Source organism: Sander lucioperca, chromosome 21 (assembly GCF_008315115.2).
Source record: "Sander lucioperca isolate FBNREF2018 chromosome 21, SLUC_FBN_1.2, whole genome shotgun sequence".
Taxonomy (NCBI): Eukaryota; Metazoa; Chordata; class Actinopteri; order Perciformes; family Percidae; genus Sander; species Sander lucioperca.
The window spans coordinates 25,578,528-25,700,423 of record NC_050193.1 but is presented as its reverse complement, the minus strand read 5'-3'; the positions used below and the strand labels follow the sequence as shown (position 1 = coordinate 25,700,423).

The following is a 121,896-nucleotide window of genomic DNA, read 5'->3' as shown; positions in this document are numbered from 1 at the left end:
TGTGTGTGTGTGTGTGTGTGTGTGTGTGAGTGTGTGTGTGTGTGAGAGAGAGAGAGAGAGAGAGAGCTCGTGGATGGCTCTGGATCAGGGGAAATCACATTTTATGCTCTTCCTGACAGGCCCAGTTTCAGACCACCCAGCTTAGCTCTGCCCCTCTCTGCTCTCTGTTATAACTCCATTACAAAGACTTAATTAAGTTTCCAGCCACTGCTCTGGTACTAGGCACGTCTCCATCCACTCACAAAAATGACTCAAGTCTAGGTTTTCTTTTTTATACAGCACATTCACCCTTTAGATCTATGTCGATACATCTGGCTGTAGAATATGAATTTGACTTAAACAGAATTGATTGTTGTTGTTGATGAGAGCTCTGCAGTTTCCTATTACGACCAACAGGGGGCACTGCCCTCTAACTGATTACTATAAAGAATTTAATAGGGAATATTTCTATGCTTTGAGTGACTGTTACTGTTTACTCTGACACATCCTCCCCTGGAAACATGTTTTATGATATTCACATTTGTCTTTTCCCCTCCAATTACCCAGAACTTTGAAAGTTAAAAAAGTTACTTGACGAGAGATGAAAAGAAGGCAAACTATGACCTTCAGGCAATGGCAACCATCCATACACAGGTAAGTACACATCATATATCACATTTGAACACGTTTTAATTATTTTCTTTCCCCGTAAAAAAGTGTAGTTAAAGCTTAAATTGTGTAGATATTTAGGTTTGAATAATTAGGTAAACACGGTAAAGGTTAATACAGAAAATTCATGTGTTTTTTATCTTTGCAATGGGAAGAATAAACGAAGCATTATTTTGCTGTGCTAACCTCTTGAACTTCTGCATTGGTGAAGAAGTAACCTACTCAGATTTTAAGTGAAAGTAGTAACCTCAGTGTAGAAAAGCCCTGTATTCAAAATATTAGCCTACTTAAGTAAAACTACATTAACATATAGGTTACTATAAGTACAAAATTATTTATTTTTTTATTATTATTTTAATTACTTAATATGCGGCTGGGAAGCTTGTGAATTTACCCACCAAGGATCAATACAGTCTTAACTTATTGTAATACATCCAAATGTATTTGTTGATTAAGCTATATTTTGTGTTATAAATCTGAATCGGCTAGGTAACTAAAGTTATCAAATAAATCTATTGTAAGTAGCCTATGTATAAGTACAATATTTCCCTCTGAAATGTAGTGGAGTATAATACTCGAATAAAGTACAGTATCTCAAAATTGTTGCCTGCTTAAGTAGGCTAATAGGCTCCTTGAGTAAATGTAGTCCTGTGCAGGGACTTGAACCTCCTCTGGTTCATGCAATTCAGTTCATCGGTGTTTGTTGGGACAGGAGGAGGAGGTAGTGCGTTAGGTGTGCGCCACGTTTTGAGTAATATTACGCACAGGCATGGGGAGCAGCGCCGGGGAGGGACTTTACACAAGTGTCTCTCTCTGCTCGGAGGCCTCTCAGAGACAGCACAAATCTGCGCTTGCGGGAATACACCTGTCTCCTTAAACGTTACTATTTCGTAGAGCGAGCCGCAAGTAAAGCTGTAGCCTACAGTTATTTTCGCTTCGAGTTGTGATAATGTTAGGCAGCGGTAAGTCACCGGCCACCAGTCCCAGAGAGCGCAGGAGGAAAGGGGCCGAGAAGACGATGGACCCCATCAGAAGGCTCGGTAAGTAAACATCCAAACTGTTGACACTAAGTTAACTATGATCTGCTCCAGCCTGAGATAAAAACACCACAATGTTACTGTAAGGACTTAAATATGTGTATATTCAGAGGTTTTTAGTTTTTTAGTAGATAAAGAGGCTTTTATCATGGTATTTTGTTTGTTTTGTGTTATCAATAGCCTAGTTATTTAAGTTGCATTAAGTTGCATCATTTTAAAATATATGAAAGGATATTTTCCTTGCTATAGCTACTGACTACTTGTGAGACTATTTGCTTATTGTGCACTGTATTTACTGTCGGGTTATGTGCTTGTGACCTAGGTGCTTGGTTGTATCCCCAGGGTAAAAAATCAAGCAATAAAGTGGATTTTATAAGAGAAAACAGTATAAGACATATGTCTAATAGTTTGCTAGTAATCAGCAGATAATGATTCATCAACCAGAACTAAGAATGGACAGTGTGTGTGGGTGTAGTTGAAGTGATCATATGTTTATGAAGAGCTCTCACGCACTATGCTGTGATTCAGACTCCTCACCATTCTGCAGCCAACTCTGGTTCTCAGTTCAACACTGATAGGCTGCTGTCCCTTCACACATGTCCTCTCAGCTCACGGTCCAACCCACAGTCACACCTTTCACCAAAATAGGCACCTGCCGAGCAAAGACAGAGCACCTGTTGTCAGAATCTCGAAAGAGACACTGGATGTCTGGAAATCTGGACCACTGTTTTCACCTATTTATACCATACAACTGTAAACTGTGCCTGCAGCCAACAATAGTGTAAAATCATTTTAAATGTCTTTGGCAGGTTTACAATATCAAGTCAACAGCATGACATCAATAATTGAAAAGTTTCATTAAAGTTCATAAAATATACTGAGAATACATGCAGTACAGTGAATGTATCCATGATTTCACAATAAAATACAGCACACAGTACTCCCCCCCCCCACACACACACACAAAAAATCCAACAAGTAATCACTTTTTAAAATCAAAATAACTTTACGATAGCTGATAACCTATTTCTGTTTTTGTAACATATCACCACTGTTTAATTTGGCATTCGGAAAACTAAAATCCTGCTCCAAAATTGTATTACTTGAACATTTAATTCCATGATTTTTCATCTTTTCACAGCAGTGTGTGTGCAGGGAACCAGACCGTGGCATTGACACAGTAGACTATGTTGAAACTCTGACACTATGCACACACTTGTTTAAGCATTACTGACGTTTGAGTTATGAAATCTCTGTGCCTGAAAATGTAATACGCAACTCAACTCTATATTTGTGTGCCCTGCATATACTGAATAATGAAGCCAGTGAGGTCATCCACCACCCGACCCCTTACCGCCATCTGTCGTCATAAATCAGTCAGGTGGCCTTCAACCCACCAAGTCTTGGCATCTTTTTAATCCTTACTTATTCTACCTCAGATGGAAAACACCACATACTTCTGTCAATTACCAAAAGTGGGATGAAGTGAGTTCAAAGGTTTTGTGTCACTGGACTAGTTTTTCTTGTTTGTTTAAAGATCTCCCACTCATAGCCTTTTTCTACAGATAAAGGTTCCTGTGAACCTTAGGTTTGTTAATTCTGATATAATTTCTGTTTGAATCAGACAAGTGTACACATGTATAAATATATCCGCTGCCACAGATGTCCTCTGTGGGGGTTTGAGGATTTGGTTTCAGAGAGAGTCCGAGGTTGATGGCAGTGCTGTTAACTTTGAAGCTCTGTGGCACTGTGTAACACAGCAAAGTGAGAACAAACAGGATTTGCACAAACAAATCCATGACTCAATGCGTTTGGGCTTGCAAAACATCAGAAATCCTTATAAAACTAGAAGGGCACTCAGATACTCAAAGAGACCTCGGCCCAGGCATTCACTATCGCGCAATGTTAATGTTCTGATTTGAGGGTGCGTTCATGTGAATTTTCCCAGTTAGTAACTCCTTTACCCAATTACTCCGACACCACGTTAATGCAGCACAAATGCCCTATTTCACAATGTTATTGAAAGTGAAAAAAAGAGTTTGTGTAGCTGCCCCGTGATTTGGATCCGCTCCAAAATGTAATGGGTTCTTCATTGGCCCATGCTACACCCCCAAGTAAGGAAGTAGACTACTCATCCAAAATCGCAAATAGGTCCATCTGAATGTCTGTTATTGGAGTTTGTTCATAAGTGGTTTGACAGGGATTTAAACCTTTCTGGGGTCTAATTGACCCCAAATATACATATATATGTAGAATCATAAAGACCTTCATGACTTCAGCTAAATTCACAAATCATTGACAAATCATGTACTCTGTAAAAAAAAACAACAACATTGGCAATAACTTTGCATTTCAAAATAATACTATACTATTATACTATAATAATATAATACTAAAAGTTTGTTTTTACTTCTTTTTCTGAAGAATATGTTCTTAAATCAGGTGATGCCGCTGAGAGTCACAACTCCAAAGTACAGTCATTTTTTTTTATCAAACCTTCCTCAGATCATCTTTTAACTCTGGATATCATAATTTTCATTGAAGGCTAGACCTTCTATTAAGAGATGACGTACTTGCTGACCAACCTGTCTGGTGGGGACAGCTATGGGACAAATTAAGAAAATTTAATTGGCCCGTCGCCAGCATCATATTAACAACACCCTAATCTTTATGCAAGTTTAGAATCCTTGCTAGCTGGCTCTCGTGACAGTTGTTATGCTGAGAGAAACGGGAACCGTGTCCCTGGAGGAGCTGGAATGTTGGCCTGAGGGAAGAGGACTCATACAGACACAATCTATTACTGACCAGCCGATATGGTTATTTTCTTTCTGATACTCCTCTCAGTTTGAATGCGCTCCCACTGCTCACAATGTCTACACACCCTCAGAAAAACATTCCTTATGGGATTGATTTGAATGTTTGTTGTTTTCTCACAGCTGATCCAGCAGTGCTATTTTATTCTATTAGCTCATGTTCTCACATGGAGCTGTTAGTAATTCCACTGTTTTACAAGTTTTAGCTTGGTTTGTCAGTTGGCTGGTCCACCACTTTGGTCCAGACTGAAATAACTTAACAACTATTGGATGGATTGCCATGACATTTTTGTTTAGACTTTCATGGTCCCTAGAAGATGAATCCTCGTGACTTCGATAATTGCTTGACTTTTCCTCTAGCTCTGCCAGCAACATCTACCAGAATGCATTGGCACCAACTTTTGTACAGACATTCATGGCTCCCAGACGATGAATCCCTCTGACTTTTCCTCTAGCACCATAATGAGGTTTATATTTGTGCTTTTAGGTAAAATGCTGTTTGATAGATGTTCCATGAAATTTGGTGCACACATTCATGTCCACCACAGGATGAATCTTAATCAGTTTGGGTATCCCTTTCTCTTCCCATATAGCATCATGATTAGATTTAAAATTTGAATCTGTCCAATACTTTGGTTTATGACCAAATACCTATACAACTAATGACATTCCCATCAGCCTCAGCTGTAGGCTACACAGTGTTTATGGCAAATTAGCAAATGTTAGCATGATAACACACGCTAAACTAAGATTGTAATGGTAAACATTAAACTGGGAAACATCGGAAAGTTAACATTGGCACTGTGAGCATGTTGATGTTAGCATTTTGCTCAAAACACCAATTTGCAAAGTCACAGAACTGCTAGTGTGGCTAACATTTCATCCACAACCATTTATTTGTTTATGAACAAATAATAATAATAATAACTTGGACTTATATTGCGCCTTTCATGGTACCCAAGGTCGCTTAACAAATGGTTACTATGCTATTGCGCTAAATTAAGATGGTAAATATGAAACATTACATGTCAGGATGTTAGCATTGCTATTTGGAGCATGTTGACACTAGCATTTAGCTAAAGCACTGCTGTGCTTGGATGGCAGCTAGCATAGTTGTAGACTCTTTTAACTTAATTTCCTCTCCTATGTTGCTAATTATGCTGCTTTTCTGAATATTGTGCTGCGTTGAAATGCTTGCATGAAAATACGGCAGCATAGTAAGGATGTCAACCAGATTTTCTGCAGGAGACGATGTAAAGAAAACACTATTCAGCTCTCTAGCCTGAAGAATCATGCCCATCCCTCCATTCACACCCTTATAAAGAGGCCTTCAGGAGCATTTAGTGTATGCTATTGAAAACTGGCCAACACTTTCAGGCATGTGCTCACTTGTTCTGTTGCGGTTAGATATTAAAATGATGCAGGTTGGAAAGCAGGAATGTGGTCGAGGCTGGAGAGCAATAATACAAGGTTAGGCAGTGGGTTGAGAAAGAAGCAGTTAAGGCTGTTTGGACAGCTTAGTGTGGTCAATGACCTGCAGATAATCAGGTCCAAATGCTCTGCTTGTGGGAATACCTTGCATGTGGTAACAGCTTGGAAAAACCGGTTTGTTATGGATGGAGGGCTGGTAGGGGGATTTCTTTGTGTTCGACCCTGATGGGGAGAGATCCTCTGCTGCACACTGTTTGTTTCTAGTCGGGGGGGGGGGAGCTTTGGGGAGCCTTTGAGAAACTTTGGCAGCCATTTGGAGCTGACAATATGAGGACTGTTATTTAAAAAGAAAGTTAAGGAAAGTATGCCCACTGTGTCTGGAAAAATCTTTAGGGGTGAGCAGAAAAGACGATATGCTGAAGAATAATTTGACAAGAGTGAGAGTTTGCTTAGACTTTTCCTTTGAAAAGTCTGGAAAGAGAAAACTGCTCTGTGAGAGGCCCCATTCATCCCTGCAAAAGAATCAATGAGGCATAGCTGAATGTGCTTCAGTAACACTTGAACTGGTACTGTAAAGATGTAGTTACATGGGTTTGTCATAATAAGTTACAAAGCAGTTTGATATAACCAGATAATTAAATACACCTTAAAAAAACTAATTTGTGTGCTTGTTTTAGTTTTTCAAAATGTAAATTTGCATTATGCAGAACCATCGGACCGTTTTTTAGCCTGAATGTCTGAAAATGTTCATACCAGTTATTTGAAATTATCCATCCCTGTTCCTGGGTAAAATTGGGCTTGGGGCCTTTAACACATGCCACCTCCTTCCTATAGATAACTCTAAAATACTGTAGCTAATATCAAATAATGGCAAAAATGCCCCCATCCCTCCAAAACTAACCAAGATGAATCAGTACATTTATCCTGAAAAATCCTAAAATAATGAACTAAATAAGAAACAGCTACTTCATTTCATACATAATTTGGAGAGAGAGAACACTCTATACCATTACAAAATAAATAGTTGTCTAAATTCATATGTCAATATTCACAAAAAAGTTGAGTAAATCTTATATAATTTTACATTTCACTCAAGCAAAAATGTCCACTCCACCTCGTCTGTGGGTCTGTCATGTTTAAATGATGTAAACAATACTGAAATGTCCTTTCAAATTCAACCCTGCAGTCCAAAACCATCCTTAGCTTTAGACTAGAGCTGCAGCTAACAATTTTATTCGTTCTTGATTATTTTCCAGTAATTTTATTTGATTAACCATCTAAATGTTTGGTCTATAAAATGTTTCTCTCAGAGGCCAATGGGACATCTTTAAATTGCTTGTTTAGATCAACCAAGAGTTGATCCAACCAACAGTGTACAATGAGAAGCATGATTAATCAATTATCAATTGTTACTGATTAATTTTTTCTCGATTGACTAATAGATTAATTGACAAATCTTGTCAGCTCTATGTTTGTCCTTTAATTATGATGTAATCAAGCTCATGTAAAAATGGCCCTGTACTTTTAAATTGTATTTTGTGCAAGCATTTGGCTTTGTGATTGATCATAAAACTAAGACGTATCACTTGCACCAAACAGCAGTACATAGTTACTTGTTTTCCTCTCTGTGTTTCAGATAACTCTCTACTCAAACCTGAATTGTGTGTCAACCATGTCTGTAGATCCCTTAGGCTTCCTGCTTACAGCTTTTATTTTCCCCTGTAACATGCCCCAATCCTTTCAGTGCTGGCAATATAACATAATACATGCCTCTGTTCTGAGTTTCTGCATTTCTTTTAGCTTCTTGATTTCATTTCCATATGATGGCAATAGCTAGGGAGAACTATGAACGGTACAGCCAGGCCTGCTGCTGCCCCAAGAGAGACATAAATCTACAAATTATCATGGCTGATTCACATCTCAGCATTCAATTTCTCTCAACTTTATTCTTAAAGTGCATTGTTCAGACTGGAAGAAATTGAACAGAGAAACATTACTTTGTTAAAACATTAGTCACTTTTCAAGACAATCCATGACACCTCCTTTCAGCACACTGAAACCTTCAGCACAGGTCGTTTCCTCCTAGGTTTGTATATGAAACACAGCCTTTGGTGTAGGGTATAAGCAAAAAAGTGTTGACTGTATATGTTGTTAAAGGTCCCATGACATGGTGCTCTTTGGATGATTTTATATAGACCTGAGTAGTCCCCTAATACAGTATCTGAAGTCTCTTTCCTGAAATTCAGCCTTGGTGCAGAATTACAGCCACTAGAGCCAGTCCCACAATGAGCTTTCCTTAGGATTTCTGTGTCTGTAGCTATTGAGGAGGAGAGGGGGGGGCAAGGTGGAGGGTGGGGGTGTAGCCTTGACACTGCCACTTTGCTCAGTTGAAAGCCATGATGTCTCTCTCTCATAGGTGAGCCAAATTCTCTGGGTGGGAAATTTTCATGCCATGGGCCCTTTAACCTGACAGATGGATTGGATAGATTGGTAGGACATTTTGTACAGACATTCTGGTGGCCAGAGGATGAATCCTACTGTCTCAGCAAGTATGAATTGCCATGAATTCTTTTTTACACACATGCATGTTCCCATCAGGATAAATTGTGATAACTATGTTGATTCCTTAAATTTTATCTGACGCCATCATGAAGTCATTTGTCCCATACTTTGGTTTATGACCAAATACCTGCAACACTAATGACCATCCCATCGGCTGAACTTTGTTTTTAATGCAAGCCAACTTTAGAATGCTAATTTGCTAAGCTAAGATGGTGAACATGGCAAACATTAATACACACATGTGTGCTTCCGTTGTCATTTTGAGCGTATTAGCATGCTGATGTTAGCATTTAGCTCAAAGCATGTGGGTAGTGAAGTGCAGACATCGTTGCAGATGAAAAGATCCAGAGAGTGTTGCGTTGAAGATGATCTCATGGCAGTTTCACTCAACGTCGATATGGCGGTCAGCTAAGAATCCCAACTACACTGACGGGGTACTAATCGCAGTGGAAAACGAAATAGAGAAAAGCCCATGGTACCAAGAATGAGTCGAGCTGAACCATGCAGTGTAAATGAGGCATTAGTCTTGTTAACCTTCCAGACAGCACCAAAGAAATTATGATATAACTACCAAATCCCTAAGAGACATTATTATGTTACATTTAGGTAGGGCCTACATTTTTAGAAACCTTATTGTACATTAAGCCTGTATGTCGTCACAATAAAACGGCACAAAACCAAGACAAACTCTACCTGCTGATGAAACAATGTCAAACTGTATCACAGTTTATTGTTGCATTAAAACTTCCTGTTTGGTTTTGTGTGTTTGTGTTTGTTTGTGTGTGCTCCAGGTCTACTGGACAATGAGGACGTACGTGTGATGATGCAGGGCTGCAGCATGGTGAAAATTCGCTCTTCAAGGTGGCAGAAGAGCCGAAACCTGCGGCTGCTGGATGATGGACTAACCGTGTGGTGTGAATCCACCAAGAGCTCCCGCAAAGCCAAAGCCCAGCAGACATGTGAGTATTGCTGAAACTTGGCTTTATGATCACGGAGAGCGGGAAGGAGAGCACACAGTGTGTGTGTATGTGTGTGTGTGTGTGTGTGTGTGTGTGTGTGTATGTGCAGGGAGGATTTAAGGTGGAAAAGAGGCAAAGGACCAAGAGTTGGTTATAAGAAGTAAGAAAGGGTTAAAGGAGGAGGAGTCCTGAAATTCGGAGTGCTCGTGAATAGAAATCAGTCTTAAGAGAGGAAACTCAAGCGATATCAGATTAGAGGAAAAGGGCTTTGCCTGGAAGGAAACTTATCTACAGAGGAGTATTGTAGAGACAGACCAGCAGGCCTTCCACCAGCCCAGTACAAATTTTTCAGAGCTGGTGAGCTGTTTTATCTTGGCTCCATCTCATGCCTTCTTTTCTACTTTGCCTTATTAAAGAGGCTGTTTGTTTCCGTGGCAAGTGAGGAGATTAATCATGGGCCCTGCAATCTGGCTAAACAATAATCATGTGTATGTATTTATGTACCAATTCATAAACGTAACCTCGCGAATAGTCAGCTACAGTAAGCTGGCTCACTTCTGCTTTGCTAAGCTATCGTGTAAAGTTACGGACTGGTTATCCTGTATGATTGAGCTACATTACAGAGAAATGTTACGTTGCAGATTCAGATTTTACTGACAAAATATTACAAGTAAAATATCAATGCATTATTATTCATTAAACTATACAGCATTAAATTAGAGTTAAAAGCTCCACCTTTAAAAGTAAATGTAAGTACACTGTGCTTGTAATGCCTCTCTTTTCACTTAAAGTAAATATTTGAAAGCAGGACTTTTACTGTGGTATTAAAAGTTTTACTATTAATAGTTAACAGAAGAGAGAAAGGGTGAAAAGTAAAGCAAGATGCTGTTTGCCTGGGCCCCCAAATCATTATATTATTATATTGAACATTTCCAGTAACCATATCTTGCCAAAACCAATAATTGTGTAATTTTAGTCAAACTGATTCACATAAGGTTTTATCTGATATATCTTGTCATTATCTAATGAAAAAACAGGTACCTACAGACAGCAGTGGCGGTTCTACATTGAATTACACCCTGGGCGAGACCCCCTTTGAGAAAACAAACAAACAAACAAAAAACACAAAATTTCTGCACAGTTATATTTTATTATAACATTTGTTGTCATTTGTTGACAACAAATGACATGAAAAGACCAAAGCTGTCTCTTAATACTTTCCAACATTCCTAAGCCCATTTATTTCTACTGAATGCGTCAATCTTTAACATGCATATAGGATGTGTGTTGGCGGCCTGGGGGTTAAAGAATCAATTTTAAATTTTTCAAGTCAGTCTTAAAACAATTTGTAGTAAATGAATGCACCTTGACTTACGTATTTACATGCACTGTAGCTGCCTGTAGTATGTACAGTATGACCTGTGTACTACTAGCTAATCACTTCCTAACAACATGCTGCTCATTGATGTGTTTTTAACAAGATGTTGTTCTTTGATGTGTTTTTAACAAGCTGTTGCTCATTGATGTGTTTTTGGAGGAAGAAGATTTATCAGGCTGTGGTTTGGGTCTTTAATGAGATTTATTGATAAAAAAATACAGCCTATCACCAGCCTTAACTTTTACTCGATTAGTAGTTTTTTAAAGACAGAAAATACAGATTACTTTGTTGCTGCATTATGACATCACAATCACTATATTTGACTACAATATCCCTAAAAGCATGTTTTGGGTATATTTATATCAATATGGGGATAATACTCAGGTGTCCACTTGTATATAAATTGAAAATGTACCCCAGCACATACAGTAATGCTATGCAACATCCCAAACTGGACACATCTGAGAGTAACTTTTTTCATGTAAAATGTGAATATTTCAATGGATATTCCAAATATATTTAAGACTTAGCCTATAATGAACTATGTGTGGAGCTAATTATCTGCTTTGGTAGGACACACACACACACACACACACACACACACACACACACACACACACACACACACACACACACACATCCCGTGCATGCACATGGGATCCCGTGCGTGCATCGCTCCTCCTTGTAATTCCTAAATAGCGCGCTGAGCCGCAGAGCTGGATGGCATCGCAGGGTGTCTGGTGCCAGACTGGAGCAAAGACCACTATAGGAGCCGTTAGCGCGGATACAACTGGCCATCGGCCTGGGAGTGCACCATCCCTTTATCACTATTAAATCACTGTTCTTTATTATCAACGTTTCATTCCTTTGAAGACATTTGGTTTCGCGGCACAGAGGATTTTTTTTTTTTAAGTGCTCGTGCCGCCCCCCATGTGTCATGAAAAAATGCCGCACCAGGCGGCTGCCCGCTTCACCCGTGCCAAAAACAGACAGCGTTATCTTTACTTCACAACGGACTTTAGCAGTTTGGATAACATAAACTCAACTGTCCTGCTGTTATTATAGACATGTGAACTAAGCACATAGAGTACACTTACCCATACCAGTCATGCATTAGCTGTAATGGCACACTGTGGCCTAACTTGAAGGAACACAAATGCCTGGAAGAGTCAATAAACAGGAAGAGAGAGATACTTTACATCTGATTGGGGTGTTAATCATAAAAAACAGTATGAATGCTGAGAATATGGTGTTTTTAGGGAGCAGCATTAGCTCTTTTAAGCTCAGCAGAGGCATCTCATCTGCCTCATATTGACACAGAAAAGGTATCCAAACAAAAGAGATTAGACTCTGTAGGAAATGTCAACGTACACGGCATTTATTTATCCCATTTTCTTTACATTTTACTTTTTTTGAGCTAAATCTTTTGGAATGAAAGTTTACTGCAAGAGGGGTGGAGGATGAATCTTTCTCACCCTTCCTTCATGTTGTATGACCTTTAGCTCTCCCACCTCTCTTCTGTTTGTGCTCTCTGTCCTGATGTTGGAATGCAGCTAATGCTAACCCCCGGGCTAGCCCTACAGATTTGTGGGTCAGTGGGTGGTGAAGGCCGTCTTGATTGTGCTGCAGCAGCTCCAGAAATAGACAGGGTGGTTGAGTTGCAGCGGGTAACACTCCTTACAATGATGGCAAACAAGCAGCAGGAGTGTGTGTTTGTGTGAATCCAGGATGAACGATTGGCTTGGTTCCTCTTTTCCGAGCTCCAGGCAGTTCTCCAGGTCTAGTGTGATCTGGCGCCTGTAGTTCAGGGCTGCGTCTGATGCTCAAAAACACTTGGCATAGAATACAACACTTAACACTTCTGCTGTTTCTTTCTAAACCACACGCACGCACACACACACACACACACACACACACACACACACACACACACACACACACACACACACACACACACATTCGTGTCACTATTACCATGTCTCTGGGATAACCACAAAGGAGGAATGTGGAGTAATTTTGAAGAGGTGGGAAGCAAAGGCTTTATGACCTCCAGCAAGAGAATGAGGCTATTGTCAGTGCAGACACTGCTATTACCCAACTGAGTGATCACCACACAGCAGGCATCCCAGTGCAGAAATAGACGAGCTCCTTTGCTGAATAAAGTTGTTGTGTTAGAATCAGCTAGTGTGTGTGTGTGTGTGTGTGTGTGTGTGTGTGTGTGTGTGTGTGTGTGTTTGTGTTTGTGTTTGGCTGTCTTTTCTGGGCAGAAAGTGTTGCCCAGACTTACCAGAGGTCTGCAAATACAAGATAAACAGATCACCTAACATTGTAAATCTCAGCCCTTGTGGCCCGTGACTCCTCTGACAAAATCATACCTAAATAAAAAAAAACTGGAAAATGTGTTTAGCCATGCTAGCAGCATGTCTGTAGGGGTGTTCTGTCTGTCTGTTAGTCCACCACTTTGTTCCACACTAAAATATCTCAATAACAATTTTCTGGATTGCCGTGAAATTTGATACACACATTAATGGTGCCCAGAGAATGAATCCTACTGATTTTGGTAATCCCCTGACTTTTCAGATAGCACCACAAGCAGGTCAAAGTTTTCACTTGTCCTGTGAAATATCTCTATATCTACTACATGTATTTTATGCACAGAAGTTTGCACAGACATTCATGGTTCCCAGACAATTAATCCTAAATACTTTGATGATTCCTTGACTTTTAATTTAACATCATTATTCAATACTAAGTATTATTATTATGCATTAATCTACGGATCGTTTTCTTGATTAATTGATTATCTATGAGACGTCAAAAAGTAATGAAAAATACCCATCACAACCTCCCAGAGCCCAACATGATGTCCTTAAATAGCTTGTTTTATCAGTCCAAAACCATTTTTAACCATAATTTATGATTAAAAAAAACAAGCATATGTGAGAAGCTGGGACCAGCAAATGTTTGGCTTTTTTGCTTGAAAAATAAAGGAAAAAGATTAATTAATTAAAACAGTTGATCACAATAGTTGTTTTTTACTAAATATACCTGAAAAAATACAGACATTCCCATCGGCCTTAGCTGTACTTTGTATTTAGTGCTAAGTAGCAAATGTTAGCATGCTAACATGCTTAGATGGTGAACATAGTAAACATTACACCTGTCCCTAATTTTCGGCCGGATGTCCATCACCTTCCGTTTTCTTTGTGTTGGCATTCTAAACTCCGGTGGATTTATGAGGACTATGGTTAACTGCTCCTCAGATCTCTGCAGGGTAAATCCAGACAGCTAGCTAGACTAACTGTCCAATCTGAGTTTTCTGTTGCACGACTAAAACAACTTTTGAAAGTACACGTTCCACCAAAACAAGTTCCTTCCCGAGGCTATTTTGCAGACGCACCATTGCTCCGTCCGGCGCTTAGCGCCGCCCAAGACGATTGTGATTGGTTTAAAGAAATGCCAATAAACCAGAGCCCGTTTTTCTCCTATCCGGAATGTTGTGTGGACTAGCCAGACCCTCCTCCACAGCGCTGTGTTTAACATTTATTTAACCAGGAAGTCCCTTGAGTTTAAAATGTCTTTTTCAAGGGAGACCTGGCCAAGATGAAACACTGTTACAGGATTACAAAAATTATAAAATAGAGCATGTCAAAAACAATAACTACTATAAAACCCATTAGAAGAACCTGCTCTTTGAGCAGTGAGAGCACAAACTGAAGGTGCAACTTTAACTCATGTATCAGTCTGTGTGCTGTAAGAGTCATAAAGTTGCAGGTTAAAATTATCCTGTTGAGAATTACATAAAGTGCATGTTATATTTTACAATCCTGTTGCTATGACACTCTGCTTGGTGGGATTTATTAATCCATGTAGACACATGACGTTTGACCTTTAGCTGCTCCTTAGCTGAACTTTTTCTTTCCCTCTCCTCTCCCAGTTGCAGTGACAGAAGTGGAGTGTGTGCGTGAAGGCTGCCAGTCCGAGGCGCTGCGGCAGCTGTCCGGGTCGGTGCCGGAGGGCCAGTGCTTCACAGTGGTCTTCAGAGGTGCCAGGAAAAGCCTGGACCTGCTGTGCCCCTGTGAGGATGAAGCTCGGCACTGGGTGCGAGGGCTACGCACTTTAAAGGAGCATGTGGCCAACATGAGTCAGAAACAAAAACTTGACCAATATCCTGCCCCATTTTCAATATGCTAGAATAGGTACAGTGTAGCTGAGGCAGCATTGCTATGGTTACTGACTCTGCTGTCACATGTGCCATCCCACGTCCACAGCATAGCTAAGGTGAGCAGTAATGACTAGATAAAAAAGCCTTGTCTAAATATAGTCCGACCACCACTGTTAGTTACAATCCCTCATAGGCAGAGGATAATATGACTGGAGGTATCAGGTATTGTATAGCATTAAGGTCACCTCGCTTCTTTTTTGATATATTTTTAGTTTTATGAACTAATAAATCATCAGGGCAATTATCTTGTTTATGCTATCTTGTTATCTCATTTATTATTTTTCATAGTGTAGACTTTCAGAAGCCTAGGTGATGTGTATGTGTGGGCTCTCTGTGTTACAGTTTGCACAACCGCACGGGCAGGTGACAACAAACTATAATTAGTCTCTTGTTGCTATCGTCTCTTTTATGCAGTTACATTAGATTACATTCATTCAGCAGACCAACAAACAACCAAGAGCCTGGTCACTGGTGTTTATAATTTTATTTATTTATAAGAGATTTTGAGGCAACAGCTGAATTGAATTTGGTTCAACAATGTTTAATACAGTTCTACGATAAAAATTACCTTCATGAAAGTTATATTTATGTTGATTTGAATTCATGATCATTTTGGAGGCTTTAGTTTGTGGTGCTGTCGGAATTGTATTGCATTAGACTGCTTATCATTTTTTCCCACCCCATTCATATATATATATATATATATATATATATATATATATATATATATATATATGAGGAGGATTGGCTAAATGACTGAATGCAAAAAAACTGTGTATTTCTGCACATTATGAATCCAAATACTGCCTTAATTGATGAACTATACACTTTAGGTTTTATTCTGGTTTATTCCTTAACCCTCTACACTTGGATCCGACGCTACCTGAAGCGAGCGGATCAGAACCAGGACGGCAAGATGAGCTACGATGAGGTCAAACGCCTGCTCCAGATGATCAACATTGACCTGAGTGAGCAGTATGCCCGCTCTTTATTCAAGGTCAGGGTCATGTATATTATTTGAGTTTTTAGCACCTGTTAAATATCCTCAGTAGATATAACTTATATGAACTGAATACTGAAAGCATTCAATGGAAAAAGAGAGGGAATAACTGCGCAGATAGGTTGAGAGTTGGTGATATTTTTGCTCGTTTCTGTTTACTGTGACACCCTGGAGTGTCACGTCTGTGTTCAATTACCAAGCCAGCGCCAAGCCAACCACCTGCAGCCCTCCACATTTTTTATCCCCTCTGTCTCGTCTTTCCCACAACAAATCAAGAGCCAGTTATTTCTTTATTGTGGGGCATTACTGCCTGTCGTGTCTTAGCTTGCAATTTTCAATACTGACCCTCCTCAGAGAGCTGCATTTGTAATGTAAGTATACACAGCTGGTTGAATTATTATTATGGAGATGGGAAAACTCCACAGGGAATTTGAAGCACTCCCAAAATAAAAGCACACTGTGTTTAATATGTGTCTCTGTGTGTGTCTGATTGTTTATCTTTTTTAAACTCATCCCTATCCCCTGTAACCCAGAGGTGTGATCGATCCGGTGATGGTCGTCTGGATCATGTAGAGATTGAGGAGTTTTGCAGGGAGCTGCTGCGACGGCCCGAGCTGGACGCTGTGTTCAGACACTATTCAAGTAATGGGTGTGTGCTCGCCACTGCTGAGCTGCGCGACTTCCTGGGAGACCAAGGAGAAGACGCCTCATTGAATCATGCTCAGAGCCTCATACTCACCTATGAGCTCAATGACTGGGGTAGGAAAAGCAGTCATTAAAGGCTTTAGAGAAATAACCCACATTTACATATAGACACTGTGAGTGTTCTGTTTCATACATTGACAAAATAGTGCAGTGGGGGTGTTTTGTTTTAAAGAAGAGCTAAGTAATTAGCACAAGCAATACTTTATTATGGCTGACATGAAAACTGACAAGATGCCACCTACAAAAACTTAAACTTTATTTATGGAATATCCAAGGAAGTATTGAGTTTAAGTTTTATTTATTAGCACGAGTTCAGTTATGTTCACTGAGAGACAAAAGGGCTGAAAGGGGCTTATAAAAAAAACAATATCCACAATGTCAAATATGTTTTGTTGACTTGGGCAACGAGCAATGGTTCATTTCTTACAAATGTAACTTTTTATTTGTAAGTGAAAGAATGTTATTTGTTTTCTCAAAAGTTACATAGTCTTGCTTTAAGGAAAACATCATTTCAACTAAGTGAGTGAGATGTTTGGGAGGTGAAGATTAGATGACTGTCTGGTTCAGTAAGAGAGAATCTGTGAATTAAAAATAATTACATAGGGTGCAGTGATTTCCTCACTGTTTGACTGCCAAGTCAAGTGCAGAGCAGACACATCACAAGTCAAAATAAATAACAAAAAATTCTAGATTTTTCCCCCTTGGCTGTTAAGCTTAATCTGTGTGAGAGAAGGAGTCCTGATGCATGTTGTTTAACCTCTTTATACATCTTTTTATTTGCAAAAAAGAACAGCAATTGTTTACAGACATTTGGCAACAAACATTTTGTTTTTTGCTCCCCCCACCCCCCACATACCTATGCAAATAATAGTTATACAGGAAAAACAAAAACAAAAAACAGTACTTATTTCCAACATATATACAGGGTATTGTACCAAGTAGGCGATCGAGTAAATAAATACACATAAACTAAAAATTTAAAATAATAAAGTAACAATATAAAAATAAATTTAAAAAAAAAATACATATTTAGAGGTACGAATAAAGGATGTCTGTGGATGCACAAGTACATAGGCTACTTTGCCATCAGCTTTTATCATTATACTCCAGTATGCTGAGAGCTCAAACAGTGGAGCAGGGTTAGTTATGGAGGATGCAGTTCCTACTTAATTTTCAGGAAGAGTCTTGAGCCTTTCAAAATAAAACGCCAAAGCATCCCATCTCTTATGGAATTTGTGGATCGACCCTCTAATGGAATATTTAATCTTCTCTAACTTTAGAAATAGCATCAGGTATTTCATCCAAGCTGAGGCTTTGGGTGAATGTTCCGATTTCCACTCTAACAAAATACTTCTCCGCGCAAGAAAGAGTTGCAAAGGCAAACACATCTTTTAGTCTACTTGTCATTTGTATACCTTCCCCTGGAACACCAAAAATAGCCATTTCAGCACTTCACACTTTGACGATATCTCTGTCAAATGCCTCAGACAAGGTCTGGAATACCGTAGTCCAAAAAGTGTTCAGCTTATTACAGGACCAAAACATGTGGGACAGGTCTGCCTTTTCTGTGTGACAACAATCACATAAGTCATTTACGTTAGGGTAGATCATGGACAGCCTGGCTTTAGAATAATGTGCACGATGAAGAATCTTAAATTGAATTAAACCAAGGCGAGCACATGATGTTGACCTATTTACCCTACCCAAGGCATTATTCCATATTTCATCAGATATAACTATTCCAAGCTCTTCAACCCAGTCTGCTCGGCTCTTATTAAGTGATAAGTCACTTAGAGACATGTATCTGTGAGGTAAGACGCTTAACGAGCACAGGAATTTGCTAAATTATATCCAGTCCTGTTCTTGACGGTTTGCCGCCCAGTAATAATACATGAGGTTAGGCAGGGCCAGTCCCCCCTTCGCCCTATGCCTTTGAAGGAGCACCTTACGAACCCTGGGGTGCTTGTTGCCCCATATAAATGAGAATATCAGACTGTCGACAGATCTGAAAAAAGATTTTGATAGGAAGACGGTGATGCTCTGAAACAGATATAAAAATCTGGGCAGTACGTTCATTTTAATACACACAATTTTGCCTGCCAGAGACAGATTTAATAGACTCCACTGTTTAACCTCTTTAGTTAAACTCTCACCAGTTTTTTCCAATTAATTTGCTAAAAAATACTTTTAACACTTTGCCATTTATTGTAGCTCAAAAGAACCAGTTCATGACTCAGAATGGTTTCACTATGTACATGCTGTCTCGGGAGAATGATGTGGTTAACCCTGACCATGCCAGAGTCTACCAGGACATGAGCTACCCTTTGGCCCACTACTTCATCTCCTCATCACACAACACTTACCTAACCAAGGACCAAGTCACCAGCGCCAGCAGCACTGAGCCATACATCAGGTATTCAGACAGAGACTTGTAAAACATCTTCAAACAGCACATATTTTAGCATGATTAAAACCTATTTAGATGTTCTTAATTTGTATGATCCTCCTGTGGAGTGAAATTAAAAGTATGCGTCTTTCACTGACAGGGCTCTGAATCAGGGCTGTCGCTGTGTGGAGCTTGACTGCTGGGATGGAGATAAAGGTGAACCTGTCATCTACCATGGCCACACTCTCACCTCCAAAGTGCCATTTAAAGAGGTCATTGAAACCATCGCCCAGTACGCCTTCAAGGTAAAAGGAACTTGATTTAATGGTGTAAATCCTCAGCTATGACAGTATGCTCGCTGCTCCTTGTTAATGTATTGTGTGAGCAGTCGGTCAGACTTCTTGCTTTCACAGCCTACTGCGCTTCTTGTGGTTACATTCTTGGCTTTGAGGCAACCCTGCAGTATTTTGGTTTTGACATACTATATCATTACAGTGTTGAGTCCTGCATTGCTGTAATGTGATCTAATTGCATTTTAATGACATGATTCTCCTGTGTTTCTCCCTGCAGGTGTCCCCATATCCTCTAATCCTGTCCTTGGAGAACCACTGTTCTGTGGAGCAGCAAGCTGTCATGGCCAAACACCTCCGCACCATCCTGGGCAACAAACTACTTACCAAGCCCCTCAGTGCCCAGCCGCCGAAGGACTTGCCTTCTCCTGAAGTAAAACACACACAATTACAACACACAAACACACGCATGCATGCAGGCACTCATGCATACACACACACACACACACACACACACAAACACACACACACACACACACACACACACACGCACACACACAGCTGGATCCTTTTTCAAATACTTCTGGCTGTCTGGTTTTTCTAATGAAGTAATTTGTTCCAATGACATTCGTTGCAGGAGCTGAAGGGGCGTATCCTGGTAAAAGGGAAGAAGCAGATTCCTCACTTGGGCCAACTGGGAAAGGCTGGCAGCTGTGCCAGCTTCTCCTCAAGCTCTGAAGATGAACCAGCAAGCAGCTATAAGAACACCCCCAAGAAGGATCCTGCAAAGGTCAGTTCAGGAAGACTTGCGATAAAGCCTAAGAAGCACTTTTTAGATCATCACTCAATTTTCTTTTATGTTTGCATTTGCCCTTCCCAGGTCTGTTCTAAACTGAGCCCAGAGCTATCAGAGCTGGTGGTGTACTGCAGAAGTGTCCCATTCCGTGGGTTTGAAAATGCATCTGAAAAACCTCCTAATGAAATGTCCTCCTTCTCTGAAAATGAGGCCCACAGGCTAATCAAAGACTCGGGTACAAGAGTGGAAATAATTGCATCTTGACATTACAGACAGAAAGTTGAAAATATGTTCTGACATTACTTTACTGCAGCTGATTCTACACCAATGTATCATGGCATGTGGTTTTCTTATTTTTATTTGCAGGAAAGCTTTTTGTGAGACACAACAGCAGGCAGCTGAGCCGGATTTACCCGTCTGGCCAGCGCCTCCAATCATCCAACTATGATCCTCAGGAAATGTGGAACGCTGGCTGCCAGATGGGTTAGTACAAATTAAGGCAATTCATTTGGAAAACATTATGTGTTCAGTAAGTGCCAAAGAAATGTTATACTGACTCTCATTTCTGCAAATTGCTGCTCCATCACAGAACACATTGATGGCTTTTACTAACTGCATTCACTGATGCTGAAATGTTTTCCGTACATGTGTGATCGGGCTGGCCGAGTTACTGATTCCACTCTCTGTGCTCTGCAGTGGCTTTGAACTTCCAGACACCCGGGGAGCAAATGGACCTGAACCAGGGTCGCTTCCTCCACAATGGTCGCTGTGGATACATTCTCAAACCGGGCTTCCTGTGCAGCCCCACTTCCGACTTTAACCCAGAGAATACGGGAGGAGGCCCCGGTCACATCCCCACCCAGCTGACAATACGAGTGAGTGGTGGTAACCTATTGTGTAACAGTGTTACAGCAAATTTGGATTGGTTGACTACTCTGTATTGATACCAGTATCGAAAAACCCTCCCAAACTGCCTCAAATGCTGGTATTAGTATTGGCAAGTAAGTATCGGCCGATACGCAAGTTCAGGTATCGGAATTAGTATTGGGAAGGAAAAAATGGTATTAGAACATCTCTACTCTGTACATCTATCTATTGCATGTTTGTTCATCCTACAAGAGGTTTTTCTTCCATTTTTCCCATTAAAGTTTTTTTTGTGGAAGTTTTCTCTGTAATGAGTATCTGAAGATAGAGGGTGTCGCATGCTGTACAGATTGTGAATTGGCTTTACTTAAAGGTCCCATGACATGGTGCTCTTTGGATGCTTTTATATAGGCCTTAGTGGTCCCCTAATACTGTATCTGAAGTCTCTTTCCTGAAATTCAGTCTTGGTGCAGAATTACAGCCACTAGAGCCAGTCCCACAATGAGCTTTCCTTTGTATGTGCCATTTCTGTGTCTGTAGCTATTGAGGAGGAGAGGGGGGGGGGGGGCAAGGTGGAGGGTGGGGGTGTGGCCTTGACCAACTGCCACTTTACTCGTTTGAAAGCCATGATGTCACTCTCTCATGGGTGGGCTAAATTCTCTAGGTGGGCAAAGCAGAGAAAGGGGAGGTAACCTTGCTCCTTATGACCTCATACAACAGTCTTCCAGATCGGCCCACCTGAGCTTTCATTTTCTCAAAGGCAGAGCAGGATACCCAGGGCTTGGTTTACACCTATCGCCATTTCAAGCCACTGGGGGACCATAGGCAGGCTGGGGGAATGCATATTATTGTTAAAAAAACTCATAAAGTGACATTTTCATGCCATGGGACCTTTAAATATAATTGTCACATCAGAATTTAATGTTAAAACTGACAAATTGCACTTTGCTTTTCAGATAATATCTGCACAGCAGCTGCCAAAAATCAACACAGAGAAGGCTAGCTCCATAGTGGACCCACAAGTGTGGGTGGAAATTCATGGGGTGGCTATTGATAATGCAAGAAACAAAACCCAGCGCATTGACAACAATGGTAATTCTGAGACATCATAATTCACTAAAAAGCATTTAACAATGAAGTGCCAACCTTATATTATTACCTGTATAAATGTTTTAAGCAGAAAGCTAATTCTGTATTTTTATGCAAACCCATTGTTTGTAATGTTATGCTATAATGCAGTTTTTTTAAATTATTGTCTTATTTTGTAATGATGTAAATGCAGGAGACAATAGATGACATCATTAAGCAGCACAGATCTTTACAGCCTTTCCTGTCCAACACTATGATAAGTTTGTTTGAAAGGTACAGTACTGGAGGATGTATTTACAGCTCTTGTGCACCCTCTACAGGTTTCAACCCACGATGGGACTGCACTCTGAGCTTCCAGCTGCAGGTCCCTGAACTGGCCCTGGTGCGGTTTGTAGTGGAGGACCATGATCACACTGCCAAAAATGACTTTGTGGGGCAGTTCACTTTACCTTTCATGAGCCTACGAACAGGTGCTCATAAAAATCCCCTGTGCATTTCATAAAGCAGTCACCACTTTGGCATGTTGTTTAATGTGTGTAATATACTCTTTCTACCCAGGTTATCGACATGTTCATTTATTGAAGGCAGATGGTTCCAGTCTGTCCCCCAGCACACTCTTCATCCATGTCAAAGTGACCCTCAAAGGAGTTCCCATCAAAACTGTGTCCGAGCGTATAGCCCTTGCCAAACGCAAGGCATGACGTGCATCTGAACTAGATGGAAAGCTGCATTTTCTGACAACAAAGGGCTTTGGAAAAGGAGCTCTGAATGTGAGCAGAGAGAGACTGCCGCTGTTGCTGCCAGCCGGTCTCACAGTCTAGACCTCAAGTGGTCCAATTTACACTGAGCCACTTCCCAATGCAGGAGGGAAGATGTTGTTTATCAGAGATGAAGAAGCATGCTGGCTCTTAACAAATGAATTGCCTCAGGCTGGATAATGAATCCATGATACACTGTGAGAGTATCTGGTCTTGTCAGTGCTGAGTGCTCTAGGAACAAGGCACTGAGGATTGTGGTTCATGAAATACACCGATATGGGACTCGTTACAAAATTAATTTAAATGTTAACTCTCATGTGTAGGTGGATATCCCATAATATTTTAGACTGAGTGAAGATGTGTTAACTATCCTTTTGTATTTTTGATTTTAGAAATATTTTAATTTTTTTACACTTATTTGGCTTAACCTTAAAGAATGAGGATAGTTTAACAAGAAACAGCACTTACTTAACTGAGGCTGTCTTATAAGTGCTGTAAGTGGGAGTCCAAGCATGTCATTAAAAAGATAAATATCTTGTTTTATGAATTGTTTCAACACTAACTGTGATGTAATGCAGATGTAATAATGTTTCAATGATTGTCACTGGTTGTTTAAACAAATGATAAAATTGTTTATTCAGTTAGTCTTACTTGATACTTCAGATACTTGGCACTTTTAATTGTATGACAATATATTTCCACAACTTACGAATGACATTGAAACATAAACAGTATTCACTTTAACTTAACAAGATGCTGCACTTGGATTACTGTAATTACAGTGTACGATTAGGATGGTGAAGTATACGACCTTGCAGTGTTAAAGCTTAAAGCATATTTTGTGTGAATGGCAGGTGGTATTAAGTATGCAAGAGAAAATACTGTTTCCATAAAAGCTCTGATAACACATCACTGTGTTTTGTTGTTTTATGCTATCAAGAGAGAGACAGACAGAGGATGTCTATGTATTGAAAGGTGGGGGTTACGCAGGAATACATATATGGATGAATATGTCCTTGCAAGCTGATAATCTGAGGAGATCAGAGGGTCAGTGAACTGTATGTGCTCAAGGATAAAATTATATTTGTAATAGTGCTGGTAGCACATTATAATAAAATGTATATAAATAAGGAATATAATAATGTTGGTACAGATTGCCAGCAGCCTGTTTCCAGAAGATATATTTAGGTGATCAAACCAGTCAAAGGGCTTTAATCTGGCAACCCAACAAAAGCACAATTTACTCCTGTTTGAGAAACATTTGCTAAAAACCACAGTACCTGAGCCTTTTTTTTTCTTTTTTAAATGAAACTATATATGTGTGAGCAGTTGCGTCTTTAGCAGGAACCACATGGGGCTGAGTGCCACAGACAGGGTAAAGATGTCAGAAAGTACTTCAAGAAGTACTAACTTAATACTTCTTCCACCACTGCACATTTCGATGTTCATGTCAGAAATCAGTCAGTTGTACACAATGCGCATCTGCCTGTGTCAGTGTTTTGATTTCCGTTTAGGCCAAATGCAGATCACATTGCTCTAAAGGTTGTGTGCATGAGAGAAGTTTACAAACTTTTGATTGGGGTTGGATCCTTTACTTAAATAAGTACTAAATACCACAATGTTAAAATACTCCACTACAAGTAAGTCATGCATTCAAAATGTTACTTAAAAGTACAAAAGTATTAGCATCGAAATATACTTAAAGTGTCAAAAGTAAAAGTAGGCTCATTATGCAAAATTATTCATTTCAGAATAATGTATATGAAATCATTATTACTGATGCATTAATGTGTTTGTCACTGTAATGTTTCAGCTGGTAAAGGTGAAGCTAATTTGTAATATAAAGCTATCAGATAAATGTAGTGTAATAAAAAGTACAATATTTGCATCTAAGATGTAGCAGGGTTGAAGTAAAAAGCAGCATGAAATTGATATACTCGTACTGAGAAAAGAGTAGACCTCAAAATAATAAAAAAAATGTATTGGGGTCGTGAGAAATAAAAGACTAGACTGAAGGCTTTAAAAAAAGAGCGTGGTTTTTATTTTAACCTCATATAATAAACGACAACAGCGAAGACATTTTCATCACCGCCCTGAGCCAATAGCATCAGGGGACGTTTAAAGCCGTCGAGGGCACGCGGTGGCTCCTCACTTCCTGGTTGAAGATGGCGGATGAGAATGAGACAGCACCGATGCCGGAGAAAGAAGATGTAGAGGATCACGGACACTGCAGCGACTGTGAAAACGAAGAGCACCACTCTGACGATGGGTAAGAAGACAGGCTTTGCAGCAAAGCGCTGTAAAATATGCCACGTCTCTGCACACTTAGCTAGCTAACCAAAGCAAGAGCAAACTAAAGCCTCGGTGAGCTGTCGGGATAGACAGCCATCGATTGAGGTTGTCCCGTCCACTTGCCTTTACCCTATTGGTTAGAAACACTATTTGCTTGCCAGTTTTTTGATGTGATTGGCTGAGAGTGTGTTCCGTCCCTCATGTGGGCGGGCTTTAGCGGCGCTTTCCTTTAGCAATGATAGCAAGGCGTTGTATGGGGGTAGCAAACCCAAAGTACGCTTAAAAGCTAGTCATATAATAAAACACTGCATTTACTATCACTCTGACCACTTACAGAAATAGTCCAATCTTTTTTAATTAAGTTGACAGTGTGATATAGTATTCGCATATGGCTGCCTGGACTGATGAAATTCATGGCAACCCCCGTTGACATTAGCGAATTAGCTTGCATGCTAACATAGCTGTCAAACCCCTATTGTCTGTAAGTGGATCTAGGTGCAGACAGTTAGCCGAATCAAAAGTGAAACAAGCAAAACCTGCATGGTTTTACACATGAAAGTTGATAATTCCATCTGTCCAGGTTGTCTTTGTTAACTGGGGAGTCAACAGGGCTTTTAATTCTCTCTTTAATCACAGAAATATAAAAAGATCCTAAATCAGTCTAGCTCTCTTAACTGAAAATAGGCTTTGATGGAAATCCTACTTCTGCTCGGCATTGGCTTCTGTTAATGTTTACCAAGCGGTGACCGGCATGGTGGTAGCATCAGCTTGCACATATTAAGGCGTGTCCTGCTCACTGTAAATGCTTTTTTTCTGCTTTTGGGAGCAAACTGAGAGAGAAAATGTTGTGGTTCACAACCTTTTTGTGGCTTGTGACCTTTACAGAAAAATCTGTTTCATTGTGACGCCCTCATCACAAGTTATAGTTCTGGGGGCCTGAAGGAGGTAATAGCGTCCAGCATTTCACAAGAAAAACAAAACACTTGAGAAAAGAGAACGCAATGCTGTAAGTGGGAAGTGATGATCCTATTTATTAATTGTAGTGAAGCAAATGTGAGCTTCACTATTGCAACACATGCAACACACACACACACACACACACACACACACACACACACACACACACACAGTGAGAGAGAAACAAAGAATGGTTCTGGCTGTTAGCTGGTCTACTCTGTTGAAATGGAAGCCTGTGGAACAAACTATTGAATGTTTTGTTGTCCATTGGCCCAGTCACTCATGGGCCTCTTGTACATACATATGTACACACGCACGTATACCATACACTCATGTGATTCACCATCTGTGCTGGTGTTACAAATACAGGCCAGCTCTTGGCTTCGCTTCTCTTCTCTTCTCTCTTGGACACTAATGGGATTATCCTCTGTAAGTATGCAGTCTCTCTCAGGCCAGAAGATAGGATATCTGTGTGTGTGTGCGTGCCTCCTCATGTTTGAAATTCTCAGAAAATTGTGGTTTATGATACACAGACTGTGGGAGGTGTTGCTAGACTACCAGTGTATGGTGATTTATGCTGTACTGTATGTTTTTTGTTTTTTGGGACTTTATTATCCAGGATTCTTGTATGTAGAGCTGAAATGGTCAATAATGCCCTGTATGGTTGGGTCACTAAACTACTGATAGGTTCTTTGTTTTTAGCTGGGTGGATTAGAAACACGGTATTTAACTTTATTTAGGTAATTGTCTTCCACTGGGATAATATGATGCATTTAGGCTGATAAGATGAGTATAGTATTCAATACAAAACTGTGTATAATGCAGCTTTAATCATCATCAATAAGCATATCCCAGTGCCAGGTAGAGTTTTAAAAGAATACATTTTGACCAGTGCTTGCCGTTCCTCTGGGATAGTAGACTAATACAGATGCCTTCTGTTTCTGTCCTTTCAGTGACAGGGGTCTGGGTGATGACACTGGCGCCAAGAAGAAGAAAAAGAAGCAGAAAAAGAAGAAGAAATCTGGTGCCCCAGAAGCAGTTCAGGACCCCCTTGCCAAGGCATACATTCCTTTTTATTTTATGAGAAACCCATTTTTTAAATTAAAGGGTCAGATCCCCTAAAATTCAAAAGGGAAACAAAAATAGTTCAGGCGTGATATACCAAAGTTTGTAGTTACAGCACTACCACAAGATGGTGCTCAAGGATGTTTAAACCACCCAGAAATCATGATACAGTTTCTTGTTGCATGTAAAAATCTGTACACTTCTAGCTCACAGTGCAGCACTCTGCAATAAATACACCAGCACTTTTTGCACTTAGCCACTATTACAGTTAATTCTTAGGGTGTTTTCTGTGCTGTCATGTGTGTCCTTCTTTTGTGTCCTAGGACGCTTTGTTGATCTCATGTTTATGTTGATTTTAGAATGTTTTTTCTGTTACTAGGCCTGTCACAATAACAAATTTTGCTGGACGATAAATTGTCCCAGAAATGATTGTGATAAACGATAATATTGTCGTTCTGAGACCATTTTCATCTAATATAGTGATAATGGCATAATAATGCAGGTACACCTTTGCAAAGATCAATAAACTTTTATTTCTAAAGAATATTTAACACTGGAACTGGAAGACATTTTAAATATCCACAATATGTCTTTGATCTCCTTTTTTAGTATGTCGTCTTTCACGCTGTTGTACAGTTGTGGAATTGCCGTTTGTGACAAGTATGTTCTCCCAGGCAATTCGTACTGGCTGTCAAATGTTTGCAGCATTCGTCGAGTGTTTGTGCGATAGACTACAGACTCTGTACTACATTTAACAATTGTTTATTAAACACTAAATATTAAATTTAAATAATATATAATTAATAAATTATATTTATGTGGCTATCTGCCACATGGTGAGTAAATGTTTGTACCAAAATAGTTGTTTTTCAGTCTTCATTTTGGCGAAGGTGCAGCTACTTTCTTCTGCTCCTCTGTTGTCTGCAGGTCGGAGCTTCGCAGGGGCGGGCCGACACACACACACACACACAAAAACAAACAAACAACGTCACTTTTGTTTACTGATAGCTGTCGTTTACCTAAGGCTAATTAATTAGCTAGTAAGTGGCAATTTTTGGCAGCCAGCCTTCCGAAAGGAAGCACAATGAAATTAAATAACCGATCATTAACCGTTGACCGACAAGCAGGTAACGGAGTCTTAGTTCACCGTCTGGGAGCCTCTGACACTCTTTCCGCCCTCCGTGTCTGCGGACAGCTGTAGGCTTGTACCGGTTAATGTTCTGTGCATTGTCGGACCCATGCAGCCACTTTCCTGAAACCGCTCGTGAGACTGACAAGTCCACAGCGGCGTGTTTGTCTGAGCCTGTCTTCACCGCCTCCACCTGCAGGTTGTCAACTGTGTGCTTTGGAATGAAAGGGAGAAAACAGGACGGCGAGTAACACGGCAGATATCGCTCATATACTTTTTTTTTTTTTGATGGCGCCTTAACTGCAAAGTGCTGCGGGAAACCCTGCTCCAACAACTAGCGTGCTCTCTCTCTCTCTCTCTCTCTCTCTCTCTCTCTCTCTCTCTTCCCCCCCCAGCAACAGATTGTAGCACTATGTCCAAGACAAATTTCCCCTCGGGCACAAAGTTATTCTATTCTTATTAGACACTACATGCTTACGTCCACATTAAACATCTTCACTACCATGGCCCTCACATCTTGCACCACACAAAATATAAATGGAAAATTATGATTTATTTGGGTGGATTGACCCTTTTAACACTGATTTCTGTCTGTGTTTTTCAAACAGGTGAATTCATTGCCAGCGGATAAACTACAGGAGATCCAAAAGGCCATTGAACTGTTCTCCGTAGGCCAAGGCCCTGCCAAAACCATGGAGGAGGCAACTCGGAGAAGTTACCAGTTCTGGGACACACAGCCTGTGCCCAAGCTAGGTATGACATTTGTCAGAGCTGTCAGTTCTGCTCTAAGACTTATAAAAGACCCTAAAACCGTGCGTGTGTATGTGTGTGTGTCACTGCAGTTTAGTGCACTATATCAGAAAGCTGTAGCATTAAAAGTTAACACATTTTCCGGAGCCAAACATGCCACACAAGAAAGGAAAAACCGAAAGGTATACTCATTTTCCATATTTAAAAAAACCCTGCATATATTCGCTAATTTGGGTGGTAAAAAGGCTTCAAGAATGTCATGTATTGTAGGTTTCTGTGTTTCATGTTTTGTTTTCCTTCAGGGGAGACCGTGACATCACATGGCTTCATTGAACCTGACAAAGACCACATTCGCGAGGAGCCCTACAGCCTCCCGCAGGGCTTTAGCTGGGACACCCTCGACTTGGGGAACCCTGGTGTGGTAAGAGTGTTTATAAACTCATAGCAGGATTGCACAATGTATTTCATATTTAGTTAGAAAGTTTAGTTAGAGAGTTCCTTGATTCTCAGTGCTTTATTTAGTTAAAAAGCTAGTTGGTTTTTATTTCAGTGCCAATCTGATCATGTCCTTTTATTCATTGTTGTCATCTCTTCAGTCGTGTGATAGCTGATAAATGATTATAGTTATAAAGTGTATCAGTTTATTTATTTAAATTTAGTTTGTTTCATTTACAACGTTGAATTTTAAGTGTGCATGTACAATATGTGTATGATTTTTATAATGTGTAATGTCAGAAAAAAGAACATGTATGTTTCATGAATTTGTAATATGCACATAAACACACACACTATAGAAAATGATATGTGTACTAAAACATGTTTATTATATGGTACATGTTTGCTTTTGGTATCATTTAAATTTTTTACATTGTAATTCAATCTGTTTTCTGGTCATTTTTTTTCCACATTACTCTCCTGTATTTGTAAAGGTAATATCTAATTCTGTCATTTTCTGTAAAACCAGCTCAAGGAGCTTTACACCCTTCTCAACGAGAATTATGTCGAAGATGATGACAACATGTTCCGATTTGACTACTCCCCCGAGTTCCTGCTCTGGTATTTCTTTTCAGAACTGATATTCTTCTAATTTACACCTGGCAAGGATGTTAACTTTAAATGCTAGATATTACTAAACATTTTAAAAATCGTAATACAGTTAATGGCAGTACAGTAATCTGTTGCGATTAATGACTTAATGACTTATCTCTTTCTTAGGGCCCTGCGGCCCCCTGGCTGGTTGCCCCAGTGGCATTGTGGGGTGAGGGTTAACTCCAATCAGAAGCTGGTGGGCTTCATCAGTGCCATTCCTGCTTCCATCTCCATCTACGACATGTAAGTGAACACAACAGTCCAGCGTAAAAATATAATGGATTGAATCAATTTCATCACATGTAACGTAAATTTACTGTATTTATCGTAACTGTATTATATTTTAATGATCTCACTCACTTCCACATTACATACCCTCAGTGACCATTTTATTAGTTCCACCTGAACAATCTAATGCAATCCAATACAACCGTTATGCAATAAAGTCCACCTTTTTATGATGTCTATAATGTTCAGGTTTTTTTTTTTTTTTTTTAAACTGTCAAAGGTGTTTTATATTTTCAGCATTGAGGTTAGTCTTCAATAATGGTGTTGTACTTGTATTATTATTTTATTTTCTGTCCCTCCCCTCCCCCTGTGTATGTAATGTAATATTAACTAGAAGGGCACTCGGTGAGGCAGGGCATACCCTATCTCACAATGTTAATGCAGTTTGAATTTTTCCAGTCCGGAACTGATTTTTCCGACACCACATGATTGCAACACAAATGCCATGTGTCCCCCCCCCCCCAAAAAATGTAATGGGTTCTTCCTTGGCCCATGCTACACCCTTTTCAAGTTTCAAAAAAATCGGACCAGTAGATTTTCCGTAATCCGGCTGACAAACAAGACGGACAAACTGAGCTGAAAACATGACCTTCTTGGTGGAGGTAATGATGTAGTCCAGAACAACACCACCTTTTAACTATTACATTACACAACATCAGAAATTCCGTTACGGTAGAAATCATGGCTCAGCTCTTGTAACAAATTATTTACGTCTATCTCAATAAAGTTGTCTAAAACGTAGATCAGTCTAATTGTCAAATTGTTTGTGAATTGTGTTCTTCTGATTTTAGAATCTCAAGGTTAAAGTGCAACACGTTATAAGTAATTCTAATGTAAATGTTATTCTGGTTTGAGTTTGTTGCAGAGTTGATCACATAATGAATTATTTTCCTTGATGTTTAGAGAAAAGAAAATGGTTGAGATCAATTTCCTCTGCGTCCACAAGAAGCTTCGCTCTAAAAGAGTCGCTCCGGTTCTGATAAGAGAAATCACCAGACGGGTCAACCTGCAGGGTATCTTTCAGGCGGTGTACACTGCTGGAGTGGTACTGCCCAAACCTGTGGGCACATGCAGGTGGGTCTGACAGAATAGCTCGCCACATACCACCATGCACACACCCATCTCTCAACTTCTTTTAATGTGTCACTGAGTACTTAAAGGGGTGATAGAATGCAAAACCGATTTTTACCTTGTCATAGTTGAATAACGACAGTTTGGTGGGTAAATGGGACATACATAGAACCTCAAAATCCCATTGACACCTCTTTCCTCTGCAAATCTCACAATTTAAAACTGCCTCTGAAAACGGGCAAATCTCAGGCTCCTCCTTATTTGGCTATAATCTCTATCTTTGTCACGCCCCAACATTTACATAGACTACACCACTGATCTGAGATCAGGTAGTCTTCTGAATAGGTCGCGCAGATCTCAGAAATTGTATACATTGTTCATCTGCTATTTTAGCACTAAATTCACTTCTGAGACTTTTTTATGCGAGAAATCAACTATGTAGAGGTCAAATATGGGCCGTTTTACGAAAATTGATGGCTAATTGCAAATTTTGTCTGACTGTGTGTCGGAATTCAGCGGCCGGTGCTGCCTGGGTTACTGCCTCGCCGCCCGGCCTGTCCTCCTTCACAGACCTCTGCCCGCTGTGAGCTAGATGGAGCTCCGTCACGGCCAGCAGCCCACGGTGCTCGGTACCCCGGCAAAGTCACCGTTTCTGGGTTACTGGACTACCAAACGCCGCTGCCCTGACAGAGCTCCAGGACAAAAGTGTTAACTTTGTTAAGACCTCAGGGTAGCTGTGATATACATGCCGTGACGAAATTCAAACTGTAAATATACGATAGTTATGCCGGCAGCTGGCAGCCCCGAGCCCCGGTAGTCCAGTAACCCAGAAACGGTGACTTTCCCGTGGGTATGGAGCCCAGCATGCTCCCGCTTTCTCGTCACTGTCTGGAGCTCCTGAAGTCAAACACATCTTACCAAATTTGCAATTAGCCATCAATTTTTGTAAAACGGCCCATATTTGAGCTTTATATAGTTGATTTCTCGCATATAAATGTCTCAGAAGTAATGAAATAGCAGACAAATAATGTATAAGGTTGTAGTGTCTGAAATATGAGACCTGCTGTCTCGTCTCCAATGTATGTGTAGGTGGTTCCTCAACCAATCAGCGTGCAGCTCATCTAAATATTCATGAGCATACCATATTTGGAAGAAAAGCGGTTGTTCCAAATAGACATTCAACAGGGATGCATAAGGGCCAAAAGAATAGCACCTGGGACATTTTCAGCCCAACCAATGTTACATACCCTATTAGGAGACCTTAAGGAACAGTGTGAAATTAGGGCTAGACGATTTTGGCTAAAATCATAATCACGATTAATTGAACAAGTTACCTCGATTACGATTATTGAACGATTATTTAAAAAAAAAAAATTCTTTTCTTATACTGTAAATATGTTCACGGTTATTTTTTAATTCTTTCTAATGAAAGAGTGCATAATCCTATCTTTGTGATTCTAAAATAAGGAAACACACAGATAGCAATTAATGCTTATTTATTAAATATTTCAAACAACTGAACTGAAATCTACAACAGTAGATTTTACAATGAAATAAAAACGTCTTATAAAAAAGTAATTTTTTTTTTTTAAATTTTTCTTAAATGTAGAAAATAAATAATAAATGTCCATCATAAGATTAACGGGAACCTGTGGTTAACTGTCTTTTCGGAGTTAAACTCCACAAGCGTGTCCTGCGGCTCGCCAGCCGTCACACACACACACACACACACACACACACGTCCACAGCGCAGCAGGCAGAGGCGGGGTCTGTTCCAAGTATAATAAAGCCCTGTCTGTGTTGAGCAAAACATTACGTGAATTACTACGAGAATGGACGTGCATTTAATATAGGTAAAGTGCACAAGTATTAGCATCATTTGTTGTTGTTGTATGTGGCGCTAAGGTCTAGTGACGATGCTATAAAGACCGTTGCCGTGCTTGCGTCGCTCCCTTACCCCTCCTACCAGTCCCTATGGCCACTTGGCCAGTGGGAATGCAAACGGAAAAAAAGATTTTGGGGGAGAGTAGTTCTTAGAACTGTACCAGAAGTGTACTTTTCCTCTAAAAAGTATAAGTACTATCCGATCGGAAAGCACCTATGGTCGCAGACTGGACGGGGCGGAGTCACGTGACTACACACGCGGCGGCCGTAATATGTTTTAAGGGGAAAGTACATTAATACACAGTGGGCGGCCGCGGAAATATTAATAGGATTAAAAGACCGAAATAACCGACGTGGTAAAATTACGTCGGTTATAGGCTCTGAATTTCGGTTACGATTATTTTTCGATTAATCAACCAGCCCTATGTGAAATACCTTTATATAATCATTCTATCACCCCTTTAACAAATCCAGTATCTTTGCACAGGTACTGGCATCGCTCTTTGAACCCACGCAAACTTATCGAGGTGAAGTTCTCCCACCTGAGCAGGAACATGACTATGCAGCGCACCATGAAGTTGTACCGTCTGCCTGAGGTTAGTGAAAACTCACATATTTGACCAACTCAAAAAAGACTACATTGCCCTGCCTCGCCTTTTATTCTTCTCCTCCCTCTTCTCTCCTTCAGGCTCCTAAGACTTCCGGCCTGCGGGTGATGACCAAGAGGGATGTGCCAGTGGTGCATCGCCTCCTCCGTGAGTACCTGAGCCAGTTCAACCTGGCGCCCGCCATGACCCAGGAAGAGGTAGAACACTGGCTGCTGCCCCGGGAGAATATAATTGACACTTACCTGGTGGAGGTAAATAAATATTCCAGAGACTTTTTACCAGACATCTTTAAATAATTCTCTTAAAACCATCCTTCTAGTGTGTTTTTTAAACTAAGAGGCTTTATAAAAAAAATCTCTTGATCTCTTCACAGAATGATGGCAAGGTAACGGATTTCCTGAGTTTCTACACACTGCCCTCTACCATTATGAACCACCCTGTGCACCGCAGTCTAAAAGCAGCATACTCCTTCTACAACGTGCACACCACCACCCCCCTGCTTGACCTGATGTCGGATGCCCTCATCCTAGCCAAATCGGTATGTTCCTCTTCAATCCATGTGTGTTCTCTGAAATGTTAACTCTCAGCAGGACTGAGTTTATTTTTTATTTTTTTTCTTCTCATCTCTTAATCCAGAAAGGGTTTGACGTCTTTAATGCACTGGATTTAATGGAAAACAAGACTTTCTTGGAGAAGCTTAAGTTCGGCATCGGTGATGGAAATCTACAGTATTATCTGTACAATTGGAAGTGTCCCAGCATGGGCTCAGAAAAGGTACATTTTCTTTTTATAATGCCAATTTCATAACCTTAGGGTATCTGCAGGTCTTGAAAAGTCTGAAAAACATTGAATTTATTTTCTTTAAAAAAGGCCTTAAAGGGCGCCTGGGTAGCTCACCTGGTAGAGCGCCAGCCATATACAGAGGTTTACACCTCAAGGCAGGGGCTGCGGTTTTGACTCCAACCTGTGGCTAGGGCTGGGCGATATATTGATATTATATAGATATCGTGATATGACACCAGATGTCGTCTTAGATTCTGGATATAGTAATATCGTACCATGGTATGTGTTATTTCCTGGTTTTAAAAGCTACATTATGTAAAGTGATATTTTCTTAACTTACCAGACTGTTCTAGGTCTTTACCCGCTCAGTCATTATATCCACATTACTGATGATTATTTATCTAATTTAATTGCAATTGTGTTATCTAATATTTTGTGACAGCACCAATTGTCAACCCTACAATATCGCCGCAATATCGACATTGAGGTATTTGGTCAAGAATATCGTGATATCTGATTATCTCCATATCGCCCAGCACTACCTGCGGCCCTTTGCTGCATGTCATTCCCCCTCTCTCTCTCCCTTTACTTGAAATAATGACAAATTTAGATACATAATTCTAGGCCCTATCGTCCCCACTGGTTTCCCATTATACTTTCATCCTTTGGCAGGTTTGACCATGAAAGAAGTATTAATTTACATTCTGTGTGATATTAAAAAGGTCTTATAACGTCTTGACTATAACTTGGTGGAACCTGTAAAATACCTTTTTTTTAAGTTTTCCCAAGAATATGTTTGTTACTGCTTTCCTAATGGCTCCACTTTTTCTCTCTCAGGTTGGGTTGGTACTGCAGTGACATCCCTTTACGCCAAAACAAGTGTCACCAACAGGCCAGGAGACGGTACCATCGCACTGGCCACCTGGCACCTGACAGATGGACTGATCACTTCTGCTTCAGGAAAGGAAAAACCCACCGCCCATTTTTACTTTTTGACCTTTTGAACTTTGACCTGCACTACCGCTGCCAGGCAGGGAGAGTCTTCTGCTCTTCCTCCTCCCTCGATCACATGGACCTTAAGCCATTGTTACCATCCCAAACAACTGTATTTCATCTGAGAGCTGTCCTGATTGTACCAAACACACACAAGAACAGTTTACACAGATTACTGTATATCACTCACCGTTGGCATACCTACGATACATGTAAATAATATCAAACATTACTGCGGATTATGCCCTGACACATGCAGACTAGAATCTACGGTCTTGTTTTATTCCTAAATGTTGGAAATGCTTTTTGCAATTCAAATAAATCTGTCATTCTTGAGTTTTAGAGATTAAAGAAAATCAAAATGGTCAAAATATATTTTAGAGGAAAAGGCGATAGAATAAATACCAAAAGTAGACACCAGAAAAGGGCTTCTGTTAAGATTTCTCTTGTCCTGCTTGACCCTCTCTTTTTTTAATTTTCTCATCAAACCCTCTGTACCACCAGTCATTATGGAGATGTTTGTTTTCTGGAGTTTTTCCTCATCTGTATTAACTGTCATGACCCTCCTCCCCAGCCTAATGCACTAACAGAAGAAGCCCTGAAACACAGACTGATAACAATGGACCAGCTCCAGTTGGAGGGGGAAAATCAGAAACGTTTTGGATGATGTTGGACTGCCACAAAGAGGTTGAAGGCATTTATCAGCAGAAAACCGATTTTGTAATGACACCTCCTTGATTTTACTGTGTTCCAGTTTCAATGTCCACCCTCATGGGCTCTCAGGCTTTGACATATGTTCCTGAAATCGAAAGTGCTTGAGAGCGATTTTGAGCTTGTTATGCATACTTTGCTTGAGGAAATCACACAGTAAGTCTTAAATATAGTCCTAAAGATTAATATAATACAAAAATGCAAAGAACTGCGAACAAGTTTAAATGCACAAAGCACAAACTGTGTTTAGTTCTTAGCTCCATAAGGAATTATCATGGTTTGATTTTGTGTCATTTGATAACATGACATAACTAATATTGTGCGTTTTATAAGCTTTAATTAGAAAGTGAAATAAAAACTACACAATATGAAATATGGACACTGCATTTGGAGATCTACACTGATCATGCAGGTGACATCAGTTTCCAGTCTGAGGATTCAGAGTGGATGTTGGAACTGGGCCTGTGAACAGCTGTCTGGACTTCCAAGAAATTGTGCAGAGTGGGTTGGCTATGCCCCACTTACAGTGTTTCCTATGTGAAATTTGCAAACAAATGTAAAAGAATAAAGGGTCTCATGGTGTTATGATGCAGGAAAAGAATGAAGATGCAGTGGATTTCTTTCTTTTTTTAAGCAAAAAAATAAATCTAGAACTTGCTTTGAGGTTTTTGTCAAAATTCATGTTAAAACAGAATATCAAATTAAACACTTGCTAAATTGCATTAAAGCATTGGCAAAAAATCTTACTACAAGGTCACTTGCTAGCTTTTCCTGGAGATTAAAACCAGATCTCACAGTTGTGTTTTTCTCAGTGAATGGTGTTTTTATTGAGGAAATCTGTGGAATAGAATTTTTGTTGTTGTTGGTCAAACTACTGTGACCATTAGGCCACGAATGATTTTTCATGCACCAAATTGTTTTTCAATGGCATGAGGAAAGTGATACTGTAATGTATTCGGCTGCAAGACTCTATTTATTTTGGGGGGGGTGGGTGCTTTTCCACCTTTAATTGATAGGACAGCTAGGTGAGAAAGGGGGGAGAGGGGGAAGACATGTAGGAAATCGTCACAGGTCAGATTCGAACCCTGGACCTCTGCGTCGAGGCATGAGCCTCTCAGTATATGTGTGCCTGCTCCACCCACTGACCCAACCCGGCCACACGGCTGCAAGACTCTTTGACTGAACTGAGTCATTCAGTCTTGCTGGGAAACTCTTGGTTTAGAGACATGACAGGCCGCAGTGCATGCTAGTTACTGTTGCTGTTATGTTTGAAAGGCATGACTGCTCACTTGGCTCGCAGATGTGCTCACCTCAGTTTTGACATATTTTTCGCCTAAACTAGCTACCGTATATCGTCTCGTCACATGCTCAAATAGAGACTTAAAATTGGACATCAACATACATATTACCCAGCAATCATTGTTGCATATCTGTATATGACAAATACCAAAGAAAATACATAATTCATTTAATTGTATAGTTTTTTTAGGTTATAGTTAAGATTTCTACTGACTATTTTAGAAAGAAATTAAAACCATGACTCTCTCCGCCCCCCACCCCCATCCCACGAGGCCCAGTGCAATTGCACTCCCTGCACTGTCTGTATTTACGGCCCTGTTAAGGCTTTAAAAGATTTAAACGTTTTTTTTATGGAACTGATTAAAAAATTATTCTGAAGGCACAATAATAACAATAATTACAATGATTTATATGTATATATTTAAAAAAACATATTTGATAGATAGTTTGTTTTCATTTTTATTCTTCATAAGACACAAGAGGTCAAGCAGACCCTTTGTTTTCAATTATGAAACCCAGTAGGGGCATTTTGTATTCTCTCACGGAAGTCAATGTTGATTGGTCGGAAGTGCCTGGCGTGTACTAAAGGAAGGCTCTAATTGGCCGGCTGCACCTGTCAGTTATGTAGGCGGTATTTACGGGTGTAATGAGGAACTAAACACACACACTGAACGGAGTGCTCAATTTTGGTACGATGTTGATCAGCGTCGTGATAATTTGTGTCGCTTTGGTCGTATTTATATTAAAATATGTCTTCAGCAGCTCCGGACCCAATCCCTTTGAGACAGACACTCGTGAACCGTTGAAAAAGATGGTTCACGACAGGAAAGAGAAAAATAAAGTGCTGAAGCAAGGTAAGTTACCAAGGTCGTTATGTAACGAAAATGTTATCTGCTTCTCTAAAGTGCGAATGTATTGCTTTTCTATTCTGTATATTGTTAATTAAATGAATTTGGATTTTGGACTGTTGATTAAATTGATTTATTGAGCCTAAGATATAATGATGAAAATAATCGTTAGTGGCTGCCCCAACTCATTGCATGCACTTCAGCCAAGGACCACAGGACTTAATGACTTCAGACCCGTCGCCCTACTGCGGTCAAGCCAGCCGACACATCGTGAACGACAGTCAAGACAGCCGACCCAGTTTTTTTGCTGTACGTGCTAATACCGTCAAAGGAAATGTCTGACAAGGCCCTGTTTCCACACACTAATTTCACTTCAGGGTAATATTAGACGTACACCGCCTCATATTGCCACCCAGGAAGTTTCAAGTCATTCTGGTGTACAGTTTCAAAATAAAAGCCCACCAAAGATTCAAATATGAGAATAATTATATATGATTAATATATAAATTCCACTTCAGGGTTATAGTACACGCCCCATTAAGTATCAAGACATTCTGATGTGTAGTTTCAAAATAAAAGGCCGTCAAAGTCTCAAATATGACAATAATTATATAATTATTTTGGATTCAATTTTAAAGGAAACGCCCTGTTATCGAAGGATAATTCCACTTCAGGGTTATAGTACACGACCCCATGGTGTGACCCATTAAGTATCAAGACATTCTGATGTGTAGTTTCAAAATAAAAGCCAGTCAAAGTCACAAATATGCGACTGATTATATAATTATTTTGGATTCAATTTTAAAGGAAACGCCCTGTTATCAAAAGATAATTCCACTTCAGGGTTATAGTACACGACCCCATGGTGTGACCCATTAAGTATCAAGACATTCTGATGTGTAGTTTCAAAATAAAAGCCAGTCAAAGTCACAAATATGCGACTGATTATATAATTATTTTGGATTCAATTTTAAAGGAAACGCCCTGTTATCAAAAGATAATTCCACTTCAGGGTTATAATACTCGACCCCATGGTGTGACCCATTAAGTATCAAGACATTCTGATGTGTAGTTTCAAAATAAAAGCCCGTCAAAGTCACAAATATGACAATAATTATGTAATGATTTGGGATTCAATTTTAAAGGAAACGCCCTGTTATCAAAGGATAATTCCACTTCAGGGTTATAGTACACGACCCCATGGTGTGACCCATTAAGTATCAAGACATTCTGATGTGTAGTTTCAAAATAAAAGCCAGTCAAAGTCACAAATATGCGACTGATTATATAATTATTTTGGATTCAATTTTAAAGGAAACGCCCTGTTATCAAAAGATAATTCCACTTCAGGGTTATAGTACACGACCCCATGGTGTGACCCATTAAGTATCAAGACATTCTGATGTGTAGTTTCAAAATAAAAGCCCGTCAAAGCCTCAAATATGCGACTAATTATATAATGATTTGGGATTCAATTTAAAAGGAAACGCCCTGTTATCAAAGGATAATTCCACTTCAGGGTTATAGTACACGACCCCATGGTGTGACCCATTAAGTATCAAGACATTCTGATGTGTAGTTTCAAAATAAAAGCCAGTCAAAGTCACAAATATGCGACTGATTATATAATTATTTTGGATTCAATTTTAAAGGAAACGCCCTGTTATCAAAAGATAATTCCACTTCAGGGTTATAATACTCGACCCCATGGTGTGACCCATTAAGTATCAAGACATTCTGATGTGTAGTTTCAAAATAAAAGCCCGTCAAAGCCTCAAATATGCGACTAATTATATAATGATTTGGGATTCAATTTTAAAGGAAACGCCCTGTTATCAAAGGATAATTCCACTTCAGGCTTGTAGTACACGACCCCATGGTGTGACCCATTAAGTATCAAGACATTCTGATGTACAGTTCCATGCGTTTCCTTTTAAATTGAATCCCAAATCATTATATAATTAGTCGCATATTTGAGGCTTTGACGGGCTTTTATTTTGAAACTACACATCAGAATGTCTTGATACTTAATGGGTCACACCATGGGGTCGTGTACTATAACCCTGAAGTGGAATTATCTTTTGATAACAGGGCGTTTCCTTTAAAATTGAATCCCAAATCATTATATAATCAGTCGCATATTTGTGACTTTGACTGGCTTTTATTTTGAAACTACACATCAGAATGTCTTGATACTTAATGGGTCACACCATGGGGTCGTGTACTATAACCCTGAAGTGGAATTATCCTTTGATAACAGGGCGTTTCCTTTTAAATTGAATCCCAAATCATTATATAATTAGTCGCATATTTGAGGCTTTGACGGGCTTTTATTTTGAAACTACACATCAGAATGTCTTGATACTTAATGGGTCACACCATGGGGTCGTGTACTATAACCCTGAAGTGGAATTATCCTTTGATAACAGGGCGTTTCCTTTAAAATTGAATCCAAAATAATTATATAATTATTGTCATATTTGAGACTTTGACGGCCTTTTATTTTGAAACTACACATCAGAATGTCTTGATACTTAATGGGTCACACCATGGGGTCGTGTACTATAACCCTGAAGTGGAATTATCCTTTGATAACAGGGCGTTTCCTTTAAAATTGAATCCAAAATAATTATATAATTATTGTCATATTTGAGACTTTGACGGCCTTTTATTTTGAAACTACACATCAGAATGTCTTGATACTTAATGGGGCGTGTACTATAACCCTGAAGTGGAATTTATATATTAATCATATATAATTATTCTCATATTTGAATCTTTGGTGGGCTTTTATTTTGAAACTGTACACCAGAATGACTTGAAACTTCCTGGGTGGCAATATGAGGCGGTGTACGTCTAATATTACCCTGAAGTGAAATTAGTGTGTGGAAACAGGGCCTTGTCAGACATTTCCTTTGACGGTATTAGCTTTCAATGACTGTCTCTCGCTATGTATCAGACGAATGCTTTTATTTTGAAATCAGTTCTGAGACGCTATTACCGTAAAGCTATTATAATCACGTACAGCAAAAACACTGGGTCGGCTGTCTTGACTGTCGTTCACGATGTGTCGGCTGGCTTGACCGCAGTGTCGCCCTGACCTCTGTGGTTATGAAGTCCTTTGAGCGCCTTGTGCTTTCACACCTCAAAGCCATCACCGACCCCCTCCTGGACCCCCTGCAGTTTGCCTACAGAGCCAATAGGTCTGTAGATGATGCAGTCAATTTGGCCCTCCACTACATCCTCCGGCACCTGGACTCCGCAGGAACCTACGCCAGGATCCTGTTTGTGGACTTCAGCTCTGCCTTCAATACCATCATCCCGGCTCTGCTTCAGGAGAAGCTCTCCCAGCTTGGTGTGCCTGACTCCACCTGCATGTGGATCACTGACTTCCTGTCTGACAGGAAGCAGCATGTGAAGCTGGGGAAACACGTCTCCGACTCACAGACCATCAGCACCGGATCGCCCCAGGGCTGCGTTCTTTCTCCTCTGCTCTTCTCCCTGTACACCAACAGCTGCACCTCCAGTCACCAGTCCGTCAAGCTTTTGAAGTTTGTGGACGACACCTCCCTCATCGGACTCATCTCTGATGGAGACGAGTCCGCCTACAGGTGGGAGGCTGACCATCTGGTGACCTGGTGCAAGCAAAACAACCTAGAGCTCAATGCTCTAAAGACAGTGGAGATGGTTGTGGACTTCAGAAAGAACCCAGCCCCACCTGCCCCAATCACCCTCTGTGGCTCCACAATTGACACTGTGGAGTCTTTCCGCTTCCTGGGAACTACCATCTCCCAGGACCTCAAGTGGGAGCTGAACATCAGCTCCCTCGTCAAGAAAGCACAACGGAGGATGTACTTCCTGCGGCAGCTGAAGAAATTCAACCTGCCAAAGACAATGATGGTGCACTTCTACACAGCCATCATTGAGTCCATCCTCACATCCTCCATCACCATCTGGTACGCTGCTGCCACTGCCAAGGACAAGGGCAGGCTGCAGCGTGTCATTCGGTCAGCTGAGAAGGTGATTGGCTGCAATCTGCCGCCGCTCCAGGACCTATACGCCACCAGGACTCTGAAGCGTGCTGGAAAGATTGTGGCTGACCCCTCCCACCCCGGACCCAAGCTCTTTGAGTCACTCCCCTCTGGCAGGAGGCTGAGGTCCATCAGGACCAAAACCTCACGCCACATAAACAGTTTTTTCCCCTCCGCCACTAGCCTTCTAAACAAGGCTCGGAATCCATCCTGACTCTCTCCACACCCCACCTCTGGCTCCTCATGTCACTGTACCTACTCTGCTGTAGCGTTCCTTTTTACTACTGTTTAACTTATTTTACTATTTATTTAAATTTATTTTATCGTTATTAATACATACTGTGTGTATATGTTTATACTTATATTGTTTATATTCTTTTTATCCTTCTTATATTTGTATGTGTGACATGCTCCAACAACACCATGACAAATTCCTCGTATGTGCAACGTACTTGGCAATAAAGCCCTTTCTGATTCTGATTTCTGATTCTGATTCTGATTCATCATCCAAATATGTCTTTAAAACCGAGGGTTAAAAACTCCCGAAGCCAATTTTGCAAAGTTACAGGTGTCCTGAATCATGGTGATGTTGAGTGTGCAACCTGAAGCATGGACTCCTGAAAGTTTACATTTTAGTTCTATACTAAGACTATTTGTTATTGATTATTATTGATGAGTTCAACCAATTCTTAAATATCAAAAACGAACAAAAACTAAAGCCCATCAGATATTCCCTGAGAGTCCACACTTGTCTTCTCATTTCTGTCTGACCAACAGTCCAAACCCAAACATATTCAGTTTACAGACAGAGATAAGACTACTTTATTCCAAGGAAAATTGCTGCAGTTGCATACCAAATTTGGAAGAGTGCAGATACAAAGAGTACAAATATACAAAAGACTATAACATAACAATAGTTGCAAAATGTAAAAAAAACATAACGATAAGGTGCAATCCAAAAATATATTCAAAATATACCATGCAAAAACAGGATACTTGTATGGATGATAAATATAATATGTGTTTGTACAGTGTCAGATCTGAGGCAGTTAGTAGAGTTCAAGTGCATGGTTAATAGTGTTCATGATGATGTCCACGATATTTCCCATCATTGCACATGAAGCAGTAAATTCTCAACATTTGCAAAGCTGAAACTAATTACTGTTGGGTCAAATACATTTTATGTCAATCAATCAACTATACAGTAAACATTTGTTCTCCTCTTGGATATGTATTGTTATTGTGCCACAACCATGCTGTTTAAATGTTTTGTTGCCTTTTTTGTCAGGTTTTGTGGCCAGTAAAGTACCCGACAACCTGGATGCCATCATCATCGGCAGTGGGATCGGTGGCCTTGGGCTTGCGGTGCTGCTGGCTAAAGTTGGAAAGAAAGTCCTGGTTCTGGAGCAGCATGGTCGGGCTGGAGGATGCTGTCACACGTTCACTGAGAAGGGCTTTGAGTTTGATGTTGGTAAGAGGAATGGCTCTGGGTTCTTTTCATGAATATGTCATGCCTAAAATTAAGAAAATGCTGTGAAGATTTCAGTTAATTTGTCGTTTGACACTTTGTGCGAAGTGACTATCCCCAACACTAGAATTTGGGCACGTAAAAAAAGTTGTGCAAATATGTCAGATGAGGGAATAATTTTCTGTATTGAATATTTAGAGACAAAAAAATGACTTCCAACATGCAAGACTTGGTCACATAAAACCCTGCTGTGTCCACATGTTCTCTGCCTTCCTCCCTCAGGAATTCATTACATTGGTGACCTGCTAGAACATAAGCCTTTTCGCTGCATGCTGGACCATTTGACTAATGGACAGCTGCAGTGGGAACCTCTGGAGAATCCGTTCGACCAGGTAGTTCTGGGACCTCCAGAAAATCGGCGCCGGTATCCCATCTACAGCGGCAGGACCCGCTTCCCCGAGGAGCTGAAGAAGTGCTTCCCTGGAGAGGAGAAGGCCATTGATGAGTACTTGAAGCTGGTCAAGGTAGGAGCTTCAGCGTTACAGATTGTGATCAGTACAAAATATTGACTACCTGCAGATTCAATACAAAAACTTGTATTGGCATTCAAGGTTTAGAGTCAAATATTTTTTCAGTGATAATCTAGCCACTTTTTCCTCTACTTATGTGCACAATGCCTTTTCCTCGGTGAACTGTGTGTTCATAAACTGTCCTTTAGCACAAAGAGGCTTCGTTATACAGATTTCTGTTGGTGTCATCACTGCTATTCTCCAAGGGCTCAAGGGTTGGTAAATCAAAGGTCAGAGTATTTGGCGAGGCCTTTTATTAGCTGACAATCGATATTGCAAAATTGTAACCAGACTGAGTTGCTACAGCGTTTTGCTTTGACACACTGATAAAGGAATGTCACTTTCTTTATCTTTGTGGAGTCAATTTAGTGCATCTATATATATTTCATTTTCAACTTTATTATTATAACAAGCAGAAAGGAAATATACACAAAAAGGTAAAAAAAAAGTGAAAAAATGAGAAATACTTTAAAAGTTGAGTAAATAAGAGTAGATGGATTCATAATAGAGTTGCTTTATGCTATATTTACATTCACTTTTCAGTTTCACTTTGGTTATGGGCCGAAGACATTATTTTCATTCTCTCACAAGTATTTGACATTTTCTGTCAAATGTTTTGTCTGTAGTTTCAATCTATTCTTCTATACTTTTATCGGTTTGTTCATTTTCCTGGTGAAGGTGCATCCTCACACAGACAGTTATACATTTCCTTGCTGTAACCAAAATAATATTTTATAAAAAAATAGCTATTAATGTACTCACAAATGTTCTTATCAAAACAATAAGTGTGGTCATAACAGAAACAAAACTACTTTGATTGTACTCATGTTCAAGTGTCTGTCAGTCTATTGTAGCCATCTCCTGTGTATCTTGTTTGTTCCGTCTCCAGAAAACCATGCGGGGCATTTGGCTCCTCGCTCTGCTGAAGACCTGCCCCGTCCCCGTGGCCAAGTTCCTGATCTACACCGGTCTGGTCAAACGTCTGTCCTTCTTCTTCAAAATGGCCCCCCGCAGCCTGACAGAAGTGGTGAACGAACTGACGGAGAACAAGGAACTCAGAGCCGTTTTCACATACATCTTTGGCACCTACGGTAGGCCAAGCTGCAGTCCTGTTGGTGTAATCAATTTTATTTCTGCAGTATTCTGCTTATCGTTTTTTGTTTCCTTCTCTGATCTGCAGGTAACATGCCAAAAGATACCAGTTTTTCTATGCACAGCTTGCTGGTCACTCACTACCTGAATGGTGCCTGGTACCCAAAAGGCGGAGCCAGTGAAATTGCCTACCACATGATCCCCATCATTGAGAAGGCTGGTGGTGCTGTTCTAGTCCGAGCGCCAGTCAACCGCATCCTGTTCAATGACGCCAAGGAAGCGTATGGTGGGTGTGATTTCCTCAGTGATCCTTTCCACAATCACATCATGCAGCTCTCACTGAGAAGAGATACACTGCCTTTTGTTTGTTTTTTATGGTTTCAGGTGTGAGCGTCATGAAAGGCCAAGAGGAAATTCATGTCCATGCCCCTATGGTCATCTCTAATGCTGGCATCTTCAACACCTACCAGAAGCTGCTGCCCAAAGAGCTCCAGGCCATGCCATGTAGGGAATAAGTGCTGCAAGTAATAGTCATTTGATTAACATCAATTTATTTTTTTAATTAATCAGTTAAAGCTATAGTGCGTAGTTTCTGTCGCCCCCATGAGGAATTCTAAGTAATGACAACAACACTGTCAGCGCGTCCGCTTGATACAAGCCTTTTGTGATAGCGCACAGCTCCCACCCCTCCTCCACACAGTTGCTAGTAGCCAAGGAGGACACGGAGGATTAAAAAAACATGATGGACTCTTCAAAATAGGTAATTATCTTCACTCGAGTTTCTGCGCAGTAAAGTCACCGGACGACAATCTTCTGTACATACTGAGAAATACAGAGAGTTTTGTGAAGCTGATAGTCTTAATTAGCTTTGTAGCTTAGTAGTTTATCAATATCAAAAAGTTACGCACTAAAGCTTTGACCCTTTAGTCTAGAAAATGCCCAGGTGACAGCATCAAGTAGCTTTTTTTTTTTTTTTGTCCGACCAACAACCCAAAACCAAAGATATTCAATTTACAACGACATAAAACGGAGAAAAGCAGCAAGTCTTCACACCAGAAAGGCTGAGGCTACCGATTGTTAAGCATTTTTCCTTGACAGACTGCAGAACAGCACTTGTTTCATTTTGTTGTTCATTAACTCAGGGCAATGACTCACACTTATAAATGAAGTTTTCATGTTACTTTTATCTGTAAGCTGTTGGTAAAGTTGTTCTGTATGCTGTGACACTCGTATCGTGCAGCTATCCAGGAGCAGCTGAGTATGATGAAGAACGGTGAAGGTGGCCTGAGTGTTTTTCTGGGTCTGAATGGAACCAAGGAGGAGCTAGCCCTGAAAGCAGACAACTACTGGATCTTTTCTGAGAACAATTTTGATGAACTGTATGTTGTCTTGTATCTTATATATGTTCTCATAATTCTTACTTAAACTCAACCTGCAAATCTCAAAATGCCTAAGTTCTTTAGTTCTAAACTCTATACGGACTTAAAGTCTTTTAAAAGTAACATAATGTATCTGCTTCAGTTATTTTGTATCTGTTTTTTCTTTTACAGGGTGGAAAACTATTTGAATGGAGAGAGGGAAGAGTCTGCTAAAAGTGTACCTCTCCTGTTCGTCGCATCTCCATCGGCTAAAGATCCGACCTGGGAGGAAAGATCACCAGGTACAGAAACTGTGATCTGATGCAGCACTTTAGCTTTTACAGTGAACCTAAGTTAATGCGTGAGTCTGAACAATTGTCAGAAAAGAAAACCCTTCTGACTCCAGAACAATGCGTAGTCATGTTGTTGTTGTTTGTTTAACTTAAATATTCTCTTTATTTTTTCTTCACATTAGGGAAATCCACCTTGAGTCTGGTCAGTTTCGCCAAATACGAGTGGTTTGAGGAGTGGAAGGATGACAAAGTGACAAACAGAGCGCCTGAATACAAAGAGCTGAAACAGGCATTCATTGACTCTATTCTGGAGGTGGTTATGGATGTCTTCCCCAAGATAACCAGAGACAAGGTAACGTTACTTTGTCTCTGTTGTCCTCTCACTGCTCATTAGCTTCGGATGCTGCATATTCTGGAGATTTATTTATTGTAAACAGTATTCTCGGGTAGGTTGGTCCTCTTTAACCTTCCGTAGGTTGGCACTCATTTATTTAATGTATAACGCCATTCTTGGGTTACAACCACCTCATCTATATAAATTCACCGAAAAATGTGGGAACATCTATGTCTTTTGTTCCCAGGACTCTTGACCGAACTGAACCAGGTAGAAGAGTTTTTATGTACGCTGCTCCCACTGCCTTTAACCTTCTGCAACAACATTTAAAACTACAAAATGTGGTCCCGCTCTGTGAGTTTAAATCAGTGAGGCAACAAACCTGCTCTTCCTGTGGCTTCCTTTTTTTGACATTGTTTTGGCTTATTGGTTTTATGTTGCTTATTATTGTTGCCTATCTTAAAGGAATTTCTCCCATCTAGCGGTGAAATTGTATATGACAACCAACTGAATATTACTACTTTTCTAGCCCTTCCTCCTACGGTGGCCAAACCCGAAATTAGCTCTCTCCATCGTTTACACGCAGCTGTTCTAGCCACTCCAATATTAACTTTGGTCTTGTTGCTTTGCCTGTCGCGTTGTCGTTTTAATTCTCTTTTTCGCTTCCCTGGTGAGTAATCTCCCCCTTGCATTTGTCACAGTGCCAATAGGTGTAAAAGGGCAAAATGCTGAGGTATGTCCCTCTTTGGCTAATGTATTTTAAAGATGGAGGCGCTACATGGCTGCCGTCATTCGAGCGAGTCGCTCGTATGTATTCTGAATGATTCTAAATGGCAGATTCTACGCTTACGAGAATACTTTGATTAGTTGGTAATTACACATGAATGAGTACATATTTGTGAAAGAACAAAGGGTTTTTTGCAAAGAATCAACTCAAAAAAATTACTCAATGTAGGTTTAAGAGTTTTGATTTCAGGCAAACTTATAATCAGACGCTGTCAATTCATATTCCAGTTCATATTTCTTTCTTTAACAGAAATATTTGTATTCATATGCCTGTTTTTTTTTTTTGTGTGCAGATTGAGTACATTGATGCTGGAACCCCCATCACAAACACACACTACATTGGAGCCCCTAAAGGTGAAATCTACGGAGCCGATCATGGCATCGCCCGCTTCAGCCCTGAATTAAATGCTACAGTAAGACCTCAGACTCCACTGAAGAACCTCTATCTCACAGGTTAGATCATCTGCACAGCATAATATCCTCCAGACATGGATGTCATTCCTGACAGGACTTTAGAGTTTCATCTTAATTCAGTACATTTTGTGTATTTTGTTTTGCAGGTCAGGATGTGTTTGTGTGTGGCTTTGCCGGCGCTCTTGCTGGAGCTCTCACCTGTGGCTCGGTTATTCTCAACCGCAACCTCCATCTGGATGCCATCGCCTTGGCAAAGAAAACAAAATTAATGAATGCCAAATTGAAAGGGGAGTAACTGCCTTACAGCATTCAGCTGAGTGACCGTTATATACTGTATCGGCACTTGAGCTTACATCTCACTCACAAAAAACCCTTTGTAAAGAGGCTCAAATCGCCCTAGAACAGAGACTCCCAGATTTCATCTACCAAATGACTTATTTTTGCTAGAATAAAGCGGAAAGTTTTCCACACCAACGTATACAATCTGTGCCTATACTTTAAAATATGCATGCCTACATTTATTCACTGTAAGATGTGGAATGTTTCCACAGTCAACCTACACTTATCAAAGCTTGACCTTAACTGTTTAAATGCTTTTTTAAACCAAATGTTGAAATTTGTATCCGGCTTGTTTTGTACTAATTCTTTCTAAACTGCATTTGCAGTTAACTTTAACTCGTTGCCTGAGGTGTGTTTGGTTTGCAGTCTTTTACATGTTTCCTCCCTTTTAACATTAAAGGGTACAAACAATGATTTGGTTGCAGTTTGGTCTTTTTGTTTTGGTCTTGGTATTTTTCAAAATATTTGGTCAGGGGGTTAATTTAATTTCTAACTGCATTAATTGTTATTTTGCCAACTACTTTGTGTGTCACATCTCTACGGAAGAGGATTAGGGCCACATGAAAAATGTATTTGACTTCTGAATTTAAAATCAAATTCTGAGTCAGAATTCAGGTTGAAGTCAGACTTTACATGTCATAAATACAAGTTCACAACTTCCATTTGGTGGCATAATTAAATTTAGAATTCTGAGAATTCTGACTTTATTCTCAGAATTTTGACTTTTAACTCAGAACTCGAATACATGTCAGTATGAAAATAAATAAATATCCAATCAGTATATTTAAACAGATTCACTTTTCTGGTAATTACTGAGATATAAACTAAACATTTGTAAACTGACTTTTTGTGGCCCATTAACTGCAAAGCTCAGCTATTATGTTATTAAAACCTGGCCTGACGTGCACTCAGTAAATTGCCGGCACCTAAATTCAGCATTTGTTTTCAGTAACTTTGATAGCAGCAGCTAGGGAGCAGTGTACAAGAAGTGGGCTTACATTTTAAGGTTTCTGATTAGTTGGCGAATAAAAGGGGTGTGATTTTCTTATTTTTTTCTGATGCTGTTTGCAGTTATGCAGCGACATTTTCCTGCAGGCAACGGCATGGAGGGGAAAGTGCGGTCGTCGGCAGTCTGAGGTAAAGTTAAAAAAACAAAACGATTGTGTACAAACAGCAAAATTAAATATTTGTCAATTGCATCAAAACATTGGTATTGCAGGTGCTGTGCTCTGTGACAGGTGATAATTACCTGCTAGCTAACCTCAAAACCTTAATTTACTCAGAGCACCGTTAGCTAGCTTACTCTTTGACTGAAATGTAAGTGTTGAAAGCAGCAAATACGACATATTTAACTGTTGCTAAAATAGACATTTATCTTCAAAGTTCAGGTTAATTTGTCCTGAATCTGGAAGACCATGGACGTCTGCATTAAGCCTTTGTGCTACGAGCTCCTGGCAGAAGTAGGAGTTGGCTCCTACGGTAAAGTGTATAAAGCCAGAGAGGTGGGGGAGAAACGCAGACTCCTCGCAGTGAAGAAATTCAACATCCGCGGGGACACGTCGGAGAACGGGATCCCTGCTTTCATGATCCGCGAGGTGGCGCTGCTGCGTAAAATGAAGTACTTCAACCATCGCAACATAGTCAAGTAAGTTTATGTCTTTCTAGTTTATTAGGTTACACACCTAGCTAAAACTAATGCAGTTGTTGTTGCAACTTTTTTTTTCTTATTTAGCCGACCCTCATTGATATTAATAGGGTGGACAAATTAATAATAATGATATGATAATAATTTATAATAAACTTTATGTATCACTTTTCATAACATAAAATACAGCTCTGAGTGCTTTACAGAAACAAAAACAAATCAATAACAGGTATTAAAAACGGAAAACGACACAATAATAAAACCCTAAGGAGATACAAATTGGATAATACTAGTAATAAAAACAAGTTGATACTGATAAAAAAAGAATAAGTAGGAAAGAGTGCAAGTATAAAATATACATACACCTAAAATATAAACAAGGTTAATGGTAAGGATCTTAAGTTGCTCATATCTCAAGTTTCTTCTTGGTGAGTAGCATATAGATATGTATTAGAAGTGACGTGGCTATTTATGTAAAACATCCAATCTAGTACAGTAAGTGTATAGTTAATTCAGAATGTACAATTATTAAGTTCATGATATTGCACAATATGATTTATAAAAAAAAATGAAATGCATGTTACCTGCCACAACTACATCCTCCAGAATGACCATAAAGTTAAATCGCTTTACAAACAAAAACTGAACATTATTACCTTCATGAAGGTATGATGTGTTGCAGGATTGTTGTATTAGACTGCTTTTGTTTGAGCTAGTTGTACCTAATAAACTGGCAAATACATTAAAATGTAACAGCGTTGCATTGAAAAAAAAAAAGAAGAAGCACCCACCCACTTAATGCCCCTGGCCCGATTTGGCGTTACAGTTGGTGTCATCCCATCGCAAGATGATGTCTTGTTTGTAATCTGTTTCTGACTTTTGTGTGTTCATACTTATCTTAGAATTATTTTTAGAATATCTTTTGTTATTAATGATTAGGAGCTGTCACTTGCAAAGATGCATGGTGCAAAAGACCATTTTAGCCTGGATGTTTATAATATCTAAAGGACAGTGATGGAAGAAGTATTCAATCCTTTATAAAGTGATTTATTATAAGTCATTACCAATACAATTTAACAAAAAATAGGAGTACAAGTAAAAGTCTTTCACTTAAATTAAAGTAGAAAGTGTATAATATTATTGGATTATAATTATTAATGTATCAACAGCATTTTACTGTTGTAGCTGGTTGAGTTGGAGCGACATTTAACTCTTTTATATACTGCTGGATATTTTAATCTATCTCAGTCTGCCATATGTTATAAATTGATCATATGATTTTTTTGTAATCTTTTAAATAGCAATGTGACCAGTAACTATACCTGACAGATGAATTAAGTGCGGTGAAATGTACAATGATGTGCTATATACTGATACTAATGAAAACAATAGTTTTATTACAGTGATATGTTTTTTTGGGAGGAAGATTGGTGTGTTGGTGTGGTGGGCTTCTCTAGTTTTTTTTTTTATATATACATCTTGTCTTCATTTTTATTTTTATGTCATATTTTTTTAAAAAGGGGGTCACAAAACAGAGATGGTGCACACATTTTTTTGTGTTTTTTTTAAATCTCGTGCTGATTTAAACGTCCAGGCTGTTGGATGCATCTGCTGTGCCAATGGGCAGGAGCTTGGACCTCACTCTGGTGCTGGAATACATTGACCAGGACCTTTCCACCTACCTCTCCAAGGTTCCTGCTTCTGGACTGAGCCGTGATTGTATTAAGGTGTGTGAACTCAGCACTTGACTTCTCGTAGCATAGCTGCACGTATCGAAGTCTCGACAAAGCAAAACACTTGCACTCGGACACCAACGGATGAGCTGATTAGATTTTGGTGGTCAAAGGTCACCTCACATAACACATTTATGGCCATAACTCAAGAATTCCCCTGTTAATTATGACAATATTTCAAACAAATGTCTTATTGGATAGAATAATGAAGTGATGCCATTTGATACCCAAAAGGTCAAAGTTCAACTTTACTGTAAAATCATAATGTTCTACAAAAAACCTTTTCTAGCCATTATTCAACGCAATAACTCAGGGGGGAGGCATTTGGTCAGATACTGAATTGGTGTCACTAATCTTGAAACTGTGGGGATTGTATAGATTTTCTGTGGTGCCGGGTTAAAGATGTGTGTGAAGCGTCCACGCTTCGCCAAAATAAATCCACTTAACACCTTTTATTAAATTGCTTCAAAGTCTTTACTACATATACTATATGAGTCTGGACAGAAACAAATGTAAACTGCAACTTGACTGGTTTGGCAGATCCGTACAACCACAAGGCGGTAATTCTTGTTTATCTTTTTTTTGTGGGTTAGTAGCATTTAAGGAAGGATTTACATGCTCCCATCACACTAAAACGATTTCCTTGGTCAGACATCTGATCTTACAAATCACTAACTGTTCAAGTGTATCAGGAAGTTACTTCCATCATACGGTCTCAAATTCTACTGAACACCCTCTTAGACTATGCCACAACGTAGGGATATAGGTGTGTCTACTGTGGACTCAACATGACAAAACACCTGACAAATTGTTAAATTGCAGTGGTAAACTCAGGTGAGTTTTGATGGACAGCTGACAATTTGAGTGCACAAGTAAACAAATGACGAATTAGCAATGCATTTTGAGACACAGAGATGTATGCAAAATGTTCCCTGGATTTGGACACATCTCTTAAGCCATGCTGCTGTCTGTGTGTACAGGATGTGATGCAGCAGCTGCTGCGAGGATTGGACTTCCTACACACAAACATGGTGCTGCATCGTGACCTGAAACCAGAAAACATCCTGATCAGCAGCTCTGGAGAAGTCAAGATCGCAGACTTTGGACTGGCACGCATCTACACCTTCAATATCGCTCTCACTCCAGGTGTAAGTGAGGCAACACAGAAGCCTGAAACAGAATGGTACACTGTTAAAAGTGTAGAGTATCCACTGTATCCTGTCTGTTTCTTAGCCTGATGTGAAACATCTTCTGTTGTCACCTCTCGCACTTCTCTGTTCAGGTGGTGACACTGTGGTACAGAGCTCCTGAGGTGCTGCTAAACTCTGTTTACATGTCCTCAGTGGACATGTGGAGCGCTGGCTGCATCTTTGCTGAGCTCTTCCTCTTGAGGTAAGGAGTCTGTGTCTGGCTGGAGGAGACATGTGGCACTAGAGTGTAATTTAAGATGCAAAACATTCTCCACAGTTGTCAAAATGGAAAGTGGTGCCTTGTTCTTTGAACAGTTGTCTCCCACAGAGCACTGTTTCAGGGATATACAGAGGTACAGCAGCTGCAAAAAATCTTTGAGTGAGTATTTTTTCTTTCTCTTTCTTTATATATAATAAAGATTAGCATTGTGGTGATCCACATTGCCCAAACCTTTAAAATCAAGCAGGGCTTATACTGCACCAGCTTGTCTTGCTGAATTCAAAAGTTGCTCAACAACCATGGAAACTCAATGATCAGAAGGTATAAAAGGAAGTACATGTAATGCAGTTTCATGATAATCTGCAAGACATTTGCTTTTCCCTGTAAATAAATAAATAAACCTTAAAAAACAATATTGCTTGAAAATGGCAGATGCACTGGTTATTAGCAGCCTGTTACTTAGTTCTTTGCTATACTGTATTCTTTTCAGGGTGATTGGTTTTCCCAGCGAGGAGGACTGGCCCAAGGACAGCCCGATCTCATACTCAGTCATCTGGGGACCAAAAGGCTCCTGCACCAATCTGTTGCACAACCTGGACCCAGACGAGAACGACCTACTATCTGTGAGCAGATCTGTGTTTCTGTTTTCATGACGTGTTGCCATGCTTCACATTTCACACCTCAAGTCATATACTCGCAAAGAGAGGCTGACTTTGTTAAGTTTAAACATAATTTTGGAACAGAATAAATTAATGCTCTTTTGACTAATTAGATATTGATTATGCAAATAACATAGACAAAACTTTAAAAAAAAGTAATGCTGATATGATTAGTGGTTTAAATGATGAATCTCACAGAAATTTGACTAAGTAATAAGACTAAGAGTTAAACCATGCTAGCAGCTGTTTGTTTTTTTTTACACACAACACTTGGTGCTCTTCTGAAGATATTCCTGAATCCTCAAAGACTCTTTTTAACCAGCTGGATAAAACATATTCCATATGTGGCACGATAAAAAAGATTTTTAACCCCTTTCCCAAGTTGCGATTTAAAGTCAGGGGTTCTCCAGAGTCAGTAAGAATCATCTTCTGGGAAACATGAATGTCTGTGCATCATTTCATAGCAATCTTTCCAACAGTTGTTGAGATATTTCAGTCTGCACCAAAGTGTGGACCAGCATTGCGATCCCTAGAGCCGTGCTGCTAGTTTGGCTAAAAATAGCAAACATTTGCTAGTTACAGCTTCACAAATCTAAAGAGTTGCATGCTTGTCTGTGTTTCGAGCTTTTCAATTCTCCAGTGCTTTTCTCCAAGTCGTTTCTAAGGTGTGACCTCTCCTTACCTGCAGCAATGTTTGGCATTCAGACCAAGCAGGCGCATCTCAGCTGCCAAAGCCCTGGCTCATCCTTTCTTCGTGAAGAACTGAAGCTTTTGGAAGACGAACGTCAGCTCCTTCCGCTTCTCTACTGTCAGCTTAAAATATCAGTTCATCGGGGATCATGAAACCGTGGTCAGGTTTGAGGAAAGGTTTTTTGAACATCAGTGTATAAAAAACACATTATGCCTGACTTGTAGAACATAACTGTGATGGAACATAACCCTTAACACAGGGAAATATATTTTGTATTTGATAAACAGAACATGATGCACTTTTGAAGGATTGCTCCGTAATACTTTTATTTACTTACAATTTGACCAGCCTTCATATGAACGGAGTAAAAGTATGTTGTTCTTTGAAAAAAAAAATATGATAGTACGCTGTGTATTTCCATAAAACACAGTGCTACTTTGTTGTTGTTGAGAGTATTAAAAATAAGGATTTTGTTTTGCTGTAAACTACTGACGACACTATTATGAACACCTTTTAAGTTGATGAGTTGGTTTATATTGTTTCACCAAAGCTTTTTTTGTTCTCAACTTGTACAGTAAATGAAGATCTTTATTTTTGTTATTTTGATGAAGGTATTTATGGTGTAGTCAGAGGGAATAGATTACACCTGTATTTATGTTTGTATTGACAGACTGTACAAGATATTTTTTTATGAGTTGCACTGTTCATTCAAGAAGCATTTCTATAAATAATTGTCTCTCAAACCCATTTCTTGAATGCTTGAATGCAACACAATCGAGAATCGATACATCCAGGTAGATTAGAAGGTCTCCTGACTTTGGTTCTGTGACTGATTGTGAGTTTGAACAAAAGATCTGCTTTGTACTTTCTACCCTTTGAATGCATACTCTTCCGGTACTTGTGTGAATAGTTTATTTAAGAGCCACATTAGCAGGTAGATATGATGGATACATGAAAATATATATATTTTCTCTTGCAACTGTAGCCTACAGTCTAAACAGAAGGGGGCAGTGCTGAAACAGTTATGGAAGAATCAGTAGTATAATGGGTCCTCACATTGCCCACAGTTCCAAAACTTCAGTTGCAAATATTTGCTCCCCACTTGAACGGGGGTTAGTCAAATTACTAAACATTTCCTCACTCATTTCTAGTGGTTTCTGACTTTGCAGACAGTTTTGATTTAACTGTATGTGCCGAGGATGTAAGATGTGAGATATAAAATTGTTGAAGCAGGAGACAAAAGAGAGATGGAACATGACAGGCAGACATATTAATAAATAAGTAACATTTAAAGGTACTTTTGAGATACTTTTGTTTTGTCCTTTACAGATAGAATAACTAAATATAATTATTAATTTGAATATATTTAATATAATGTGTATATATATATATATATATATATACAGGGCCACACGTTGAGGTAAAAGGTGGGTCTTGGTTGAAATTGTGCTTTAGTTTTACAAATGAATCAACAAATTAGCAAAAATTACCACAAAACAACTTACGTTAAGTGAACGTGGGGATTTTGGAGCTTCTCCTGTGAACGCCACAGCTCGACGGGACGGTTGCCATATTGACGGCTGCTTCCTGGACAGTGGCAGGGCGTCCCAGGGTTTGAACATCTATTTATACTCTTCCCACTTTAATACGGAGAGCCCTCCACAGCTGCGTGTGACTACATTTGGAGCGGCAGTCCGGTGGTGAAAGGCCAGTGGGGAGGGACCGCCGGTCTGGGGAAGGACAGCGGCATCACTCATGCCCACTTCTCACGGCGCGCAGTGCACGTAAGTACTTTATTCTACATCCAATGTCCCAAAAAACGAATATACAGTCGAAAATGTTACCAGGCGCCAGCCAGGACCACGTTCTGAGTATTTTGTATCACGAGTCACTTGTTATGATCACTCAATTGTTGGTATTTGTTCTGTCTGATCTGCTGAAGATCGGGCAGTGCGTTGATCATGGAAGCTCTGGTGTCCAGTCACTTTGTGAGCCTTGTGAGTTTTATGTAGTATTGTCTAAAAATGATCTAAAGACAGTGCCGATTTGGCAGCGGTGCCAGAACATGTTTTACGCACAATTTACGCACGAATGACGCACGAACAAAAACCTTAAAATCTTAATACCTTATGTTTGTGTGTTACTCTTATATTTCCTAACCGACTTCATTGAAGGGTTTGCATTTTGGTTTAATTCTTTATTTCCGCTCACTATGAATTACTGCACTTTAAAAGTACTTTGGTAGCCTAAAAACGTTTAAGTATCTTTTGTATGCTACTCTGTGTGTGGACATTAAATTGTGATTGTGATAGAATTTGAAATGTTCTCACCATCTATGATTTTCCCAATCCATTTGAAATAGTAGGAATTTGACATTCTGGGTGGCTATTTATTGGACAACTTAAATCAAATGAATGTGTAATGTAAAAACTGCCATCAGAGCAGCTGTTAATGTGCTACATCCTGCTGGGAGCTAACAAGTGGATTATGGTGGTTGCATGAGCAGAAAGCTGTTCTTACTCTCTGCCCTGCAGCCACATGCCTTTTAATGTCGAGATCAGGCAAAAGGACAGTGCATGGCTGTGTAAACCCATTTACTGCTACACATGTCATTTGTACTCAGATAGTCAGTGGAAATATGAAGGAAAGGCCTCTGAGAATTTGTCCTTGAATTATGGTGCTCTATGGGGGGTTTCGTGCAGGTAGGCCAGCCAGGGCAGGTGTAAGTGGTCGGAGGATTAATCTTGGCTAGCCTTTTAATCGGGTTTACTCTGCTGCTGGACACAGGTCCTCTTGTTATGTCTGGTAGCCTGCAGTAAACATACTGTATACCCAACACGGGTCCATAATTGTGTGTGTTGAAAGTGATGTTGGAGTGTTTGAGAAATGAATATGTTAAACTATGTGGAAGATTTGGTTTTGTATCCTTAGCTTGGCACTAATGGCCCGGTGATATTTTCATTAGAACATTATACCATTGTTAAAGTTCCCCTGTCTGAGTAGGTAGAGAATGGGTCCTGTGTACTCACACCAGCTTTATTTCAGAGCTAGTGTCAACTAGTGTCGCTGGATTAGAAGCCCATGATCCCTGTTGAGCCTCGATGGCTCTCCCCTCCAATCGACAATCCTCTTGCTTGTCACATGACTTTAGTTCTTTAAACAAGTGTGGCCACTTACTCCTGTTTTGCCAGCAAAAACATAAAGAAGTGTGGCGTCAGTCAGACTGGGCATGCTTGTGGCTTGCTCTCTCTGGGTCTGGACAGGGAGGTGAGTTGTCCTGTTCTGGTTGTCTGACTGTTTGTTCAAAGCGCTTGTACACGTGTTGAGTGTGGAGTGCCGAGACAGATACACAGTACACACATCTCTGAGCTTGTTGTCTTAAGTAGGGATCGCTAAATCTTAACAGTTCAGCTCATTCAAGCTCTCTGTGGCATTGTCATTCTGGATCTACAATCTTCTTCTGGCAATGTCTGCAAATGTGGCCTTCAGTTTATTCAATATGACATTATATCTGTATATTTTGGGTGTTTCTGACAGATGAAAGAAAGACTTTCCCAGGAGTTGTGCAGACTTTGACATTAATGCTCTGCAATTTCTGCGTATTTCTTTCCAGCAGTCTAAGAGGAGCAGCAAACATGTTAAAATAAAAGTTGCATCTTTTATGCCTACTTTGTGAACTCTACTGCCACCAGAAGCATTCAGCCCTGCTGCAGATACATCTGTTGTACTAAGTCCGTGGCTCACGTCTCTTTGTTCTGGCTGCATTGTGCTTCCTGCATCAGGAATGCTGACATCCAAAGTTTTGGAAAGCTCACAGACACATATCCAAACACACATTTATGTTTGTACATTTTAGTCACTCATTTGTGAACTTATACCACCTTTTGCTTTATTGATGGTGTTTATTTAATTCCAGGCAACCATGATATAGCCAACAGGGACTTTGTTTGGCTCATCTATGTGTTCACATTGCCTGGGAACATGTCATAATTCAGATAGGTCATTATATGTGTATTTAAATAAATTTGAATCCATAGCTAATCTTTTTTGACAGTCAAACTGGCTGTGCAGCTTGTTGGAAAACATTTGAACAAGAAAACTGACTTGTTCAGTTTAAGTTACATCCAGGGTTGTGGAATAGACCAGCAAGCCTGCCTACTCAATGCCATCAGGGCCCGGACCCAGAGTGGAGCTGAGCTGCTGAGGTGTTGAGTTTCAGTGCAAGGAGAGATTCCTGCATGGCACTGCAGGCTGGTACAGGTCATCTTACATGGACTCTAGCAGGAGGAGAGAAGAGGATGCACTTTTAGAAGAATTAGTTAATGTATAATGAAGGTAGGCAAAAAACATCAATGTTGTCATAAACCTTTCAAGGAAGGTATGTGCAGACTGCTAAAGGACACATTAGTAATGTGCATGTGCTTTGTTAGCTTCTGACCTGTTTTGTTTTTTTGCTTGCTTATTCCTCTTTCAGGAGCACTGTCTCACCCACCAAGGAACAGCTCGTTCTGCAGCCTCTGATTGGTGGACTCTCAGCAGAGAAAGTCTTTAGGTCCAATGGAATCTGAATTTTACCGGAGGAAAGTTTGGCTCCTGTGTTTTGCCTTAGATGAAAAGTGGAGAACGAACAACCCATCTGCTTTCTATTCCTAAATGCTTTTCAATTATTCGAGGAGCAGATAATCGACTGAATCCTTCTGAGGGACATGGACACCATGGAGAACCCAGTCTTGGAGCCCAGATCAGAGCGGATCGCTCGCTATAAAGCTGAGAGGAGGCGAGAACTGGCCGAGCGCTTTGGCAACATGGAGGAGCTACCTTCCAAGTGGGTGAGGAAGGATGGGAAAGAGGTGCACGACCCAGCGACTCAAGCCCATAGAGGGAATTTGAACTCAGATGGCCTCAGTGAAAGAGTTAACGGCAGAGCGCGAGGGGTTACAAATGGATTAGAGGATCCTGCAGAGTCCAACAACTTGAGAGGGTGAGTCATGTCTGCAGTGGGGGGTGAATCGATTGAGTGCGTAAACTTGACAGTAATGCAAAAATTATAGTTTTTTCAGCAAGGGCTAATTCTTTAATGAAATCCAATGTTTTTTTTAATGAAAAATCATATGTGAATTTATCCCTGTTTACTGACGGTGATAAGTGTTGTCTTCCAGCTGGAAACGCAACACATTTTGGGTGCATAAAATCGATGTAAACATTCTTTTAAACTATAACTTCAGAACACATCTGTAAAATCTGAAAATAACCAAAGAGGTTTGTGCCATGTTGATGCAGCACAGTGTAGGTGCCTGTATGTTTTCTTAAACCTGGATGTGGAGGGGAACAGGTGCTTTGGGCTTAATTTGTCCAAACAACAATAAAGCAACATGTATGCTTCCTAACCCTGATGACACCTGTCACCTGCTTCAACCTTTTCCACTTTGACATCAATACAATACTGTATGTGTTGTCCTAAAATCGCACAATGGATAGATGGTTAGTATTTTAGTATAAGTGTGTAGCATAATATTAATATTATCACTGAGGAGAAGGGTAATGTACCCAGAGAGAAATAAGGATTTCATGTAGTTGTACAATATGTATGTGGAACATAGCTTCATGATCTATTCTATGTAAATTGTGCAAAATATGTAATATACAAAAAGTGAGTAAGGGATGATATACGGGAATGTATTTACAAAACATTTAATATACATTCGAAACCTTTCCGAAGTTTACAACGTAAATCCCAGGTTATACTACCAGTTTTTAAACTTGGTCTGCTTCTTACCAGCAACCTTTCACCAGCTCCAGATCCTTGACTTCACCAGTTGCTCTTTGTTACTAATTTAAACTGAGAGGTCTAAATCAGTTGGTCCCAGCAGGGAGTTTTAAAGCCAGTCTGATTCTTCTTTTGCATTTCATTGGTACTCTTCCAGCCTGACACTTTTTATGTGGTCTGGGTGCTATTACTTGGAGCTGGCAAAATGAAACAAAGACCGGCAACCTCTTTAGTGTCAGAAAAAAAGTACAACATTGAACCTTTCATGATTGGAGCTGCACATTTTTTTGGCTGCTCTTGTTGGTAAGGTTCGAGATTGCACTTTTCTTTCTAAGAGCGTTCCTCACCCCACACTTCCCCCCACCTGCATCCTCACTTCCTTCCCCCCACTCCCACCCCCTCCAGGCAGGGTTCCCCGGACTCTGCCAGCATGCTGAGTGGGGAGGGGCACCTCGTTCCTCTTGGACTCGATTCCCCACAGCTTCACACTCGAGTGTCGGTGGGCCAGTTGAGAAGTGCTCTTCTGCAGCAGACGGGGAGTGGAGCGCAGCCCGAGAAAGTGTAGGGTCACCTGCATGTGTGTGATCCAGACTGTCACTGTCAGCCTGTGTACCTCTGTGTCAATACTTGTCTTCGCCTCAACATATCCTTCCCTTCCCTCCTCCTCCTACTCTGTTTGTGTGGACACCAGTTGCCCTGATGCTGGGCGAGCCACGTCCTCTCTGGACCTGGCTGTGAAGCCGGGCTCTGATGGTGGGCGGCGACGCACCCGGCGTTACCTCCCCGGTGGGTTAGGTGGCGGTCGCAAGACCAGCGAACGCTTCAGGACACAGCCTATCACAGCCAATGAGATGGAGGAGAGCCATGGGTAGGGGCTGTGTGCTGTGCTGTGATGCAAGATGAAGCACCTGGTTTGGTTTTTCCCAAAGAAGATACTGTTTGCAGTGTTTTGCTGACATATTTTTAAAGTGTCATTTGCCATTTGCCATTTGAATTGTATAACATCTGGCAACTTTGAATAATGTCTTTTTTTTAACAAGGTTTTCAAATTGCTGATGGTTTGTGTTTGATATTTGCTCTTCACTAATAAAAATGCAGTCACACTTGGCCTGCGGTGTGACAGGTGCAGCACCTTTACATAAATGCCCACAGGCCGGGCGGTGTGGTTTGCATGTGTTTGTGCTCAGTCATGACCTCAACAGTGTTACTTTACCAAGCATGCAAATATGATAATATCTTAAATGTTTGGAGCTGCATACTGAAGCCCAAAGACATGTATTGTAAGTTTGTAGCAGGATCTGAAAGAAAGCGCACAGGAGCCGGAGATTTAAGTCCACATCACCTCCCTGTTCATATTTCACCAGGTGACTTCACATTTTGCCTCTTTTCACTTTTCTAGGCTGTTGGATGCAGAGGAAGAGGAGAACTGTAAAGGTGAAGCTGTTTTCCCACCACACTTTAATCAAACAGTTTGTGTTTAGAGACAAACGACCTCTGTGTGTTATGCTGGCCAACAGTGACACAGAGAGAGAAGTCACATTATCATAATACTGATCACCACTGACAACACAATGATGTAAACACAATTATGGCAGGAGGGAAAGAGTTACATATCTCACATGAGATATTAAGGGGCAGCAGAAGGAACATAAACACCAGAAAAATATGGCATTATTTTCACACACTTCTTACAAAACAAATATTTGGCATGTGAGTCCAACTTGCACAGTTGCCTCCACAAACTCATTTAACAGCACATGGAATAAATCAGGTTATATTTTTAGGCTCACAATGTTAAACTCCTCATTGACGACAGATTTACGTCTCACAAAACCCTGTGAGCAGGGGAGTGCTGCTAAGTCAGTCCCTCTCTTAATGTCACCATAAAAAGATTACAAGCACGTCTTTACAAAGATTGACTTACTGAGAATTTACACCACAACTACAAAAACAAGTAGCCATGTAAATCTAATTTCAGACCATATGTCTTCTGCCATCCACTTTACAATGTATTAACTCCACAAATACAACATAAGTTAAGGATTCATTAAGTCTCATCGTGTCTTGATAAGATACTTAGTTAGCTACAGCCCTGCTTAGAAGTGTACACAGCATTAAAATATTGATATGTAAAGAAAGGTGATAAAAAATGTTGTTTAGCGATGGTGGAACACTGTGTAATCAGTAACCAGTGATACATTTTAATCCAGTTACCAAGTGGAAAGTGACCAAGTTTAATTTAGTAGCTATGAAGACAACATGTAGATTAATTGAAGGTACATTTCAAAATGGAAAAAAGAAATTATTCTTCACAGCTGTCTGTGGAGGAAGTAGTACTCAGGTCATTTCTCTAATAAAAGTACTGATACCACAGTATAAAAACACTCAAAATAAAAGTCCCGTGTTCAAAATCCTACTTAGGTAAAAGTACAGAAGAATTATCAGCAAAATGTAATTAAAGTATCAAAATCAAAAGCACTGTAGTATTGTTAATACTGATGCATCAATGTGTAAGCATCATTTTACTGTTGAGCTAGTTTTAACTACTTTATACACAGTTAGATTGTTTAGTCCAGTGGTTCCCAACCTAGGGCTCAGGCCACTTCCGAGATATTTTGTTGACTTAAATCCAGATTCAGATTCAATACTTTATTACCATGCAGCTATGTTGCTAGGGATTTGGTGCAGTGTGCTCATTACACAAAAAGACAAATAAAGCATTCATAGCAGGACAGTCCATAACTGTTAAAACATGTAGACACATATAGACACAACCGTGCCCCCCCTCCCCCCTCCATGCAAAAAAAACAAACAAACATATATATATATATATAAAAGTGCTGAAAGGTACTCTACAAGTCAGTACAGTGTAAGAGTTATCCAGCTCTGTGTCATGGTTGTGTGGGCAGTGTGTGCAGATGAACGGTGTTTGGCTTCCCTCTGTGGCGCCAGTGCACAGAGCTCCCCATGGAACGAAGCAGCGAAATGACGCATTGCGCGTCATCCGGTGGATTTTGGCAGACCTCTGGTCCTCCGGGCACTGGCGCCATGGAGGAAAGTCAAACACCTTCATTTGCTCACACTGCCCACACAAAGATGACACAGAGTGGGTTTTAAAATTGGCAAAGTATCCCTTTAATGGGGTAGCAAGGAAGAAAAGTTTTAACTTTTTATTTTTTTTTTTGCTTTTCTCTAATATTTTCTTTTTTTTTGCAAAATATTGGATAATTGTATGTCTTTGGGACTCAAACATCAAAATCTAAAACGTGACTAAGGGACCCCAAACACTGCTTTTGTATAATGTTTAACCATGTATTGTATTTTAAATCATCGTGTGTCTTATGTACAATCTTGATATGAAAAAAGACTAGTCACTATTGCTTTAAGATAAATATAGTGAGAATCACCGGAAATGAAATAATTTTATCAGCCAGCATTTATTTGTTCGTCAGAGTTCATTTCAAAGCCTGTTTGATCACCAGCACCTTCCTTAACTGATAACTGTCAGATAGTGTCTGAAGTGTGCAATGATGAATCACAAACTGTTCATGACATAATGATGTATGACATAATGTCTTTTTCTTCTCGCAGCTGATGTGAAAACAGACGACAGAGCCAAAATGAGTGTGGCAGCCAAGATGTCTTTGTTTAAAGTGAGTCTATGTTCGTCTTGGCACTGCAAAAGGGTCCTTATTGCTGCCCAGGACCTGCTTTTTTTCTCTTATGTGCTGTCTAACGCCTGCTGCTAAAAATGATCCGTGTCAGTGGCTACTCCCTGCTTCTCCATCTCATATGATGGAGGCGTGTATTTATGTAGTCACAGCTGAATAATTTAAGGTTTTCTGAAAGTTTACTCATGACAATTAAGCTGCAATGAACTTGTTTAACCAGAATTTGCTGCATGTATGTAACTGCAAACTGAAATTCATCTAAATATAATGGTGGTGATAACTTGTCGAAATGTATTGAACAGCTAAAGAGAAATCTCCGTCCATCATCGACAGTCACCTCAGCTGCTCACCTTACAGTCTAAGACACATGGTGAGCCAGCGCTGAGCACGCAGAACACAAACCTGATCGTGTTGAGGGATATGAATGGTCAAACAGGTGCAATCTGATGCTACAGTGTGTCTGTACTTATTAAAAGAAAGACTAAATTTATAGTGTGATAAACACACAGTTTTTTGTCTCTATACAGAAGATAAAGCACATTATGGATTTCCCCCCTCAACAGTTCTCCATTCCTACATTTCACCTCCTGCACACTTTTAGTCATGAAGCGTCAGGTGAAAATGTGCCAGACACGGTATTACCATTAAAAACCTTAGCAGTGGTGTGTATAATTAGCCTGCTACTCTGTGGAGGCAGGCGGGGAGGTAACTGAAGCCAGCAGAGCTCTGGTTACACCGTGACCTGTTGGGCTGGCATTCTATCCATGCAGCCAACACGCTCCACCTTATAGCTAGCTGCTTTATTCACCGGCTATCTGACCCACTTCCCCTCCCTCCATCTGTTCATACAAATAGAACAGGAGACATCAAGAGGGGAGAGTTTTCACTGCCATTTTTGTGGTCTCCCTTATTACTTATTTAGCAGGTGGAGACTGACCTGAATGTTTGGGGTCCACCTGTGGAAAAGGAACAAATGTTATGGTTAGATGTCGTGTTGATATTGAAATGTTTCCCCACCTCATCTGTAGGAGCTGGAGAAATCTGCTGCCCCTGAGGCCTCGGCTTTCCTGAAACCTAGCTCGGGCAGCATCTCTCATGAGCGCAGGGTGCGCCGTGGCAACGACCATCGCTTTTTAACCCAGCCAATCACCTGTGAGGAAATCGTGGCAATCAGGTGGGGAAGCCTATAAGTGGCCAGATGAAGGGAGACTTTAGCTTCAGCGCTAGGAATACATACAGAGGCATATTTGGATTCTAAAAAGTTTTAAGCACAGTACAAACTAATATTAGCATTAGCACTATTTTAGACATCTGTTCCATGGTTGTTGTTTTTTAGCTTAGCCATTTGGGTGATGAACTTTACGTGTTTAAAGAGCAAAGCTTTAAAGAGTAGTTGCTACATTGTTAGCAACTATTTGGGATCCGAATAAAGGAAGAAAGCCAGCATTACTGTCAACAATGACATAAATATTTAAAAACAGGTCACAAATATATAGTTCCATTATTTTTTAAAGGCTCATTCATTTCCTAAACCAGCTGGGCACTGTAGTTATTAGCAAACATTCCTAAAACGGAAGTAAATAGTGCATTTATTGGGGACTACTTTCAGTGGCGGAATGATACACATTTGGTGCTGTGAATATTTTAGGCAGCAGGATGGTGTATGTGGGATTGATTCAAAATAAACGACAGTGCCCAGCATGTTTATGGTAATAAAGGAGCATATCACTCAATGCAACTGTGCAGCTTACTGATGTGTTTTAGTTTTGACAATGGAAGACGAAATACCAGGCTACACAGGCAATACTTGTTAGTAAGATCAATTCATTATTGGTTTTGTTTAGCACTTTGAGATCTTTGATGAAAAGTGCATTATAAATTAAATGTATTATTATTGTTATTATTATTATTATTATTATTATTGTTCTTATCTTGCAATTATAAGCTTAAGTTTTTATTAAGTGTGCTCATGTTTCCCTGCAGCGCCCCCAAACCAGCACCAACAGTGGAGTCCCAGTCTGTGCAGGCTGAGTCAGTGGAGGATGCCGATGAGAGCTGCAAGCTGAGCATGAGTGAGAAGCTGGCCCTCTTCAACAAACTGTCCCTGCCGGGGAGGCAAGGGGGCAGCCCCGCTGACGGGCCCCCAGAGAGACGAAGGCAAAAGGGGGCTCGGTACCGCACACAACCCATCACTGTGGAGGAGGTCAACCTGGTGAGTAGACGAGCCAAACCACCTCTTTTATACAAAAATAACAGAAAAGGCAGACAGTCAACAAACAAGAAAAAGAAAGTTCTTTTAAAGAAGACAGTGATGGCTTTTAAGCTTCAAACTTGGTTAAAAAAGTCAATAAAACACCCTCTCAGAATATATAGCGTGTTTCAAAAAATCAAGTACATTTTAAACAATTATCTATAGTTAGTTAGTTACACCACAAACTTATTTAGCAAATGTCTTCCGGTCGCATATACAAATCATTTGAAGAAATACATGAATACAAGTGTGTATATATATATATATATATATATACACACTGATATATACCTGTTTCTCACCCTTGTGCCTCGTCTCTGTTCAGCTCCAAGAAGGCCCCGTACAGCTTCCTGCATTCTATTTGTGCCCTCATCTGTCCGACAGACAGCAGGCCTCGTCTGTCAACCTAAAACCCAGTGAGATACGCCTTTCCAAGCCAAGACCTGACACCGGTCTTGTGCCTGGGGAGCCTAGTTGCCCTACCCAGCAGGACCAGCAGGGCCAGCAGGGCCAGCAGGGCCACGACTCTGAGCCTGTCTTGAGAGGAATCCTGAAGAAGAGTTGCTCTGGAGGCTCAGAGTGGAGCAGGACGGATGGCAGTCAGACAGATACACCAACCAGCCATGAACAGAATGGTGGAGGTTGCGAAGAAGCAGGGATACAAGGAAGGAGGGAGAGCACAGAGGAGCAGGAAATGTCTGCAGCACCGCGGAGAGAGAGACGCAAGGCTTCAGGTGTGGAGGGAGGCTCGCTGACTGCCGCTCCCTGGAGGCAGAGGGCTCGAACCAGGAGGGAAACCATTGCCTGTACACCAATAAGAGCCATGTCAGAGCAGGATGCTCCTCAGGAGGAGAGGCCCTGCCAGATAAAGCTGCAGGAACAGCTGGTTCCCTCTGTGGAACACAGCTCAGATACCACTGGGAGAGTTCAGTGAGTGTCTGAAATTACATTAGATGGGCTGATACCTGCCTCATTATGAGAACAAAAATGATATTTGGGGGGAACATTGAGTACTTCATGTATTTGGTGCTGCAAGAATGATCAGATTTACAGATGTCACCAGCACAAACATCATCTCTCATCAGTTTTAGGATGCAAATTGAACCGAAATAAGTTTTTTTTGTAGTATTTTGATATATTTTGTGGTTCATATACTGTATATGTGATCTGTCTAAAAGGAAGCAGAATGAGGAAGAGAGTGTGAAGAGGATGAATGAAGAGACCAATGCCATGGGACATATTCAAGTCACACTGGCAGATGACACCGTTAAACTGCAGGAGACAACCAACACCAGCAGAATTAAAGTAAGAAACAAAGACACGTCACACTGTTAATTAATGTAAAGGTCTGTGATGACTTTGCAGAATCAGCAGCTGCTATGCCTCTTGTCTGTAAAGGGGAAACTCTCTGCCTCCCCATAATCTCTAAGCCTTTCAGAGTCCAGTTTGGAGCCAGTGGGTTTTAGACTGTCAGCAGAGAGAGATAAAGTTTAATTTCACTTTTCAACATCCATTTTTGTCCCCCTCACTTTTAAGGTTTCAGTTTGATTTACTTATTAAAATCTTTCTAAACAGAATATTTGTACTGTCAAGTTGCTAAAATCAGTGGTGAGAAGAGAGATGTTGATAAAAAAACATATTGATATGTTGAGATCAGGCTACATAGACACTACTGCTCTACCCTCTGATCGGTGGAGGTTTTACTTGCTGCCTGAGAGGAAGACCTGCATGCACTACTCCGAGAATAAAAATACTGCTAACTCTTCTGCAGTTTTCATGTAAAACAAAAAAAGTCATTAATCTAAAAATTGAACGTCAATCAAAGATAGATGACACTTCAAAGACACTTCTGAAACCAAACCGTCACACTTTAATTAATACAATGTATTTTAGAGTGGTCTGAAATTCCCACTTGTCTTTTCTGAGTTCTTGGCTGGTGTTCTGTCAAATTGGGAAATTTGTCACTGCCCACAGGACCATTCCACCATATTTCATAGAGAAACCTGTCCTTTTGGTGCAGTCACAGTTGCCTAAATGATTGAATAAAAGAGTGAGATAGATTCGGCCAACGACGCAGGGTAGCAAGATTCCTGTCAGTATTATTTTCTTTTCAGGAAAGCATAAGGCAAGCCTCGCCACTGGTATCAAGAAAATTATACTTAACATGACTTAACATGATTTGTAAAACAGCTTGAATTACATTAGAAACTACTACAAAATGTCCACAGATAACTCTCTGGGAAAGCACGCTGGGCTTTGTGGAAAAAAAGTGCATGTAGAGGTTGTTGGGTTCACTCTTCCTGCCATCCTCGAATCCAGAATGAGAAGAGGCAGGTGGTTAGATCTCTGTGTATTTGTTATTCCAATGTAACCAGATATAGCATCTCTTAGCAACAGCACTCTGGATTTGGTAGGTGCTAAATGTCTTGAGATCAGACTAAAGTTACTGGGGAATATCTCTAGACTAGTTAGTGTTTATGTACTGAGAGGGGTTTGACTGTCTCAGAGCATTATGTGGAATGTAAACACACCGATTATTCAGGTGGTTAAATGTTGAACCTTTTATGACCTTATAATCTCAGCTGCACCGTGGTGATGTGTGTGTGTGTGTGTGTGTGTGTGTGTGTGTACACATGTATGTGTGTGTATTAATTTTCCTTTCTTGTTCTGTTAGTTTCTGTGTGTACTCGTAGCAACATTTTAATTTGTCATTTTCTTATTATCTACCCCCCTGTTTCCCCCCATACTTCCCTCTGCAGGAAGGGACAGAAAACCTTTATGTGGAGAGTGTCAACCCTCAGTCCTGGGTAAGTCCTCCACTAATGCTTTGAAATGCATAGATTCTTCTAAATCTCCATTATGAAGATTTTATGCATTACTAATTTTACCATAGCTTTAGCGTGCCCCTCTCTCTTCTAATTCCTCTTCTCTCCCAGGAACCCGTCTTTGCCTCTGTCTATTCTAGCAGTACACCCCAATATATCATGTGTTTCAATCAGGTAATTGTCTGAGCCGCTGCATGGCAGATTAATGGCGCTTTTTTTTTTGGTTTGCAGTGTTTTGTATGCAGTGAAAAGTTTTGTCATTGCACAGTTTCACGTGGCTGTGATGTTTACAGATGTGTGAAGTTTCACTCGCGCTAACGAGTCGACTCTGTCACCTGCGGAGTGTTTTTCTCTTCTGAAGTGATACATCGCAGCTCTCACTTCACAGTTTCCATTTTGTTTCTGTTAATCCTGTGCTTTTACTCTTGTAGTTCTCTCACACTTGTGGTTTATAATTTGTTTTTCTGTCAGACCTCCACACCCAACCTTCCCAATTAGATTTTTAACAACCTGCAACAATATTGGAGAAACTTGTTACAAAAAAGAGCCAAGTTCGAGTTGTATTAACATTATCAACAACATGACATTCATGTTTCCCATCAGATTCTGTTGCTCAAATGGAGTTTTTAGACACAATGAGTCTCTCCTGTTGTACTGACAGTATATATTTAATAAATATTTTGGGATTTGACTGATTAAGACTAAAACGTCACATTTTACTTTTTTTTTCTTTATTTATTAGGACAATGCACATTAATCATTGTTCCTGTAAATGTGTAATGTGTGTAATGTAAATGTGCCATAAGACGCTGAAATATATATATATATATATATATATATATATATATATACAGAGCAGCATAAAACAATAAGACATAAAGTAAAATGTTATCAATATGATATAATGTAATAGAAACAGTGTGAAAGTTGTCCTTTTCTTCCATGTCAAAGAAAGTCTGTACATCTTGTACTTTATGTGTTGTTTTGCTGCCTAAATACATTTTATATCTTGATAGCTTTGCTATCTTATTTGTTTATTGTTCCTAAATATTCAGATTCATTTAATTTTTGTTCTGCATCATATAGTATTTTCCCCCTGGTCATGCACAGTCCCACTCTAAAGAACTCACCTGTTACCTCATTATCCATGTATTCTCTTTTCATCCTCAGACAAATCTGTCCTTTGAGGCACAAGAAGTCTCCTCTCCTACCAAGAACCAGATTCAGCCTCAGTGGAGACAGAAGGTGATGCTGGTCGGCATTTGATTAAATCTTTTAATATTTTTTTGACGTTTTACGATCTACAGAAGAGCTCATCTGTGTCTTACAATAACACATTTTTTTCTGGCTGTATAGTCTAAGGAAGTTGATGACGAGATGGACCAAGTCGAGGAATTGAATACAGAGCAGAACAGGAAAAAGCAAGAGGCTGGATGTATGGCCAAGAGAGGTGAGTTTACTTGCTCTGATTTACTCTCTACTCTGATTATCTGTCTTTACCTCAGGAGGTTTGTGTCTCTGACTCGTGCACTTTGTGTTTACCACCTGTTTCACCAGAATCAGACAGAAATGACACCTTTCATAATAAGGGACACTCCTCTGAAGCTCCAACATGCTCATATGAAGTTTAGAGCTGCATTAGTTCATATGATGAAAACCAGTTTCTTGTTTGCTTTTCTCTAAATTGTTGCTCTATTTGCTTAACAGAAATCTCCATGCAGACTGGGATGGAGTTTGAAGGTGAGATCACGTAAAGGCTCAGCGATATAAGTTGTTTATAGTCTTTTTCATAAAGTAGTTTAAGTTAACATTTCCTGTCCCGTCCCCCTGCAGCTCCACAGAGCTCTCCGCTCTCAGTGGCTCCACATGAGGTCAAGGAGGAGATGCCTGTGGATGAATCAAACACGTTTGATGCTGGTTTCTACAGCGATCAGCCTTCTCCCTCAGCCTGCGCCCCCCCACCCCCTGGAGACGTCGCTGCTGCAGAGAGTGAGCATGACCTGGGTGTCCTCTGCCAGACCAACACACCCATGTGAGCCTGGTTTTACCACAGATTGTAAGATTATTGGCCTTTGCTATCGCTGTATTATAAATATCTATTTAACAGTCAGGGATGTGGTAGAGGGACCCGTCTGTTTTTAGGTATTTTCTTTTGAATGGAATTTATAGTTATCTAACCAATAATCTATAGTATTCTTTAGTCTCTGACACGTCCCAAAATTAACTTGAAGATAAATTGCACCAGATCCCAAATAGTAATTATACAGTTCACTATCAGACCACTATCAGATATGTATAAAGCTTTTAAAAATTGTTTTAAAAATGGTCCACAAATTTGACTTATGGGCCAAAAAAATCTTTGCAAAAACTAGAAATGAGGAGCTTTGTCTAAAAAGTCTGAGTGTGATTCTTAACTGCTGTCTGCGGTGACTTCTAAGTTATAAAATAAGGACTGAATCAACCAGTAGCCGGCCTCCAATGGTGATGTGTCTGGACAGCTACATGCACACCTTAATTTCTCTCCAAGATAGATATTCCTCAATATATTGAAATACATATTGAACATTCCCCATGATATTAATTATGTTGACAATATTAGATTTGGGAGATTATTTATTTATATAAATCAGTTAAAGAGGGATAGATTTGCAAATTTAAGTGATAATCATCTGTGAAGGTCCTACATATTGTTTGTATGTGAATCAAACAGATAATCAATTAACTGTTTGTGGTTTCCTGAAACAGAGACAAGTATATGTTTTTACAGTGAGTCATGTCTATGTTTTCTTATTCATTGTTTCTTATTCAAATTCACCAAATTGTTTGTATTTCATAGCCCGGCCAATATGATAACTATTAACGCTTTTTAAATTTGATTTAGATGTGGTTTATGTGCTGAATCCACCATGTCGTGATTTGGATGACTCTTCCATGTTTATGGATATGGGAACAGACCTTGTATCTTTTTAAAGACTTCTCATCATACATTTCTGTGCGGCTTTATGCATTCTGGCCCTGATCACAATGACGTCACAGTGGTAGCAACACATCATTAGCTTTTTGATATAATAACTAATATTTAGAGCAGATCCTCATTAAGACTGTCTATACGGTCGGTGTGAAGCTGTATTTGTCCTGTATGTGTGGTGCAGACTGACCTCAGCGGTAGCAGAGCACCGGCGGTCGGTGCGTCCGTCCCGTCGGACTCAGGGCTCCAGAAATCCTCTGAGGGCTCTCGCTGCCCGGGACGACATCAGGCAGGACTACATGGGAGAGAGAGTCAACACAGCTGCTGAGGAGAGCACCCAAGCAGAGAAGAGTGAGTGGGAATATATCCTCTTTTTTCATGTCCTTTCTTTTTACTTTGTCTTCCTTATTCAGCTTCCTTACCGTGTGTTCTTCCCTTCCCACAGAGTCCAAGAACTCCTCGGTGGCTGATTCACATCTTTCCAGATCAGAAGACCTCATCTCTTCCTCAGATGCTATCAAGTCTTCTCCTCCCTTCAGCAGCCTGATGCTCATTCACATCAAAGGTCAGAAAAGATCTGTGTGCACAAGTGTCCTCATGATGATGTCTTTGTGTCCATGTTTTTATATTAACTAGTGCCTGTGTTGACAGGTAGGCGGCATGTCCAGGTGCGTCTGGTGGAGCCCTCAGCGCGGTCGCTGAACAGTGGAGACTGCTTCCTGCTGGTCACCCCGGAGCATTGCATCCTATGGAGCGGAGAGTTTGCCAATGAACAAGAGAAAGCCAAGGTACCACCGAGGACAGTATCTGTGATGTTTTCATTTTCTAAAGTGGGGATCAAGACAGTATGTTGTTAGCATACATTTACAGGATGCCAGGGTATCATGGTATAAGACATTTTGTGCCATGAAATGCAAATTTGGTGAAACTGTTTAAAGATGCTTTACTTGAAAATCATATGCCCAGATGCCAAAAAAAATCACTTTATGTGCTTGAGAAGAATATCTTTCTGGGTGTTACACATTGAAATGGTAATGATAGTGTAACTATTTGATAAAAAAATCATGCCACAAAATGCATAAAATAGGACCCCAAGGAGCATTTTGTGCATGGAATGCACTTTGCACACATGCAGTAAATATATATTAACACTGTTTCTGGAGGTAGCACTGGCAGTATTGATGCTTTGTGATGCTTTCTGCTCCCAGGTAATGGACTACATCCATGTTCTCCTTTATTATGCACATAACACACAGGGTTTAGTAAGTTTACAACGGATTTCCTAAATTCCAAAATATGTTTCAGTTCCTTTCTGATAATTTTGCCATGTTGGAGGTTTCAGACGACAGAAAAAAATGTTTTTTTTTGTTTTTTTTGCAAAACTCGTGAGTGAAATTGAATTGAATTGCTGGGTTCGCAAATTCACTTTAAACTGTCCCGGTATTACACTGAATTCAGTGACCCATTAGATTCTGCGACCTGATTATGAATTTTAGCTGTATTGCCACTGCAAATGTTTTTTAGCACAGCCTTTATTTTGATAGATGTCTATACACTACAGTATCTGCAATTGCACATATCAAAACTTGCGACTTGCAAATCTAAATACTATGATGGTGCCATTTTTGGATGCTATCAAAATCAAGTATGATATAAACATTTGCAGTAGCAATATTACTGAAATACCTATTTGAGTCACAGCATCTGATGGGCCACAGAATGTGGTGCAGCACCTGTTGCAAAACCATAGACCGTATGTGCAAAACCTTCTTAAGTGTCAGAAATCGCAATGCCTAAGTAAAAGTATTGTGTAACTTACTACGTACAGTAATTACGTATGCGTGTTCTGCCGTGGTATTAGAAACTGATCTTTTTTTTCAGGCTTCTGAGCTGGCATCATCCATCCAGAGTCAGAGGGATCTCGGCTGTCAGGCCCCCCAGATGGTCCACCTGGAGGAGGGGCTGAACTGTGACAGCAGCCTAGCTGCAGACTTCTGGAGCCTTCTAGGAGGAAGGACACAATACAGAGGTTAGAGGTCAAAATCGTTAATTTTTCCCAGAGTAGATTAGATGTTTTAGGACGACTGAGTTTTAACATTTCTGTTAACATCTGTAACAAGGACAGATTATAAAAGACCAAGACCCGTTTGTTCTTATATACATTTACAAATTAGCTGATATTTTCATCCAATGTGACAAAAGACAACAAAAATGACAACTGGAAAAATAAGATCTGTTGGATCTGTGTACATGTGGACTGTGCAGCATGTTTTTTTGTTTGCATCTCCCTACAGGAGCCAGTGCAGAAGAGGAGGATGAGATCTACGAGCGTGGTGTGGTGGAGTCCAACTGTGTGTACAGGCTTGTGGAGAACAAACTGGTGCCTCATGAACAGGCCTGGGCTTCCATCCCCAGTATCTCCCTGCTGGGCTCCACTGAGGTCAGAGGTCTCTTCTGGATTATCCTGTTTCCTTGATCATTCGAGTCATTTACTGTGTTGTTTCTAATTGATTTTAGGTCAGACAGTCAGTTTTAATAGCTGATCATGTCATAGATTATATGCACATACTGTACATGTCTATGTGTGTGTCCAGGCCCTGGTGTTTGATTTTGGCGGTGAGGTGTACCTGTGGCATGGACAAGATGTTTCCCTCAGCAGGAAGAATGTTGCTCTCCAGCTGACTCATCAAGTGTGGGTCGGAGCTTATGACTACACCAACTGTCGAGTCAATCCACTGGATCCCACGCAGTGTAACCCGAACACACAGCTGTAAGTTCACACTGCAGGCGGTAAAGCTTTCAGTCCGTACTTCACAATGAAAGATAACAGCATATCAATATTAGGACACATTACAAAAACAGTAGAGTACAGCTGTAAGTGTTCACTACACATATTGAACATTGCGGTGGACACAATAAAAGCAATGGATGTAATTCAAACTAGACACAGTAAGGATGCAGCATTAAGTTTACTGTGCATGCAGCAAGTCTGCAGTTGGTCTTTAAAACCAAAGCAAATGGCTTGTAATGCACACTTGCACACAGCATTGTTGACATGCTGTCAATGCTGTTGTAAGTCCACACGACACACTGACATACTGCAGCTGGCAAAAGACAGTTGTTTAGACAAGCAAGTAGACAGAAACCTGTTGAACGTGTCATTCCAAAACCATGGGCATTAATTTGCTGCTATAATAGCCTCCACTTTTCTGTGTAGATTTCCGATCCTGGCTGCAGGGATTTACTCCCATTCAGCCACAAGACTATTATTGAGATCCAACACTGTTGTTGGGCAATAAAGTCTGGCTCGTAGTCATGTTCCAGTTCATCCCATAGCTGTTGGATGGGGTTGAGGTCAGGGATCTGGCTCTGTGCAGGGGGGCACAAAGTTGAAGGCACACAATTGTCTAAAATATCATTGTATGCGGTAGCAATAAGATTTAATTTCCAATTAAGGGACCAAGACCAGATCATGAAAAAGAGCAGCAGAGGGACAGGCATGTCCACATAGTTTTGGCCATTTAGTGTATACAGCCATAGGTTCATACTCTATAAGCTCCAAAGCCCCAGAATGCACCTATGTGTGCGACAATACTAATGTAAAGAGATTTGCATAATAACATTATAGCATAGCATGATTTAAGGGAATTATTTAGTGTTGTATTCAGTCTGAAACAAAACAGTTAGTAATGATTTCCACTGTCTATTAAGGTGCGTTATACTGTAATTATACTTCTTATAAATGGGTTCCCTCTATAAGTCTCTAACTCTGTCCTCAGGAGGGGAGAGGGGCGTCCCAGCTGGGCGTTGTTCGGTTGTGTCTCAGAGCACAGTGAGACAGCTCTGTTCAGGGAGAAGTTCCTGGACTGGACAGGCGGGAGTGGAGGCATGGAGGAAGCTGCTGCGGTGAGCAAGAAGACACAGGTTCATCTCACAGTGTAACATTCAAAAGTCAGGCTGCGGCGCACACAATACTCAGGCTTGTTGATTGATACCAGGAAGATAACAGTGATTTCTCCATGTGTGGATTTTTAGGATTTTGTTTTAGCTTTTAAACTTCCATCTCTCCATAGCCCATCCCAGTGCAGTCTTCCCAGTCCGTGTCCCTGTCACCAGATGTCCTGAGCGCCTGTGACGCAAAGGTTCTAGTTTCGGGTCAGTCACTGGAAGGGGACAGCCTGGTCCATAATGTGTTTTCTGGCGTTGATGTCCAGAGGGGTCATGGGGTCATCACGCTGGAGGGAGGACGTCAGATGGAGCTGAAAACAGTTACTGTGGACACCTGGCATGTCCAGGAGTTTGATGACAGTGAAATTCCTGTAGAAAGCACCGGACAGCTTTACGAAGGAGACTCCTACGTCATCCGCTGGACTTACAGCATCAACACTGTTGGTCAGTGAGTCATGATATCTACCTTCACTGTAGCTTATTCTGTAGATTTTGTCAGTGTGATTTGATTTGGACATAAACTACAAAAATGCCTAAAATACAAATGTAAATAGATTTTCTCTGCTGTAGATGAGATGAACAGCATTGATGAGTGTAGCAGAGGTCCCGGACAAAAAGAATACACTGCCTTCTTCCTGTGGCGGGGCCGTGACTCCAGTGTCAGCGGACGGGACACTGCTGCTTTCCTGTCTATTGGGATAAACAACCATGAAGACTCGGAGGTGAGGCCTTCAGAACAGATCATCTGCTCGTATATATATGACTACACACTAAAGCAATAACACTATAAGAACATTTACTCAAGTAGTGTATTGAAGTATGCCTCTGGTGCTTTTTTATACTTTTATTTCACCACATTTTGATGGAAACATACTTTACTTCCTTTCACTTGAGGTCTGTAGTTGGTAAATAAAATGCAGTATAAGGGGTTACATGCAAAATACACATACATTGGAGTAACCAGTTTGACAGATGCAAATGTGTTGGCTTTTCATAAAATGTTTTTTGCTCCAACAGCAATCACAAGTTAATAAGATGTAGAGGAATATTTTATTAATATTAAATATTTAAAAATAATCAATTTGGTTGTGATTCTATGTTGTTTGACATTATTGTTTGGCTTCTTCATTCATATATTATAGCTGAAAGCAAGCAGGATTACTTCCATGTGTCCTTTTACAATATTGCTGCCTTTTAAAGGGTCCAATATTAGAAGTGCCCAGCTGAACCATTATATTTCCATAATATAAAATATTTCTATAAATTAGAGACGTTTCTCTTTTTTTTTTTTTTTTTTTTTTTACCAGTATTGAGTTATATAGGCCAGAACAATATGCTGACATTTTCAGCTCCCCTCCAGCAGGACTGTTGTTGTTTATAGCCTGTGTGTTCGTTGTGTTGTTTCTGAAGATGGTGGTACCTCAGGGAAAGGAACCTCCCTGTTTTCTGCAGCTTTTCCAGGGAGGCCTGGCCATTCACAAGGGCAAGCGAGAGGAGCCCTCCACGAATGCAGGTATTGTACAGTCAGGGCATATTTCTGTCTTGCTATACATGCTGTATTTCGTTGTTTTGCTATGTGATTTAACAAAAATATATATCTGTTGTAGCAGAGTGGCGTCTGTTCTGTGTGCGAGGAGAGCTCCCAGAGGAAGGCTCTCTGTTAGAAGTGGATTGCTGCTGTGCAGGCCTGAGGTCCAGGGGCTCTGTTGTCCTGCTCAATAGCCAGCAGGGAGTACTGTATCTCTGGACTGGCTGTAAAGCTCCTAGCAGCTCCAGAGTGGTCAGCAAGAGGGTAGTGGAGCATCTCACTCAAATGTGAGTCACATACACTGGGTGGGCTTTTTAAAGGATCCAGTGATATTTTTTAAAATCGAAGGGTCAAATCATTTTCCAGCTTGTGAATTTTACGTGTTTATTAGGTGTCCACTAGAGTTGGGTCTCAGTAAAAGCAGCCCTGTGACAGTGCAGGTAGTGGAGGAAGGTTCGGAGCCTGCAGACTTTTGGACAGCGCTGGGACAAATGGACAGGAAGGCCTACGACTGCATGCTGCAAGGTAGAACACAGCAATTACTTTGGTTCTCTCCACCCAGAAGAGCCCTGTAAACTTTAAAATCACAGTAAAAAAACTATCTTCTGTCAGATCCAGGAAAGTATAACTTTACCCCTCGCCTCTTCCACCTGAGCGCCTCCTCTGGGAGTTTCCAGGCCAAAGAGATGCTGAGTCCAACGCGGCTGCCGGGGCTTGTGATGGCAATGCCCTTTGTCCAGGAGAGTCTGTACTCTGTACCACAGCCGGGTGAGAGCACACTCAGCACACACACACATAATACACAAAAAAATGTGTTCTTTTTTTCTGTAATCCTTCAAGTACGCCAATGTCAAACCTTTTCTTTGCTGTTTCCTTTTTTCTTGCCGCCAACATCCCACAGAAACTAAATCAATCTTAATTTGATATCAATCTGATCTACTTCCACTTTCTTGTCTAATATATCCCATAACTTTGTTGTCTGTCTGCCAGCCTTGTTCCTGCTTGACAACCGTCTGGAAGTCTACCTGTGGCAGAGGGGTCAGCCCGAGCAGACAGAGAGCTCGGCTTCAGCTTGGGGCTGCTGGCATGACGAGAGGAGGTGTGCCATGCAGACGGCATTGCAGTACTGCAAAGGTAGGAGGAAGCTGCTCGACAGGAAAGTGAAGGGTTGCTGGTTTGTTTATGTGTTTACAAAAACAATGATGATTTTTCTATGTATCCCAGAGATGAACCCAAGGCGGCCACCGCAGGCCTACCTCATCTTTGAGGGGTTAGAACCTCTCACCTTCACTAACGTGTTCCCCCGCTGGGAAAGGAGCCTGGGACCCCACACACAGGTACCAACTCCATGAAGTTATATCTATACATCTGCTGTTTTGTAGTCTAGATATGAATACAGTATGTTGCTGGCAGTCATAGCCAAATCTCTGTCTCTTGTGTGTTAGGGTGATGCGGGGCGGGTGAAGCTGACCTTGGTGCAGGACGCCCTGGCCCAGCTCATGAAGACCCAGTACCCTCTGGAGGAGCTGCTGCGGAGCCCATTACCTGAAGGAGTGGACCCCGAGCGCCTGGAAGTCTACCTGTCTGATCAAGACTTCCAGGTAAAGTGATGCAGCAGTGATGTCTTTCAACCAGCAGGCTGCAGTGTTTGCCATATTTTTTACAAATAAAAATAGATGCTCTTATTTTTCTAATCTGATGTTAAACCCTGAGTGGAAGTTTAGTCTAAACTTTAACATTTATATTTTATTATATGAATTGATTTTTACATTGTTTTGCCGTAAATAAATCAATACAATTATGTTTCAGACTATTTTGGAAATGAAGAGAGATGAATATGATTCCCTCCCAGACTGGAAGCAAATTGATCTGAAGAAAAGCAAAGGGCTGCTTTGCTAGACAGGGAAAAACAAATGGAGGCTGACTGACGCTCCTGCAGCAGGGACTTCCTCCTCCGCAAAGAAGGGAAGAAGGCAGGGGGGTATTAGCACCATGTTGCTGCACAAAGGACTGCTTCCAACGTAATAAAAAGAGGAAAGAGATTCACTTTTATTTATGTCAAATTAGTATGAGTGTGTGGACTTTTTAATCAGACATTGATTTCTCTGTAGCTATTGTTCAGAGCAACAACAAAAAAACACATTTTCCTATGAAACTTAATTTTATCTGTATAAATCAATGAAAGATAAAAAAAATACAAAGGAGTGTGCGAGTGAGGGAAGGACACCAGTAACAAGCTGTGGGATATGGATAAGAAAACAAAGGAGTGCATAAAAAAAATACCAATGCTAATAAACAATGTAAACAATAAAATAAAATAAAAGGATAACCACTTTCTAAAGGTTTCCTCTTTGATCGATACTTTTGCATCCAAACATCTGCATGCTCAGAGCTACAGTTCTTCCTGACTGTCACCAAAATCTTTAAAAAAGTGTATTTGACTCCATAATCTATGATGTATATTTTACAGTCGTGTGTTATATGATGTACTAATGTGGTCATTTATTTGCCAGCGTTGTGTGTACAAGGGTTTGTGCCATGTGTATTGTAGCTTAAGCCCATGTGTTCATTGTGGCTGTGGGTAATGCCTTATTAGGACTCCTTGGGGATTGAATATTAGCTATGCATGGGAGAGCAGGTAGACATACTCCAATAACATCCCTCTGGCCCCAAAACAACATGATAATTCTGCTTCAACACAACGATACACAAAGATATACTGTATCTCTCTATAATGTGTGTTAAAGCTCAATATTTCTGATAATGGCTAATGGTGATGTACTTAAAATGTCTTGCTCGACTTGGTATTTGTATAATATCCTTATTCCTGGAGGAATGTAGATAGAAACAGCAGCTACAGTTGAATTTGATAGAACATTTTACCTTTTTTTTTTTTTTTTTTAAACATTTTTGTTGTCAGAATTAAAGTGTTTCTTGACTCACTGACTATCACTGACTTTCAGAAAGCACACAGGAAAAAAACAAGAACCATACTAGCAGCTCTGTGAGGCTGTACTTGAGCTAAATGCTAACATCAGCATGCTAACATACTCTTAATGACAATGCTAACATGCTGATGTTTAATGTTTACCAATTACCACTAAACACAAAGTACAGGCTGATGACAATGTATTTACTTATGCAGGCATTTGATAAATTACCAGCGCTATATGAAAATTGATTACCAGAGTAATTATGATTCATCCTGTGGGGAACATGAGTAGCTGTGCCAAATTCCATGGCATTCCAAATTGTTGAGACACTCAAAATCGCAAATGTAGACCTGCTGGTGGTGCTAGATGAAAGGTCAAAGTCATTAGGATTCATCCTCTGGGAACCATGAATGTCTGTCCAAATGTTTGTGCTAATCCATCGAGTAGATGCTGAGATGTTTCAGTGTGGACCAAAGTGATGGTTCTACATCAATAACAGCCTTAAGTATAATACGATGCAGCAATGGGACATTAGGGCATTAACTCAACTGGAAAAACTTTTACTCTGCTGCTGATGTGGCTAAAACTACAGCTGTTGTGTGGTTACAACTCACAGACTGGTGATCTAATGGCGTAAAAAAAGAGTATCTGAGGGATGTTTTAGAACATCCACAAATCACGCTGACCCCACAAATTGTAAGGTTGGTGTTCCATTGGTACACTGAGATTGAGCCCCTTTGGGTTCACTGGCTAACTGGATGTTATTTTCCTCAGAATGGATTAGCTGACTAAGCCTCCATGTGACTGTGCAGTGCTAGCGAGATTGGATTTAGGCCCACCGCTGGGTGATGGCGCACCCGAGAAAGAAATTTCCAAAGGCATTTTTTCTCGCAGGCAGCTTAAACAGACCAACTAGGGTTAAATACAAAAAAAACATGTATTTGAATGTGTTAAATCTACTTTGCAGCTATTACTATGTAGCTATAGTGAATGCAAAGTATTCTTAAACACTTCTGGTGCAAATATGATAAATAAACTATTTTCAAGGCTTTTTAATGTGAAAATGAGAGGCATAGTCAAGTCCCTGCAACCATTGGCACAGCCTTTAGAAGTGTCCTTGATAATTTGGACTGGTAGATGAGTTTAGGCATTTTCAACACTGTCTGGCAGAACATGTGCCATGGTGAGTATTAATTGACTACAGAAGCCCAGTGATAAAAATAGACATGTTTTTATGCCCTTCATGTTTGTATCTGTGTTTAGATGTCTAGATGGCCTGTTCTCTCTGTGCGTCAGCTCCATGTATGCCTCGATCCGGTTCAGAGGCCAGCGCTGCCTCACGCAAAACCACCATATGATCTTCAGCTGCGTTGAGCGACTGGTCGATCCAGTCCATACTGCCGGACATGTGACAGGCATTGCGGGTGACCAGAACCAGGTGGCTGACTGAAAGGAGGAGAGCAGTGGCCCTGATGAGGAAGAAAAGGACAAATGGGTTTGATTTTAACTGTTTGGCTGCTGCTGGATGAGAAGCACTTATTCACAAAAGGCTTTTTAAAATGAAAAAAAAAAAAATCGGTCTGTTGGTCTGAGCAGACATGGACACAACGATTGCATAAACTTTAAATTTAATTTTGAGTTATAACATTTTCCCGGTAGCATCTATTTGCTGTGACACATCACATTTGTATTACTGTCCCTATCTCTGCATATATCAAAGCTTATTACATTATGGATAAATCGCTCCTCTCCAGCTCTTACAGATCAATCAGAGTTGTAGGTGACGTCTTTGCATTAAGCTATCAAAGTCATACACCTTTAAATGATTTGGCAACAAATGTGATTACCTGGCATCCAGGAGGATTGGATCCAGAGGAGGGTACATGGATCTGACTACGTCATCCACCCTGCGAGGAGATGGCATAGTGAGGATGTGAGGAGGCAGGTTAGCCTGAGTCAGTAATGTGTTAATAGTGAGTTGTGGTGAATCTGTACCTTGGGCTGATGCGTTTGGCCACAGTGATGATGTCACTCAGGCTTGCCGGTGCTTTGACCTTTGCCCCTGAACCCATTGTCATGGCAACCAGCTTTTCAGTCAAAGTGTGGCAGATCTGTATGTAGAAGTATTATGTGTCAGAATCTGTGAATAAAAATAAGACTAAATATGGACTAAAGGAGCAAGTAAGAAATTCAGTTGCCTTTAGGATTGAGATGCAGTGAGAGACCAATCCACTGTAGGAGAAGAAAATCACAGAATTAGTAGGAAGAAATACCCACATATTTTACTTAATTAAAAGTAGCAATACCACAGCATACAATTATGTTTCATTGGATTATGATTATTGATGCATTCATGTGTGCATCAATCTAATGTTGTAGCTGGTAAAGGTGGAGCTAAGTTAAAAATGTGTATTCACTGTGCAGTGGTGAATTCCCCTAAGGGGTCAATAAAGTCTTATCTTAACCTATAATAATACATCATATTTTATTGCTGAACATATTTTGTATTATTAATCTGAATTCTCAAAGTAACTAAAGTTACCAAATAAATGTAGGGGAATTAAAAGTACAATATTTCCCTCTAAGATGTAGTGGAGTAGAAGTATGAAGTAGCAGAAAATGGAAATACTAGTAGTGCTTGAGTAAATTAGCATTAAAAGACATAACAAAACGGCCCTGGTAAAACGTACGAGGCATCCTCAATCCAGTCCTCGTTCTCCAAGATGGCCTCAATGTGAGGGTTGGTGATGACCACATCATCAAGCTCCAGCTCAGACGGCTCACTCTGGGTCTCCATGGCTCCAATCAGATCCACCGTGGGTCTGTAAAACAGAACAGGGAAGCAAGGCTGGATTACCAACCACTTAACCACTTACATTTTTTGAAATTGATTAATTACAAGTTGTTTTTTTTGTTTTTTTTGGGGGGGGGGGGCTGGTTTTAGTGGTGATAGGTTAACTTGTTGTACAGTAAAAGATATTAATTGTTGAGGTAAATTAAGAGGCTTACATATTTAGATACAGAACAGATTTAGAGGCTTTATTGATTCACTGACTTGGAGTCGAAGTGGTGCAGCAGGTGATGAGGGTGGCAGTAGCGGTGTCTGCACACCACCACCAGGGCGACAAAGGAGGCCAGAAAAATGGTGGCCAACACCCCAATGGCCACGATCACCACTGTCTCCATGGTGACTCCGGCTCCCACAGCGGCAGCAGGCAGCAACTCGTTCGAGAGGAAAAGAGTCCAATCAGGGTTGTCTGATTGTCCGAGCTTGATTATGGATGTTACGGATGGCTGCTTATCTGTCGAGGAGAGAATAATTGGTGGTTTCAGTCTGATTGGGCGATCAAATCTGACAAGAGTGACAGAAATTTCTCTGATTTCCACTTTTGTTGAAACACAATGCACTTCTGAACCAAGGGAGAAGAGAATACAATCAGCAGAGTTTTGTCTGTTTCTTAAAGTGGCACACCTGCAACGCACACACGTAACACTAATCTTTATCTGAGTATATAAAAAGTGCACTTGCTCTTTGTTTGTACTTCATACAGCATAATGAGAACAGAGTTGGCTCTACAAATACTTTTTTGTGAAATCAGGGCAACCCTAACTAACAACAAACATTGCATTCATTTTATTGAACTTTAGGCGGCCACAAAGTCAACAAGATTTCCTGTTTCCTCAGTTTGATCAGCAGCTCCAGCAATGCACACACATAAACCCAAAGAAAAAAACTCAATAACTTTGACCTCTTAACATCTGATGTTTCCAGTCCCGGCTGAAGTAGGCTACTTTTGGATTATTTGCAGTTTAATTAGGGTGACATGTTTCAACATTTAGCCTCTCTGGGAGAGTTTAAAGTATAGCCTACCTGCTCTCTACCAAGTCTAGTTACTCATTAACCCGTTCTGCCTCTCCAGATCACCTACAATGGATGTGTGTAAACTATCTGGAGGAAAGCTGTCATTGGCTAACCAGACAGCTCTCTGGGTACAGTAGAGTATATTTTGTAATAATTAGGCCTGACATTAATAAAGCAGAGACACAGTTTCTATGTTGTTACATGACCACAGGGCAGCTGAACTTTCAACATTACAACATTGTAAACCTGCATTTTTTGCCCGGATGATTATGTGAGATTCTGCCATGGAATGCTGTAATTCTTTAATCAGATTAATCTGTGTTACACTCGCCGTTTTATACAGAGCTTTCTCCTCTCTCTCCTGCCCCTCTGACTCCCTTTTCTTTTCACAGGCCAGTTTATCTGAAAAGCTTGAACTCCCTATGCTAAAATAAAACACATACAAAGATAAATGCAGTGATTTGAGGTATTTTAGCATACAGAAAATGAACATTTCTCCTAAAGCCTAAACCTTACTGCAGTACAACTCTGAGGTACTTGTACTTTACTTGAGTATTTTAATTTTCTACTACTTTAAACTTTTTATTTCAGAAGGAAATATTGTACTTTTTGCTCCACTACGTTTATCTGACAGCTTTAGTAACTTTTTAGATCAAGCTTTTACATACAAAACATGAGCTTTTAAGACAATGCCCCACTACATTTGATAGATATTATAGTTACATTGCAGAGTCATATATTACATTAGACAAACCCTTATGATCGTCTTATGACCCAATGCTGATAAGACTAAACAACATAAATTAGTAATAATATATTATTTAAGTAAACGTTGCTGATAATACTTCTGTACTGTACTTTTATCTATAGCTATACTATGGTATTACTTTACTAAAGTAAATGATCTGAATACCACTGCAAAAAACATACTGCACAGACTAGTTTCTGAAACAGGATACACCACAAGGAAACAAAAGCAAAAAACGTGACACTAAAATAACCCCTTTTGTTGGTTTAATGGTGTGTATGCTTTGCAATTATAATACACATGTATAATTGTGCGGAGCACCTCACATAGAGATTCTTATTTAAGGGGGGTCTGGGTCTCAATTTGAGGACCATAATCATGGCAAACATCAGAAAGTCCCTGTTCTGCCTGAATATGAAATAACCAAAACAGACAATAAACGTCTACAATAAACAATGCATCATGTTGATTATTTTTCCTCAACGAATAGATCAATATGAACAGCGCGCGCTGGCACAAGTATAGTTTCCCAAGTTCGCTGTGTCTTACAAATACAGACAGAATCGATAGTTAAGGTTGCCTTCTAACTAACAACACGTTTGACTTGAAGCAAACAAACAATTGATTAGGTTACTTACCTAAACATTTTGTCCTTTTATTTCGATTCCTTCTAGGAGACAAAATACTTTTCTCTCCGCCACCAGGCGCGCGGAGACGGCACCGACATCTCCAAATCTGGGACGTGAACGCGCTGTCGGTGAGTGACTGATGATCAAATTTTTCTTTCTTTTCAGTTTAAACAACCTTCCGGCGCGCGACCCTGCAACTTATCTGCCCATGGGTAGCCGCGCCTCTCGAGGTGCTGAGTGAGCTGTGCGTAGAGCGCGCTCTCGCTGCTCTCGTTTGTTAGGAAGGAAGATACAGTGTTGCGAATATCACACTCAAATGGATACAGTTAACGCTAGGTGGCGTACGCTAACCGTCATATTGCTCGGTTTTCATCATATATAAGAGAAGGTAAAGTCATATCTGTCACTTTTAATGAACTGCGATGTAGCTACTGAAGTTACACGTGGAGTTGGTTTCAAAGTCTGATGCTAAATTAGCAAACTAGTGCTAATGCTAAATGTGCCATGTGTAAGTCACTGCGATATTCCTACTATCCGTGGTGGAAGAAGTAGGCCTACTCATAATGTATGTTTTACTGAAGTAAAGTAGCAATAGCCTACTACGGTTTGAAAATACTCTGTTAAAGTTGTACTTACTTAATATAAGTTAAAAAAAAAAAAGTAAAGTACAAGTACCTCACAATTATAGGCCTACTGAAGTACAGTGCTTGAGCTTAGTTACCTTCCACCACTGATTATTGGTATATTATTACTGATGCTGAACACTATCACCTGTTGCAGGTAGAGCACTTCTGTTTTTTTAAGATGTTTTTTTTTTTTGTGGCATTTTAGGTATTTATTTGTGACAGGACAGCTAGACATGAAAGGGGAGAGAGAGGGGGAACGACATGCAGCAAAGTGCCGCAGGTCGGAATCGAACCCGCGGCCGCTGCGTCGAGGACCGAGCCTCCGCACAGGGGCGCCCGTTCCACCAGGTGAGTGACCCAGGCGCCCGTAGACCACATTTTAACTACATTATATAATGTTTAATGGTTTAATCTATTGCACACATAGCATATTTTATAAATTGATCAAATTGAATATTTTACATCTACAATTCCATGACAACAGGGCAAATTACATCGGCTGAGGATGATATGATCTAAAGCGCCAGAACAACTACCAAATGGACCTTGAGGTAAGACGGAAGGTTTTGCCAACTATATTCCTCTAAGAAACCCAAACTAGGAAGTGAATGTGATTTGGATGGCAATGGCATGCAAGTGGTGTTTCAATATGTCCTATCATCTTGGTCTTAATATGATGTTCCTTCACTTTGCAGAGCTTTGATCCATTAGTCCACAGATGGATAAAGTGCTGCTGAGGGCTGCTTCCCATCACAAACATGCAGGAAAATTTACAGAATACAACTTGAAAGAGGTATGACCCTTGTATACACTACGTCAACTTATTCAACATTAAACCCTGTCAGAGTGTAAAGCTGCAACTAGTGTTCGAATTATGCCGTGAGCTTTTGGGGTGGGGGGGGTTACAGCTATTTCGACTGGTGACGTCACTCTCCATTTTATATAGGCTTACACACATGAGAACCACTAATCTATATGCTAAATTCCCTGAATATTAGTGCAAATTCCCACTTGTTAAGACATTAAGAATGAAATTGCACAAAATGATAAATCGCCTCATTAAACCTCTCTCCGTATCAGTATATCTATGGAACTCCTGCAACGGCGTGTGATTGTAGGCCTAACGTTTTTAAGCTAAGCAACAGCGATGGTCGTGGCCGCTGAGTGGAAGGGAGACCTCCGGTTAAACCATAGCAATCTTGCTACTCAATGTTTTTCAAAGGTTGGCTATCTCTATGTTACAAAGGCAGTGAAATATTATGTATGGCCACCGCTTGTGAACCCATTCGTATATCAGGCATTTGCAGTCTACACTGTGCATTTGTTTTAGTTCGTCAGTATTTCCACCATATTTTTTATCGACCACTAGATGATATTGTCCATTCGATCGCTGCCTCATCTTAGCATACTTTCCAGTTTTGTGTAGATTCATATGCATAGTATAATAAAACAACACAAAAGGGTGTATGTGCTTTGCAAAGCAAGATGTAATCATTTACTATCAAAATTCAGGATTACGAATGTGTCAATCCATCATGTAAACCTCAATAGTTATTATTATTATTATCAATCAAACTACATTGAAAAGTTAAGACAATCAACCAATTATGTATCTTTACAAGTTAAGAGGCAGAGATTAAAGTTGATTCAGCCAGTTACTCTTAATTTCGTTGACACACCAGCACCTGCGCCCGTACCCGGTACCTACGTTTTGACAGCTAGTGAATGATATCAAAGAACCATAGCAAAGAACACAGTCTGAACCTGAACGTACCAGAGAAATGGTACAGCCCAATGGGGAGTGAGGGTTTGACGATTGTATTTCATTAGATTATTTCCTGAATTGTTGGTATGTGATGGTAATACTGCATTTAAATACATACAATTTTGGATAGGCTAACATTATATTTTATTACATTTTTTTCAGTACCCCTCAAACTATTATTTTCATCCCTTTTGGGAGGGTCCAAGTCTCATCTAGGGGGGTCGGACCCCCCCAATACCCCCCGTAATTCGAACAATGGCTGCAACATCCTACTTTGTTGTCATAGTTCCACCACAATTTGGTGCCTTTTTCTCATACATTAATGCCCTATGTTCCACTTTGCTGGAGCAGATACACGGCATGGATTCCACTGGCAGAGATAATTATCCCCTCTTCAACTCCAAGCATAAAAGCAGGGTACCTCAGCACAGAGCCTGCGAAAGCTGGTTAATGTTTGAGCAGTCCTGTCAATCACAGCGATGCACCATTAGGTGTGTCTGTGCCGCATTCTGGTACAGGAGCATGTCTTTGAAGTTTTACTCAGCATAAGAAAGGATCCCAGACTAAAAGAAAATACAGTATATATTTTCAGCTTGAACGTCAGCTTGGATTGAGAACAATGGTTTAAATTCTCATAGTTTAACTAAAATACCTCAACATCATGACCACCATTATAAATAATTTCTGTATTTGTTGCTCATATAAACGTGCATCCAACTTGCCTGAGGGCAGTTAGTTATCTTTCGTTTCATGTAACTGCAGTGTTCCAACATCTATATCTTAAAGGGAACTTTACTGAGTCTCCTCTACTGGTCTCAGCTCACCCATGTAGCTCTTGTTGTTTATCAACAGCCAGCGAGTTTTGCACCAGTTCACAAGCGGGTGAGTGTTATCCAGTAGCTGTATTGAGCAGCAGCATAGCTAATCAGCTGGTACCAGTTGATTCCTCCTGAGAGCGAACCTGCCAAGTGGTAATTGAACTATTAACCGTTCTTGATGCTACTTAGGCGGCCGTCAGGAGTCCAGGAGCTGTAGTGAGGAATGTATTTACTTTATTTAGTACACTGGGTTTTCAGAAAAACAGTTTATCCATGCTAGATTGGTGTGTTTTTCTTTCATCCCTGAGGTCATGAAAGCTTTTAGGTTCAAAAAGGGTTTTTCCATGGATAAGTCCTCTGACACACAGGAAGTGATGCATTTGACACTTCTTGCAGCAGCAATTGTTTGGACCAGCAACTTGAGAAGAATAAGAAGAATTTGATAATTGGCATGAACAGCTAAGACTGCTGGGAAATGCAGAGGAGACACATCAAAACAATAAAAGGGTTCATGGTTATTCTTTGAGTCGTCAGAATATAAATCAGTGGTGCTTTGAACTGTCTGCCTTTTGACTGATCGGCCTTGACTGACTGATGCGGAGGGAGGAAGTGGGTTTGTTAACAGTCACCGTGGCCTTTCATGAGGCCCTGTGCAGCTCTGCAGGCAGCAGAGGAGTTTACACATTAAAGTGTGTGTGTCTGAAAGGGGGGGGGTCTTACTTTAACAGATGGCTGAGGTTGGCCTTCGAAAAGCTTTGGATCTAGAGCAGCACTGATGATTTATCTATTTCTTGCTGTCTCTTAATCAGTAACAGTGAGAAACATTCTTCACTGTCAGTGCTTGACAGCAGTCTTTGTGTTGGATGCCTGTTGTTGACAGAGTGGCAGGCCACACACATGTATTTCCCTAAGCCTGTTGGCAGGTGTGTTTAAGCGGAAAATCAATCAACTTTTGCAATTTCTTGCCGCGTTATTTCACATTATTTTGATGACAAGGATTCTGATAAAATATGATTCCTTTATAAACTGTTATATATTAAAGCAATGTTTTCAGCTTTCAGATGTAATCAAGCTTTTTCCGTTTTTACCTTGGTTGACTTCATTCTCTCCCACATGTTTTCCTGCATGAGTTGAAGCTTAACTTCATCAGACCTGAGACTGAAAAATGAGAATTTGTTTACTTGAAATAAAAATGTAGAAATTGTTGCCATCTCCTCCCAACAATATATTGGAAAATATTACTGGCTAGTGTGCAGGGAGAATTGTTAAAGCCCATATACCCTCGATTTTATTCTCTATGCCCATCTTATGTGTTTTGCGGGGGTGGTAATGCTTCCCAGATTTGAAAACACAAAGATGTTTTGTTGTCTCTGTTTTATCAGCACTCTGCATCAGCTGGAGGCATGACAACACCATCTGTATCAGAAATGCAGGAGAAGAACAGAAACAACGCATACATGTTGTAAAGAGGCTTTACTCCAGAAGATACGGTCCAAGGCAAAGGTAAGATAAAAGTACAAACCCCAATAAACGGAAATAGGTATAAAAAAAATATGTTTGATTCTGAGTTTGGTTTGTTTTATACTTAAACTCAGATGCCACCATCACAACCTGAAGTGGTCTGAGCGTGCTTTCTTTGGGACTCGTTACATGAGATTGATCTGCGTGCATATTGTGCATACCAAGCATCCCTTTTTCGCTTTGTGTTTTACATGTACAGTTTTACAACTTGTGGTTTGTCACACATCGATTTTCTGCAGCCGCATTAAGCTCAAACAAACACATATGGCTAGAAACAGCATGGCTACCACAGATGGTTGCGCCATTATGAATCAATTTCTAAATAATCAAATAAGAAATGATTCAAGTGTAGTCTGCATAAGTACACAACAAAAGTATTTATTATCCGATTAATCGATGGAATACTAGGTAGACTAGGTAGAATACTCGATTACTAAAATGATCGATAGCTGCAGCCCTACTATCTTCTCTGACAACAATGGTAAAGCCAGTTTATTCTCCTTTGAAATTTCCATTCCGTGACGGAATGTCTGTTTTTGTTTTGGCCTGTGTGTTGTTGTCAACTGCCCATATTGACGACCGCATTGAAAAGCAAACACGCAAAAACAATGTGCTGGTTGCAGCCCTGGTAAACAAACAGTTTGCTCGCATTAAATTACTCAGGTTAGTTACTCGCAAAAAAAGTTGAGACACAGTCAGTGAAGTGATCCCTACTGGTGCAGGCTAATGGTGCCATGTTAATGCGATAACTGCTAACGTGCTAGCTGCTAACCTGCTAGCTGCTAAAGTTCCAGGAGTACCGGGCAAGCCTGCCACAGCTGTTTACAACCACCGTGGCAGACATGACAGAAACTGCAAGTTGGGACTTCCTAATAATGGAAACATGCATTTTAACTTTTGCAAAACAACCGTGTAGTCTGAATTGTTGAATTTGGACACATCTTACATTCTCCACAGGTCGTTCTGCAATACAGTTTGTTAGGTTATGGAATATTGTTGTGGCTAATATTACCATCGCAAGCTTTAAGGTCATAATATGTTGGACAGTAAGATGATTCCCACTTTGTTACAAACTGACATGCAACCATAATGTACAGTGTATAGACAAGCTGCGTAAATTATTTTGTAGATCATGCAGCAAGAAAAATATTTTTATTAATCTACACATACACTTAGACAAAGTTATAATCATATGGAAGAAAGGCTATATGTTTATTTAATTTTTTATATATAACGTGGTCTGGAAAGTAGTAGAAACGAAAATCTCCCCCCTGCCGAAATTCTTCCTCTGCTTCTGTTCAGTGGCCGTAGCCAACAAACGGTGACTGTGGGTACAGACAACCGCAAGCTTGTGGTCTTTTAACTGGTTGTGGCAGTAATTTTAAGCCGAGAAATCGTGGCTGTCAGTCGGGTACAGAGGATCGCTAGGTCGCTGTCTTTTCAGCAGTTGTTGAAATGTTTAGCCGATAAAAGATGCCTGTCAGCCGGGTACAGAGCTCCCGCCAGTGCACAGGCTTTTATGGCTGTCAACATAGATAGCAACTAGATACTCTACTGCACTGTAAAGTAATGTCTGGCAATGTGAGACTAGCATCTAGCTAACATTGACATTGTGGGACATTGGGTTCAGCATTCTCAACCTGGCAACCCCCGTGAACTTCGAGTCTGGGGAGGAGGGGCTGTGGAAGACGGCTCTCTCCAGTGTTTTAAATTTGGACTGCAGTAACCATTTTAAACACTAACTGTCAGTATTACATATTGCACCTTTAAAATTGGCTTCTAATCACAAAATACAGGTACAGTGACTCCAAATGGATTTTATTATAATCACCCCCTGTTTTTATAATCCCAATTTGAGAGCTACTGGGATGTCCTGACCAGCTGACATGTTGGGAGCTGTTGGTCACTACAAAAAATGGTATTTTGGTTTTATGACGTAAACTATGACTGCATAGAACTGAATCACTAGCATATTTTATAAATAGATGAGTCTGAATAGATCAGCTAATTAATACACTTTGTACATACAGAATATTTCAAGGTCTAAGTGCCACTTATGGTAAAGTTATCTTACAATGACCCTGTTTTGTAAAACCTGTACTCCTCGTAAGATTCTCTGGCCTTTCAACTTTTGAATAAGCAAAGTTTCTGTGAAGAGCGACTTAAAAGTCTCTTGACTTTCAGAGAGGGGCTCAGAAAAAAAATAGTCCAAAAGCAAAACTAGAGAGTGAATGTACCCAGCTTTACACAAGGGGTCTCCAATCCCTGTGGCTCTAAAGGCTTACATGACTTCCTTTTTTATAAGCAGCTGAGCAGAAATTGCCAGGGGGGGCTCTCTGTAACTGAGTATGATACAATGGGGCTGGGTGGGGTGGGCTCAGATAAATGGTGACGGGACTTAGTGGAGTATAGGACATACATATACATATGTCCTTGAGAATGAAATAATCCAGCAGGCTTTTAGCCAAACAGCTCTGCTTCTTTTTTTTTTTTGCTTGTCCTTGTCTCTTTAGTGCTGCTGAAATCCTTTTCTTGGCAGACAAACAGAGAAAAACAGCAAATGTTTTTCTTTTGTTGCTTTTGCTGCAGATTAAAGGACAGTGTATGCTAGTACAGCTTCTGAGTATACTTTATGCATGCTAGTATTTGTGGATTATGTGTATAGTTCATTTAGCAACACAGTCATCTAGTTGCACAATACAGAAAATTAAGTTACTCATGTCTTAAACGATTACAGGTTCATACAAGATAATTTTCCTTGTTGGAGTCGGTTTCTTTGATTAACACTTAATCATATAGACTTTATGGGACTCACCATTGCCGATTTTAGACTCTGAGCCTCCCTAAATTTAATCTCAGCCCCCCTAAAATTATAGTAATAATTAAAAAAAAAAAAAAATGTATGTGCTTCAAGTTAGAGTTTGCAAACGTGTCTGTTAGTGACAGAAGACAAACAATTACAGGTTGAAAGAGCAGGAAACAGGTTTAATATCCTGTGTCGCTGTCGCCAATGCTACGCACCTGTAACCCAGTCAAGGAAAGGGTTAACAGAAACATAGTGTCGGCCAATCGGAGGTGGTTGTGCCAGACTCCCGCCTTTGGCTGAGTCTCTATCTAATCTGTCAGAGGGAGAGCAGGAGTGCTGTTGTGAAGTTTAACGTTGGCAGTCCCCAGAGAAGAAGTTGGTAATTTCAAGTCGCAGATTAGAACCCAAATTGAAACGTAAGCAACTAAAATTGATGAATGTTAGAACATTATGTCAAATTGGTCGATATTGCTGTGATTTATGAAGTCTCAGGTTTAGTTAAAAAAAAAGTTAGCTGACGTTGTTGTTCAGTAGCTAGCTCAGAGAGTATCGGTTAATGAAATTACTGATTTAGCAGGGGGGGTGAACACTTTTGCAAGGCACTGTATCTGTGTCACATTCTCATTAGGGGCTGAGCCCCCCCTAAAAGTCTGATCCTTCAACATTATCATGGAGGCACTAAGGCATGGATACCCGACCCGAGCCCGACGGGTCCCAACGGTCCCAATGGTAACGGGCTCGGTCACATCAGCGCGATAAGGCATTTGTTGTAAAATGGTGCTGCGGCTCCTTTTAAGAGAGCTCATTTTGTGTGTAAAGTGGGCAGAAGAGAGATAGAGAAAAGAGGAAGCAGACGTGTAGATGCGACCGGAGCAGAGTTGGTGGAATAAGTTTAAGTTTTGTACACAGTGTGTGCGGTGTCCGAGATAAACCCCAGACTGAAAGCCAAGTTCATTCATCTGCTCACCAGAAACAGGATTTTAACCCCGACGTTATATAACGTCGGCCCTGGAGGTAATGAGTCTCCCCTGGTTTTCTGATCACGGTCGGAATCGAAGCAAGCATGAAAGGTTAGCACATTGAACATTTTAAATTAAACAGCTTATTAACGTGCGCTTGTTCCCCCGTGTGTGCTGATGCGCTCATCTGTTGACATTTCCAAATGCCTTCCTATAGTTGCTTAATAAAAGCGGGCTTTCCACACAAACAAACATACATGTGTCATTAGTATGAGAAAAAAAACGAGATTGTCGGGCTCGGGTCGGGCTTGGACATAAATATCTTAATGCCTGCCGGGCTCGGGCCGGGTTTGGTCACGGCTCTGTCGGACGCGGGCCGGGTTCGGACGAAAAAATTCGGCCTGATCAGACCTCTAGGAGGCACAGTCACAATGTGTCTGTGAGCCAGAGGCTAGACTGTCAAGATTTGGTTTCGAGATTGGAGTCTAGACCAAGAGACCACAGCTCTGGAATATCCTACAGATATGTAAGAGTAATTATAGATTGAAGTCACCCTGAAAATGAACTTTTGTTTAGCGTCATACGGGGCCTCTGGCTGTTTTGTCCATGTGCTCCACCTCTGTGCTTTTTTCCTTCAGAGTTCACATGAGTATGCTCGCTTGCAGGCAGAAGTAATTTTTTGTATGTTCACAGACAGATGCAACATCCTTCTTCTGTTTTCACCAATGAGCAAATAGTTTTTTATGATTCCTTGGTACATTTTGCTATTTCTCTGTCCATGTATTATTGCTTATGATGTAGCCTCTTATTTTATATTCCTCCCAACATTTCTAATTTAATTTAATTGCATCAAATTTGATTTAAGGGGATTACTCCCCTCTTGATTTCTTATCACTGCACCGTAAAGCTGAAAAATTGCTTCCTCCTAAGCATCTAATCTTTTAGCAATTTCTTGCTTTCCAAAAGTCGAAGGCAGAGCGAGGAGATGTGAGAAAGCTGACGCTTTTATCTTTATCGCAGGTAAATTGATAGATCCACTGCCTCTGTGAAGATTTTCTTATAGCAGGGTCGAGTGGATGGCCCTCTCACGCAGATGGCTGAATTAGACTGAATTAACACAACACAGAGAGTTGGCATTCTCCTTTTAAAAAATACTTCCACATGGCCCGGGTTGGCTCAGTGGGAGGAGCAGGCACACATATACTGAGAGGTTTATGCCTCGACGCAGAGGTCCAGGGTTACGAATCCGACCTGTGACGATTTCCTGCATGTCTTCCCCCTCTCTCTCTCCCCTTTCTCACCTAGCTGTCCTATCAAATAAAGGCGGAAAAGCCCAAAAAATAATCTTTAAAAAATATCTCTTGCATGAAGTTTCCGTGATACAGATATTTCTTGATGGCAGAGTGGAAAGTCATAATACCCATGATTTTCCTGACTGAATAGACTCAAGTGTTGTAAAAGGTCATGGGCTAAAACTGGAGGAGGGAGGGATTTCTGTAATCAACAATCCAACACCCCCTTCACACTGTGATTAGTAAGCTTGCACAACTATTTCTGTCACAACAAAAGCCTTCCTGGAGAGAATGTCTGAAACTGTGGCCATATTTCTTTTTTTTTTTGGGGGGGGGGGGCATTTTAGGCCTTTAATTCCACAGGACAGATGAAGACATGAAAGGGGAGAGAGAAGGGGAATGACATGCAGCAAAGGGCCACAGGTCAGAGTCGAACCCGCGGTCGCTGTGACAAGGAGTAAACCTCTACATATGTGCGCCCGCTCCACCAACCGAGCCAACCCGGCCACATTATGGCCATATTTAAACAATATTTTGTCTCCCCCCTCTTTATGATGGCCGGCTTTTCACTCTGCCTTCAAGTGTAGTCGTCTTGAATAATTAACTAGTTCCATCAAGTGTAGTCTGACACCGCCTATCAATTCTGGAATAAAGAAAAAAACGCTCCGGTGTGTATTTCTTTAAACCAATCACAACTGTCCTGGGTGGTGCTAAGCCCCCATTGCGGAGATAGCAAGATTGGAAAGAACTGTTGTCAGGCTTTATCCCAACAATGTACATTAGTTTAGCCAGACTAATTCAAGTTTAATCCCAACCTTAGCCTAGCATGGCATTTTACATTCAACTTAACAACATTACTGCATGTTGGATATTAATGCAGGTAAGATAGTTATGAGCTTGCTGACATGTTGGGATGTCATGTGATAAATCAATTAAATACATCATTGACTTTTATATTATTTTCATTATTTTGACCAACGTTCCTAGCCTGGGTCCGCCCTCCTACGTACTTCCGCTCAATTTTCATTTTCCTTCAGTACTCCATCTGGGTTTGTGGTATATTCTTGGGTTTTCTCCGGTCAAATCTTTAACGGTCCAATCAGCGAACAGAGAAAGTGGCTGAGAACGATGACGTTGAGGCCGTGCGCTAGTTTGAGTTGTAGTTCCGTAACGGCGGCGGTGAAAGATGCGAGCAAAGCCATTCTGTCCGTTGTGACAACGCTGCCGAATATCCAGAAGTTAAAGCCCGAGCAAGAACAATCTTTGCTGAGTTGTGTTGGTGGCCATGATGTTGTGGCCCTCCTCCCCACGGGGTTCGGGAACAGTTTTTCCAACTCGCTCCGTTGGTGGTGAAGGAGTTGGCTAAGGCGAACGCTAGTGATGCTAAGCCGACGTCACGACCAAACGTTAGCGATTAGTTATGGCAGATCCAGAGTGGCTCTGGGCAGATCCAAAGTTTTAAACTTCAACAGAGTACCTGCCTTCAAGGAAGTTAACACTTGTCAATCGAGAGTGGCCAGACTCTCTGTACAAATGAAATGTTTCTGTGGCTCTGGTCCCTTCAAATTTACCTCAAAACTAAATTTAATTTCTGCTTTAAGAGTAGTTCAGTGTCTGTGTAAATGTGTGTATAACTAAAACTCCAATCTGCCAAGTGAGAGAAGAAAATGCTGAGAATGTGTAGCGGAGTGTGCAAAATGATGTACGTTTATTTACATATAGAGCGGGGAAGTGAGATACGATCACAAGTGGTCACTCAGGACGCATTTGGAGACAGAATACTGCCAGTTGTAAACACATGTACTTAGAGCTGTCCACTTGTGATCGGATCACTCAGATCAAAATTTTAATACCATGTGGAAATGGGGTCTATGTGTGTCTGGAGCTATTATTGCATGGCAACTCCCCCATCTGTTTGTGTGGGTGTATTACCTTGTGCATGTGGCTTTCTTGGATACAATGGCATTACATTATTGTGTAAAGGCACTGGTGTGCAGTTCCAGTCAGCTGTCTCTGTCGCGGATACATGTCCACAATGACCTTAGTGTTTTGTAAAGTGAGCCAAATCAATGATGGTCCATGATCAATTTGGCGTTGCTCTGATTGACTGGCTATAAACGTCCTAATCAACCATGTAGGGTCAGTCAGTCCTGCGTAGAGGACACGCTGCCATCATACTGTAAACACTCCCTAATCTCTGTAATCTGATTCTATTACTGGACCGACCTGCCTTGATAATATTGCTCTGCTCTTGGTCGGCTGCCCTGGCTTTAACCAAAGCCAAAGTGACGCTCGGTTGAAGTGAAAGGCTGCTTGACAAGACGGCTGGGTGGAAGCGATGTGTGTACCAAAACCTAGCTCTGCAGCGCTGATGAAATCCACTCTGTGGTCTATTGATCTGGCCTGCGGTTTGATTGATGCTGTCTTTAAAAATTCATTAGTTGGAGGCATGTGGGAGCTGCAGGCCGGCAGGCGCTCCTGTAGGGCACATTTGTCTATGTTTACAGAACCAGGAACGTTCAGTCAGCAGCAAGATAAGAGGCCTGACAGGGCCACCCAGTGCCCAATGAGTCACACTGTCAACTGTGACACACACACACACACACACACACACACACACACACACACACACACACACACACACACACACACACACACACAGAAAAAAGCTAATATTTTATTTAGCATGTTCTTATGCACCTAAATATCAATCTGGGGTTATTATTGATTGCCTGGGGTGAAGCGCCTCATTTTTCCTGCGCAGACTGTAACTAGGCCTCTTGTTCTGCAGTAGCACCACAAATCATTCATCTTAACAGATGTAAAATATATACACTTCATTTAGGCTGTGTTTTTTAAATTATCTTCCTGAGTCCTGCTGTAGGGTTTTTTATGGGATGCTATTAATAATGTATTGTGGCCAAAATGTCCCATTTTATATTTAACAATTTCATACTTTCAAATAATCGAATGATTTCAAAAGGTTGAAATCCAAACATTGTGCTTTATTAACATTCAGCTTTCTGAATAGCAGGTCAGATGAAATGAGGTATGAATGTGAATTGACGATAAGTCGGGAGTGTTTTCTTTCATGCTGGGAAAAGCTCCACACTTAATGATCCTGAATAGAAATATCTAAATAAAAGTAGAAATAAAGTCAGCAGATTTATTTTATTGGGCAAAATTATCGCTTCTATTTATTTTGTTTCATTTGCAGCATGTACAAATTTGTATACAGACAGTTCTTAGATGATGCACAGTTTCTCTCCTATTTATTTAGCAGTAACACAATAACAATTTAATTTTGTTGTCTACATTTGCACGACTTACTGATCTGTGGAAGCCCATCTCTGCCGGCAAAAGAAGAAACAAAACAAATTAAAAGACTAATACAAGTTTTCAATTTTTTTTACGGAGTCAAAAGTCTGACTTTCTAAAGTTAAAACTTTGACTTTATAATTCAGAATTTTTAGATTAAAAGTTTTAGAAATGGAGATTTTTTTTTAAGTAAAAATTATGAAAAAAGCCAATATTTTTGACTTACCATGAGCATTTTTTTATTGGCAGAAATTGGCTCCATACTAGTCATCAATACTGTTTGGGATTTTTTGCACTTTCTTCTCTGCAAAAGTCAAATTCTCTCTCACCTTAGAAAGTTTAATCCCTTCAGATATACTGTACATTGTAAAAATTAGTCTTTTGACCCTAAACTACTCTGTATGTCCCAAATGTCTCTAATATGATCACTGTGGGCATGTGGATTATCGATCCTCGGTGTCCTTTATGACTGTGCAGCTGGTCATAAATCATGGAACTACTAATACAGGGGATTGACCCAAATCTGTTTCCCCGGCAGCAGTGGTGAAACAGCAAATGAAGAGTTAATCACTTGAAGAACATCACATGCCTTGGAAAAAAAACCCTGACTTGATAAGCAGGGCCATTAAGACGTGCCAATTAAAGCTTGTTGTTCATTAAAGCTGTGTTCTTCAATTAGTGCTGATGTGAGGCAGGTCCAGTCAGTACTTAATGGTGAACAATGGGTCAGCAGGATAGAGCTCTCATAGTGATGACAAGTAAGGTGAGTAGGCTGAATGAGCCTAAATAGCTGCAAGGAAGATAAAAAGGAACTCCAACAGAGAAAATAAAAAGGAGTGACGACATGGGCAGAAGAGAAAGAAAATGGGAAAGACTTTTGTTAGCATTATCGTCTTGCTGCGGTAATTTTACTTGTAGCGAGTATCACATTGAAACCCTACACCCACTCAGTTACCGCCACAGACAAATGCCCACAACGCTCTCACTTCCACATGAAAGCAGAGACTGAACAGAAGGCGATCCCCGCAGTCTGTGCTTGCAGCTACCCCGCAGTGGATTCTGGTTCAGGTCAGGTTTTATTTACTGGCAGAGCAGAGGGAAAGCCCCGGCTGCCAGGACATGAAACACTACAGAGCTGCTGACTTTTTGAAGCAGGGAAATGAGACTTTGCCTCTGCCTGTCGTCCACTCCCACGATTGGAGTGGGGAAAAGTTCAGACCCACCGCTCCACTCAGGCTTTGTCACCACAGACCGGAGCCTACGCTTTTGTTCTCCATTCGTGTGTGGTTGTATGAGTCATAGTCATTTTTTAATCTTATGTCGCAGAGGATGTGCAGTTATTAATTTGTATGTTGCGCCGCTGACATACTATATTGTAGCACGTGTGCTTGTTAAAGTGATGAATGTGCGTGCATGTGCATACATTACATGTGAGAAGTGCCCTTGGTTAACATTATTACAATACTGTTTTCGTCCTCATGACTCAGTTGAAAAAATAGCACTTCTGGCTTTAGCTTGTTACACAAGAGGCTTGTGTGAGAACATACAGTAGGACAGTAATGACTTTTCTCTTCTGCAAATATGAACATGCATATCATTCTCTGAAAGGAAACGCAGGCATCTTCAGGGGGAATAAGTCTGTATGGTGTACATCTTAGTTGTTTGTGGAGGGACCGGTGTGTGTGGCAGTTAGAATAATGAGATCGGAGAACGACTCCTGTCTTGACTGGAATACAACTTTATGCTACTGTGAGCACTGATTCATTTTCATATCATGATAATTAGATATACCATGTGACATTGCAAGCTTGAAAAACAATGTTTATAGTCATAGCTGTCTCCTGTCACTTATGTCTCGCTGACAGGCAAAGGCTTAAACAAAATAAAGGAACATATTCAAGCTCTTTGGCACTCTTTTGAATACTCACATTATTCACTATTTTGCACATTTTCAGTCATAGTCGAAGTACTGATTGATCAGGAAATCAGGATATACTGTATACTAAGTGTCAGTGTTTTATTTTACTTGTGGAGCAATTTTAAGTCTTATACATTTAGTATATAGTGTCCTTCAAAGGAGGGGGTGAACCTTTGGTTCTGACTGACACTGTTGGTACTGGTAACTCAGATGTCTTGAATTGCTCACAATATATAACCAGTTTTATGTATGCTAAGTGTTGTCAAACAACACAGATGTGATGACCCAGAGGCTCAATGCTTAGATGCTGTTTCTACAAATAGTATGTCAAAAGAAATACTGTAGCTGCAGTGTAGGGCCAAAAATTACTTTTCAATATTCCTTCTTTAAAAAACACATAGGTTTGAATATATACAAATATCTATTTTTGCGCATTACAAGAGGGCAAACCAATTCAACAAAGGGATGGGAGACAGAACTACTACCAAAATGTCCCACCGCACATGAAGGCAGCACGTGAAGGCAGCAGAGAAAAAGAAAAGAGGTGATGCGAGAGTTGAAGCGTCTTTGCTTTGTTGTTGCAGGACACAGTCACCTGTTGTTACACAAACTCTTGGGCAGTTCAGTGCTTCTGTTTTTTTACCTTCATAGTGTTTAAAACTTTTTTTGTTGCAGTGATGTTTCCTGTTCACACTAACCTTAACGGGACTCACGCAGCAATACGGAGAGACGAGTCTGACCTCCGGTTACATGATTGTCCAGCGCAGGGTGACGTCTGCTTGCTTTTCTCCAAAAGTTGAATCGGTCTTAACTTTTTGCAGGCATTTCAAAATAAACGGAAATACCTGCGTTTTTGCCAGACTGTCTGATGAGTGATGATCAACACAGTGTTTGTGAATGAATGCTCAGCCGGCTGGTGCCTCCCTAGAGCATTAGCGTTATGAACGGTTGTACTGTCTTTACCTTTATCAAACCGCCTGAAAACGACACCAGTCTTCAGTATTTGCATACAGACCTATACAAACATCAGACTGCTCGCGTGTAACTCTACTCGTTCTTGGCTGAGATAATACCAACAAAAAAACAGTCAATTTTAGCCTGCATGCACATTTTTTCGAATACCTACCCATCGAACAAATATTTTGAATATTCGGATGCAGCCCTAGACAACACACAGACTTTGTACTAAGGAGCTTAAAGTTTAGGCGCCAGCGGCCCAGGTGAGAACGTGCAAGGATGACAGCCCTATTTGTGCTACTTTTCACAATCAAATATTAATTTTCATATTCAAATATCTAGTTTTGTTTACAATTGAATATGAATATAGAATATTTGTTGACAGCCCTACTGCAGGGTCATAGTTTACACTTTCTTACACAAAACAGGAGGAGAATTTAAAACTCTAGTTCAACTACCCTCTGGAGGTTTTGATCAATAGAATCACTATTTTTTTGTGGTGTGCACAAACAAATGTGAGCATGCAGGCAGCCTGATACACATTCCTGCTGCTGGTTTCACACTCTTCCACTGATGGACAGTTGTTGGACTTGTTGGAGGATTGAGGAAATGTGTCAAGAATGGAAGAGAAGAAGAGTGCCAGCTAGTAATCATGGATGTAAACAGTTTAGGATTTTTAAAAAAATAGGCTTTCATCCACCACTTTTTCTGTCATTGTCCGGTAACATGCTCCCACATTACAGCAAAGCGAGACTGACTGACAGCTGCTCTCGGCACCACATCTGTGCCAACTGAGGTTTACTGGGTTATGGGTGCGAGGCTCCCACCCCCCCATAACTATATATATATATTTTTTTCATTCTGCAAAGCCTTCTTGACTGAAATCTGTAAAACTAAAATAAACCAAACAATATATACATGCCCCGAACTGTGAGTAGTGGACCCAACAGTTCAGATTTTTTACTTGAGCCATTCCATCCCTAGTTTTTTTTTTAAGTGTTTCTTTCCCCAATAAATCTGCTGGAGAGGTAAATTGTACTTGAGGCATTCATCTGAGGGATACTAATTCCTCTCTTAAATTGAACCTTCACTCTTTTTCCATTGCATTCCCATCTTTGTTTTCTCACCTTGTGGCTTTGTGTTGAAGTAATTTGATGGCACATGGACAAAAAAAGGATGGGTGTTTAATTTGTCTGGAGCTTTTGCTCATTGATTTCCAAAGAAACTAATGAAGGCTGGAGCACAATTGTGATGAGCTTTCAGCATCACAGGAGTCTTCACTCTTTGTTCTAAAGAGCAGAATAAAAATACTCTGTAGCTTTTATATTCAATGTTTGTTCAAATATTTATTCTGTCTGCGCTTCAAGCACCTACTAAATAGATGTTCTAATAGTACTCAACCTTGAATGAAACAAATGCACTAAATCCTTGAGAGATTTGACAGTAAGTTGTTGTGCTTATTTTTTGGGCTTTTTTGCCTTTCAAATTGATAAGACAGCTGTAGACACTGTAGTAATGACTGTGCCTCGGTACATGGGGCGCACACTCAACCAGTTGAGCTACCAAGGCAACAGGGTTAGTAGTATACAGCCGTTAAGAAATAAGTATATATATATATTAGTCAATTGTCAGTCATTTAGTCAGTCATAATTGAAAAAGAACAGAAACTAATTATAAGTAGAATATTTTCGGGGCTAAATTACGTGGTATTGGATTGGTGCACTTGTGTATTCGTCAATACCGATCCCAGCATTTTAGGAGGTATCAGAATAACTCGAGTAAATAGGGTACTCATTATGCAAAATTGCACCATTCAGAGTGTTATATTTATAGTTACTGATTGTGTAATTCAATTTTAATACGTTTTTATACTGTTAGACAGTTTAATCCAACATTGCATCATAATTTCGAAAATTATTTTATGCTTTAAATCAAAAATCTTAATCTAACTATGGCAAACGGTAATGTGCCTTAAAGGTGCACTATGAGTTCCTGCATGACGTCACTTCTGTTGACGTTCCAAGTAAATACCAAACAAAACAGAGCAAGCTTGCCCCTCTCTCCATGTTTCCGTAACTGTCATGACTAACTGGCTAACTGTCACTAACCCCCACCCCCTCCCCCAACCATCTTGTCAGTGATTGGCTGGAACGTGGTGTTGTATTTTGGTGCCTATCCTGTCCCCCTAGTGTTTGTTTGACGTTTTTACGACCCCTGTGTTGTCTCCTGAGACCGGGCTTTTTACAGTATATTCAGGGGGCAGGCAGCTAGCAGATCAAGGAGAGATGTCTACGATTTGAGACAAAAATGAAATTGCGCTGATGCAGGAACTCATCGTGCACCTTTAAATGTGTACTTAAGTACTTGGGTAAATCTTATCTTACATTCCACCACTGTACTTCAACTCAGACATTGTTTAAATTCACCTACCCTGTCTTGATCCTGCCGGTGGGTAGCTTGGCTTGTTAGCTGCTAGCTGCTAGCTGTTAGCTGCTATCTGCCGTCCATGATAAGTGTGTTCAGCCACGCTTTTGTGAAAATCATCACGCAGCAGTTCTGTGTGTATTTGTTGCTCATCCATTTTGTGTGTGATCGATCTGGTGTTGGTGAATAGGAAGCTTGGCAGTGTCGATCTGGGTGGTAGTTCCCTTAGCCGGGCAAGCAGCCTTCGTCCCCGCATTCCTCAACTCCCGCACCCAACAAAAATCCCCTGAGCGCCCGGTGGTCTGGTGGATGTCCTCCAGAGGACAGATCATGCCTTCGCGGCGGAAAATTGTAGTTTATTTCCCTTTCAAAAATAGGTAATTGAGCACTGTAGTGGTTATGACCACATCAGTGACTATGTAACTACATTGAAACTAGGGCTGAACGATTAATTGCATTTTCGATAATATCGCGATATGTTAAAACGCGATTTCCTAATCGCAAAGGCTGCGATTTGGTCACATGACTCACGAGAGCAATCAGTCTGCACTCCGTAGAGAAAGCATCAACTAGCATGCTAACGCTACACTGTACCTTGAGCTGATTTCTGTCATTCAAACAACTCTGAGTTGTAGTTTAAAACTTTTACAGCCATTTTAATAAAATGAAGGGTTTTATTCGGGCTTGAGTCTATACATGCAGTTAATGGATACAGGCACACAGAACTCAAGGCTCGGTTGGCAACGATTAGCTCTGATTAGCGGTTAGCTCTGATTAGCGGTTAGCTCTGATTAGCGGTTAGCTCCGGTTAGCGGTTAGCTCCGTTATAAAGATATGGAGTGGAGGAGCTGCCACTGAGAGGGGTAACAATCAGACTGATAAATGACGTACGGGGAGCTTTCACAGCAGCGTGGCCGCGGTGTTTCAACGGTTTTATTAGTACAGTTAATCCCATGGCAAGAACACCAGCAACTAGCTAACGTAACGATAGCCTCTCTGAGCAAGTGCACACAGCAGCACGCAACTTCACGGGGGGGAGGGGCTGGAGGCAGGTAATTGTGTGTTCATACTAGAGCCTGGATCGGGCCGAATTTTTCCGTCCGAACCCGGCCCGAGCCCGACAGAGTCGTGACCGAGCCCGTCAGGCATTATGATATTTATGTCCGAGCCCGACACAGTTAAAATCTCGTTGTTTTTTTTTCTCATACTAATGACACATGTACGTTTGTTTGTGTGGAAAGCCCGCTTTTATTAAGCAACTGGAAGGCATTCGGAAATGTCAACAGATGAGCGCATCAGCTCACACGGGGGAGCAAGCTCATGTTAATAAGCTGTTTAATTTAAAATGTTCAATGTGTTAACCTTTCCTGATCGCTTCGATTCCGACCGTGATCAGAAAACCAGGGGAGACTCGTTACCTCCAGGGCCGACGTTATATAACGTTGGGGTTAAAATCCTGTTTCTGGTGAGCAGATGAATGAACTTGGTTTTCAGTCTGGAGTTTATCTTGGACACCGCACACACTGTGTACAAAACTTAAACTTATTCACCAACTCTGCTCCGGTCACATCTACATGTCTGCTTTCGCTTTTCTCTATCTCTCTTCTGCCGACTTTACACACACACTGAGCTCTCTTAAAGGAGCTGCAGCACCATTTTACAACAAATGCCTTATCGCGCTGATGTGACCGAGCCTGGCCCGAACCCGACCATCATTTCTAAATATCTGTCCGAACCCGGCCCGGCCCGTCGGGTACCGTCGGGACCCGTCGGGACCCGTCGGGACCCGTCGGGCTCGGGTCGGGTATCCAGGCCTTAGTTCATACTATACATTATTATATTATTCTTTGTTGAATAATACAGAAGACGAGCTTAAAAAAATAATCGAAATCGCAATATTTGGGGAAAAAATCCCAATTAGATTATTTTCAAAAATCGTTCAGCCCTAATGGAAACGGGATAAATGATGTCTGTGGCTTGCACAGTAATAGCGTTACTGAAGCCTAGCTGTAGCCTCGTGCTGTCTCCTGGGAATTCAGTTGTAGCAGGAAAAGGTAAACAGCAGTGTGCAGATCGGAGCGTAGTGTGTGAAGAGTGAAGAGCGGAGTTGTTCACAAGGGAAGAAGCTTCGAGTAACGTAACTATGGAGAATATAGCAGATATACAACACACGGAAGAGCCTTTTGAGTTTGATGGTCGTCCTTATTTATTCAAACCCGAATATACAGACGAAGAACTAGCCTCACAAGAGTTGGAAAGAACTAGACAGACAGAGGGGCAACAGGCAGATGAACTTGCTGCTCCAAGCGAGAGCTACAGCTAGCCTTCAGTAACGTTATTACTGTGCAAGCCCCAGACATCATTTATCCCATTTCCATGTAGTTACATAGTCACTGATGTGGTCATAACCACTACAGTGCTCAATTACCTATTTTTGAGGGGGAAATAAACTAAAATATTTCATGGCATGGCATGATCTGTCCTCTGGAGGACATCCACCAGACCACCAGCTTTATAACTTAAAGCTTTAACCGGGACAACACTTGCTTTTCTTTTTACCACAGTGGCATCTTAACAAAACAGTTGTTACATAACAGAAACAAAATGAAAGAAAATAAGCTTATCTTTGTATGTGTTTTTACATTTCACCTCGTTTCATTTCACAAATTTCTCATATTCTCATATTGTGACATTTTCATGGTTTTACACATGCCTGGAAAGCAATTTGTAGTTGCATTTTGCACGATACAAAGTTTAGAATATTTGTACATGTTTCCGTGCACGTCATTGAGTGTGTAGTGTAGATGCTTCTGTTTGTTTGCGTTGATGTGGTTAGAGGTATGTTGTAGCACAGACAGAGGTGGTATTGCTGTGGAAGGACAGAGGTGGGTGGGCTGCTGGAGAGACATGCCACGATAAATCACATCTGTTCTGGAGACGTGAGCCTGATGCCTGAACTGAAGCGTGACCAAGAGGTGAGGGAAGAAGAGCTGATCAAAAGAGAAGAGAAGAGAGGTGGAAAATTGAAATTTAGACTCTTTTTCTTCTTCTTTTTTTCTTTCTTTCTTACTCTGTCTCTTTGTGTTCTTTTTGTTTTCACAGACAGGAAGCTACTGTAACTACCTTTTAAGTTGTGTGCTTTAGTAAATTCATCTCTTTATACAGAGTATTAACTGAGGTGAACAGATGGAGCATCAGGGAGTGTTGCATAACTGCTGTTCTAATATTGACCATTACCCAAATGTGTACAAAAGCGATACATGGAAGTAATTCAAGAATACTGGAGAGTTTGTATTTTTTCACACTTTTCAACATGTAATCAAACACTCAAATATAGACATTTTCTGAACTTTGACTCAAAATATATGCATTATACACCTCACCAAGGCATTCACAGCAGTAACACTTTCTGGTTCAATCTAACACCTGTTTAATGATGCTGTCTCGTGGCTCCACAGGGAAACCATTTAATATCGTCTCTGAAGATGCCACCAGGGGTTCAGGTAAAGCTTCTTGGGAAGTCGTGGTACTCCGTCCATTAGCTCTGGTTGGGGCGCTGCTGGTGTTAAAAGCCATAGTTTAATTACCATACTGCAGCTCCTTGGGCCAGAACTCCTAAATTACCAGGATTACCTGCCTGTTGTGTCACATTAATTGTGAAGCAAACACTTGTCAGTATAAATGATAATTTAAAAGAACAATCTTTTTGAAAGACAAAGAGAGTGGGAGGGAGTGTATGAATGGAAGAAGGGGCATGCTGCCCAAGGCTTTTGCAGACCTATGAGAGTGAACTCACTAATGGTGCCGCTGTGCATCAAATTTCTAATCAGGCTGCCGACAAAGAGGCAGGTGAGCCTCTGTGCTCACTGCTTTATTTTAGTTCAATTACAAATTGTCACATTGATCAACATCATCATAAATTGATCATAAATTTGCCAGTGTTATCCATGTGGACAGTTTTCAACAGATGTTAATTTATTTATTCAGAATTCCGAGGTATGATTTTAAAATCAGTACAGGAGAGGCAGGTGACACAGAAGACTGCTTAACATCTATGAAGATAAGCATTTAGGGCTGCAACTTCAGATTTTTTTTTTAGAAAATAGATTCCCAAAACCTAAGGTGATGTCTTCAAAGGTTTTTCGACAAACTGAATCCCAAATATATTCAGTGTATAATAATATTTAACACAGAAAAGCAGCAAATCCTCAGACTGGAGAAGCTGAAACAGGAACATGTTTGGTTTAAATGCTTGAAAAATGACTTAACGATTAATCAATTATCAAAATAGTTTATTAATTGAATAACTGTTTCAGCTTTCCAACCATGCGCATAGTAGCATCTATCTATAAATTGCAGGAACGTCTTTCTGTCTGTGTGTGTGTTATGCATATATCTCTCAAACTATTAGTCTGATGGATTTCAAACTTGACATGTGTCTTGCTACAGGCATGATTAAGTGCAGTGCCAAGTTTGACGTTGTTTGGATTAGAAATGCAAAAGATATCCTTAAATATATAGGTAAAAGAAGCACACATTGTTTTTTGCCGCTCTAGCCGCTGGCCACTCCCCCTCTCACACTGAGGACCAGAGACAGAGAGCAGCGGAGCTTTGGCAGCTAAAATGTGACATACACCTCAGACCCACAAAAATGTGCAAAGTTGCACTACTTTGGACTGTCTTTGACTTTGAATAAACAAATGACAATTTTCCTGCTATTGTATTCAATTGCTGAGCTGGCAGAACACAATGCAATCTCGGAGATTATTCCTTCAGAGCGCTGTGCAATGCGAGAAAATCTCAGAGTTGAACCAGGCAGACACATCAGTTTTCATCAGACTCACCCTGGGTCGGGTTAATTAAGTCGCCAAAATACCCCCGCGGATCAAATCCCCTACTTCACCGTTAACCGTCAAGCCACTAAACCTGTATGGAAATGGACACCTCTGTTGAAGTGCTAAATTCGTTAACGATCATACGACACAATGTCTCTCTCTCTCTCTCTCTCTCTCTCTCTCTCTCTCTCTCTCTCTCTCTCTCTCTCTCTCTCTCTCTCTCTCTCTCTCTCTCTCTCTCTCTCTCTCTCTCTGCGCACACACATGGTCCGGTTCTGGTGGTTGATGAACGCAGATAGGTGCTGATCAGCTCTCATGACGGGCCAGTTGGGTAGCACACTGCCATGAGTCCATGATGCTAATGTCTGATTAGTACTCCACATTTTCATTGTGATATTTTGTGATTACATTCTGAATCTGCAGCATTCTCTGTCAAGTAAATACAGTAGTACAATGTCTTCCTCTGATGTAGACGTAGCCTACAAGTAAATCAGTAGTAGGCTATACAGTGGAGTTGCATATTAAGTGGTTTGGGGTCCTTCTGTAAGTCATTTTGGGGTACAATTTGGTTTTGAAGAATTCTACAAGCAGCGATACCACAGGCCATGTAAACGCCCGTTCCAAACAGGCAAATTTTCAATGGGCACTGCACTAGTCTCTTTAATGCAAGAAAGTGTTCTGTCTTACTGTACTAGCAAAAATAAGAAGCCAAGCAATGCACAACAGTTGAGGCATGCATGCCAATACTGGGCATGATTAAAAATCCTGTGGCTTTCTAATCAAGTTTTAGGATTTTATACAAAAGAATTTGTATCTTCTGGGAAGCTGGTTCTGTAAATGCTGTGCAGCCAAAATGTAGGATATATAGAGGCAGCAAAGATGTTCAGTGTAAGATGGAGTGCGTTGTATCTGTCATGGTGACTGTGTTGTGCTGTTGTTTGTGCTGTGCGCTCAGCCGTGATAATTAAGACTCCCTCTCCGTCGTGCCCCAGAGTGCTTGCTGTTTCCTACATAACTGATAGAAGAACTTCTCTGCATTACCTTACATCCAGAGTCACACATGGATCAGGTAAGCACTGTGAAAATCCTGCTGCAATTTAAAAATGTAATTATATTGTTATAATAATATAATAAGTGTCACTGAGTGACCTTAAAAGTGCTTGTTATTATCTTCAGACTTTATAAACGTGAATTGGAGACTCGTGACTTGAAGTATGACTAGAAGGAACATCTCATCAGGCTTTTATTTCACTGTTCATATTAAAGTTTGTTATTCTCTTCTTCTAGTTTGGATATTTACAGACAACTGGCTTATTATGAACTTAACTTGGAAAATGATCATGATCACAGTGAAAATTTGAGTTTTTATTTCTCACTGAAAAAATATCTAGGTTTAAAATGTTGTTCCTACTCAGATGCAGCACATATTATCCATCCATTGTTGTTGCATAAATATAGTCTCAAGCAGCATTCCTACCTGTAGTGCTATTTATCAATCTAGATTGTTTTTGTGTGAGTTGCCCAGTGTTGGAGATATCGGCTGTAGAGATTGTCTGCCATAGTTCCGACATGAAACTGCTCACAACCAGGTCTGTGGAGTGCCATCTACTGTAGGTCCATTATATTGGAGAGAAGGCAGACATCTCTACGGCCAATATCTCAACACTTGGCAACTCGCATCAAAACAATCTAGATTGATAAATAGCACTACAGGTAAGGGGAAAAATATGTATTTTTGATTTTGGAGTGAACTGTCACTTTAAGATGTCTAAAATGACAATTATGTTTGAACAGGTAGCAGAAACAATATTTAAGAATAGGCACTGTATGACCTAACATTTTGAAAAAGAACACAAAGTTACATGATGTGATCTAGGATGTTGTTTTCCTTGTATATTCTCTCGACTCTATGACTCATGTCTATTTTCCACATCTGGGGCCTCGACTGGGGCTGTTTCCAAATAAGAATTCATTTATTCATCCTCCCTGGAAAGACAGTAGATATGACAATGAAATCTGACCTGGTTGGGTAACAGAGAAGAGGCTGAATATAATTTACTTTAATTTTTATTTATAGGATTACCGTGAGCTCCCTCCATACAATGCAATGAATTAGTTAGGTAGCCATATGTCATGCATTCAGTGAATCTATATCCTGAGATGTGGTGGATGCTCGTTTAGATGTAAACCAATAGTGTCTTTGGGGAAAATAAACCTTTGGAAAATTCATATTAATCTCAGCAGGAATAAACAATTGTGAAGATGTTTCTGAGTGACAGTGAGGTCAACCGTTAGTGACAGAAAAGAGGCTGCAGCATTTCCTCTGAGGCATGGCGCTAATCCTGACGTTTACCTCCATGCAGCTTAAACCCATCTGATGTAATTTGTATGTACACACTTTCTCATGTCAATTATGACCTAAGACAACGCTGAGCACATGTCGACTGTAGTTTACATCTGCTGCTCTGTGTGGAGAGAGACAGGAGTGCAAGAGGTGTTAACAGAAACAGTGCACTGTATGTACAAACACATGCCTTGTCATTATTTTAAAGATGCATTCCAGACTAGTCTCCTGTTAGCTTCAAATATGGATATAGTGCACATTTTATTTTTCAGAATAACCAGGAAATAATTGTTGCAGATAGTTGCATTCATCATTTATGATGGATTATTTACATGTAGGATTTAGGTTTGATTTTGGATTTCTGGTTGCCGACAAACCACGCAATTTATCAGATTTTGTGGGGGTGTTTGTGTGTCTCTGCATGTGCATTCATGTACGTGTGTGTGTGTTCATCTGCTGTTGAGTGCAAAAGTGCCCCATTGCACCACCGGGTCAAAATTGACCCGGGAAGACCACAAATGCTATAAAATTAAATAAAACACCCAAAATTCAATGAAAGTAGTGATCATTAATATTATTTGCGAAGAACGTAATTGGGAACCACCCATGTTATTTTTGGTTAATTTGGTTGAAAGAAACCCATATTTCTGATATTGAAAACGGGTCAAATTTGACCCGAAGACAACACAAAGGTTAAAAGTATAATATGTAACATTAAAATGTCTAAAATATGACCAGACCTGTTATATATTTTGTTGAGTTAAGTACCTACATTATTATATTATCCCAAATGTTTCAACAATGTTCAGACCCAAAGAAATCTATAATTTTATTCAAGGAAACGGTCTGTTAAATTTGGTCGTCTGTCGATGGCCTCATATCCCATTTGTGCATGTGTCAGCATTATGGTTGTCTGCCAGAAACACAATAGAAATAGAATTTTTATCCAGTTTTAAGCCACATTTTTCTGATCCACATTTTAGATCTTGATCATTTTAGTGATATATTTTATGCGGATGAAGGAGTTTGGTCATCAGGAGGAGAGCTCTGCGGATAATTTGGCTCCCAGTTAAAACCTCCTGAACGTCTGGATCTTACGTTATCAGAGAAACAAGCTGGGCAAACATTAGTGGCAGCTCAGCTCGCAGCCCCTCCGGGACGTCCTTAAAAGCCTCCTGGACAATAAACACTGAAGGAATCCTAACCGGTAGAAGCTGACTGCAATTAAGGCAATGGTAGTGAAGAACTCCCCTGATATGGGGGTCTAGAACTTCGCTGATCCCACACTTCTTCACATCGTCACCAAACTACGTCTTTTGTTATTGTTTCGATTAAGAGACCCCTAGCGTTTGAAAATTACAAATTGTAAGTTTAATGTGACTTATTAACGAAGATATGTTTACATTTTCTGTTTCTATCCAAAACCCATTGTGTGTATCCTTCAGGCCGCACTAACATTTGCAGAGCTAATCTGTGGAAGAATATGAAACCTACATTATTTATGACGTTTGCTTGCCTGAAGTCTTCTTCTTCCTAGCCTTTGTTGGTGCAAATGTCGATCAATGAAATAGTGTGAAATCAATGGCAGGGCTGTTCATTATGTCACCTGCATGCATGGGCATCCTCAGGGGTTAAAGTGGGATCTGGCAGGTAGGGGAACCCTAAGGTCCGGGGGGAGGGGGGGACTTTGTCTCCATCCACTACACAGCACTCACTTTTACAGCTTGTTCATCTGTTACTGCTGTTATTGTCGTTATTTCCTTCTTCCAAAACAGCCAGGAGTTGAGGTTTCATTCAAACAAAATTATGACTGGTGTGATAACTGCATGCCAAATTAATCATATCACACAAGGCCAAATTGCCTCCCAAGTAACCACATTGCAAGGGCTAATTTTAATAAACGGAGTCCAACACAGTGAGTCCACATAAAACACACCAGAGCTACATTCACTTCCAGCTAACTTCACGGAGAAACAATGACGGCAGAACAGCATCACAGATCTGTTTTAACCAAATGCTCTCTGGTCCAGCTAAAAACACCGAAACGGCAGCATGTTACTGAGTCGCAACCGTTTTATTTGACGCTCACTGCCAAGCCTGTTTTTAACCGACTTTAACAGATAGTACGCGACTGACCTGCTATTTTTACAGACGTGTGAACTCACCACAGACAGTTCCCCTGTGTATGGACTCACGGCGGTGCGCTGCTGAGTAGGGGTGTTGAAATTAATCATTGTGTCGATGCATTGCGATGCGGACGTGGATGATTCTGCATCGATGCATTGACGGACCATCATCGATTATTGCCTACTGATGTTACTTGTTTTTCCGGTCGCTGCTTTTTTTGCTTTTTGTCTGTTGTCTGCTGGGTTCAGACTCCGCTACATTCAGGAAGTGCCTTTTTTAAGAGCAGATACAATAAAAAAGGAGAGTTCATATATATCGGACTGCTTGAATATGTTGACGAAAATCATGTGTAGCAGTGTATAATAATATTGAGAAGATGACACATTGTGACGCATCAGGATATCGAATTGATTTGAATTGTCTACTGGATAATCGTTATCGAATTGTGAGACCCATGAAGATTTACACCCCTACTGCTGAGAGTGAATGAAAAAACTGCCAATTAGATTAATTTACTTGTTAATCGAAGGTGCCTGAACACCGTTCCGGATCATTCTGGCCCACTTTAACCCCTGGGCCTTCTCATGGAGACCCATTGCTCAGTAGCCAGCAAGAAACGTTATTTTACATGTAGGCCTCATATAAACTAATGCTGTCATTCTGCTAGCTGGTAGTGTTAAACACAGCAAAAAGTTTGTTATGTATTCCCTCCAGGTCCACATGTTGATGTGAACAAAATGATTTTTTGCATAAAGATTTTTCTTGTTTGTTCCTCAGCAATGATTCAGCTTTAAAAAAAAAAATCAATATACACCAGCAGCCTTCCTCTATTACAATTTATCTTTGCAAAATACATCCACACATGCTTAATAGACAAATATATAATGTAGCACTTATTCCAACAGTGATATGAGGTATTCATGGTGAGTCATGCTCGCCACGGTAATGACTAAAATGCCACATAAACAGGAAGAGAAAAGTGTGCAGGCCTCTCAGCTGTCGTCTCGCTCTTACTCTTCTCAGCACGGGTATTTCAGCCCAAGTTACAGTGGGTGGTTTTCACACACACACACACACACACACACACACACACATGAAGACACAGACTAGCATCAGATTAGATGTCCGGGGAAATGTTTAAAGCACATACTGCTGTGCTGTTCCTTTTAATCTGCATCTTCTCTGCCCTTCTCCCGTTCTTTCGATCTCTGTTCATCGCGGTGTCAGTGTGCATCAACAGCTTGCAGGCTGCTGATCTAATTGTAATGCAAGGTTGAGAGAAACTCTGCAGGAGAGTGGGGTTTTCTGTTTGAGTTTAGGATGAAAGCCTACATGACAGGGTTACTGTGTCTTGTTGTCTATAGGTGAGCAGTGTTAGAGAGGTAATCAAAGGTAGATCAGACCCGCTTTCCCCCTCGGAGGGATGAGTCATCTGATTTTGCTGCAGCTTTTTCCTGGAAGATCCATCTCTCCACCGGTGCATCCAGGCGAGAGGCCAGAGACTCAGGTGCGCAGCTTCCAGTGGAGCAGAGAGCAGCTTTGTCTGTGTATCACTTTGCCAGGAATATCCTGTTTCTGCTGTGTGTTTGAGTGGGTGTGTGGCCTACATGTGTGCATTTTTTATGTTTTCCAAAACTGTAGTGTTTATTTCAATGCTGTGACTCTTTACAGAAGTCTTACAGAAGTATGTTTTTTTTGTTGTTGAAGTGCTGTGTCAAAGCTCATACATGTCCAGCTTGTCACTGCATAGTTCTCTCGTGAGTGAACTGTCTCAGTGAGGAGGTTGTTTCTCAGGGGATTCCCACTCTGACAGTAGATTGCGCTTGCAAGCTGAGCCCAGAGACTCATGGGATATGGATATAGTTTTTGAAGTCCCCAAGGGTTTATCACATGAAGTAGTAGGAAGGTTCATGGATGAGTAAAGGAGGGTTCCTAGTCTATCTGCAAAAGGATTGGTTCACCCAAATTACAAAATAAACACACTTTCCCTTTTACTTCTACTGGCATCTAGCCATGCAGGTTGGTTTCTGCCTTCAAAGATGATTAGATGTACTTGAATTATAGTTATTTTAGCCTTTAGTAACTTCAAATAAGAATTGATAAGAGATTCAACAAGATTTGGATACGGTACTAGAGTTAAGTAACCAGGACATTGTTGCTGGGCAGGCATGATGTTGCCTGGTAAACAAACAAAAAAAAAAGCATTGTGGGGTTTTGGGGATGGATGGTAGCCCCCCTGATGCAAATCATTGCAGGTTAGGTTAAATATTTTCATTTTGTGCCTCATTGTTACCCAGACACTGACACAACCTGTCTGATCTGTTAAATCCTCTGATGATCGCACATTTGGATGTCCACTGCACAAACACTGCTTAGCTCTGCCAAGCTAAGCAGTGTGTTGGGATGCTGTTTATAAGGGAAATAAATTCACCATACTGTGGGACTAATTGGACTTGGACATCTATGTACTGGTGGACAGCTTTTTTTCGCTTGTGAACCATAAATACTACAATGAGTGGAGTCCTTCAAAGCAGCTAACACTGGTGTTGTACCATCATGATGCATCAAGTCAGGAGGGTTGAGGGTTTCACCCTGTCCAAATGCGGCACAAATGACTCTGTGGGACGCTGCTACCTTAGTTAGTCAAAACGATGTTTGTAAATGTTTCATAGAAAAAAGCCATCACAATCTGAGAACACTCAAAACGAGCATCGGCTTGCTGCTTCCTTTCTTTACAGATTTTCTTCCAGGAGTCTAAGCCAGGTTTATAAAACACTGAATCTTACACACTGATGTCTGTATAAACACATAAACAGAAATAGTATTATGCACTTAGATACATTTGAAGTATGCATTGCACACATACAAATAGTAGGTATGTCTAATAAGTTTCTATACATTTCTCTATGTGTTGCCAGTTAGTCTGTGGAGATTAACAGGCTTCAGATATACTTTTATATTTCTCAGCCTCAACTGTTCTGATTAAGATGTCTAGAAAATATATCACAGTTCCATAACTTGCCTTTGCTTCTTCTCATTAAGAGTCAATTGCTTTTCTTCCTTCTGAACCCCATCTGACAAACAGTATTCATCATGGTATCACACTTAAAGTACCAACCAACAGACCTCACTTTACTTTTAAAGATTCCAAGCATTTTATTCAGTACAATTTATATATAAGTATATATAAGTATATACCGTATAATGGTGCTTTTCTATATAAACTAACAACCAAGTATACATGTATAAACTGGTTAATATTTATTAATATATATATTTCAGTGTGGAAGTTTATTCTTGACCTTGGTAACAAGTGTGCCATTCATTTTCCAACATTTTCCAGAGCTTTAAACAACATCTCACGGTCTTGGTAGTTTGCTCAACTAAGCAATCTCCATGAAGAGCATGATATGCAGTTGAAAGCTCAAGAAAATTTGAGTAAGTGGACCTTTAGACCTTGATATTTTGTTTGTCGAACTACAACAAATGTGTTCAACTTTTAATACAGAAGCATATTTTACTGTAAATTATAAAGGAAATTTGACTTCTAACAGAGTATTTCACATTGTTGTATTTCTTCTAAAGAATCTAAATACTTCTACGTTTTAGAGCTTCCACACTCTAAACTTTCCACATTAAAACAAATAATTCTTGCCACAGTTGTGCAATAAGCATGCCTTCCCTTCTGTTTAATCTCCGGATTTGTAATGGTAGTGGTTTATCTTGTCATTGATGGATGACGATGAAATCTATTCATAATGTAAATTTAAATAGTATTCATATTTTCTTTATAATTATTAGCATGAGACTGGCCGTCCTCAGTGTTTCATCTGGTTGCTGCCTCAAGACAAAGCTCTCTTGGAGGATCTCACAGTGTGGCAGGTCTTTCTCCTCAGAGATGAACTGTGGCTTCGCTCGGGAAGGAAGTTTCTGTGGCAGATGCTGGGCTGTCTCATATCGTCTCACACGTGGGATTTAACACATTTAGGATCCTGCGGGACTCGGCAAACAAACAACACCCTTTTTCTTCAAACACACAATCCCTCAGCTACTTGATAGGCAGGGTTTTTTAATAATATTTTTTTTGTTTGGGATATTTTAAGATGCATCCCTGTCGTGTCCTCCTGGTGCCACCTGAGGCTGATTTTGCACCGCTGAGTTTCTAGAGAGCCTCCAGGAGCCTGTGAGCAGTGCCTGTTCACGTCTTTTCCATCCCTCTCCACGGTGAAGCTGCCCCGACCAGCTGGTGGAGCTGGGTAGCTGCAGGCCGCCTTGGACCATGATCAGGTTTTGATGTCTGGCTTTCCGTGCTGGCTGACTCACCAAAGAAGAGCTCTACGAGACAGAGATGGAGAGGAGATCCAGAGGGGATGGCGGTTTCAAAGGGTAGCTTGCATAAAAATTGAAGAGCTAATTGCACTGTTTTGAGCCAAGATTGTTTCTTGCATTACCTACATGCATATATAAAGAGAAACAGTACCTAATTGTCTAAACCACATTAAGATCCCTGTTAGCCCCTTACCATTCATTTGCTTCTCATTTGATGTATTTATGGCAAACATGGCACAAATTATGTGTTGGAGTTTTAACAGTAGATGAGAAACGGCATGAGTGCATGCCTCTGTGTCCAGCCTCATCAGTGGCAAGTGCTTGGGCAAAGCAGTGTGATAAACTAATCATAGTTGCTGACCTTTCCAGCCTCATCCTGCTGTGCATGGATAATCTTCATGCAGGCTGCTGTCAGTATGCTTTGGTCAGACAAGGCAGCTTAAACTCTCTCTGATGTGATCGGGTCAGAATTCCCCGGATGTCCTGCTTTCTTCTGTGTGAAGTGAAATGGTGCTGCTGGTCCTCTCTCTCCTGTGTGTATGTTTGTGTGTGCATTTGTGTAAAGGTGCAGAAGTGATGTCGGAAAGGTGCAGGTATGGGGGAACAACAGTACCGTTAAAAAATGTTTGGCGCAAATATGTAGTACCAATATCATTGATAACTCATTGTGTCTGTTATTACATTACATGTCATTTAGCTGTATATATATTTTTATTTTTATTTTTATTTTTTATTTTTATTTTTATTTTTTATCGGAGGTGCAGTCGGAAGAGATGTGTTTTTAGCCTTCGTCAGATGATGTGTAGGCATTCGGCCGTCCTGATGTCAATAGGGAGGTCATTCCACCATTTAGGAGCCAGGACAGCAAACAGTCGGGATGTGATTAGTTGCTGCAGCAAGCAGGTTGGCTGATGCAGAGCGGAGTAGGTGGGTTGGGGTATATGTATAATAAATACAGAAGATAATGCAATCCATGTTCACTTCTGCATTTAGCTATAGGCTTAACATTCGGATGGAGTTTACCGGCCCCTTAAGAGTCTACAGCCATGCCAGCAGCTCTGTGAGGATGGACTGAATGCTAATGCTAACATAGCAATGCTAATATGCTGATGAAGTATAATGTCTACTGTGTTCAACATCCCAATTCAGTGTGTTAGCTGCTAAAATTTTACGAATCAGAACTAAACACAAAGTACAGTTTCAGTCAGGCTTTTTTATAAAAACGACAGTATACCTTTTTGTTTGTTTACTTCTGGTTTGGTTTGTGCAATACCTCATGTACATAATTGTCTTCTGATATGGAATTCACATTCTTTTAATTTCATCATATTGTGAAATGTGCCGCGTTCTTTGTTAATTTACTCCGATATCAAGCAACTTTCTATACTTTATTTAAAAAATGTTGTTGCAGACTTTTGACATCATGCATATTTTAATCAGGAGAGTCTTCTTTGCAGATCTGCAAACATTTATTATACATAAGCATAATGAAATATGCGGAGTCTTTGGCGATTAGAATATTTAAAAGGGGTAGAAAAACAGGACATATCCCCCCGATGGAGTCTAGACACTGGTGATGGTGGAGAAGGAACCCGGAGACCAACTGAAGGAGCGGTCTGCCGGAAGGGGACTCAGGGTGCCTTGTTTGACGAAGACCGGAGGTGGAAGGGAAGGAGGAGCGTTGCATGTTTGCCTGGAGAGACAGCTGACAGCAACAGAGAGAAAACATTTAAAGCAGGATGACATGCTGTGATTGGATCATGAATTTCGTGGCCAATTCTGGTTGGTTTACTGAAAAGTGAACGCCTCTAAACAGCTGAAAAGTTTTAGGAAGAGAGAGTGGTGATTGGAGTTATTGGAAGTCTTCCTGAAAGAATTTACGCTTAGCTTCATTTGCATGTCTTACTGCTGTTGTTTTTGCACATGCTGTGTTTTGCAATTGTGTTCAATTTCCATCCTTTTCACCCCATTCACTCGGTTCTTATTCACAACATATATTTTCATTTCTACTGTTATTTGCTGCAGCAACAGCCTACTTTCCTCAAGGGAAGCATTACATGTGTATCAAAATCAAATCAAAATCAATTTCTCTGAAACATCTGTCTTCTAAACTACAATCATCTAATCTACCAACAGAACTCACTCAATTATTTGTGTCTGCTTGGCTAGGGATACAAAGAAATTAAAATAAACAGTTTAATTATTCAGGGTTTATTACTTCAATAGTAATCTGTTAACAGTCAGTGAATATGGCAGATTATTGTTTGTTTTTGATGTATTGAATTAGATTAACTGTCAGATTAGATTTGTTCAATCTGCAATTGTGCATGGTGTAGGCCGCTAGTTATTTTGTCCAGTGTGTATCCGGTGTACCCTGTCTCTCGACCAGTGCATGGGGATATCCTTGAGCCCCTTAGCAGACTGCCTTTGTTTTCCTTTTGACTCATTTCATCAGGATATAAATGAAATACTTAGACTAGAGGGTTTACTTTTAAGACATTGGATCTGATGCTTCCCAGGAAATGTATTTTATGCATTTTCAAAAGCCAAAATAAAATGTTGACTGTAGTTTCCTTATGAAAGTGACAACTTGAAAGCAAAGAGCAGCTTTTAACAGAGCTGACTCAGAAAGAAAAAAATCTGATCTAAACAGAGAGCAGGGTGGGAATGGGAAAAAGACCAATAGAAACAACAAAAGGCAGACAGCAAGAGAGACAAGACAAGAGAGATATATGCTACATGTCAGGAATAAAATGATTTTAACAAATGAAGACAAGGCTTAAAAGCTTAGCCGGCGCTTCATTGTTCTTAGTTCCATTCAGATGGTTGCATAAATTAAACTCTTAAGTTCATGCTTTCAATTCAGTAGCTGTAGTGTGTACCCATGGTGCTGTGGTAGACTCTTAAATTCTCAAGGTGCATTTGTAGTTGGAGCCATTTCAGCTTAGCATAAATACTGGAAATGGGGAAAATGCCTAATGGCATTAAAGTCGGCCTAACAACTCACTTGTAGAACCTTTTAAAATAAAAAAATTGTAAAGATTATCAAACTAGATGTAACATGTTAATAAATGATCTCTGGAGGTTCTGGTAGGTGGACTTTGTTACTTTTGGACATAGCCAGGCTAAGTGTTTCCCCTGTTTCCAGTCTTTATGCTAAGATAAGCTAAGATAAACCTGCTGTAGCTTCATATTTA

General features: G+C 40.4%; 6 protein-coding genes across 16 annotated transcripts; 5 read left to right on the top strand and 1 right to left on the bottom strand.

Moving 5' to 3' along the window:
• Positions 1-613: 613 nt before the first annotated feature.
• Positions 614-23,850, top strand: plcd3a (phospholipase C, delta 3a). Of its 3 annotated transcripts, none has more exons than XM_035996859.1 (15): positions 614-633; positions 9,283-9,459; positions 14,766-14,994; positions 15,921-16,050; positions 16,587-16,812; positions 18,970-19,171; positions 19,305-19,449; positions 19,715-19,867; positions 20,072-20,224; positions 20,315-20,465; positions 20,597-20,713; positions 20,927-21,105; positions 22,051-22,186; positions 22,504-22,653; positions 22,742-23,850. In XM_035996859.1, the coding sequence occupies exons 2-15, from the start codon at positions 9,312-9,314 to the stop codon at positions 22,882-22,884; spliced, it is 2,262 nt and encodes a 753-aa protein (XP_035852752.1). In that variant the 5' UTR covers positions 614-633; positions 9,283-9,311; the 3' UTR covers positions 22,885-23,850. The 3 variants fall into 3 exon arrangements, with proteins under 3 accessions (XP_035852752.1, XP_035852751.1, XP_031174759.1); XM_035996858.1 differs by lacking the exon at positions 614-633 and adding an exon at positions 1,270-1,688; XM_031318899.2 differs by lacking the exon at positions 614-633 and adding an exon at positions 1,272-1,688 and having other exon boundaries at positions 9,283-9,450.
• Positions 23,851-25,061: 1,211 nt separating this feature from the next.
• nmt1a (N-myristoyltransferase 1a) lies at positions 25,062-37,219 on the top strand. Its single transcript, XM_031318918.2, has 12 exons — positions 25,062-25,210; positions 27,144-27,249; positions 28,993-29,137; positions 29,437-29,555; positions 30,099-30,190; positions 30,350-30,466; positions 31,415-31,585; positions 33,954-34,062; positions 34,155-34,325; positions 34,448-34,612; positions 34,711-34,848; positions 35,695-37,219. The coding sequence occupies exons 1-12, from the start codon at positions 25,107-25,109 to the stop codon at positions 35,713-35,715; spliced, it is 1,458 nt and encodes a 485-aa protein (XP_031174778.1). The 5' UTR covers positions 25,062-25,106; the 3' UTR covers positions 35,716-37,219.
• A 1,250-nt stretch (positions 37,220-38,469) lies between these two features.
• retsat (retinol saturase (all-trans-retinol 13,14-reductase)) lies at positions 38,470-49,806 on the top strand. Its single transcript, XM_031318654.2, has 11 exons — positions 38,470-38,714; positions 44,028-44,210; positions 44,490-44,731; positions 45,666-45,867; positions 45,957-46,154; positions 46,253-46,372; positions 47,109-47,247; positions 47,419-47,528; positions 47,702-47,871; positions 48,933-49,092; positions 49,200-49,806. The coding sequence occupies exons 1-11, from the start codon at positions 38,555-38,557 to the stop codon at positions 49,346-49,348; spliced, it is 1,833 nt and encodes a 610-aa protein (XP_031174514.1). The 5' UTR covers positions 38,470-38,554; the 3' UTR covers positions 49,349-49,806.
• Positions 49,807-50,297: 491 nt separating this feature from the next.
• cdk21 (cyclin-dependent kinase 21) lies at positions 50,298-56,273 on the top strand. Of its 2 annotated transcripts, none has more exons than XM_035996843.1 (8): positions 50,298-50,529; positions 50,776-51,037; positions 52,632-52,764; positions 53,751-53,918; positions 54,053-54,162; positions 54,289-54,339; positions 54,671-54,803; positions 55,528-56,273. In XM_035996843.1, exons 2-8 carry the CDS (start codon positions 50,808-50,810, stop codon positions 55,603-55,605), a joined length of 903 nt encoding a protein of 300 aa, XP_035852736.1. In that variant the 5' UTR covers positions 50,298-50,529; positions 50,776-50,807; the 3' UTR covers positions 55,606-56,273. The 2 variants fall into 2 exon arrangements, with proteins under 2 accessions (XP_035852736.1, XP_031174515.1); XM_031318655.2 differs by having other exon boundaries at positions 50,305-50,529; positions 50,781-51,037.
• An 802-nt stretch (positions 56,274-57,075) lies between these two features.
• Positions 57,076-81,295, top strand: svilc (supervillin c). Of its 8 annotated transcripts, none has more exons than XM_035996737.1 (33): positions 57,076-57,314; positions 60,005-60,511; positions 61,703-61,858; positions 61,989-62,165; positions 62,697-62,731; positions 64,889-64,950; positions 65,997-66,142; positions 66,952-67,180; positions 67,545-68,149; positions 68,398-68,524; positions 69,979-70,026; positions 70,156-70,218; positions 71,215-71,289; positions 71,401-71,494; positions 71,752-71,784; positions 71,878-72,076; positions 73,197-73,363; positions 73,458-73,577; positions 73,664-73,800; positions 74,894-75,041; positions 75,307-75,452; positions 75,607-75,782; positions 76,792-76,918; positions 77,086-77,404; positions 77,531-77,682; positions 78,371-78,473; positions 78,568-78,775; positions 78,880-79,013; positions 79,101-79,256; positions 79,479-79,622; positions 79,713-79,825; positions 79,934-80,089; positions 80,298-81,295. In XM_035996737.1, exons 2-33 carry the CDS (start codon positions 60,237-60,239, stop codon positions 80,385-80,387), a joined length of 4,920 nt encoding a protein of 1,639 aa, XP_035852630.1. In that variant the 5' UTR covers positions 57,076-57,314; positions 60,005-60,236; the 3' UTR covers positions 80,388-81,295. The 8 variants fall into 8 exon arrangements, with proteins under 8 accessions (XP_035852630.1, XP_035852629.1, XP_031174513.2 ...); XM_035996736.1 differs by having other exon boundaries at positions 76,792-76,936; positions 78,571-78,775; XM_031318653.2 differs by having other exon boundaries at positions 76,792-76,936.
• Positions 80,516-86,912, bottom strand: tmem98 (transmembrane protein 98). Its single transcript, XM_031318656.2, has 7 exons — positions 86,670-86,912; positions 84,477-84,723; positions 84,112-84,243; positions 83,620-83,653; positions 83,417-83,532; positions 83,269-83,328; positions 80,516-82,890 (listed from the first exon to the last, which is right to left on the bottom strand). Exons 2-7 carry the CDS (start codon positions 84,605-84,607, stop codon positions 82,689-82,691), a joined length of 675 nt encoding a protein of 224 aa, XP_031174516.1. The 5' UTR covers positions 84,608-84,723; positions 86,670-86,912; the 3' UTR covers positions 80,516-82,688.
• Between the last annotated feature and the right edge of the window lie 34,984 nt (positions 86,913-121,896).

Coding starts and splice junctions, on each gene's coding strand:
- retsat (XM_031318654.2), top strand. CDS start 38,555: ATGTTGATCAGCGTCGTGATAATTTGTGTCGCTTTGGTCGTATTTATA. Junction 38,715..44,027: donor AAATAAAGTGCTGAAGCAAG/GTAAGTTACCAA, acceptor CTTTTTTGTCAG/GTTTTGTGGCCAGTAAAGTA. Junction 44,732..45,665: donor AGTACTTGAAGCTGGTCAAG/GTAGGAGCTTCA, acceptor TTCCGTCTCCAG/AAAACCATGCGGGGCATTTG.
- plcd3a (XM_035996858.1), top strand. CDS start 1,598: ATGTTAGGCAGCGGTAAGTCACCGGCCACCAGTCCCAGAGAGCGCAGG. Junction 21,106..22,050: donor CCACCCAGCTGACAATACGA/GTGAGTGGTGGT, acceptor TTTGCTTTTCAG/ATAATATCTGCACAGCAGCT. Junction 22,654..22,741: donor TTTCATGAGCCTACGAACAG/GTGCTCATAAAA, acceptor CTTTCTACCCAG/GTTATCGACATGTTCATTTA.
- nmt1a (XM_031318918.2), top strand. CDS start 25,107: ATGGCGGATGAGAATGAGACAGCACCGATGCCGGAGAAAGAAGATGTA. Junction 29,138..29,436: donor ACAGCCTGTGCCCAAGCTAG/GTATGACATTTG, acceptor GTTTTCCTTCAG/GGGAGACCGTGACATCACAT. Junction 34,613..34,710: donor CCCTCATCCTAGCCAAATCG/GTATGTTCCTCT, acceptor CTCTTAATCCAG/AAAGGGTTTGACGTCTTTAA.
- cdk21 (XM_035996843.1), top strand. CDS start 50,808: ATGGACGTCTGCATTAAGCCTTTGTGCTACGAGCTCCTGGCAGAAGTA. Junction 52,765..53,750: donor TGAGCCGTGATTGTATTAAG/GTGTGTGAACTC, acceptor CTGTGTGTACAG/GATGTGATGCAGCAGCTGCT. Junction 54,163..54,288: donor GCTGAGCTCTTCCTCTTGAG/GTAAGGAGTCTG, acceptor TGTCTCCCACAG/AGCACTGTTTCAGGGATATA.
- svilc (XM_031318653.2), top strand. CDS start 60,237: ATGGACACCATGGAGAACCCAGTCTTGGAGCCCAGATCAGAGCGGATC. Junction 60,512..61,702: donor GAGTCCAACAACTTGAGAGG/GTGAGTCATGTC, acceptor CACCCCCTCCAG/GCAGGGTTCCCCGGACTCTG. Junction 79,014..79,100: donor CTACGACTGCATGCTGCAAG/GTAGAACACAGC, acceptor ATCTTCTGTCAG/ATCCAGGAAAGTATAACTTT.
- tmem98 (XM_031318656.2), bottom strand. CDS start 84,607: ATGGAGACAGTGGTGATCGTGGCCATTGGGGTGTTGGCCACCATTTTT. Junction 83,533..83,619: donor ACTGCATCTCAATCCTAAAG/GCAACTGAATTT, acceptor TTCTACATACAG/ATCTGCCACACTTTGACTGA. Junction 83,329..83,416: donor GCCAAACGCATCAGCCCAAG/GTACAGATTCAC, acceptor ATCTCCTCGCAG/GGTGGATGACGTAGTCAGAT.